Below are 143336 nucleotides of genomic sequence, written 5' to 3'. Positions count from 1 at the left end.
GTTTTGCACAGGTCCCTTTTCTCTGCCGGGACAGGCGAGCGGGGCAGTTGCCCGGTTCCAGCTGCCCCGGGGTGCCGCTCGCGTGCAGAGCTTCCCCCGGCCAAAGCGCTGGGGCGGGAGGGGAGCGCCGCGCACGCTGCTGAGCTCTGACAAACAAGGTGTGACAAACAAGCTGTTAAATAAAAGAGAGGGAAGCACCAGCCATCGCATTCCTGCCTTTTCTTTTTCCCCTGCCCAGGGAACCGCAGCGGGCCCCCGTGCCTCCGTCCCTTGACCTGTGCATCCCGGCCCGGTGTGTGGGACTCCGGCCAGCCCGCCCCAGGCTGCTGTCTGTCCAGGCACGCTCTGAAGCAACAATTTTTAGGCTCCGGGAAGCTATTGCCGAGAACTGACACGTCTCTGGGTTTTAGGTGCCTGTGGGACTAGAAGCTTTGATGATCCCAGCGCTAGATTTCCTGGATCCTTTTGTGGATCTAATTGCAGGGACCACAGGACTCCCAGAATCGTTCTGTTTGGAAAAGACCTCCAAGATCATCAAGTCCAACCTCTGACCAATCTCCACCTCGTCAACTGAACCATAGCACTAAGTGCCATATCCAGTTTTGTGAACACCTCCAGGGATGGGGACTCCAGCCCCTCCCTGGGTACTCCTTCCAATGCCTGACCACCCTTTCAGTGAAGAAATTCTTCCTAATTCCCCCCTGAACCTCCCCTGGTGCAGCTTGAGGCTGTGGCCTTTCATCCTGTCCCTTGTTCCCTGGGAGCAGAGCCTGACCCCCCTGGCTGCCCCCTCCAGTCAGGGAGTTGTAGAAAGTCAGAAGGTCCCCCCTGAGCCTCCTTTGCTCCTGCCTAAACACTCTCACCTCCCTCAGCAACCCCTTACAGGACTGACTCGCTGGATCCTTCGCCATCTCCTTTGCTCTTCCCTGGACACACCTCAGTATCTTTCCTGCATTTAGGGGCCCAGCACTGGACACAGCATTCGAGGTGTGGCCTCAGCAGTGCCCAGCACAGAGGGACAATCTCTGCCCTGGTCTTGCTGGTCACACTATTTTTGATACAGGCCAGGTGCCATTGCCTTTCTCGGCCATCTGGACACACCTGGGCTCATGTCCAGCCATGACTCAGACCAATGGATACAGGGTCTCACTCTGTCACTGGGATGCTGCACTTGGAAGGAAGGAGCCTGCACCCTTTGGTATGTAACAGGATGGTGAAGAGATTGCTCTGATCTGCATCGCGACCTTCACACCTATCACAGGTCTGAAGGTTAGTAAAGCTCGTCTTTGTTTGTTACACTGAGTATCAGACTCGAGGTGATTGTTCTAGGCAGCCAGTGTGTGTCATTTAATCTGGCAGGTTGGGCAATAGATAGAGGACAATGTGTTTTAAAGCCAGGATAATAGCTGTTCTTTGCAAAGCTCAGTTTAAAAAAGAGTCTACAGAGACATTTAATTACTTTCAAAAGACACAGGACATGAAGCTTGTTCTCAAAGCTTTATTCCACATGGATTTCTTCCTGCTTAATTTACTCTGGATTAAACTAAACAATGGCTTACTCTGAATGAGAACATCTATGTATAAATAAATCAGGAATAAGAAATAGCTGTGTGTAGAGAGAAGCTCATGGGTCACCTCTATGACCCAACAATACACCTTCATCTGGTCATCTTCTCCTGGATATCATCCTGACTTGTTCCTTGCTTTCTTTTGGGATTCAGCTCTCAGTGGATCAGCCTGGAGAGTGTGCCATGCTCTCAAGGAGCTCTGCTTAAACTGAAGTGATTTGGAGAACCAGGGGCCTGGACTTTTCGAAGAGTGCATGACTTTGTTCCAAATAGCACACCAGATATTTAATTCCTCTAATGATGCATTGTCACTCAAACTCCTGTTTCACTGGGAAGATGGTGAAAGTTAAGCAAGACAAAACCCAGCTTGCACTTAGCTGGCAGTTAAGTTTAACCAGAAAATAAAATGTGTATCTTCTGCCTCCACTGTGATTTGAGAATTAATTCAACAAACACCAAGCAAGAAAGGAGTCAGAGCTCATGACAGAACACGGAAAGAGCTCATCTGAGAGAATTTCAATTGCTTAAGTGCTTTCAAAAGGGCTAGGCCTAAATAAAATTCACATTTAAGGTGCTTAGAGGACTGGCTTCCCAGACTCTGAGCTTTTTCTTGATGAAGTGTAGGAAGGCTAGGAAAGGACACCAGATGAGCTTGTCTTCAAGAGGCAGAAAAAGAAGCCAGCAAGTGAATTCCAGAGCAGTCAAGTCACTGAATAAAAATAAATAAATAAATAGATAAATAAAATAAAAATTAAAAATATCTTAATAGTTGGCCAGGCTGACAACAGTCAGTACTCGGTTTATCGAGAACAAATCTTGTGCAACCAACCTGATTTCTCTTTTTGTGGCAAGGTAACCAGTCTCATGTAATTCCTTCTCTCCTCTGCGTGTATGTTAGCAGGGGCACAGCAGAGAAACTCTCTTCTTACTCTGCATTGGTGTCTTGCAGTATTTCCTGGTCCTTTCAGAGAACAGGATTCAATGCAGTGCTTCAGCCTGGTCTTTTTAGAATGAAATGTTTCTAAAGGGTTGCTTGGCATGAGTGAACTCAACCAACCTGGTGCTTCAGAAGGTCTCAGGGCACCTTTGTCCTGTATGTTAGAGCTAAACTATTTTGCTTTTACATTCTGTGAGCAGAGAGCAGCTGGCAACGAGGTAACAGCTTTAAAGTTGATATAAAACAGCACTAATTTGCAAAACTATTAAACAAAAATCCATCTCTTTGACCACTCTGCAAATATTTAGCTATGTTTGGCTTTTTACACACAGATGGTGCAATAGTGCAGCTGGGTTAAGCCAACCCAAAGCTCTGAAGGAGGCTGCTGTCCCCTTCTTGTGCTGGTATTCACACGGCTGCATTTGCATTCACGTGGTTGAACGGTAACTGAATCAGCTCAGTGATCTCACTGAAAAAAAACTCCCTTGGTTAGTTTTCAGACAGATCAGAAAGCTGGCCTGCCTGACCAGGTGCTCCTTAATGTCAACAGCAAGGGAGGCGAGTGGGCTGGAAGGAAACTGCCTCCGGAAGAAGGTGATGAAAGGGGCACGGTTGCACATTGGAGAAGATGCTGGAGTTCCTTGCTGGTCTCACTTAAAGCACCCTCACGAACCGTGGAGAAGTGTGGTGTGGAGTGGAGATGGAAATGAGCAGTAGGAAGAAGGTGGGAATTCTGAAACCAACTTTTACTGAAGGAAGTATTTTAAAAAGCAAAGTGCGGATAATCCTTCTGAAGTCAATGACACACTGGACTGGACTGGTCTGGGCACATGTGTGAATTTTTGTGAGTTCAGAGCTGAAGGTAATGGCAGCTCTGCCTGCTAACCACCCCAGGAATTCGTTCCTTTATAAATTGATTTGAATGCACGAAAGTTAAGCCAGGAATTAAAAGGCTGTTTGGGGACCATGCTTGGGCCTTCAGCAGAGTGGTTTTAGTGCTCACCATAGCTGAACAAATGAGAACACAGGTTAATAAAAACCTTGTGGCTTCCTTGTAAAGATGAGAACTCTTCTTTAGAGGCAGAGAACTGAGGCACATCATCATTTGCTGGAGATCACATAAGCTTCTTGCTGTAGACAGTAACAGAACAAACTCTGTATTTGATGTGATCTAGAAAGAAAATTACTGGTTTGGTGCTTTAGGTAGGCTTTGCAGATTGCTTTTAACATGCCTTATTTCATCGAATTATATGCTAAAAACCGTATCAGGGCAACCACTCCTCTCCCAGACACTACACTTTAAAGCTTGTGCAAAATAACAGCACTGCTTAGTGAACCAGCTTTGAGATTCTTTTTTTCCCAGAGACAAACACTGTGCTTTTTCACTACGGCTTTATAGAAACTACTGAACTTTCTTTGCTAACATTCTTCCCCTCTAAGAATAATTAAAAAGCCCTGCATTCAGGAACCTAATTGAGAAGTATTAAACAACCCAAATTTTACATGCACCTTGTTATCAGCTCTGTATATGATGGTAGAGACCCTGCACAATGTGAAAAAGTACTAGTTTAAAAAAAAAAAATATTAATCACATTTACGTTAGCAGTAAATGACTAGCACGGTTGTTTGTGTGGTATTCGGGAGAAGAATGCCTAGGTTTACATTTTAATTCTTAAACCTTCTGAGAACAGCAAACACGTTCTGCATGATTTCCCCCAGCTCGGTCTCGCTCTGCTCCTCGGCAGCCGCGCTCATTTTTCGGGTACATTTTTCCCCTGCTGCCGGCTGCGCTGCAGGGCACCACCTCCGAGGGCCACGGCCAGAAGGGCTCTTTGCCAGCACGGCGAGCTCCTCCTGCCTCCACAGAGCCCAGGGCTGGGCTGGTCGCCACCGAAATCCCCAGGGATCCCGTGCCAGAGCCGCAGCCAGACACCGCGCTGGTTTTCCATCCTGCGCCAGCTCCTTATCTGATGCTCCGGCTCCACGAGAACCGGTCCCCGCTGACTCACGGCCACCTCAGCCCACGAGCTGGTTTTCAGGCTGGATCCCACAAATCCCGGCAAACGATGCCTCGTTTGTGGCAGAGCCGCTTTCTCCTGGGAGGCACGGGGTGAAGTGTGCGTGGGACAAAGGGATTTGCGAGCCACAAGCCCCGTGTGCGCTCCGAGCGCTCCGGCCGCAGGCGCTCCCTGCCCTCTTCTCAGCGACAGCGCTCAGCCCTTGCTGCGGAGAAATCGGCTTCAGAATCACTTCGAAAGTTAAGCACAACCAAAGTTCTACTTTCCAAACCCCAAATGGGTTCACGCACAGTTGGTTCAGCACCCAAAAAAAGAAAAAAAACTGGTATCAAAATCAGGAAAAAAAAAAAAAAAGGCTCTGCTTGTCACCAAAATGCTTTCAGCTTGATCTTTTACTTTGTACATTCACAGCAGCATCTTGGGGTGCTAATAATCTGGATTTATTAAATATTAAAATATTTTAATATATAATATAAAATATTGTTAAAATCGTAACGAAATATTATTAGCATCTCAACATGAGATTATTAAAATTTTAACGTAAGATTATTAAAAAATTTGCCATCAAATCTGAAAAACCCCGGAAAAAACCCTGAAATTCTTCTTTGCTAACTACTGTTGTCTACTAGATACACGGGTGTTAGCAAAACCTCTGTATACAAACTAATACAAAACTGTAAGTTACTACTGACCAAAAAAATGGATGTAACTTACTATCTTTGCCAACCCCTTGTGTGAATGCAAACTCTGTAAATAATAATGAAATAAACCAGGTACTTAAGCAACAACAGAATAAAACTCTAGAGTGTCATTTAGCAGCATAACCAAGAGCAATTATTTAAAAAAAATTTCAAAAATAGTTCTTCACGAATAAGTTATCATCCCATTTGGTCTGACCCCACAGTTGATTTTACCTTACAAAATGTAAGTGGTGGGAATTTAGGACTTGCAGGTCATATTCTTGGCCAGCAAGTGCAGCTCCACAGCACAAGTACAAATCAAATAAATGCCGTGTTTTAATCTGCCCTGTGAAGCCCTGAATGGCCTTGGTGTAAATTAACCTTGCTACCTGCAGTGCAGCCTGCACCAAAGGCAGCGACCTCCCCATCAGGCATGGGGAGTAAAATGTGGAATATTGGATTAGAGACTTCAGGTAAGCTGTTGTAAAAACCTGGAAAAGGCTCCTGTGTGTGTTCTGGCTGACTAATACTTTCCATTATAAAAGACTCTTTCTTTGGGAAGCGTTAACACCTCTGCTGCTTGTTGCAGGCCTTTGATATTTAGCAGGGGAAATCCCAGAGGCTATAGTGGTACCAATCCATTGCCCAGAGAAACGTGAGTCAGTTTTACCTGAGCTGTAAAGTATTAAAAATGCTGCCTCCCTGATTCATGCACTAAAGCAGATTAAAATCAGGCTGACACCCACATGTGTCTGGCCTTCCCCCTCTGCACAGATGGCTCAAGTGCTCTTGAAACATCATTTTACAGCCCAGCACATTTAATAAGATTCAAACCTGAGCACAGAGCTCTCAGCTGCCTGCAAAGCAGGAGCTTCTGAGACAGGAACAGCCATGGGGGGAGATTTTTACACCTGCCCCTTTTATTCTGACTACATTTGCAACGGAGCTTTTAAATTCCTTTGCAATATTTCCATTGTAGCAAGAAAGTATCTCTAACAGCTCCTGAAGTGTTTTTGAAGTCACTCAATAAAGCTAAGAAACCTGCCAACATTTTTATATTCTTCTCTACATCTCACAAACTATTAGCTAATTTCTAATAAATAACGTCATGGGCTAATAAAAAAATGGGACTTTTTACCTACCAACTCAAACTCTTGTGCATTGGCTCAAGATTTTCCCTATGGACTGTATTTTTTTAATAAATAACTGAACACATGTATATGCTATATAAAAATACAGAACTTAAAAGTTTCTTCTTAAAAAGGGTACAAATGAACTTACTGTATGTGCATAACGTTGTGTTGATCTTGCATCTATTCTCCGAGCACATCAGAATAATTTTACAAGAAAGCTGAGAAAACACAGTGTTATATACGAGATTTGACAAGGATAAAAGAGAAAACTTTGAAACTTGCTCTGTTTAAGAAAGCAAGCCTCTTCCAAAGAGTAAAAAACCTGATTATTTTTCATAGTAGAAATCCAATAAAAGACTGTTTTTCTAGAAATCTACCTGAATTCCCAAGCGCAGTTGCATTTCTACCAAGTTTTCCACCACGTTGATTGGTGTTGATTGGTGCTGATTGGTGTTGATTGGTGCTGATTGGTGCTGATTGGTGCTGATTGGTGCTGATTGGTGTTGCTCATCAATTTCAGCAGAAGTAAAACACGTTCCCAGCAAAGCCTGAAGGTCAACACAAACTGGCTCTGGCAGAGAAATGTTTGTTTCTACCAGGACATTTTCTCCAGTAGCTGGTGATGGGGGCTGGAGCTTGTTCAAGTGTCCCCTCTTGTCTTCCAAAACTATTTTGACTTGGTCAAGATTTATTTGTCACCATCTAGAGATCCTGAGCCAAACCCTTGGCTGCATCCAAACTCTGATGACTTTCATTGTCATCTTTATGTCTGAGGGGAAAAAAAAGTTGAAAATAGTGAAAACATAAACTACAAACATAGCATTTGCAGCAGAAAATAAGAGTAACATCTAATTAGATTGCCAAAACTGATAATGTCAGCAATTAAAAGATGAATTGTGTTGTTGTTTACTATGTGGCACTCAAACAAAAGGCACTCTCTGGGATGGAACACCTGCCAAGAGGGTTCCAATAAGTAGATTTCATCAAATAACCAGCATGTAAGAGAAAATAGGAGATACATATTCATAATAATATTTAATTTGTTGGATTTTCCGAAACGGAGGGAACAGCTTGTTTATGCTACAGAAGCTGTTCATATATTTCTGTACTCTCTTTGGTGGCTACAATTTGCAGGGTTAAAAAATCGGTTCCAACAACACAGGTGACAAGATTTTTCACAGCTGTAAAAGCTATAAAAGCGAAAAATGCTTTTATTTCCTTGGTTGAACCATTTTAAATTTCACTATCATGATGGAAAACCTAATGTAAAGTAGTAAATTGTTTCACACTCAGAATGTCTAAAACAGAACCTGAATTAAGAAAACATTAAATTAATTATCTGGATCTCTAAAAGAGAACGTTTTAGAAAAAAGTACTTTATGATCTGATCAAGAATCTGCTGGCAGCATACCTGAAATGAGAATGGCTGCTGAGTTTGTGAACTTTTTGAAGATGTCACGTCAGTGAGTAACTCCAGGAGAAAAGTTTTGACAGGTATGGAATTTATATTTCAGAATTAATCTTGGAAAGAAAGATTGTTAAAATCATGGGAGGTTTGCACGTATATATGACAAAAATTAATCCCCTGTTGAAAAGGGGAAAACCACACTAAGTAACTGAAGAACTCTTGGAATAGCTTCCTAAAATATTTCCAGCTTGTGGTTATTAGAACTTGTCTGATTAAGGAACCCCAGTGAAGGTGGAAATTCTCTGCACTGGCCATCAGTACTGCAGATCTCCAAGAGCAGGGTGACAACAGATCCCACTAAAATACATTCATTTTACAGTGCAGCAGTGATCACAGCTCAGGAAGCTGAAGAAACAGGCAGCAAGCATGCATAAATTATAGCAGCCCAAAGTGAATTTTAATGTGTGACCATACTCACATGATTAAAAGTTTCCCTATTTTCAGGTAACATATTAGTTCTAAGCATGGAGCTCCAATACAGAAAGGTGATGTTGGATTTTAATCCCTGAAATACTTTGCTGTTGAGATTAGAATTGGCACGTGGGGTTTTTTCCCCTCAAAAAAAAAAAAGGAGGTGGGAGGAGGTTGGCCAGAGTTCAAGACTCTGAGAATGCAACTGCATGTATCTTACAGAAAGCACTCAAAAGGAGGAATCAGGTATTTGCACAATACTTGCAAGAGTCCCAGGAATGTGTGTAAATAAATGCTTGATTTGATGAAAAATAAAATATTTCATTAACTCACACGGAACCAAATGCACATAGATTTGAAACTTCAGTCTCATTTACAGAAATCTATTTTATCCTGCTGTTTAAAATACTCACCACATGCTCTCTCTTGCAGTGCTGTCTCGAAGTCCGTGAAGTCCATGAAATAAAACCACATCCTTCAACATCACAGCTGTAGGCACCTGAATCACTGTGTGTTTCAACATGTTTATGTAGATCAGAGGCACTCTTAGAACTGAAAACAAGGTAAAACAAATAACAGATATAATAGGACAGAGGAATAGCCTTGTGGTTAATGTTTAGGACTGGGAGGTAGAAATTTTTGGCTCTGACAATGACAAGTGAAAGTGGGATATGTGTAAATTGCTTCTCTGCCTCAGTTTTTCCACCTGTGGAAAGGGGATAGTACAGACGCCTCTTTGATGTGCTCTTAATTTCTTTTTCCATTCCCTCTTTCTTCCCACACATCCACACCATGCCCAAATCCACGTTATTTTTCCACAACCATCACCCTTTCTTTATGTTCACATAGACAAAATTCTTGTCCATTACCACTCATCCTCTCTGGTCTAGAAATTCCAGTTATTTCCTTCTATCCCCACACAATGTGAACTCAAAAATACTTAAATATTGATGCATTTTACCCCATTTCCAGCACCCAAAGGCTAAGCTTCTCATCTTCTCAGGGAAAGTTAAAAATAATTTGCCAGTGCTTATATGTGCAACTTGGTTTGTCACATCACCATGCCATGAGCTTCAAATTTTGTCACCTGCTGTCACAGAGGAGACAAAGGAATTACGGTGGGGAAAAAAAACCCCATTTTTTCAGTTCTGTATCACAGCTTCACCAAGATACTTTCTTCTACGTGACAAGAAAAAATGAAAATACCATATTAAAATTGACATATTATAATGCAGTTGGGAATAAAATTCACAGAGAAAGAATGAGATCAAAATGAAATGCAGATCCAATAAAGAGGGTAGTGAAATAATGGTCGATTTACAGCGTTTCAGGTTACTTCCAAAAAACAGATGGAAAGATGTAGAGGATCATGTTTCACCCTCCAGGCCGTCACAAAAATGATGATTATTGTTTTGCCCTTGGCACTTTCAGATGGTTTTTAAGAGGTGGACGTTGTCTGGAGGCCTCCTGACAGACAAGCACTGGCAAATTGCTTTTGGTGTTTGAGGTATTACCACGCTCACAAAGGTGGCAGGAAGAGTGTCCGTCCTCTGCCTCCCCCTTCCACGGTGGGATCTATTTCCTCGAGGCACAGCCCTGCTCAGGGCTTGTGAGATATGGGATTGCTCTGACTCTGGAGCTGGGAGAACCTCTGGCAGAGGGGCGGGCAGGGCTGGAAGGACGTACCCTGATTGTGTGTGTGAATCAGCAACCCATAAAGAATGCTTGAATTTGGATAAAAACTGGGGTTTTTAGGAGTTTGAAACCATGCATTGTTTTATAATCAGCCCACTGCTTTACAAATGTCCAGAGGAAAACAGCCATGTTGTCTCAAAAAAAATATAATCCATAGCAGCTACTCCAGGATCACTCCCTGCACAGGTATTTTTCCTCATAGTTTGTCTCAGGCCAGAGAGACATAACATAAATAGCTTCATGCGGAAAACCCGTCTGGAATAACTTAATCTGCAAAACTGTGTCAGTGAATTTAACAGGCTCTAGGAATGGGAGTATCCACGTTTAGTTGTCTGCCATGTGAATGTGTCCATGCAGGGAGGGATTTCAGAATATCTACAGCATTTGCATTCACATCACAGCTTATTTCAGAATAATTTCTTATAGGTAAGCAAGCTCTTTAAAAGAGAATTTCAATATTTATCAGCAAGCTGTTACGCAATACGCCGGGGTAGGAATATGGGAATGTCATGTCTGCACTGGCATTCTGCACCAACATGCAGACATGTGTGCTGCCAGAATTGCTAAAGAAAGCTGAATCATGAACCAGGGATGTAACAGGCTTCAATATCTGAATGGATTTAGGTTGTGCCTGAGCAGCTGGACCCTGGGATGCCTCCCAGCTCCCTCAGCCAAGTTCACTTACACAGGTTCACATCAGCCTTGTTCCTACTCGAGCCACCTTGAGATTTTCCCTGGCTGTGCAAGCAGGACACAGGCAGAGTTATCAGGGGACAAGGACAGCCAGGCACATTGTACAATTCACAGAGTTTTAAGTGCAGCCAGAGTACTGAGAAACAAATAGTTCAGTTAGCCAGGTGCTTTATTTAATATATCAGATCTATCTTAATCTGCTACGCTTTAATTTAAAAAAAAAACAAAAAAACAACCAAACAAACCAAACAGCATATTCAAACAGCTTCACGAGTTAATAAAACAGGAATAAAAATCTCAGTTTGGATTTTTTTCCAGTTTCTTTCCAAAAGCACCCTGAGTCTAATCTAATGAAATGCGGAGTTGCTAAGCATCAACGTGTGGAGTTGTAGTCAGTGAAAAATCACATTTCCTTAAGAATGCAACTAGAAAGCAGACTCTTCCCCGACTGAGCAAGTCTGCACAAAGCCACTCGTGTGTTTATACAACCTGAATGTTCCCAGGTCTGGCTGCATGGCTGGAATATTCCCATTCCCAAGGCAGAGACCCAGCCGCGCCTCTGCATTTCCTGTGTGTCCGACAGCAGTATCACAGGTTTCCTCGTGCTTAGATGCACCAGGATTCTTTCCCAGACAGTCATCGCTGCCGTAGTCGGCCTTGTGGGAATCTCTGGGGACCCGAGGGAGGTTGTGGTTAGGTCAGGGAAGGACTGGGCTGTGTGAGTGAGGCTGACGATGTGCTGCAGGGCTGCAGCCCAAGCTGAAACACACCTTGGGCTTTCACCCAGCCCGGGTCGTGAAAGCAAATAAACAGAGGTGCAAGAGGAGAATAAACATCTGCATGGGAGCCACTGCAAAAGAGAAAAGCCCCCTAAACTTTTTGGTTTGAAGGCACAAAGAATGGAATTTCCATGCCTCAGAGGCACAGGCAGTAAAGCTCTTACTTTTCCAGCATTTGTAACACAGCTGACCTAGGTTCATATATCAATTTTCTTAGCTGATATAACAATGCTTGTAACTCTGTTGTTTATCTGACCTGTAGTTTATCTAACCTTGAGAAAAGTATGTTTCATTTTAAGAAGCTCTAACTTACCGTGTTTCCTCATGTGATCTTGTAGCAGCCTTTCATTGGCAAAATGTTTCCGACTTTTCTGTCAAGCAAATATTTTCTCTGAATTTAAACAGGAACTATTTAGTGGCAATACAAATAACTTATGAAAGATTTATTAATTAATAACTTGCTGCTGCCAGATTCACTAATATAGTAATATAGCATTGAGACAGTTTCAATATGCTCTGTCACTACAAATTTAGTTTAGGCTTAATGAAAAGGATTGCTTATCAGTAAGTAAATATCCTAAACAGAATAACAATCTGTTCAAAAAAACAACAGATTCAAGTTTGAGATCTTCTGTCAATGCACCTTCTTTCCATCACCAAAACATCCACAAATCCTAAATATATTCTAAGCACTTAAAACCAGAACAAAAACACCACCTGTCCCTCCCTTTTTAGCTTGCAGGAAGCACACCACGTAATACACAGTTGGTTGAGGTAGGGAGTATTCTGGTGAAGAAAACATTCACCAAACATGCAAAGGCAAGAGAATTTCTGTGCTTCATGAACATGACAACCTTCCTGGAGCAAACCCTGCTTTTATGCAATTGACTTCTCTGTCAAACAGAAATATTTATTAAATTACACATGCACGTTAAATGAAAATCTTAGAAATATAAACAGAAGTGAGATCATAACCCCTTGCTGTTTTCTGACACTTGATTTTTTGCATGATCTAAAAACTTGGTGGTGTTGACCATTCCTCCACAAGTAGGACACAACCTTTCCTTTTGTGGGGGTTCTTAAGTGCTTCCACCTACATATACAGCTAAGCCTATGCCTTCCTTTAAATACACCTAAACCATCTAAACCAACCAACCCAAAATAAAAACTGCACAGGAGGACTGTGCTTTCTTATGCAGAAGCAGAAGAGCCCGTCACATACTTATGTCTGACTGATATATTTTTAGAAATACACAAACTACTTCTTAAAAAAACAAAAATCATGTTAGCAGTGCTGCAAACACCACAGGACATTTAACCCTGCAAATGTCCATGGAACAGAATTGTGTCCAGACAGTTCTGGAATATCTCCAGTCTTCATAGTCCCTGGAGCCACCAGGGTGATGGGGTAGTGAATAAATGTCAGCTGTACATCTCCAGAACTCCACTTACTGACTTTTTTTTTTTTAAATCTTTGCACTTTCTGTTTTTACATTTACATTCACATACTGGTTAACCACAAGCAATCAGCAAGCCACCAAACAATCTTTTGCATTTGAAAAGCTCTGTCCTCAGATCTCTTGAGCTCAGGAGCTCTCTGATACTGTGGACACTAAGCAAGTTTTAACAGCAGCAGTGGAAAGCTCTGACATGTTGACATGTGACAAGGGGAAAATCCCAAGTGGTTTTATGTTTAGGTGTAAATAGAGGTAAAAACTACTTTCAGGAGAAAACTTCAGACCTATGTAAAGGAATATCCTATACTCTCATGCAAGGAGGAGCCACAAGCGTCTCTCATCTACCTAACAAAGGTGACAACTATGCAGAAATCTCCCTTTTTAAAAAGGTGAAATCATAGCCTGCACCAAATCAAAGACTCTTAAGAATTCAAGAGGACTAAATGCAAATTCAAGAACAGGGGGCAAGGAAGAAAATATTCTTGATGATAAGAATAATCAGGTGACTCAAACTGAATGACACTTTGGATATCTTTAGGTCTCAGCAATTAATACATAAAATTCATTTACCAGAAAGGATTTGCCTAGCTCCTGTAACCAAGTAGGGGCACCACGAGTCCATTTCTGCTCTTCATCAGGACGTGCTCTCAAGAAGAACAAGAATGTAAAACCTTGATCACAGCCCACATCCACTCCAGTGGGTGGAATACAGGAAATTTCCTGGTACAGAGTTCTGAGCTACAGATTCATGTGCTTAGTAAAGGGACAGAACCCTAAAATCCTTATTAAAAGACAGGAAATCCTGAAACCTCACCTTGCCTACAAGAGATCTTGCACCTCTCTTGTAACTGATGCCCATTAGGTCTCTTTTCTAGCACAGACATGCAGAACAAATAGTTTCATTTTTCCTAAACATCTTTGAAGACACACCATACTCTTTTTCTTCCACGTCTTGACTTTTCCCTTTCCCATATTTAGGCTATACAGCCAGAGGAGTCCCTTCACCTGTCCTAATGGGCTTTATTTTCTAAAGTTATGATCACAGTGATGTGTGATTTTTGTTCCTCTTAAGGACTAGAAATTTTACACTGTCAGGTCACTGGAGTGAGTTGAGTTCTCCAGACAACAAATAATGCATCTGTCAGCTAATGTCCAGAGGGAAAATGAACACATTTATGTTGCCTTGCATCCACTGATGGGATTTTGTCATTAACAGCTACCCCAAAAAGCAACTTCAACCCATAAATTGAAGAGACACATATCTTGGGGCTTCACCAAGAGGATTCCAATCAAATTTGAACGCTGTTGACACATTTTACGAAACAAAGCCAAACCAATCGGTTTAAAGCAAGCCCAGAACGATGTGTTCCAGGAGCAGAGTCCCACAAATTGCCTTATTATCCTTCAGCTTTTCATCTGGAGAGGCTCTGCTCCTACCCTCCCTAGGTCTGGAGCTGAATGGCACGCACAGCAAATGCAGCCCATAGTTTAGCCCTTACTCAAACAATCAAGGCATCTGCTATGAAAGACTGTCAATGGAATGTGGCTGCTCCAATACAGCCAAGGGCAGGACATCACCTTTGAAGCCATGACAATAATTTTAACACAAGAGGTAGCTTGCAATATAGGGAATGCATTAAAAATGCTCTTTCTTACCACAGAGATGAGAAAAACTGGGGCAGCAGTAGGTGTGTTTCCCCTGATTTGAACAGAAGGAAGAGTAAGCTCACCATGAAGTATTATTATGAGGGAGAAAACCCTGATCCTGACTGGTAGAAGTAAGTCAAAAGTCTTCTTGAATGGTTTATGAACTGTCACCCACCAGCAGAATCATGAGGAAAACCCAACCCTGTTCAACTCCCAGTTACTCCAAGTTGAGAATTGCCCATGGATGATAGGAACTATCCCATTAAATCATGGTGCCCATAAAGTAGAAATGTTTTTGCAACTATTTTAGATAGGTGAAAAAACATCTGAAGATCTCTCACAAGTTCCTATGCAACATAGAGCACTAAGTGAATTTTATAAAAAACATTTATATGTGAAATACTTTTTGAGATAGTATGTTTTAATTTTTTTATGAACTCCCTTTCCAGTGACAATAAACAACTTTTTTTTTTTTGATGGGTAACAATTTCTTCCTCCTTATCACAGGCATGAAGAGCAACATGTTCATAAAACTACACTGTACTGAAGGTAACATAAACCAAAATAGAAGCATGGAAAAGGCAAGATCATTTTGGCAGGAAATCAACTGACAGGAACATAGAATTAAGTGTTTTTAAAAACCGAACAGACACCAGTAAATACTGCAGTAACATTTAATTAACTCCCTCCAATACAGAGACAATTACATCAGCTACAAAAATGCAGAACATTTTGCAGTATCCACAACACAAACCAGGTCCTGAATTCTCACCTACCATCTCATAGCTGAAAAGTCTGGCTTGACTAATTGAGTGAATGCTCCTCATTCTTTGGAGCAGGCATGTGTCTGTTCATGCGTTTCTGTTGATTTATTTCTCTGTGTATTTTTACCTTGTCCCCTCCCTTCACTTCTCCCTGCTCCTGCTCAAGGTTTACGAGGGCAGTGCAGGTTAATTCCAGCAGAAATGGGGAGGCTGCACAATGACTGAACTGAATTAGGTGTCAGGATGCAGCACCCCACGAGTCAGGACTTACCTGACAAGGGGGACTAAACCTTAATTAGCCTCTGCCTCAGTCCACAAAAACCCCACACCTGAGAGTGCAAGTGGGCTGCAAATTGCATTTTCTGCAGTGTGAAACAGGGTGTCATTCAGCAGCAGTCCAAATTCACAGTGCTCCCCTCAGCTCCCCACAATTTAACCCTCAGCCCCACTGCTGTGCTGGCACAACTTTGTGAGGCTACACATGGAATTTGGGGCAAGGAACTGCTTTCAACCAAATCAAACAGGAAACGGGAAATGGGTGAAGCTCCTTAGGCTGATAACGTACAGCTGATTAAAACATAAATATCATTCAGGCTGTTTAAAGAAAAATACGTACATTTAAAAACTCCATTTTTATTTAGGGTTACCTGGTTTTAGTCATTCTAATCTTAGTAGAGTGGGTTAAACTAAGCTGATGAGCATTCCATGTGCAGAACAGAGCATTCCCACAAGGAGTTAAGGCAGGCAAACTGCTGCATTTTAAATTCACACTCCAGTGTATTTCACAATAGCTCCCTGAGGGAGACAAGCCCTTATTTCCTCGGAAGGGCTTGAAACAGGATCTGAGAAATCCAAGGTCCTGTGTGTATGGAAACATAGAGGCACATAAAGGTGAGTCAACTAAAATATTGAGCTAGACAGATCGAAAACCACTTCACTTCTCCATCAGAGCAACCATACGGGGCTTAAACTCATTTTAATTCCTTGCACCAAAGCTTCGAGTGTTTCACCAGAACTTCCTTAAATATTCTTTATGTGTAAACAGGAGAGGAGCGAGGTTTTTGGAGCTGTTGCCTGAGTCACAAGCTTTACCTGTGGGGAAACTGAACCTAACCCAGAGAGAGGTACCACAAGTGTCGGGGGAAGCTGCATGGGTGATTTTCAAAGGGAGTTCTATTCATTACTGTGGGAACATATTTGCAGGAGGGTGGGAAAGGTAAGCAGTTTTCCTTGCCCTCAAAGTTCTCCTCTTTCGCAGTGTGCCCTACCCCACCTCCTGGGGCTGGTGGAGCCTGCCTCCTAAGCTGGGAAACATTCTTGTAATTAATAAAATTCACTAGATAGTTGGAACTTGAAAAAACACGTATGAAAAAGATTTAGCAAAATGCTGCGGACTCAAGGATTCCGTCAGCCCCAACTGCCCACTTACAAATACAAAAAAAATGGAACATGAAATCAATTAGCTGGGGTTTAAGCACGTTCTTCAAGCAAAGACTGTGCTTAGTGACAGAGGCAGCAAAGTAAAATTCTGAGGGCTTTGAACTTTTTCTGATCCTTCTTCATTTTTAAAATAAATAGACCAATCATGGCAGTATGTGAGTAAAGACTGATTGGTCTGTATTAAAGGGCATTAGTATCAAAAACAACTACTGCAAGCAATATGATTCCTGTAAGATATCAGACATAAGGGCAATAGGGTTTATTTGTAATCAAACTATGCAAACAATCCAAGAGTTATCATAAATAATGATCTGTGTTTTAGGCTTAGGCTTATAGCTTTAAAAAGATGACAGTGGGGTACTTCACAATGTGTAATCCACTTGTAAATAAAAGTTTTTATTTAGAGGTTCTCACAGACTGATTTAACTACCTCCCTGTATAAACAGAATTTTTTTTGTCGTTCCTTATTTCGTATAAGGAAAAATTAATGAAAAAGGAGGTATCAGAGCATTAGGTGAATAAAGATATTCTAAATTTTAGAGTCCAAAAGGACAAAGAGATATTTCTGGACATCCTATCTGAAATGCTAAGAGCAAACTGGAAATTATTTTAGACCTAGTAAGGCAAAGTTTAGCAAAGCAAAGCATTGACTGTAGGCACCATCAGAAAACAGAAGTGACTTTGCTCTATCATGCAGTGCATTTACTCCAGTAAATACTGATCATAAATGCTCCAATACACTCTGGTTCTAATTCTAATACAATGCACATGAGGGATAAAATGTCTTTGTGAGGCACCACCCTTTGGTCTGACATTGCCTTGCATGGAAATATTTTTATCCTCATTAGTGTTTGTTCTTAACCTCAAAATTATAATCTGTGTCATTAATTTTATCACAACCTTGATATGAAAAAATCACAGATAATAGAGAAATGGGATTTAAGGACGGTCAGCTATGAATCTTTGAAAGGCATAGAGAGACATAAGGACAAAAGGATCAAAGGCCTCTGAAAACCAAAGTTTTTGTATTGATTCACTATTACAAAACCTGCATCAAATTTGTCCATATGAGGTTTGCAAAATTGTTTAGTTTTACAGTTTTTCAGTAACTCAATTCAGTTGTTTCTTCTTTGCCATTATTTTTTCAGTTGTATCACTTAACTCAAATGAAAGAGTAAACTCATGAAACATGAAAAAAATCATTGTAGACCAGATAAACAATTTTCCTGCACTATTTCTTTGTCTAAAAACTATCTTGCTCGAAGAGTTACACCAAGGGAGATGGTAAGAAAATGTCATTCCACTCATGGGTGCAAAGCTATTGCTCACTGGCCATAAATAAGAGCTGAGGTTCTGAGGCCAGGAGTGACAGAAAGTGCTTCCCCATAATGTCATAGCAATATGAAGCCACTTCTGATCAGGAGTGAACACCCTCAAGGTGCAGAAAAAAAAATCATATAGGCATCAGTATTTACATTAACAGTGTTTAAAAAAAGATAGCAACTGCTCTTGTCTTGGGTTGCTTGGAACAGAAATAGCACAGTCAAGACAGAAGGGATTAATGATTTTATTTAACACAGGACACCCAATAGTGGTCAAGGTAAAAACCATTTTTAGTTGAAACTAATCTTGGCAATGTTTGAACATTAAACTTATATGAAAAGCTTGTTGAAAATGTCTGATTTCTATCTGAGTAAAAAAAAAAAATCCCAAACATTTCAAACTAACCAAGGGAACATCAGGTTTGGTTGCCTTTTTTTCAGACCAACAATAAACACTCTGGATGTGGCTACAAACTTCAAATTTATCATTAAACTGGGTGTATTAAAGTTTTTCACATATGCTCTTAAAACACAAGAGAAGTTGCATCTCTGTCAAAAAGATCATTTTAGTCCCGAGAAAGAGAAAGAAAACTTGAATCCAAGGTAACAAATGTTATGCAAATATCACAGGATGGGTCAGGTTGGGAGGGACCAGAGTGGCTCACCTGGTCCCACCTCCCAGCTCCAGCAGGGCCATCCCAGAGCACACGGCACAGGATTTTGTCCAGACGGTTCTGGAATATCCCCAGGGAAGGAGCTCCACACCCTCTCTGGGTGATCTGTTCCAGTGGGTTTCATTTCTGTCATTGCTACCATAACAATCTCGTGTTACTTGCAAAGATAGTGGGACACGTTGTTCAGGGGTAAGACTGAGCAAAAACTCCCCATTGGGAGTCAAATCCAAAGAATGCTGAAGTTAGGAAAGGGGAAAAAAAAAAAAAAGCCAATATCAAGTATTTCACATCACAGTTCTGCCAGCAAACTGCTCTGAACTGTAATAACTTCATCCTCTGTGAGTAGCCTTAGCAGAGAAGCTGCTAATTGCTATCTCCTGATAATGCACCAAATAAAACCTGCAAATCTCAGTGGCAAACAGATTTCCCGCTGCCTCACAGCTGCAGCAGCACCTGAGTGCTTTGTACCTTAAAGCACAACTTTCTGCACAAAGGCACTTCGTAGATTCCATAGGAAAATTTTGTACAAATCAGTATTTTCTTAGGTGTGTATACTATGACACTCTTCGGCTTAGGTCACAGAGACATTGCTAATGTTGGTCCAATTCTACTTTTTTCACCTTTAATTAAAACTCATTCACCTTTAATTAAAATGTCTACACCTGTAATTACACTTGATTACAGTGTTAAGAAGAAAGAGCAGGATACACAAGAGCCAAACCAGCTATATTAAACAGTCTGGTGTATTATTGCTATTACATCCACAGAGTCTGCCTGTAATTTTCTGCAGAATCGGATTTTTTTGTTTTCCTTTTGAGTACATTTAATGCTATTTAAAAACTGTAAAATACAATAGCCATCATACTAACACCAGTGTATTAAGGCAAACACTGTAGAAACAATAAAAGTGTCCCTTTTCCTGTAAAGATTCATACAAATCCTAATTTAAACTTAAAATTCTTATCCCTGAAAGGGAAGAAAACTCTGCCATTGACAACAGTTTGTTAAAATCTGCAGCTGCTGAGGCCCTCATCTTAGAAAAGAAAACCTCAGCAGACATTCTCATGACATCACCTCTTCACTCTCCTTTCATATTCGTAATAGCTGTCAATACAAACAAAAATCCAGGATAACCAGCAGTGAAGGAAGAAAACCAGGTATAAACCCTTCTTGAAGGGCTTCATGCAGCTGGGGCTTACCAAAGCTCAGGTGCAGGTAAACTGATGTCAGTATTATTTTCCAGGTAAATTGGAGTCAGAATTACCTTCCAGGCTTGGAATGGTCTCCCAAACTGCCACAGGATCTGTGTGAAAGGTGAGGCAGGAATGACCTGCTGTTCCCAGTGGGTGCTGGAGGTGCTCCTTCAAGTGTTCCACGGTGCGATTGCAAAATTCCCCCGTGCATTTCCCTACAAAGCAGCATTCTTTCCACTCACACATGGCAGTATCAATCCAGTGCTCTTAAATTTGCTTCCTGGGGCCATTGCCTTAAAGTTTTAGTTATATTACATTTCTGTGAGTTTCTCTTGTAAAAATAGTAGTCAAGGTTCCAGTCTCCTCAATGACGTGAACATTTTTATTTTTTTTAATTACTGGATACCTTATTTTAAGTATCTAAGGCCGTATTTTGCAAACATTTACACCTTGCCAGAAGCCACAAGTTGTAACATTTTCATTACAACCACACAGTAAGAGTCCTATGATCACCATCCCAAACATCTGCTGAGGGTGCCTTTATTGTAATTTAACTCCACGGCAGGGCTGTAAAACCTCTTTCCACACAGAAAGCCAAAGCAACCATTACCAGGAGTGCAATTCCAGTCACTGACACCTGCGTGGGATCCCACTGAACAGGGCTGGTTCCATTTTCTTGTTCTTCTCAGGACCCAGCTCTGGAATTGGCTCAGCTGCTAAATTAGTGAGAAAATTGATGAAGAAATTATTTGCAGCTGAAAGCTGGTTCTTGGGGGGAAATGATTTTGTTTTTTCTGCTTAGCTGGATGCATGTTTGTATAAAGGAAGCCACAGGAATGAAAACCAATGAGAAATAGTTCCACTGTTTTTTTTGTTTCTCTGAATAGATACAGCAACAGCAAACTCCATTTAAAAAATCCTCCTGGCCCGTTCTCCGTGGTTTTCCACCTCCCTCCTCTTCCCTGTGTTACTAGCTCAAAAGATCTGCCAGATCAGCTGCTCCGAGAACCACTCCCTAAAGTGCTTTATTCCCAGCACTCGGGATTAGTTTTAAGGGTTTCAAGAGCCTCGGAGCAGATCAGCTGACGGAGCTCAGTCAGCGGCAGACTTCGGGAGGAGGATGGCAACAAGCAGCTGGGAGGGAGGAGGTTCTTCATTTGCTCATCCCGATCTGGAAGACAGACTCTGCCCAGTAGCCTCAAGCATCAGTGTAAAAGCCTGACTGTGTCTTCTCTGATGCTCATGCTGATCCCACTGATTAAAAAACTTGGGTGCTGACATAATTCTGGGCTGAAAAATCCCAGTGTGCAAGTGGGAAAGCGTGCAGGAATCGCCGTGCCAGCTCCACGGTGTTAAGCAGACACCATCCACATGATGGGCTTTGTGCTCTTTGTACATCCAGCTATTAAAAATACCCCTCTGGAAGTGTTCCCCTACCAGGAAGTGAATTACTGGAAAGCTTCCCAGAGAAATGATGGTCTGGTATTCCAAGTGGCACTCTCCTCATGTTGTAACAGTTCAATCCACACTGCTACAACCAACCTTTTCCCTGAAACAGGAAATCCTGGTGTCCCTAAAGACAGAGGGAAAGGCAGGAAGAGTAGTGTTTATGCTGCACATTAAATAATCCGTGGTCAAGTAACTTTATTAAAGTTATTCCAGCCACGGTATTAATACCACTGGAACAAAATATCTCAAGTTATAATTATTCTAATTCACCAGATATTCTAATATCCCAACGACTAGGGGCAAAAACCACCAGAGCGAAAACTGTGGGAGAGACTTTGAAATCCTCCTGTCCATTATGGTACAGCCCCCCCTTGTCTCCACATCCCACCTGAACCTCCCACATCTCCTTCCTGGTCTCCACATCCCACCTGAACCTCCCACATCTCCTTCCTGGTCTCCACATCCCACCTGAACCTCCCACATCTCCTTCCTTGTCTCCACATCCCACCTGAACCTCCTACATTGCCCTTTCCTTGTCTCCACATCCCACCTGAACCTCCCACATCTCCTTCCTGGTCTCCACATCCCACCTGAACCTCCCACATCCCCTTCCTTGTCTCCACATCCCACCTGAACCTCCCACATCTCCTTCCTGGTCTGCACATCCCACCTGAACCTCCTACATTGCCCTTTCCTTGTCTCCACATCCCACCTGAACACCCACAACTCTCCCCGCTTCTCTCTACACCCCACCCACCCTCTAATCCCTCTATTTATATTTATATAAATATATTTATATTTATAAACTGTATATAAACTATAGTTATGGTTTAGGCTCAACCCCACTATTTTCAACATCCTTCACACCAAACACAGGCACCTTTAAAGGCAATGGAGAGCTGGAAGGATTCTGGAAAGATTTGCAGCCAAGCACAGACCACACACATTTATTTGCTGCTTCCAGGCTGATAAGTGTCCTGTGCAACCAGAATTTGTGATTTCTTGCAAGCATTAATTGATAGCAGCAAGTTCTTGCTCTACTTGAATTACTCCTTAAACCACTCTTCATTTCGATAAAACGCTTACAACTTAATTTCTAGACACTTTTCCAAGCAGGCAGACTCAGAAACACTGGCTGTACTGTGAGAAGACAAAGTAAATGAAGAAGGAAATGTGTGTTTTGTGTAATTAGAATGACAGCTATCCCTTTACTACCTACAGATGCTCTCAGGAGTGAGTGCACGACTTTAAAACAGCAGCAGAAAACAGAGCACTCTTTTCCAAGCTCTTTCTGCCTGGAACAACTCATATCTCTATTCAACCCATTTCTTACTTAAATAACCACACAAGTATATCATGCCTGGAGGAAAACTTTAGTGCATGTTGGGATTTGCATGTATTTCGTGGGAAAAAAAGTAGTGAAAAAGGGAGGAGAGTGAATGAGAAATAGGTGCATTTGCCTTCAGGACAAAGTTTCCAATTTTTCTCTTTGGTTATGCAATATAAGATCTTCTCTTTTTTTTGTTTCTGCATCTTTAAAAATGGTGCTTTGTCACTGATTCCAGTCTCTTCAGCAAAAATCTTCTGCTTGCATCAGCATGGACTTCACAGGGGGGCAAAAAAGCAACTGTTCTTTACTTTTAAAGACACACACAGCCCCAAAAAGAGCCCACTCCTGCCCAAACACCCCCAACATATGTACCCATATTTGCAGTTCAACAATCCTGAATTTTAGCCCCTAACAAGGGCACAAGTGCCACCTGTATGACAGCCAGACAAAGGTATTTATTCCTTTGAAAGCTCAGATTAGGGGCAGAGGTATTGGTGTGGAGAGCAGGGAAAAGGAGTGTGAACAAGCAGTTTATTTATTTATTTTTTACCTACCAGCCAGTGTAACAGACTGAGAGCCATTCTTTTATATCTCCCTTGGCAGAGCAAGGATCTAGGGTTACTACTTCCCCACCCTTTCCTGTAATGAGCTGATTTGATTTTTTAGAGGTTTTTTTGATTGCAAAGCCCCCCTTTCCTCCAGGGTCACCCCCCTGACAACTCTCCTGTGCCTGACTTGTACACAGGCACCACAGAGGTTTATTCTGTGTATGAGAAAGGACAATCACCCTTGGGAAAACTCTGCTCAGAACCCCCCTTCCACAACTCCAAGTGATGCCTTTTCCTGGTCTTAAAATCAAGAGTCATACACAGTTAGAAGGGGAAAAGGGATTTTACCTTGGTATTTATTTTAAGGATCCTTAGGTGCACACGTCCAGGTCATGTGCATTGAAATGCACCCCGCAAAATGCCCACCCCAAATGATCGGGTATAACATTATAGGTGTTACTAATTAGCACATCTATCAAAGATTCCCCAATGAGAGGCTCAAGTGAGCCCCCCTCCCCAAGGAACCTTCCCCTGGATGGTTCTCTCTTGGTTTACAGAATGTGTTCTGGAGAGGACCTTGGGCTCTGGGGCACACTGATCCCTGGCTACCAAGCTTCTAAAATGTTGAGTCTCTCAGCTTGACAAACAAGTCCAAGAATGTAGGGGAAAAGCACTAGGAGTACAGAAGTTGTAAAAAGGCGTAACAGGGGTATAAAAGAAAAGGCAAAAAATCATCATGGCATCACAAAAGCCACGAAACGTGGGCCCTCTTCATTCTCTTATCACCGGGCATCTCACTGCTTGGTTTCTGCATGCTGCTGCACATAACAACACACTGAGCATGTGAATCCCAACCTTTGAGCTTAATTTATGGTGAATTCACACACTGAGCACACCCCAGCACCTTCCCCTGTGCGGGAACAGAGCACAGATTCTGTGCAATAATCACTAATTAGTGAACAGCCCTGCAGCCAACCCCAGCCTGCCATCAGTTCAGCACAGCAGGCTGAGCTTGTGTTCTCTCACGTGTGTTTTAGCTGTGGTTCCGATGTGCCTCGTTGTCCCTCAGGCCCCTCTTTCCCCTCAGTTTTGAATCCATTTCTTGATGCTGAGAATGTTGGGGCTGTTCAGCTTGGGGAGGAGGAGGTTGTGTGGGGAGACCTCAGAGGAGCTTCCAGTGCCTGAAGGGGCTGCAGGGAAGCTGGAGAGGGACAATTCATCAGGAACTGGAGTGACAGGACAAAGGGGGAATGGGGACAAACTGACAGAGAGTAGGGTTAGATTGTATATTAGGAAGGAATTCTTTGCTCTGAGGGTGGTGAGGCCCTGGCACAGGGTGCCCAGAGAAGCTGTGGCTGCCCCTGGATCCCTGGAAGTGTCCAAGGCCAGGTTGGACAGGGCTTGGAGCCACCTGTTCTAGTGGAAGGTGTCCCTGCCCATGGCAGAGGGTGGTACTGGATGGTTTTTAAGGTCCTTTTCAACCCAAGCCATTCTATGATAACCAGGAACAGGACAAGAGGAAATGGCCTCAAGCTATGCCAGGGCAGATTCAGGCTGGACATCAGGAAAAATTCCTTCACAGAAAGGGTGGTCAGGCACTGGAAGGGGCTGCCCAGGGAGGTTTGGAGTGCCCATCCCTGGAGGTGTCCAAGGAAGGCCTGGACGTGGCACTCAGTGCTCTGGGCTGGGGACAAGGTGGGCATCAGTCACAGGTTGAACTTGGGGATCTTGGAGGTGTTTTCCAGCCTAAAATGATTCTGTGAGTTTACGTTCACTAAACATGAAAAATACAAGTCCTGGAGACTTTGAGGTTCCCCTGAGCTCTGTGCAAAGCTGTGCTGGGAGAGACACTGAAATGAGCACGTGGCTTGAGGGGAAGGCTGGCAGAGCTGGCTGGTGTCTGCTCTCATTAACAACACCCTGCACGTCAATCCTGACGCGAGTAACCCTGGCAAACGAGCCAGAGCTTGTGCTGCCTCCTTCCTTGAGCTTCCATCACCCATCACGGCAGGAACATAAGGCTCAGGTGGGCAGGAGAAGGGTGGGAAGCTGTAGAAAATGAGCATCACTTGTTTCTCCTAATTTTAACTCCTCATTTTGCCATTACTACACTTTTTTTTGTTTTTGCGCTACACTTCTGGGACACTTTAAAAACCTTCTAGAATCGAAATCTGCAAGTAAACAGAAAAACACAGGAAAGCACTCAAATGACAGCAAAAAGATGTTAGGACTGAAAAACTTGGCTTTAGATGAAATAAGCCCCCAAACAGTAGTTTTTATTGCTTTTCCTATCAGCTGCTTTACAGACATTGCACCCAATAATCAGCTTTTCAGAAAGTGTTAGCAACTAACCAGGCACTGTAACTGGCCAACACAGCTCCTGGGTAAAGCAGGAAGACAAGAGCATTACAGCCCAAATGTTGATGGAATCCTGACTCTGGGGGTGACACTGAAATCTCCAGGACAAGGCTCACTCTCACTGCCCCTTTCTGCTCAGACGTTGGGAATTTAGCAACAGTGAGCTTGGACTCTCTACATGAGTAATCCAGCGTTTCATCTATCAGCAGCTGTGCAAGAGAGCTGGAGAGGGACTTTTTATAAGGGTATGTAGTGACAGGACAAGGGGGAATGGGTAAAAACTGAAAGAAAATATGGTTAGATTTGGTATTAACAAAAAATTCTTCCCTGTGAGGGTGGGGAGGCCCTGGCACAGGGTGCCCAGAGCAGCTGTGACTGCCCCTGGCTTCCTGGAAGTGTCCAAGGCCAGGCTGGATGAGGCTCTGAGCAACCTGGGATATTGGAAGGTGTTCCTGCCCATGGCAGGGGAGTGAAACCAAATGATTTTTAAGGTCCCTTGCAACCAGAGCCATTCTGTGATTTAAGATTCTGCTGCAGGGGCTCCCTTGGACTGAATCCTGTCTGAACTGAACTGGCAGCAGGACAGATGCAGAACAGCCCTGCAGCACCCAGGAGGGAAAATAAATCCAGAAGAGCTTTCTCAAAGCATCTTAGGGCAAGAAACATCCTTTCCAACCACAGCTGCGCTGATTTTTTAACAGCTTCCTGCCATGTACAGTGCAAAATCAATACTGAAGACAATCAAGACAAGTTGATGAGAAACATGATAGAAATACTCTTTTTCCTTTATCCTGTTACCACCACGAGACTTTGGGTTTGCTATAGGGCAAAAGCCCCTGTGTGGAAACAAACCAGGGTAACTAATCTGAGATTGAAGTCACTTGGCAGCCCAGTCTGTCTCCAAAACTGCTTTTCAAGCAGAGCTTTGCTGTGCCTCGTGGTGTGGATGAGCAGATCCTCCTCCCACGTTCATCTCCTTTCACACCAGATGAGGCCAACTGTGAGAGGGCCCAAAATACAAGGGTTAAAGGGTTTCCAACAGGTACACCCAAATCAATAATAAATGTCAGGCCAAAAGGAATCACAGTGACGTTATTATTACTGTAAACATCACCAAGGAGATCTGATCACTGACCAAGAATTCACATGCATTTGCATGGGGTACCTATAGTCTGTACACGACTGGCACTCAGATGTGTGGTATTTATTCCATTCCTGGTTTTCCAGATGAGGAATTGAGACATCTTTGTGTATGCAGAACAAATCACTGACAAACTGGCAGAGAATTAAGTTCTTGAAATAAATCCAACTGTTACCTGGCTGTTAACTTCACACAATCTCTGGAACAATAAAAGAGTAAGAGATGTGGCTCGTTAAGACTGGCAGGAGACTGGCTGGTGGTTTTCTGCAAAATTACTCACTTTTCATAGTGACACAGTTAAAAAGAATAAAAATTAGTTTTAGAAAGTATAGTAACACTTGATACAATCAATCTCCTGAGAGAACTCAGCAGAGAAACCATGAAAGATTCAATCTCTTCTGCTTTCTGTTATTACCAGTAACAAGCCAGAGAATAAATATTTTAGAATGCTACCCCGTGCTTCTATAATTTGGGATGCACAAAGTTCCACGAGATGAGGGTTAATCTTACTGCTTTGGGGGCAAATCTGCGAGGTTCAAAGGAAAAAATGTTTTGATATCTTAATTAAGGAACAGAAAAGAATAACACTGGCAGAGAAAGGGTTCTGTACCTCGATGCTCCTTTACTTCAGAGCCTGTGTGCCACAGACAGCATTCAATTAAATAATAGTCTTAGCAAAGAACAATGACAATACACAGAACACCACACAACATCACTCCTTTGGCTCAAAGTAATTCCAGTTTGTGACTGAACAGTTGTTACGCAAAAACCTCTGACACGTGGCTGAAAACAATAAAACCTTCACATCCTACAGCTGAAAAGGCAGGGAACAAATTGGCAGAGGAAATTTAGATTGCACATCCCTTATGGAGTAGTTTTATTTCTTGTGCAGTTTGAAAACAGCATTAAGTACAACTTTGGTATTCACCTGGAAAAGGCTTAGCTGGGAGAGCTGCTTGTCCAAGGGAAGCTCTGTCTGAAAAGGCAGCAATTTCCAACGTCTCCAAACAACAGAATTTGAAACAAAAGCAAACAGAATAACTTGTTCTCAATTTTTTTTCTTTCATGGTGCAGCACACCCAAGATACAGTTGTTTTCTCATAGGGATGTTAATAACAGTAGTAATAATAAAATCATGCTGGGAGATGATGAGGCACCGCAGCAAGGGCTGTGGTCAAAGTCACGCTCCTGTCTCAAAGCAGTGCTCTGGGAAGATCAGCTTTCAGAGAGCTTTCTCGTGCCTGGCCTAACAAAAGCCTTTCCAGTGGTTATATTTTCCTCTCCTGAACATTATTTAAGGTAATTTTTACAGTAAGAACAATCACCCACTGGAACAACCTTCCCAGAGATGTGTCACTGAAGGTTTTAAAGACGCAAGCTGACAGGATGCTGGTTAATGATGATTTTATGATTCTATCACCCCACCTACGCTCCATTTCCCCAAAAAAGGCCAGACCAGATCATCTTTGGAGGGGCCTCCCAGCCTGAGCTGTTCTATGATTTTGGGGATACTGAGAGACTGAAGAGGGACATTTCTACGTGACCACCAGCATGCAAGCAGTTACATGCAACTACTTACTGATCATTCCGTCTAAAATACCTGGAATCAACCACTGCCAGAAAGGCAAGATCCTATCCCCTGGATGGGGATAGGGAGGCCAGGCAGCAAGGGAGGGATGCCAGACCCCCTAACAGTACAGAAACCCAGGGGATCACATTAGGATACAGAGATTTTGTGAAGCCAGAGACGTCTCTAATGGTTGATTAACTCTGAGTGCAATTCTTATCAAACTGGAAATTATGTGTTAAAATGATACAGGTTGATTCAATGCAGCACAAATGCCACTGTCAGTAGTATCAGCACAGAACAGATGGACTCTGCTAAGGCAAAAAACCTCTTCTTTCCCAATTAAAAGCTTAATCACCATTTACATGCATCTCAACAAAACTTTGATCTTGTAGAAATCCTGTATTTACCACAACAACTCGACCTAGGAGCTCTCCATTTGCTTTCCTTCCCTTTTTTCCCCTCTCTCCATAGTACCCTGCCAAAAGATAATGTGCCTTTACCAATTAGGCACCAAACACAGGGGGAAAAAAAAGTTTCAAGTACATAGACAATATATTTCATAAATAAAACCTGGCTTCCTCTTGCCCAGTGGGTTTGGTGTGAAACAGAAGCATTTGTGGATAGGACAGAGGAGAAACTGAACTAGCTCAAGCCAGTGGTGGAATAATCCAGGAACTGTACTCAGGATATTGGGAGGCTAAAAAATTACAGGATCTCACAGTATTTGTGTGAGAAGTACCTAAGGAAGACAGAAGAGGGTAGGGAATGAAAAATTCTCTTCCCCACACAGCTGAAAGGTACCTCCTCTTTCTGATATGCATCCCTGTCCCATCAAATACTGGTGCCTCCCATGCAACTATTTTATAGACTTGTTGACTTTTAAATAAAAGTAGTTCTGCTCCTCTGACACACAAAATCTGTCACCAGAAACCCCTTTCCTATCCATGTCCTGCAGCTTTACACAGAACTTGGCATACCAAGCCTCTGGACACAGCCATGGCACCAAGAAAACCATCAGAGGTTAATTTTAATGTCCAGACATTTATACTTTGGGAGAATGTGTTGTAGAGATTATAAGGCAACCTTTAGGGGTCAAGTAGTCCGTGTTAATAGAGACTTTCAAAGCTGAAGTCGTTCCTACTCAAGTTTTCACTAAAACATAGAACTTTTTCATAAATATGATAGGCACAGACAGGATTTTTACAACCACCAATCCATCCTCCCTGTCAGACACAGCAGCTGCTTTATCCTCAGGAAAAAAAACCCTTCAGCACAGTTCTGTGGCTCAGTCTGCTGCCCCAAAGGACCTTGTTCTCCAGCCACAGCTGGGTTTGCCCTTCAGGATTCCAGGCAACAACATTATACATATATATATATATATATATATATATATTTATTCCTTTCTGCTATCAGCTCATTTTCCCTGTGGGAATAATACTATCTTCTCGACATGCAAAAGGCCAGACTGCACATCCATGAGTGGAGAATGGAATGAAGGTGTGCTGGCAGCAAAGATGTGTCTGACCCAACCCACGATCTGCATCCCCAACAGTCATGCAAACCTCGCCCATTACACTGGGGCACACTGACTCCCCGTGGCAGGACACAGAATATGCTTCAGACATTCCTTTTTCTTGCACTTCACACAATCTTGTGTGTGGCTGTGAACTTTGGAAGTAAGTTTTAGGAACAGAAGGAACAGAATCCACGTTATTTCTGTGAGAAAGGGCAACACGGGGATGAAAAAATTAATGGATCGTATTGGCAACAGTGTTTTTCACACAAATACTCACCAGGAACACACAGTAAAGTACAAAGGCTATATATATATATATATGTGTGTATGTATATATATATAAAAAGAATGCTTTCTCAAATGTTTATTACACGATGAAATAAGTCTAATTGAAAAAAATTCACATCCTGAACTTCATTAAAGGGGACCGATTGCTCTTCAGGTCTATTAGCTAAAAGCAAGATTGAAAGAGCAGGTTTGAAAAATTACATAAAACTGTCTCACATTCTTCTTTCAGTTTGTAATTGGTTTGATTGGAACTGGACTAGAAGACCATAAAAGTTTGCTTCAGCTTTAGACCAGGCCTCTGGCTCAAGTAGCACTAACACTGTGGGATGGGTACAGGGTTTTTCCCATGACTAAAATGGAAATAACTGGTAATATTTTCTTCCACACCACACTCATGCCCACCCCAAACCCCCAAATTCCACCTACTTTACCGATGTTGTTAGATACAAGACCTAAAGAAGATAAGAAACAAAGACAATCCTTGTTTTGCCCCTTTGTGTCTTCACATTTCAGTCTCTACCAGCTGACCACAAGTACATTCCACCCACTGTGAACAAGATCTTCAGATGTCATTTCCAGACTTCGAAAGAAGTGACATGGTATGGCTGAAAGGGTTTTTGTACATCACAAGTGCTGTAAAATTTAGGATTTCCCTGCTTTGGTTAAGGTGTGTGATGATGCACCTGTCAAATCTCAATCTTACTGGACAACTGCAAGGGGCTACTAAATTTGTGGTGAGATTTTTTTTCTGTTTGTTTTCCTTTCTGTTATTTTTTAAGACAGTGCAAGGTCTAGAGACAGCGTGAGAATCTCAGACCAGGGTGTTGCAGGGCGATCTGCCAATTTCAGCTTAAATTTCATTGTATAAACATTTTCCCATCTCTGTTTGGTATCCAGCAAACAATCCTATTAGAAATGTTCCAAAGGTCTGTGTGGTTTTTTTTGTCTCTGAGTACTGTCCATGCCAGCACTTTCCCAAGTATAAATTAGTAGCTGTACATCTGCTGCTGCTGCTCTGTCTGAACCGGCTGCTGGCCCGGCTGCTGCGGCGTGGCCGGCGCCGGGGGCTGCAGGACATCAGTCTGAGGCACTGACCTCCAGGCCAGCGGGTGCTGCTCTGTGATCTGGTTGCCCAGGGGAGCAATGGAGTTCACCAGGGTGGTCAGGTTTATGAAATGGGCCACGGACTGGGGGTTGGGTGCCTCAGGCTGCGGCGGGAGCTGAATGTCACTCTGGCGATTGTGCAGCATGGCCGAGCCGCTGACGGTGTCGAAGGTGACGGTCAGGATGGAGTTGTCCAGCTGCAGCTGGCGCTCCGGGGCGCTCAGGTGGCCCACGGCCACGGGCTGCAGGTTGGTGAACTGGGTGCCAGCTGCCGTGGTGATGGGGGTGACGGTGATGTTGGTGAGCCCCACGGAGCTGGACGGGGCTGTGACGTTTGGGTCGCTGAGGGTCACCACGACCTGAGGAGAAACACAAAGGTAACCTCAGCCTTGTAGCTTTCCAAGTGACCACCAAAATCAGGGAAGTGCTGGTGGGCTCAGGCAACGCCAGCAAGAGAAGTCCTACATTCCCATCTGTGCCTGAAACTTGGAATGTAACAGTTTCCACACACAGAAGAAAGATGGTGATGGGAGAGAGGGATATGCAAGATTTAAAACAAGCAGCCAAATTAACTTTCAGTCTTTTAACCACAGCTTCAGCCAGTTACTTGAGAGCCAGCAAACAAGTTGATGCTAACACCAGAGGAAATGAAAACAAACAGGAGGAGCTTGGAGGTCCAACTTCACGGGTTTTTAAAGTCTCTATTCATCTTTGTGTTACCACAATTTGTCCAATCAGCTCCCAATGTTCCAAACACTCTTCTGTGATTTTTTTTTAACCAAAGGCAGGGTTATCCCTCTAATCAGTGCTACCCATCACCCTCCTCCTGCAGCTCACCTGTTGGATGCTCTGCACAGCTGAATTAGTCTCATCTCCAACATTCCCAGTGAATTCACCTTCCTTCTCTGTGTATTCACTGAAGGCAGGGTCCTCAGGCACTTGAGCTTCCTCCTCCTCCCCAGACTTTTGTTTTCGTTTCTGGCCACGTTTGGGAGTTTTTATGTGCTGCTTCCCTTCTGGTAGCTCACCCTGTTCCAGGGCTAATTCCGGCTGGAGCAAACATTTCCAAACAAAACATCAAGTCCTTTTGCTTAATGAATTCCAAGAAAGAGACAATCACCTGAAGCTGGTTTACTGTCAGTTCTCAAGAGGAGAAACAAACTTTAGCAAAATCCTGACCCCAGGGATTGAGACCTCGCCCTGTAATTATGTTTTGCCAGCACCCCTGTGATACAACCAAGCAGATCAGCAGCTTGTGGCTGCTTGGACATGTTCCACTGGGGCTGACTCTCTAAAAAAGCACATTCCTCACCCATCAGCCCACACCCAGCTGTGCTATGTATCCAAAAAGTGATGTCCCACCTCACCCTCCAGCAGGCCTGGAACCCACCTGAACAATCCCAATTGAAGAGGCATCAATGGTCGTCGTCTCTGGCAGGGGCTCTAAATCATCAATCCTCACTGAAAGGATCTGAGCACAAAGAGGTGTCAGCTGGAAAAGTGCAGCAGTGCAAACCACAGCCAAATAGCACAGCATTTCCCTAATAAACCCTGTCACCAAGCAAAAGTGATGTAATCTAACATTTTACACACACTATTTAAAACAGGGAGTTAACTGTGGCTTTTTTAAAAATAACCTTTTGGCATATCATCTTTTCCTTTTTGCTGAAATCCAGCAAAACGTAAACACAATAAAAGAACATGTCCATTTTCATACTCTAGACAGAACACAACCCTCTGGGAAGTGATGAATTCTACAGAAAACAATGTGTTTGGAAAAAAAAAAAGTATTATGTTAGCATTTCAATTTATAAACCTATCAACTGTGTCCTACTTCATTATTTTCAGATGAATCTACACAGCTCATCAAAGAATAGAGACAAATTGCCCTCTGGACTTCAGATATGTAGCTGCATTTTAAATCCCCAAATCAATAAGCAAAGCATTTTGTTGACTTCCTTCACAGTCATCATGATAAAACAGCAAAGCAATGCTAATGATAAACTGGTAGTTAAAAAAATAAAAGCAGCCTCAAAGGGAACAGACAAGCCTTAGTCAAACCTAAACAAGAAATGCTGAGGAGAAATACAATAGCTATTCAGAAATTTAAAACACAGAAAAAACCCCATTGGGGTCAGACAAAACATCCCTCTAATCCAGATTCTCTCCAGTCGCATTCATCTTTTAATACTGAGAATAATTTTGTGTCATCAGCAGATGCTGCCATCACCTCTCTATTCACCACTTCTTTCAGATCATTTCCGAATACAGAGAACACAATGTGGAAAAAAGAATCCTTTATACTCACTAATGGATGGAGACAAAACATGAAAAAACATGTATTTAAGCTGAGGCAGAAAAGGAAAAGAGATTTACATAATCAGAAGAACTTCATTTTTAGGGACTGAGAATCAGATATATTTACTACTAAAACATAACACAGTGAAATGGCTGATTCAGTTAAGTCCATGTTTCACAGACACTATGTAAAATTGGAAAAAAAGAGAGAGAGGAAAACAAAGTAATTCTTTCCAAGTCACCAAAGACCATAAACATTCTTTAAAAAAAAAAAATTTCCACCATCCACCACACAAACTCCCTCACCTCTGGGTGTTTACGCCTCATGTGTCGACTCATGGATGCCCTGGTAGAAACCTTTGTCCCACACAACTGACAGCTCTGGGCTTCCACCTTGTCATGGGTGAGCTGGATGTGCTTCTGCAGCATGTAATCAGTGACATACTTCTTATCACACACTGAACACGTCCACTGTTTTCCTACTGGTGGCAGAAGGAAGGAAGGAAACCCAATGGATGAGCATCGTACTGCCAACACCTCAACGAGAGGAACAATTTATGTTTGGTAACAGGATGTGGAACACTAGTTCCAAGACTGGCCAGTCTAAAGCAAAATTAAGGAGCAGAATTAAGGTATTTTTGCTGGATACTGTTTTTTAGGGGGTTTACCTGTATGAATCAACTTGTGAGTCTCCATTGTATTTCTCTCACTGAATGTCTTGCCACAGAGCTCACACATGAAATCTTTGATTCCTGCATGAAAAGCACATTTGGCACCTGTGAAAGCAGCCTAAAGCTATCTGGGACAATTCTCTTATTAGTAACATTAAAAAAAAAAACCCAGAAATCACAGACTAAAAAGGCAGAAGAAGCCCAGCCTCAGCAGCTGTTTTTATCTAAGTCATTCCACTATATCTGGCAGAAAATAAATCCAAGAGAAACTGATGTGGGGGGTAAAATTTTGTTTTAGGAAATGACAACCTGAATTTAAAACAAACCCAACACTCTAGACCTACCCTAGACCAAGAACCTAAAAAAAAAAGCGAAACTTGAAACCAACTAAACTGCATTTATTTGCAGAACAAGTGGTCCTGGCTGAGGACAGGACAAAATCTCACTTTTCAAAGAGCAGAATATGCATATTTTATTAGTTTTTCTCATACTTTCTGACTGTTCTATGTAAGAATTCTCATAGGAGGCATTTAACTGATCCAGTGCAACTTTTGTCCATCTTTGGAGTCCTCACCTGTGTGTCTCTTGTAATGCTTCAGCATGTTGACTTTCTGTGCAAATTTTCGGTGACATTCCTTGCACTCGTATTCCTTAATCCCTTTGTGAAGCTTCATGTGGTGACGAAGGGCATGTTTTGTCTTCATTCCTGTGCAACAGCAGGTACAGGACACTTAGCCCATCACTCCCACCTTCAGGGGAGAAACTCAGGCTCATGTTGTTAACCAACAGCTCTATTTTATATTTGCTGCAAGTCCACAGTTGCGTATTTTTAATTGTCTATGTAGCAGTGCACATTATCATTATTATTTTAATTCCAGAAAAAAGCTCTGGTAAAATCTGAGTAACCACTGACAGAGAAGCAAAACAGCAGGGACAAGCAAAGATAAAACATCCTTAGAAGTGTCAGATTGACTACTGCCTTTCACTAAAATACCAGCTCAGATTTGTTCAAGTTATAACATGAGCAATTAAAAAAGTCAAAGCGACTTTTAAGGCTCTTACAGAGAGAAATTACTCTACTTCTTAAGCCTGAAAACAGACCAGAATGAAAAAACATCAACCTGCATTCACTTTTGTGCTGCAAATCAGGCATTCCTCAACCTGACAGAAGCAAATGCTGCTAAAATCAGTGCTGTCTTACAGGCCATGAAACCAAACTGTAAGAAATTAGGGCAGCTCATGCAACCATAACGGCTCCTGATTAATAGTTTCCACCTCTCAAAAATGCAGGATTTACAGCACTGCCACTACTCTCAGCATGGAAGTTGTTTTAATTCAGATATTCACCTGCTACTCAGTATCACAAGGAATGGAAAACAAGGCATCAGACATACCTTTGCCACATTCTGCACACAAGTATTCTCGGATATTATCATGGACTCGCATATGTTCTTTTAACATGTCTTTTCTAGCAAATGATTTGCCACATTGCTCACAAGCATGACTTTTTACACCTTGAAAATAAATTTAAAAGACAACGTAAACAAAAAAAAGATGTTAATGAGTAATGTGCATCTCCTAAGAAATTGATTAAAGAGGTGAATTAGAGGGCAACAGCCCACCTGTGCTGACAACCACACTTTTCATGCATATTGTAGCCCAAACTAAATTAGAAGACTTCGAAGAGAGAAAAAAATTGGCTTTCTGTGTGAGAAGAAAAAAAGATAAAGCCTGAGGTAAGAGAAGACTAAATAGCATGAAATAGTAATGAGCTGTTAAAAATGATTTTGCAGTAGCAGGTTTCAGCCTGTGTAATGGTGAGAAGGTGGCATGGATAAGAATTTGGGGAAGAACAGAATACAGGGATTAGGTGAATCCTGCAACATATTAACTAGGAATTTGGATTGTGTGTCCAGATCTAATCTCTTCATTAATATTACCTGCTTTAGAATACTGGTTTACTCTAAAAGCATAAATATAATATTTACCATATATATATATCTATCTGTAACTTAAGAGTGAAAATTCTCTAGCAAAAAAAAAAAAAAAAAAAAAAAGGGAAGCACTGGCAACAGAAATTTTTCTTTAGTATTGATAATTATAAAGAAAGACAACATTTTTACCTGTATGTATAAGCTTATGTCTTTCCAGATTTCCTATACTGTTAAAAATCCTCCCACAAATTTCACATGGATGGATGTATCTGAAACCAGAGACCAAAAACTGTAATTCTTTTCCTGAGGCAGAGGTGATTCTCAGGCATCTCTGCCACCACGTGTATTTCATGTGCTAATACTAATGACTATAAAAGTTCCTTGAACTGTACGCTTTTTCAACCGAGCCATAAGAAATGCCTGAGCTTGGCAAATGACTGCAAGCTTGGAGCAGTCTGGCATTGCTATACACTCAAATTTTTTAAAAAACATTTATTAAAATCATTGATTTGTACTTTGCAAAGCCCAAACCAGGGGGCTGTAGACTCATCAATCTGTGTGTAGCCAATCACTAGTGACACGCATTTCAAGCTTTTAATAAACATTTTAACCCCCATTACACAGCTATTTTAGTATAGCCAAATTCTCTAAAAATACCCCAGCTGGCAGAGCCATTAAAACTCCAAAAAGACAGCTCTTCTGAGTGGAACAAGTCTTACTTCTGCACATTGGGGTCGGGCAGGTTCTCCCTGTGGATGACCATGTGCGCGTGGTACGTGGCCTTCAAGGCGAAGCGCCGGTTGCAGATGCTGCAGCCATAACCCTTCTCCTTGTGCACGTCCATGATGTGCTTCAGGTACTCCTTCCCTCTGCCAAAGGTCAGCTGGGGAATGAACCAATAGTGAATGGAAGGGGGAAAAAAAAACCCTCGGGCACAGCAATGAGCAGGTAACACGATGCCAGGATCTCAAGCAGACATAAATATCCCCTGTACCACTAAAGATCCTGTGTGCCACTGGATGAAAAATCTGTGACAGCTGGATTTAGGCCTGAAACTCTTTGAACGTGTCAAGCACGCTGCTACAGGACATCAATTCACTCTTTTCTCTAGCTGGAGATGGTATCTCCACTTCTGCACAAGACGAGGACCTCAAGCTGTTCGTGCACTGAGGAACAGCCTTGAGGGAGAGCCATGTTTAACCTCCACCAGCTCACCTTGAGTACTGTGAGCAGTTTTGGTCACCACAATATAAAGAAGATATTCAACTATTAAAGTGTCCAGAGGGGAGCTACAAAGATGGTGAAGGGCCTTGAGGGGAAGCTATATGGGGAGCGGCCAAGGGCACTTGGTCTGTTCAGCCTGGAGCAGACTGAGGGGAGACCTCACTGCAGTCACAACTTCCTCACGAGGGGAAGAGGAGGGGCAGGCACTGATCTCTGCTCTGTGGTGACAGTGACAGGACCCAAGGGAATGGCCTGAGGTTGTGTCAGGGCAGGTTTAGGCTGGATATCAGGAAAAAGTGCTTTCCCCAGAGGGTGGCTGGGCACTGAACAGGCTCCCCAGAGCAGTGGTCACAGCATCAGCCTGACAGAGCTCAAAGAGTGTTTGGACAGTGCTCTTGGACACATGGTGACTCTTGGGGATGGGTTCTGTGCAGGGCCAGGAGTTGGACATGATGCACTTTGAGGATCCCTTCCTGCTCAGAGTATTCTGTGGTAACAAGGATGTCACAGATGGAGAAAATGTCTGCTGGGCTCTAGGAGCATGGTGAGCTCCTGTCTGCACCGTCAGCTTTGGCAGCAGCTCCAGAAGGGTTGGAATTTCCAGGCACTGCAGGGCAGTGACTCTGGCTCAGCTTCTAGAAGTGCTGAAGCTATGACAGACAGGTGCTGCACTACTGAGCTCCAGATGTGCACATCCAGATGTGCTCCAGCATATCCATATATGCTCCAGCATGTCAGGGTGAGGTGCCATAATGACACGACCTCTTGCTCCAGTTTTGGAACCAATCAGGATATTTCTGACAGCACTGTACAGCTTGGTGAAGATGTACTTTGAGACCAGAAAAAAAATAGATTTTTAAGAGCTCAGAAGAGAGATTTCTCCAAGTCTTATCTGTATTATTGTTCTGCTTTTGGCTGTTCAGTGTCCCCATCTTCTCACATCAAATCCCATTTCCCACAGCTGTTCCCTTACACAATTTACTTCACAAACACCTGCAAAAGCACTAAAAAACCCCCAACTTCCAAAAAGATCTTTCTGATTTGAATGGCTCAACTGCCCCCACCTGGAAGCACACAATTTTACATAGTTTATGTACCCATGAAGTGTCAGGCAGGAAAATCAGCACAGTGAAAGCAAGCACATAATTAACAGCTGTGACACCACACCTTCTCATGTTTACTGACATAAGCTTAAAATCAGTTTGCACTTAAAACCAGCTCTCAGATAAGAACAGAAAACTGAAATGTTATTATCCCCAGCTCTTAAAATGAAGATAGAGTAAGAACTTTCACCACATTTAAGTCTGGGCTGTGAAATAAGCTCTGATTTCCAGGGGTCAGTTCAGTGGCTAAACTACCAAAATTCCCCTGTCCCTGTGTCAGTTTTGCTGTTCTCACTGACTGGTTTTGCACCCACCTGCCCCAGCCCAGTGTGCTCACCCAGGAAGGGCACAGAGTCCTTAAGGACTCTGTTATTTCTTTACAAACTGGCAAAAGCCACGCAGTGAGAGGTTTAAAAAGTCTTCCCCTCTCAGCTGACAACTGAGTAAATTATGTTCCAGCAGCACCTCCAACACCATCCTGTTAGTAACAGAGTAGGGCAAGAAAAAGCAGTCACACTGGGCATAAGCAGCAGCCTTACTCCTCCAAACTGGAGATCCACTAGAGGACCATCTGGTCTCATAAAAATTAATCCTTTTGTGGACTCTATCAATCAGAAATGCTGTAACCATTTTAAGTTGCAGATAATCAAAAGGTAGTCCAAGATGTGAGTGTTCCTTTACTGATCCTTCCTCCAGTTTTGCTTGATTTCTTCCACACAGGAAAGTGAATGTATCTGTCCTTCTTTTTTTAAGTGTCTAGCATCCTCCTAACTGGGTATCACCTCAATTCTTATGGAATAGCCCCAGTTCACAGATTAGAGGTAACAGCACTGCAGAAGACAGCAGACCTGTGGACTGGACTTCCCTTTGAGAGCCCTTAATGTTATTTAAAATTCTGAATGATTTACAGACCCTCCACTCCCTCCCCCATCCCAAAACAAGTTAATTTGAAAGTATTTAAAGCTACCTGGCACCTTTTGCAGCTATACTTGTGAGGCTCTGAATCTGCACTTTCATCAGAGTTGTCATCGTTCTCCTCTGATGAGATTCCAATTTTACCAATGAACTCTTCCCTCTGGTGATCATCCATTAGGGCTATGTCCTGTGTAAAGTGGGAAAGAATATTTCGTTTTAATAGATTAAACTTCTTCAGAAGGTAATACCTGGTCACCTTCTGCTGCCATGCAGACTGCTTTGCACTAACTGCTGTAATATTATTTATTTAAAATATCCTCCTGCCTCATTCAAGCCAGAGTTTCTCTGTCCAGGACCACACAAGAAATAACTGTTTATTCAAACAACTAATATTAATTTGTTTGCATATAAAAGGAACTTTAATGTAAAGAGACTCAGTTGGTACAATATTACATCTATAAAAGCATCTTTATGAGCACCACTGAGCGATACAATTCCCCTTTAATTTAATTCCTTACAATTCAGTGTTGTCAAAACAATCTGCCTTTACTAATTGATTATTAACAGAATACCTTAAAATGGACATGAATGTGATCTCTCAACACATCCACCCTGAAAAATTTACGCCCACAGATCTCACACGTGTATTTCTTGTCTCCATGTGTTAGAAGGTGTTTGTTCATATTGCTCCTACATGAAAACACCTAAAAGGAAAAGAGAAGGAAGGAAGGATTTTTGGATCATGTCCAGCAGGGCTACAGTTCTTTGCAACTTATCCAATGGACAGCACAGAACACACTGACTGTCTTTTTTATTAATTCTGGCCAGAAACACGCAGGAGCTCCTGTTAACCAGCCAGCAGTCTGCCTCGAAACTGCTGGCATGGCAAAATCCAGGGGCACAGTTCCAAGGAACTGACTGAAACTGGCCATTCATGAGGGGTGGACTTCCAAAAAAAGCTGCACCAGAATTACACAGGGCAGAATTTGGAATATTTAGACTGTGTTTTTTGAATCATGAATGTTCCATCTATCTCTAAAAAGATAAAGCCACAAAATCTACCTTGACTGAAATGAAACATATCCAAAGCATCAAAACCAGAGGTCTACACAGCAGCTTAAGAGTTCTTGAGTACCCTTTGCACCATGAATCATGAAACATTTATAAAGTCACAAGTTAAACCCACACTCCTTGTGACAACAATGACTTAAGATCATGAGTGCTGAACATCCAAATGCAACTGTGTCATGACTACACCATGAATTCACTTTTATTCCCCATGGAAAAGGATTTCCAATGCACACAGTCAGTTCCAGCTGCTTACAACCACACAGAAAAACTCCACTTTAAATAACATAAGCCATGAGATTCCACTGACACACACAGTGGCCATGTGACACTCTACATTGTGCTGCATGTCCTGAGAAAAGTTCAAGCCTGAAATGCACTTTTATCTTTGTCCTAACAGCTCCCACCATCCATGGCCACAGTGGGCCTGGATAAATAATAGAGCTACAGGTGTCTGAAGAGGAATGTCTTGACTGGACTCCACACCCTCCCTGGGCAGCTGTTCCAGAGCTCTGCCACCCTCAATGTGAGGAATTTCTTCCCCATGTTGAGGTGGAACTTCTTGTGTTTTATTTTGTGGCCACTGCTCCTCGCGCTGTTGCTGGGCACCACCAAAAAGAGCCTGGCACCATCCTCTGACACCCCTTGGAGATATTTAAATGTATGGATGGATCCCCTCACTCTTCTCCTCTCTAGACTGAACTGCAGCACCCCTGGAGCTACAATGCAGAGCCTCTCATGGCCCAGCTGGCACAAGCTCATACCTTCCCACACACAGGGCACCCCGAGGGCTCCTTCTTGTAGCGAACCATGTTCTCCGTGCTGTGCTCAAAGTCTTCTCTCTTCACACGCCTCACCCCTTAACACAACAGTCCCCATCAAAAAAACAAAACAAGAAATAAACCATGGCTTTCCACTCCAGTCTGCAGGCCTTTTCAGGAGGAGACTGGGAAGAAGAGTGAAACACTGGGAAGGGCCTCAATGCAGGGTTTAATTGCTAATGAAAGGGTGGTTTCTAAATTAAAAGAGTGTTTTGAGATTGCAGAAGCAGTCTGCCAAAGTGATGTATTACAACTTACTGGTTATTAAACCAACTGTAAAGTGTCTGAAGACACTTTTTTCAAAAACATTTTTGTCAACACCAGGAAACAGGCAGATCTAGTAGGCCTTGGCACTTCAATCTGGTATGTGGCCCAGAAATTCACCCTCACTGAGAAGGAGAGGAGAGGGAGTCTCTAAGGAGAGATACAACCATCCAGCATCAGCTTTAATGCTCAGAGAGGATTTCAGACCTCTTTCTCTGCTACTTCCAGGAGGGCAGAGGGCTCCAGCTCCTCTGTGACAGCTAAAAATGAGACACTGCCAGTGTCATACAACCCCCTGTCCTCTGGCTCTCCTCTGGTTCATGACACAAATTAGACAATCTGGCTGTGTTTTTTAAAATCACCTTTGGTTTTATCATCTAGATCACTAAAGGCATTCTAATACATATTTACCATCTACCAACTTTTTCCAGTCTTTGAGTACCTGTAACATACTTAGATGCTTGAGATTTTGAACAGTAAACTCTCATAATCTCATTTTCATGTATTTTCAAGTGTTTCAAAGACAGCATTCTACTGACACTATATTTATATAGTAGTCACTCTCAGCTGTACATGGCAAGTTAACTCTCTGCCTTCAGCTTTTCAAGCTGCTACATAATATTTTGAAACAGAAAGAATAGATTGCAAAGAAAGAAAAATACAAAATTAAAATCACCCAGTCTACACTGATGCATAATAAGCCATGCAGCTTTCACATGACTGTTAGTAGCACTGGATCCACTACTGATATTTTTCATAAATGTCACATTTTGCTGAAACTTCCAACTCTTGATCAGGTAACTGATAATAATAATAAGAAGACAGCTACCATCCAGAAGAATCTAAGGCACACACTCATTTCCTTAACCTGCCCACCTCTACTGCTGTTTCAAGAGTAATAATTAGGTTGATCTGCAGTAAATTTACCTTCCAAGTGCCGTCTTTGATGGTCCAGCATGACATCCTTCCTGTAAAACATCTTATTGCAGATCTCACATGCAAACTTCTTATCCCCGTGCTTCTTCTTGTGTTTCGAAAGGTTGCTGTTTGTAGAGAAGAATCTGAAACACATCTCACACTGGAATGTCTTGTCATCTGCAAGCAAGAGAAACCATGCAGCTCTTTACAGCTGAAAACAGGCTTTGTATGTTTGTGAGACAGGTGGTTCTTTTGTTGGATCTGGGTTTTAACATGTACTCCATCACTATGCTCTAAGGGCAATTACCTGGGTGATTCTGGACTGAACATTATTGGGGGGCATAGAAGTAACCAGGATGTCATTTTCTGAGCATAAAATCACTCAGCATAAATAATATGAGTAACCACAAGGGATGGCTATGGGAGAACAGGCAGGTTGTAGTGATACTAAGAAAAAAAACATTTAGAGACTACTGCAAGTATAAAGCAGGAGAAAGCTGGAGAAAACTGTAATCCCTGAAAACTGCAAACTATCAATAGTACTGGTCCCCTTTCCAGTTCCTCTGTATCAGAGGAATGAGGAGGAACTTAGTTTCAGGGGAAAAAATTAAACAGAGATGATGACAGAGTATCTGTGAACAAAGGAAACACCAGTGAGGATATTACACAGGTGAGCAGGAGATACTAAAAAAACCCAATTCTTAAGTGGATGTGTTGCTCTACAGATGACTGGTTACACTTTTCTGATCAAAAAAACAGATTGCTTCTTGTGATGATGACAAAACCCTAAATCCCTACTCCCCTTCTGTAGTTTCTCTGCTGAGATGGATTTGGGGACAGCTTCCCAGAATGGAGCAGAGATGCCACAGGAACAGTTGTCCATTCTCACCTGTCCTGCAGTTGTGGAATTCCAACGCACTCTCTATCCGAAAGGCCTTTTCACACGTGGTGCACTTGTATCTGTACTCACTGTCCACCTGCAGGTCACAAATAGGAGAAATCACCTCTGACAGAGAAATTCTAAACCTCAAATACCGTTTCTGTTTTCTGTCCTTTCCAATTTTTATTTCTTCAAGAGGGCATTTAACCACACAGTGGTGCAAAATTCTGATGCTGTATCATCCTGCCATGTGAACTACAAAAGAACCCCTAAGGCCATGCACCTGTGTGGATATAACAGCTTTCCTGATATTCCCCTGGTCCAACACAGAATGTTTGAGAAGGAAGATGTGATCTGACTCATCTTCCAGAAGAGATGGCAGCAATCTGAGAGTTAAGGACCCTGGTGCCAAGCAACAATGGGAATCTTCACTAATAAGGTGCCACTACAGGTGTGTTTAATATTTCTATGGCAGCAGCATTGAAAGGCAGAGTTCACACATTAAAGGAACAATAGGTGGTGAGAAATGAAACAGGACAAGCAAACAAGACTGGAACAACCCTATCTGGCAGCATAACTCAAGTCAGATCTCACCTCTGTATCATGCAGGTCCAGCTAATTCCAGCTTGTCTTGCTGGAAGTGATGCCTGAAAGCAGTTTTCTACAGGAAAAGGGCTTGCATATGCTCAAAAGCACATTTCAAATTCATCAATTATTCTAAGATAAGATGTTACCACTCCCTCTCTGTCCTTTGTCACTCACATGGGATACCTGCTCACATGGAGCTGCCCAGCTCACACCTGGAATCTCACTGTGCCTTTCCACATAAACCCTGCAAGAGCCTGAGAGCCCCTTGCACTCACTTCGTTCCTGCTGTGCTTGTATGAAACGTGCTGCTTCAAGCTCTCCTTCCTGCTGAACAGCTTTGCACATTCCTCACATTTAAACAGTTTGTCACCTGAGGGGATCAACCAAGATGAAAGGGAAGTAGTCAGTGATTGATAATAACCAACTCCAGGCAAGACAGCGGAAACCAAAGCACAAGCAACTGCAAACAAACAGGCTAGTGATGAAAAATTTAGTAATTCAGGAGATCTAAGTTGTGGATTTTAACCATTTCCAACAATTTTGGTTTAGTTCCCCCACCCTTTTTTCAGTGATGATTGTTCATGGAACCCTTACAATAGGACACAGACCCCTGGAATTGCAGATCACAGGTGGAAAAACACTCAGCTGACATTCACGCAGCTATGTCACCCATGTGCCTGTGAAGGTGGGGGTGATATTTATGTATATATTCAAAGACAGTAAGAGCTTTGGAAAAAACATCACATGCCCTCATTTAAAAGATGTACCTAATTCAAATTTTAAATACTTTTAACTTCAATTTTGCACTACTGTCTTCTCATGCTTTGGTCTGAAAAATTGAAATAGTTTCCTAGAGAGAGTTAAAAGAAAGAAAAAAGCAAAACCAGCTCTCTTATAAATATGTATCCCAATACCTAAAACGAGCCCTGCTGTTTAACTCAAAGGTGAAACCAAGACACAAAATCAATGCCCAGGCAAGGGAAAAGCCAACCCACCGTGAGAACGGATGTGCCTGCTGAGGTTGCTGCTGTTCTGGAAGATCTTACTGCAGATGCTGCACTGATAGACCCTCTTGTGCTCCCCCAGCTGCTTTATCAGCTTCCGCCGAATTCCGTGTCTACTGGAGAGAATTAAACTTCTTTTGAGGGACATGGTGTTTTGGTGATGAACAAACCTACTGGATTAGAGAAAAAGGCAGGGACTGAAAGCTATCCCACAGGTTGCAACAGAGTACCACCAGCTGGCAAAAGCTAGAGGAGTGCTCAGCTCAGCTCCTGGCAGGAGGGAGGGGGCCTGGATGGAGCTGCCCCAGCTCCAAGGTGCCCCCCTGGCCACCCCCTGGAAGCTGCAGATGTCACTCCCTCCAAATTATCTTCACCCAGCACCAGCAAAGCAAAAAGCAGCAGCAGAGATTCTCTTTGCAGGCCCCTCAGAGGAACAGAAAGGATCCATTTTGCTCATCCTCTGAAAACATCAGCACTATCTCAGCTTAGGAAGTTTGGCAGCCCCCACATAAAAAGTGTATTTGAGCAGAGGGCAGCAGGGTGCCAAGAAGCACTGTGCCATTTCCCAGCACAACCACCTGCTGAAATGCCTTTTTGATGGCTCTGTGTCTGCTAAGGACTTCAATATATACCATTACTAGCTAAATCTGAAAAATTGAGGGGTCTATTATACAAAAAAAAAATTCAAAAGGCCAATTTTACCAAGACAAAAAGGCATAAAAGGATCTGAATTAATCAAGTGATACTTAAGAGTCTCCCTGAGGTTCTGTTATACTGAAGTTTTCCCCTCCCACTGCTCTAAATCTGAAGTATCACGTGCAAAATCAACATGAAGTCATTCATGAGCTAAGATGACAAGCAAGACTGAATAATAATAATGATTAATATATTCTGAAAGAACAAATCTCTTTGCCTGTCTTATCACTAACATTCAATGGGAGTAAATTTCACCTTGCAGCTGCAGGAGCCTTTTGGAAACACATTGAATAAAAGCAGTAACACGATGAACAAAGAAATTTTCATTTATGTTATGTTCCAAAATCCTACCACCGTCTTCCAGTGTACAAGTGGCACTCAAAACCACCTCTTGTAGCAGCAGCAGCAGCACACAATTTTATGCTGGTAGAAAAGAGCATCTGTGGGCCCAGAAGTCAAGCAGAACTGTTGCATGCTACATCATCTTAGCTACAACTTAGAGGAAATTCTGCATCCCAGAGCACTTACTTTGTCACTGAGCTGATGCTGTTTGTGGTGCTGGGCATCTTTCCTAAAACCAAATCCATAATCCTCTCTTCTGGAGCTGGAAGCAGGGCCACCTCTTCTGGAGGGACCTCAGTGACAGCGTCAGCCACGCGTTCCACTGCGAACACACCACAGAAATAAACAGAGCAGAAATGTGGACAGCTGGAAGTAAAACCTCAACCTAAAAAATGCAGAATTTCTAATAAGATGTGGCACTGGACAAATTAATTGTCCACAAACACATTCAAAGAAATCATTGACCCCCTGCCTTGGGCAGGGACATCTCATGTTTTTGTAACTTCTTACCTTTCCAAGCTATTACTGAAGGGTCTGTTGACCATGAATCATGGAATTTCCTATTAGACCATCCCTTCAAGGAAGGTAAGGCCCTTTCTAGACTAAAATTAAGGTAGAGAGAGAAAGATTTGTCCTTTTGAGAGGAAGGATGCTTCCTCTCCTGTTCCTTCTTGCAGGTCTCATAACCACTCACAGGAGAATGCAGGTGATCTGAGTGAAGGTGTTGCAACACCTACAGCAGAAAGGCCCCCAGAAATAATTAACAAAACTTGTGAATTGGCAGCTTTAGTGATCTAACTAAAATCCTCCATCTTGTCTCTCTGCTGCTTTTTAGGCCTTTCTGCAAAGCCATCGACACGGATGTGTAAGTGGATGTATTGCTTAGCATTTTCTAGATTTATGTTTTACCTTTCTCTTCATCAATGACAAGAGGTGGTTCTACTTTTGCTGTTTTGGCCTTTCTTCCCCTCCTGGCCTTTCTCCTTGAGTCTGTGCTGGCACTGGCTTCATCACTTGCCACCTGTTGATCTGCTGGTGCAGCCTCTGCTGCTTTCTCTGCTTTCTCAGCATCGTTTTGGCTGCTGGGGGGGGCACCTTTGGCTTGTTCCAGGTGACTCAGCAAGTGCTCTGGGTGGATGGAAAGAACAGAAGAAAAGAAGAAAAAGGAAGAAATTATCCTCAAAATGCTCAAATGGAAACAGCTGAAGCTCATCTATCAGGTCCATCTCACTTTGCAAAGACTTACTTCAAATTATTTCAAAAGCAGTCACAGTAACTTCACAAACCAAAGCATACAGTTTATTAAACAGTCATAAGAGATTTGTTGATACCACAGTAAGAAGTTTGTGTTTCTAATAATGGGTACATTTTTCCAAATGCCCAAATTATTTACCGACCTAAGTCCCCTTTTCAAAAATGATTCATCAAATGGCCAAAGCTTCTAAATAATTTTAAATTCTTCTGAAAACTGCATAAAATAGCTGTGAAAGAAATGCAGAAAAACATATGTACTTCATTACCTTGACTTAATCTGTGCCACAAATACCAGATGGACAGTATCACAAAGTATGATCTGGCATCACTGACCTTTACACTGCTCATGCTCCCTGTCCTTTATTTTCCTGACAGTCACATCCTCCCCTAGATCACAGTTTTATTTCTTGTAGCTTCAACACTACAGTTGTTTGTCCAGAGACTGAATGCTGCCATGCTCAAAACATCCAAAATATCCCTGTTCTACCTTCCCTACTACTCCTTTCCTTAAAGGAACACGGAATTTAAAACTTCTATCTTGCTGCACCATGGATGGTGCCTGGCTTCACAGCTGTGGAAGAGCAGAACTCTGCTGATGATTCTCAGTGCTCTCCCACGAGTTTCTAGCACTTCCTACCTGTCAGCAGCTGGGGCTCTTGGAAAGCAGATGAACACACTTTACACGTCCACTGGTTGGGCTTTGCTTCTGCTGTTCCACTGCCTTCTGGAGTGTTCACTAAATCACAACAAGAAATACTGAAAAGCTTTGAAAATGGGAAGGTGGTAAACCCCTGTAGCTTTGTTTGTCTTGCAATAACTCCCTGAGTATCACAAGGTAAAATTTAAGCAGCAAGAGGCCCTTGGGGGGCAGCTGGGACCACTTCAGGATTTTCCAAACATGAAGAGTTGAAACATCAGAAGATATAAATGATGCCAGGAGAGAGTATCAATGATCTTGTAAAGTCCTGAGGGTCCCTTTATCACTTTCTAAAGAACTGTGCTCATAAAAGGCATGACATAAAGCAATTTTTAGCACCTTTAAAACCAGAGTTACCAGTCTTCTTCTAGGTTAGCTGAGGACAGAAGCAGGAGAAGCCTCCTTGCTCTCTGTGAAGAGCATTGCAGAGCAAGAACATTTGGATTAATGGAAGTAAGGGTGAGGACAATGAAAACCCGGGTTTGAGCAGTTTCATTAATTTGATGTGCTATGAAATGACCATATTGATACTTTAATTAACACATCAACTCAAGAAAGGTATAGAAAATGAAGAAATTAGGGCAAAAATGGCACTGGAATAAAGAAAATAAAATGGGAAAAGTCACCCTGTTCACAGTCCTCTGTATTTCAGTCCTTAGATGGTATCTTTGGATTTGTCAAGAGGATCTGATAAATCTGGACTGATTCAGATACTTTTTTGGCACACAAAAAGCTGAATATTCCACAGTATACCAGACTCTTCCTCCAGAGGAGGATGACATTCAAGTCAGGGTAAGTGAATGGCAGCACAGGGAATTCAAATTGTGCCTCAGTTTCTGCCACACATTTCCTGGATGATCATTACATGTCAGTTCAACTCTCTCTGCCTGAGGACCCCATCTATAAAGGGACAGTAAAGTTCTTCCTTCTTTTCAGTGCTGGCTCTTAAACCAAAATAAAAGATTCTCTGAGGCAGAGGTTGTTTCCTGCTACAAGATACATTCAACACTCTGCACTACAGAGGTGTGATCTCAGCCACGCTGCAATAAATAAATAAATAAGAAATGACTTGGCAATGCAGCAACAGAAATTCCTTCTTCACAGGCTACATAAAGTACTTCTTGAGGGCTCTGTCCAGGAGGACAAAAGCAGCAAACCAAGATTCTGTGTAAGTTAATTGTCCCTGACTCTGCACTTCCCTTGCTCCTTGCACTGGTTTGACAGGAAGAGTCAGGTCCTTTTTAAGTTCCCACTTCCTCAGGCTTCCAGGCAGCTGCAGGGCAACCTGGCTGACTTGGAACCACACATCTGACAGCTGGCAACTGCTTGGTATGACTTGAGGTAAACAGAATCAAAAGAAGAAAATTTTGTTTCGGAAGCACCAAAACACTACATCAGTGGGAACACTTCAGGGTTCCCAAAATATAATAGGCAGCATTTTGTTTCTAATGAAGTTGGGCCTTTCAGGCAATAGGGTGAAGGATGTAGGAGGGGCTGCTCCAATTCTTCATGGTTTACCCCCCAAAAAATCAATAATGCCAAATTGAAAGCCAACTCTCCAGTCAACTTCACAGTTCAGCTGTGACAGAATCCAAGCTGACAAACGGCTCCTCTGATGAATTGTTCTGTACACAACTGCAACAACTCCCCTCCTCTCCTCCTGGCTACCTTTACTACCAGTAAGCAAAATTTAAGAAAATAACCTCTTAAAGAGCAGACTCAGAATGGTTTTCTTTTGATCCTGTGTACTCTTGAGTGTACTTCTTGTACACACTTGGTGTTAAGTGAGTTCTTAATTTTCCTGTTCCACTTAGCAGAGACCGGGTGGGGGGAGCACTGCTTTGTAATGAATCCTTGGGACAGAGCTCCTATGACACTACCAGGTACTTCCTCAGCCATAGGTGCTTTGCCAAGAGGATATGTATTGCTTCTAAGTTTATTTAGATTTGAGTTTCTGTAATCTAGAACAGTCTGAACTCTAACAGTGGCATATACTGTGGTATTATTGTAATTTGGGGATGGCCAGTGTTCTTGCCATTTCCAAACATTTACCCACAGTCTCATGTTTTCTTCTAGAACCTGGCCTGATCATTTGAATTACTACACTTTGCTCAAGAAGAATGAAGATTTTCTTTGGAATTGCCCCCACCCTAACACTAACCACCCTTAAAGTCAGGAGCACTTGTGGTTTTCATGAAAATCATCTGCCTAAAAGTTTATTGGCCCCTCTGTGACTTTTTAACCTGTGTATGTACTTTAAACACTGTGCCCATGAAAACAAAAATCCAGGCTTTCAAATCCTCTCTAAATCAGTATTTGCCAAAAGTTATTTATCCATAATACATGTGTAGAAGTGTTACACCTAACAGATCAGTAGATCTGTATCTGTCCTCTATCTCCCTTAAAAGCACTGTAATTTTGCATACCTGCTGGATCAGCTGCTAGTATGCTGGATTTCTTGTTTTTTTTATGGGGTAAGACAGCAGATGAAGGTTTTGAAGAGACCTTGTTATTCCCCTCTTTATCAAATTCCATCGCTACCAAGGATGTATCTGTGAAGAGGAAAAACAGTTCATCCTTACTTTCCAGACCCTTTGACTCTTGCTCTGTGCTGAGGGCAGTAACCATAGTCAGAAAGTTTTATTCTGTAACAGGCCTGCAAATAACATTCTCATGTAAAATTTTAACCAGGGCATTCTTATATCTGAATCTCATCCACTGTGCCTTAAATATCCTGGAGTGTACAGTGGAAGTGCTGAACAGAGAGGGCAGGGCATACTTAAACACTATTTTTAAATACCCATAACCCCACAAAAATACATGAACAGGTTAAACTGAAGAGGGAAAGATGAAACCTCTCAGTTAATACCAACTGCAAGCATCTCAGAGTTCAGAAGTCTGTCAACCTGTGCATTGGTTCAGCTGCAGCACTTGAGACTCTGCTTAGGATTAAGGGCAGCCATAAAGCTGACACTGGTGGCAATGGCCTCTCCCCAAGCATTTGTCACCCCAAATTACACCCAGCAGAGCAGTAATAACATCCAGGGAGTACTCCCAACTCAAGAGCAGGCAGAAGACACCCTTGCAATGCTAAAGGATCTTGCCTTTCAGCTGTAGAAATGGAAAAGTAGGAGAAAACAAAGAGAAAGAACAATGGACTTGTGGCAATTCTAATTCAGATTCTAAAATATCTGCTGCCTTTCTTTCCAATGCACAGCCACATGGATCTTACTCTAGCAGGTCCCATGTGAGGTTGACTAAGACAAATGTAGTTTTTTAGACCTGTGTATCAGTTCTGTGCAAAACCAAAACATTTTCCCTGCAACTGAAGAATGGCTTCTTTAGCAAATCTGCATGCCGATTTCTCTGAGAATTGAGCTCCTTTGCTGTTCTACCCAGAAATGCTTTTGATACGACCACCAACTCTTTAGTTAAGGACTGTTTATCCAGTTTGTGCACTCTGAAGAGGCTGAGCCATTAACTAGGCCACCTGCTTGTAAAAACCTGGCTGCATCACGGTGAAGAATCTACACTTTCCTCTTGCAGGGCACCCACTGTGCAGGCTGGCCTGACTCTGCAGGATAAGAGCCTACTGGATAAACAGCACTGTCAACTCCAACAGCCAGGGACTATCAGTCCCTGCCAGCACTGGGCCCTTAGGAAGGAAGAAAGGCCCCCACACATACCATTGGCAACACTAGTGACCTGCTTCAGCACTGGCTTTTCCATTTTTTTGGCGTAAAAAGCTGCATACCACACTCGCAGCTCAGTTCCTGGGGGGATGTCCTGGGAGGTGGTGAAGTAAATGTCGTTGTCATGCTGGAAGGCAGTTAAGTTTTGATGCTCATACTCAGTGGCTGGGCGCACCATCATCATCCAGTTGCAATCGTCTTCGTTTGTGGTGTCAAAATACACCAGGGGCCCTTCCTTCTGGAACACCTGCCAAGCAAAATGTGCATAGAATAAAAACCTTGCGAAATGATACAAAGTTAAGGAAAAAAAAAATTACTTGGTGCTTTTGCAGTGGTTTCTTTTTGATGTACATCGGGGATGAAGCAAGCCTCAAGTCTTGCATGAGGCATCTTTCACTTAGTCACACGTTCAGATGAGTAAGTCTGAGACAGACAAGATGTGAACAAACTGAACTCCTATCCCAATAATTCTTGCTACAGCCACCAGTTTCTCAAAAAATTATTGGATACATGAGTGGAGGGGTATCCAAACAGCCATCAGCCCAAGGCACATTTCTAAATCTTTACTTCTGAGCTAGGTATTAGTGGAAAATAAGACTGAATTCCATTCTCTTTCCTACCAAAACTTGTCAAGAGAGGAATAAAACAAATGCAAGAAAAAAACCCACTTATTCTGCATATTCCATAAACCTAATGCACATGTGGCTCATTAGGCAAATTCAATCAAATTGAAGAGACTCATTAAAAGAGCTGAGCTTCTACTTTGGTTCTTCTGTACCTTGCCCAGAGAATGTTTGTTTAGCTCATCTCTTACAGGGCACACCTAAAAGATGTTCCAAATAATCCCCCTACACACATCTTTTTTTTCCATAGTATTAGATGGGATTAATTCACCAGAGGTAAAACTGACTCCTTGCTATTGCTTTTCATGTTCTGTGCCTTACCTTCAAGGGAAAAACGGATTCTTTCTCCAGCTTGAGAACTCTCTTGCATTCAAAGGGGCCAAACTGGGTACGTTTCACCAGCTGAGTCAGAGCAAACACTCCCTCAGTCCCATCCTCCAGCTGTCTTATCTCCAAATTAGAAGGCAGAGATGATCTAAAAAAATTAAGAGAGATTTGAGGAAAACAAAAATCGCAGAATCAATTAGGTTGGAAAAGACTTCTGAGATCATCAAGTCCAACCTTTGGCTGAACATCACCTCATCCAGTAACAGTTACTCACTGGACAACACTGCAGAACCCATGGAAGAAAGAAATCAACAGAGATTTCTCCAGTCCCTGGGAACAGCAAAGTTTTCTGCTCAACACACTCTAACTTCTGTGAGGATTTATAAACAGAGGGGAACAACACTAGCAGTGCAGGAGGGCCAAATCAGTGATTCCTTGCAAAAGCTCAGTCCTGATATCTCATCTAAACCTTCTCTCAGGCCATTCCCCCTTGTCCTGTCACTACAGTTCCTGTTGAAAGGTTCCTCTCCAGCTCTCCTGCAGCCCTCTTTACACACTGAAAGGCTGCTGCAAGGTCTCCCTGAAACCTTCTCTTCTCCAGGAGAGCACATAAAAATGAAAAAAATGAGCAGTTAAGCTCATCTTAGCTCTTACTGGAACACCCTGAAGCCTCTTCTAAAACAGATTATCCTCTGACTCTACAGATCTTTGGTTGTGACCGTGCTTATTTTAAAAAAATAACCTCTACCCCTCCCCAGATTAACACTTTATAGCCTTATGCAGATCATAGCCCTTAAGATGGAAGTCCTGGAAGTTTCCCTTCTGTCTTGTTACAAACACTACCACATTGGTCACAAGTGCTTCTGTGCTGCCAGCCTCTCTCTTTTCCCAAACAAGCTTCTGAGAAGAGCTACATGTAGTAAGTGTTGTTACTACATATAATACACACAGAATATCTTCCAAAAATTCACATGACTGGCTCTACCGTATTGGTTTTACAGACCAAACGCAATTCTGTTTTTTCAGCTCTGTGCTAACAGATGAAAAGCTAAAAATAATCAGACAGGCTACTGACTACTCTGTAGAAGTTGACACTGGCAGAACTGCTTTACTGCCTAGACAAAGAGAAATACAAAAACATTGCAATCATAGTGACAAGCAACTGAATTGGGGGGGAAAAAAAAAGCTTTCAGTTTGAAACATAGAATAAGCAGTGTCAGAGAGAAGTCCAGGAGATGTTTCTCAACACTTCTAACCATAAAGCATCCATTTTATCTATTCAGTAAGACAGAGGGAACAACAAACATGTGGTTAAGCAAGGAGACTGTTTTTAAAAGATTCATATTCAGTTTGTGGTTAAACTTGCCCTCAACCTCAGATAACTCACTTTCAGCTACTGTTCCCCAGATGTAGAGGCTGCAATTAAATTTCTTCTTTCCTTTTCTTATCTTACCTGATTCCAGCTGAAAACTCTTCAGGAAAATAAATACATTTATCTGTAAAAAAGTCAATTTAAAATTCTGCTTTCAAGTCTACGGTCCAGCAGCCCACACTTCCACCAGGGAAAACTTAGCATTTGCATGTCAAAAGGAGACTGAAAATCAGTGCATACACCACATTTGCAAATACTCCCAGTTGGAACATCAGCACATTAAATTGCAAGGCAAAAACCAGAAAAAAACTGTAGGAAATAATAGTTTAACTTGTCATTGAATCTGTGTAGTACAGGCTGGAGATGTACTGCACTGCCCATTTTTTTGTGTGTAGGAAAAGCACCTCCCTCACCAGCTTCTATTATTCCAAGGGGTATTTTTAAATTACCCTCAAGCACCTGTAGTGTCAGGGCTGTTAACCATTAACAGCTGCTGCAAGGGATCATCCAAGGCAGGTTCCCAGGCACAGGAAGGCAGTGCCTGGCAGGAGCTGTAGGGAAATTCCTCTTCTGGGAAGGCCCAGACAAGCAAGGGACAGCTCCTGCCCAGGAGCATCCTGCCCAGGCCACGGGGTCATGGCACCCACGTGGCAGATCCAGCACATCCAGGATTTGTTCCAAAATGGTCCTGGGAATACACAGCACAGCCTCCGCAGCCAGGATGTGCCAGACCTGCTGCCCACGTGCCTGTCTTCTGCTTGCAACTTCCCAAGAGGAAATATGGAAGCCCTGCATGCATTATATAACACACAAAGCCATCTGAGCACTTCCCTTTTTGGGTCTGTACTACATCTTCACTACACCAATAGTTAGTTCTTTTCCTTAGCCTTATATTTTACACCTTAATAGGAATATCGCTGACAGTGCCTGATTGTCTTTCCCTGTGAAAATCACTACTCAGTGTTGTTTTCTCCCAACTAGATTGAGTCTGTTTGGTTCTTTTGGCAAACATGAGTGTTTCTGCTGCGCTGTCACAGATCTGCTGACAGAATTATTACCCCTAATCATTTGCAAAGACCCACAATAATGAGAACAACTTGTTTTGCTCCTTAAGTGGAGGAATGAGAGAGTTCATAGCAAGCAGGAGGATACAACCATTTACATGAACAAGAAATCCTCACACACTTCTCTAAGAGGGTGCATCTGATGGGGATAAAAGTGGCAGGTATTCAACCACTATAGAAGTCATCACCCCATCTGGCACCACCTGACTTCTTGCCAGAAACCTCAGCAAAGAAACAGAGTCCTGATGAGCAGCAAGTTATTTTTTTGGCTTCAATTCAGTGCAGCACTTAAGTGTGTGCATCAATTTTTCTATTTAATCAAGGCCATGTGCTTTCCATAGATTGCTGTCATCCTCTGAGAGTTCACTTTCCAGCTGTCAATGTGACATCCACCAAAGAGCAAATATGCTTTAAAGGACTAACATGGGCGTTGGGTTAGTCAGGACTAACACAAACATTTCTTACCTTGCCCTGCTCAACACAAAGGAGTCTTTGACTGTCACCACTGGGCCCAGCTCAGGGCACTCTGAATCATGGTACTGCCCACAGTCCTCGCACCCTGCAAGGAACCAGACAGGAAAGGTTGGTGGAAAACACTTTTGTAAGACAGTTTCCTCCCTCTTTCAAGAGAAACCGAGCACCAGGCAAAATACATATGTAGGGAGGCAGATGTTTATTTATATTGCTTAAAAGAACATGAATAATTGAACACTGAGCTGATAGCTGGCACCTGTGTAGGTGAGATAACACACACTGTGATCAGTACCATCAGAAGACAATTGTTTAAATTCTCTCTCAAAGGAATATAATTGCCTTATATCCACAGTAAATATTCTGCTTAAAGATGGCATTATTCTCCAGATAAAGTGCAGGAACACATAGCAGCTAAAGAAAACCACATCACTGCCTTCCCCAGGAGCTGGGCTGTTATGAACAGCTTGTGCAGCATGGTGTTTCCAGTGACAGGAGGCACAAACCCAGAACCAGCAGCAGAACTGGCACAGGGCTCAGCAGGGCACCAGCATGTTCTGGGAGCCCAGCTCTGCCTGGCCACACACATTTCTCACCCACAGAGCAGGACAGAGACCTCCACGGTACCTTCTGGTGCCTTTCCAGACACATCAGCTGGCTGCACAACACACCCTGGCCACCTAATTCACTGTCAGCTTAGCTAAATTAACTTTTAGTTTAAGTGGCTGTAAATTACCCAGAACTGAGTGGTTCCTAAGAAACAATTTTCAGACGAGGATAATTTGAGGTTTTCTAAAATAAGCTAACTTAACAGGATTCCAAATGCTTACACATTGCTTCACTGTGAAAAAAATAGCTGTCAAACTGCCCTGCCTGGTCAGCTGCTGACACAGCTTCAGAAGAGATCATCACACAGGGGTTATATTGCTGTGGTGCCTTTTCCATCTGAGCTCCACGCTCACAAGGGCAAGTCAGGAAACCCCAGAAAGGTGCTAAGTAAAGGGTCACTACACGGTTTTTTGGAAAGACATGAAAAAAGCCATGTCATTCCAAGGCATATCCCTCTGGTAAAGCTACTCTGTGCTCCTAACTGGAAGCCTCTCCCCCGAGATATTTGTCCCAGTGCATAAAAGGATGTCTAAAACAAGGGATCCCAAACTGCTTCACGTTTCTTCTGGCAACAAAACCCACTGAGCAGTAAAAATCGACATGTATTGGACAAACAGCATTTCTGGCTGGTGCAACCCCCAAGCCTGGTCACTGCCTCCTGTTTGTGCTGCCTTCTGGTGAGCCAAGGAATGAAACAACCAGCTCTTCCCATTGTTTTTCAGCAGAAGGAATCTCCCAGTCTGGGTTGCTGTACAGCATCACACAGTTGTTGCAGCAGAGGAAAGGATCCATGGGCAAATGCTACCCACAGACCACTAGCACCAAAGCTCAGCCTACAGCTGGCCTGTTTACTGTGCCACCATTCTCCTGCTCTAGGCCTGCCTGTAGCCCACACTGTGCTTAACATTACTAAAATAATCTGGGCTAAAAGCAGATTTCTCAAACCAGAGAGGGCGGAGGAGCCACAGAAGAATGTGTAAACCAGACTGCTGAAAAGAAATGGACTGTCATCTGCAAAGGGTTGTCATAACCAATGGGGACAGGAAGGAAAAGCCAGAGTTAACAACTTCTCCAACAGGCTTTGCTGTCCAAAGAGAAAAGCATTTGTCATTTTCCTTATCTCCTGACGGCATCAGGGCACTCCTCACTTCTGCAAAGATAAGCCTCTGAAAGGTGCAGACAGCACTGTCCACAACCACAGGCAGGAATAAGTCACACATTCCTCTGACTCCTTTGCAAAGGAATGACCAAAGCCAGGGGAATATGACATTGACATTGTGTGGCATGGCTCAATATCCAAGGGATGCCCTACAGCAGCCATTTCCCAAAGCTGTTACACTCATCGTGTGACACCTTCAAGGGAATTACAGCCACAGGAGAAACACAAAAATGAACATGGGAATAATCATAAGATACCCCAGGGAGACTATATTCACACACTTAAAAAAAAAATATTCCATAATTCCCTTGTCTATGAAATACGTATTCAAGGATATTAATTATGGGAGTGCACAGTGTCATTTATAGCAACTCACTTTTTCAGGACATAACCAGTCCCCACATCCTGTGGGAAAAACCAATTGCAGAGAGCACAAGAAAACGCTCAAGATATTTAATAGGGAATCCAGTATCGTACAGTCACCTCAGCCTCCACTGGAAGGGAGAAAATCATGTGTGACACCTTCTAATTAGGGAATGGCATCACATCCCTGTTCTTTTTGCTGTCCACCAGAATCTTTTTAGGAAGGGGAAGATAAGGTAACCCCTATATGGTATCTGCATCTGAGTAAAAATGCCAACAGTCAACACTATTTTTGAAGGAATCTGTGGTAGAGGGAGAGGTTGAACGTTCTGATAGAGTTGCTGTAGGTGCAGCTGTGGAGCCATCAGGGGTAAAATACTGTGGATCCAAAACCCAAGGACATGTGCTCCATTCTGCTCTGCCCTGACTGGATCCACAATATCTGGGCCTTCTCTGCTCACACAAGGTGAGTGGACTCTGCATCTCTTAACTCTTTTCCACCCTGACACCAGGTCCTGCATGTCCAGGCTGGTGACAAAGACGAGGGCTCAAGTGGAACCCAGGCCTGCCAGCCAAGCTCCAGCAAGCATGGGACACTGCCCAGCCTGAGCACACCACTGCTGCAGCCTTCCCTCACCCACCAGCATCCCAGGAGCCCAGATCCCAGTCACAGAGCCCAGCCTGGCACTCAGGGTTACACAGAGGGCAGAGAAAGAAGCACAGGCTGTGAATGCCACGAGTGACACCTGCCAGGGCAGCTGGTGCATCTCAAACTGGGCTTGTTCAGAAGAATTATGAGTCTGCCTGTCTCTCCTGTGGAGGTGCAGATCCCCAAGTCAGGCCAGAGGTCAGAGTTATCCCCAGACACCCCTGGCTGCTGAAGCTGGTTGTGTAAACAAAGGGCTTACCTGAGTGTTAGGCCTTCAATCTCACTCACTTCAGCCATGAAAAAGCTGTGCTGCTAACTCACGTTCAGAGGTTTCACTGTGTGTTTGCCAACGGTGTCAGAATGTGTATGCTTAAATTACACAACCTCCTCTCTATTCATCCATTAGCTGTTTGAGCCTCCTTTACATAAAGCAATTTTTCTAAATAAAATCTTAGATCTGTTTCAGTCTTTAATTTCAAACATTCTGAGTAGACAAGTCACACACCATGAGAGTTAGATCCTTTTCCTAATACTTACAAATAAACATAATCTCCTCACTGCCATCTTCAGCCATTTTTTTTAACCTGCCAAAATACAAAAGACAGAGTTAGTTCTGAATTGACTTTTATTTTCCATGTAATATAAACATCCCTTTGTGAAGTAATGATGCTGATTGACCCAGAGCACACCCAAACACATTACTGTCCTTGCAGGAGTGTCAATGCAAAGTTAAAGAAATTGAAGTTGTAAAAAAGCCCCAGTGACTGCTGTATCACTACATGAGCTGCAGACATCTCTACCAAGAAGCCTCAATGTCCATGGGCTCTCAGGGTTTTTCTCTCTGAGGCAATGCTGTCTCCTGCTGTTCCCCATCTCTCACCAACTTCCAGCCATCCCCTACTACAAAGCTCCTGTGGAGCCTCAGAACATGCAGGGCCAGAGGATAATCCAGGTCAGCAGCAACCACTACAAGAACAAGGCCCAGTGCAACATTTTATTGAACTGTAGCTTAAAAAAATTATCTCTGAAAGGCAGATTACTTATTTAATAAACACAGTAATCTTAAGAACCTAAAAACTGCTGATACAGTTGCAGATCTGTTCCAGAGGCAAAGGTATGTTGTGGTACTGAGCACCCGAAAACCTGGGGAAATAAAATCCTGCCTCTGTCACTGGCCTTCCAAGAAATGGTAACTGACCAATTTGATTCCACAGTTAAATAAGGTTAATCTATATTCACTTCATTAGTGTCAGTCTGCATTAAAAACTTATATGAACATATCTATTGCCCCTCAACAATTAAATTATGGTTGGCAAAAAGTCTGATTATATATGGCTAAGACCACAACATGAGCAGGACCTAGAAGAGAGTTCTTCCCTTTTCTAACCAAAAAAACACTCTCCTCCTCAAATAAACAATTTTCCCAATGCCTCAGAAGAGAAGCAAAGCAACACAAAGATGATGACCCAAGTCTGAGAGAGATGAGGCTGCAGAACAGCAAGTGTATTGGCCAAGAAGACAGGAAGGCTAAGAGGTAAGAGCTGAACCTGTGAGAGGGAGAGGAAACATGACACACCAAACCAGCAGAGCCCTGTTTGAAAACACATAAAGCATTTGCTACGACAGCAACAAAAGCCAAGCCAGAAATGTGGGAGCACATCCATTACTTGGGATCAGGACTCTTCAAGCACTGCCCTCCCCAACTCCACTTGTCAGCAGCAGGATCCCTCCCGAACACTCACTGCTGCAAGGGGCCAGCACTCCCCCTCCCTGGCACAAGCTGGGCCTTTCCTGGCTACAGTTTTTGGGGATAAAGCTCAAATAAGAAAACAAACATTTGAACAAAAGCCCCATGCTGAGCACAAACAGTAACTCAGGACATTTCCTCAAAAGCTCTTATCCTGAAAGCAAGGTGAACGATGCAACAGGTATTTATGGGAGTCCAAGCACAATGCTGCAAAACAAGCGGTGTAAGCTGAGGTCAAAAATGGTTTGGTTTGCTTTTTAACCAACGCTTTTTTTTGGATGCTTTGCACTATTTCAAGAAGCTATTTTTAGATAAGATTTTAATCATAAATACGGCTGAATTAACAAATAAAGGCCTCAGCCAATGGTTCAGGGGCGCAGTGCAGCCAGACCACCACAGGCATTTGCCCCCAGGACGTTACTGTGTCGCATCCTTGGCAAACAGCAGGCTGGGGACAAGTGACACCACAGGAGCAGCAGCTCCGTCTTGTTCCAGGGGCCGTGGGATGAGAATAGCAACAAAGGGGCGGAGAAATCATCAGTGCTGTTCAAGGTGACGGGGAGGAAGCGTGAAGGGCCCTCACAGGTGCCTCGGGCAGCCTCGGTGATCTGCATTAGCGCAGCTCCCATCTCTGCAGCGAGGACTCTCCGTGTTCGCAACACTCCTGATCCGTCACCCCTCGCTCCCCCGCTCAGCGCTGCGCTCCGAAATAAGCGCGGTACCTGCTCTACAATTCTGATTTACACGCTTCTCACCCATGGGCTTCCAAACTCCTCCTCCCAGATCTCGGCTGCGTTTCCCAGGAGTTTTTGAAGTACATGACATGATGCCACCCGCTCCAGCTGGTAAACAGAGTCACGATGTGCCACACAGGCTCACATGATGGCACTGAAGACAGCCTTCAGAATTTTTTTTTTGCCCTCATCTGCTGTTGCTCTGGGCCATGTCTGATTTTTTTTTCTTTTTTTTCTTTTCAAACATTTGTACCAGAAAAATATTTCATTAAGTCACTCATCCCACTGCTCCTAATTCTGCTCCTGTCTTGCAGGGATAATCAAAGCTTCTGGAAGTTCCAGGTACTTTTTACATAAAACAGAGAGCAATCATTAGCAGTCAATCAGCAGGAGAAAAGCCACGCAGAGGAAATTAGACCAGGCACAAAGCCTAACTCTGATGGCAGTAAACGAGCAGAAAAACACTTTTTTTTTTTTGTTTGTATAATTAGACGAGTGACTCTGTGCCCAAAAGTAGAGCCACACAGCTATGCACAAAAATTCCAGCTGCAACACAGGCCTCTGAACATATCTGGAACTTGAGGGAGCCCAAATGAAGACACTGAGAGGCTGCAGCATCACAGGTACCTGCTTGCAGCCCATGACGTGGAAAGATACTGTGAAGGAACCACTTGAGCTGTAAAAATTTAAGAACTGATGTAAAATCACACTTTCTCCTTATAAACTGAAGAAAGAAATCAGGCTCCAGTGCGAAGTCGAGCCATTTTGATCTTGTTAATGGATTTTTTTTGTTAAAAGTAGGTCATAAAAATCTGTATTTAATGAACCTAATGACCAAGAAGGTAGAATTAAAGTTACCCTTTCTTCAGTTTGAGAATGGGCTTCCAGGACTGTGAATAACTTGAAACCACAAGCAGATGGGTGCTGCAGATACATGTGTGGAAGGATGCGCTTAAAATCCAGTTTTCCTCATGATGTAGTAGAACTTTTTCATGCCACCGCTCAAAGGAATTGCAGAACATCTGGTAAACTACAGTGAGGCCTTGTATTTCTTAAAAAAAGTAGGGCCATTCTATCAATTATTGTCGGGGGCGGACGATTTTACGCCACTCGGGGGGGCACGGAAAAACAGAGCGGCTGGGGGGGGGTCTGCGCCACCTGCCCTTCCCAGCACTTCCCGCGATCATGTGAATAAACTACATGCAAAGTTTAATGGCCCTGAGCAGAAAACGAGCGTACTGCAGAAAATTCACGTGTGCGAAGCCCCGCAGACCGCGGCTCTCCTCCTTTTGTCTCCTCGGGCGCCCACCGCACCTTCTCCCACAGGGGACACGCCGGGGCAGGGCAGGATCCCCGCACCTCCCTCCTCCTCCTCCTCCTCCTCCCAGCCTCTTCCCTCTGGATCACGCCCTCGCACCTGGGAGCTCCCACCCCCCCTCCTTCCCCAACCCCCTGCGGCCAAGCCGAGGCGCTCCCCGCTCCCGGCCCCGCATCCCCGCGGCCGCGAAGGGTGCGTGCCCTGCCCGGCCGAGCCTGCGGGGATCCCCCCGCGCCCGCTCCGCGCCCGCCCCGCGGGGACCGCGCCGCCGCCGCCCGGAGCCCGTCGGGGCCCGGGATCCGGGAGCGGCTCCGCCGGGTTTTGCCTCGGACCCGCCTCGCCCCCTTCGCTACCGCCCTCCCGGCCGCTGTAACAAAGAACAGGCGGCCTGGAGGAGGCGGCGGCGGCGGAGGAGGAGGAGGAGGCGGCGGGGCCGCAGCCGCCGCCGCCGCCCCGGGAGCGCTCGGAGCGGCCGCCGCGCCCGCCCCGGCCCCGCCGCACGTCCCGGGGAGCGGCGGGAGGAGCCGCGGCGGGACGGGCGCGGGGGGTCCCGGGCGGGGGTGCCGGGGAGGGCGCGGGGTGCGGCGGGAGGAGCGCGGGGAGCCGGCGTTACCTGCCCCGGGAATGGCCAGACCCGGATCGGATCCGCGCTCCGGGTTCCGATCCGCTCCGGAAACCACGCGCCAGCGGAAGCCGGCGCGGGCGGGCGCGGAGCAGGGCGGGAAGTGTAGTGCGGCGGGGCCGGCCCCGGCCCTGACCCCGGCCGTGTCCCCTCCATGTCCCCGCCCGGGGTGCGCCAGCCGGGTCCCCCCCCGGGCGGGTCCCACCCCCGAGCCCCCGGAGCCCTTCCCGGCGGCTCCCCAGGCCGGAGGCGGGCGGTGGCCGCGCTGAAGGTGGCGGAGCACCCGGGTGGCTCTCGCCGGGTTTCCCGTCTCTTCCCGGGCAGAGGCGGCCCGGAGCAGGCGGGAGGGTTGGCAAAAACAGAATCACAGGATTGGTAAGGTTGGAAAAGAGCTCCGGGATCATCCGGTCCAAGTTAAGACCCAACACCACCTTGTCCATCAGACCGCGGCACTGAGTGCTACATCCAGTGTTTCCTTAAACACATCCAGGGATGGGGACTTCACCAGGTCCCTGAGCAGCCCGTTCCAATGTCTAATCATCTTCTTCTGTGAAGAAATCCTTCCTGATGTCGGACCTGACCCTCTCCTGGCGCAGCTTAGGTCATTTCCCCTCGCCCTGTCCCTTGTTCCCTGGGAACAGAGCCCAGTTCCCATCTGGCTGCCCCTCCTGTCAGGGAGATGTAGGGAGCAGTAACATCACCCTTGAGCCTCCTTTTCTGCAGGCTAAACACCCCCAGCCCCCTCAGCCACTCCTCACACGGCTTCTGCTCCAGACCCTTCCCCAGCTTTGTTGTCTTTCTCTGGACATAGACCACATCAGCCCTGTGGTGTTTCCTCAGCCAAGCCCTGGCCATGTACCTGAGCACCTTTGCCTCCTTATCCAAGCCTCACTGAGGTTCAGTGCTCCAGGACGAAAGGACATATTCTCAAGTTGCACCAGGGAAGGTTCAGGTTGGACATTAGGAAGAATTTCTTCACTGGAAGGGTGATTAGACATTGGCACAGTCTGCCCAGGGAGGTGTTGGAGTCCCCATCCCTAGAGGTGTCCAAGGAAGGCCAGCACATGACAGTCAGTGCTCTGGGCTGGGTGACAAGGTGGGTCATGGGTTGGACTCGATCATCTTGGATGTCTTTTCCAACCTAAATGATACAATGATTCCTAAATCTCATCATTCTGGCATCACCAGGATCTATCAGGGCTCGGCCCTGCTGTTCCTGACAGCACAAATCATTTAGGGGATTTTAAACCTTCAGGTTATTCCACCACTTCAGCCAGTGGCCAGGGCAAGAAGCATGCAAGCTTTTTGTATTCAAGCATGCCCCAATTTTTTGCTCTGCTGAGAAGGGTAGCCTGCAGTGGAGTCCTCCCAAAGCCTTATGCAGTGCTCTCTGCCACCAAGGTGTGACTGGTCAGCCTCCACTGTAAGAACACCACTAGAGAGCAAAAGGTGGTGGGAAGCAGGCACCAGCTCTGTTTTCTCCAAGCAATGTGCTCCTCTCACATCTGGCTACATCTTTAACAGCTGGCAAAGGCCTTTCTCAGTTCTCACCCGCCCCACAAACCCTTCTGCACAAGTACCAGTTTCAAAGACGTGTGGAGAGTATCTGAGGATGGGTCAGGCTGGAAGGGACCACAGTGGATCAGCTGGTCCCACCTCCCTGCTCAAGCAGGGCCATCCCCGGGCACAGGAATGTATCCAGGTGGTTCTGGAGCATCTCCAGTGAGGGAGACTCCACAATGTCTCTGCACAATCTCTGCACAATCTGTTCAGTGCTCGGTCACTGCACAGGGAGGAAACTCTTCCTCATGTTCAGGTGGAACTTCTGTGCATCAGTTCCTGCCCATTTCTCTCGTCCTGTTGCAGAGCCTGGATCCATCCTCTGGGCATCCCCCCTTTTAGATATTTATACACACTAATGAGGTCCCCTCTCAGTTGTCTCTTCTCTAGACTGAACAGCCCCAGCTCCCTCAGCCTTTCCTCATAGCAGAGATGCTCCAGTCCTTTATTTTGTCACTCTCCACTGGCCCTTCTCCAGGAGCTCCCTGTCCTGAGGAGCCCAGAGCTGGACACAGCACCCCAGATGTGCCTCATCAGGGCTCAGTAGAGGGGCTGCTGGAAATGCTCTTCCTGATGTACCCCAGGGCACCATTCATGGCCATACTGTGACCGTCTTGTCAGGTGCTTGGGGAAACTGAAACAAAGCAGTATTTGAATTTTGAAAATATTGTACTTGGCAAAACAGTGTGAATTTCAGCATGGGGAACCATTTCTTCTTTCAAAATGACTCGTCAGCAGATTGAAATGACTACAGGAGTAGTAAGGGGAGTTTTTTCAAGGATCTAACTGCATGTACAAATCGTTTGCTTTTTCAAAGACTGAAGCTGACTGGCAGTTTTTGTATAGTCTGCTTTTACTTATTTTCCCTGTATATTTCAGTGCATAATCCCATGGACTTTTGTATGGTTTTCTCCAGCATCCAGCACTTCAGAGTGGTTTATCCTATTTGCAGTGCACTCACTTTATCAGAGTAAGTATAAATTAATTCAGAATAGTCATCTGTATGTGTACAATGCATGTGAGCCTGGATCCTGCAGCTCCAAAATTATTTTTTTTTTCAGTATTAACTTCAGACTATGAAGTTGCATCTTCTGCCAGTCTCACCTGGGTACAGAGATGAAAAATTGAAAATCCTTTACATTTATTGTTTAAGAATGATGAACTGGAGGGAAGAGTACGGTGCCACACTTGGAGCTACATCCATTCCTGCTCTCCCTCTGACAGGTCCTGTCACTTTTGCTGGCATCACACAAGGTAAAAAACATCACCCCAGATTAGAGCAGGAGGGAAAAGGATGGAGGTTTGTTAATAGGAGACTATCAGGAAATTTGAGCTAAGCACTTCAAGAGTGTGAAATAAACAGGCATGTAAATGTGGGCAGTAACTCCCAGTAAGGGAATGTAACATTTCCTTGTAAAAGAGGGTACAGCCCTCAGCTTTGGAATGGAAATAGAAACATTATTGTGGCTATTTTCATGTGAATGCCTTTTATTTGTTTTGTTGGTTTTTTTTGTTGTGGTGGTTTTAATGTTGGGGTTGGGTTTTTTCCCCTCAGTCTGGTAGGGCTTTGTGGCAGCACTGCTTTATAACATAACCTTTTCAATAAAATCATCACAAAAGAACCTAATTCCCAGGCTGTGCTCATTTAGTACTGGTGTTTTCTCCATAGGATCCAGGCCCTAACACTCCTTCCCCTTTGCCCCCTAATTCAGGATATTACAACATAACTGAGAAAAAAAAAAAATGAGTAACCACAATGAGCTCCACAATTCCTTCTGCCATTAGATTCCCACCCAATCCACGTGCCAGGTGATTTCTCAAGCAACAACGGGCTACCTGATAGGCTGGGGTTATCAGGAACAACCATAGTGTCAGCACAGCACAGGTGGAGAACTCTGCTCCTGAACAAACAGGGAAATAAATGGTCTGTGTTAAGCAACAGGTCAAATTAGTGAAGGAGAGTGGAAAACCATCTGTTACACCTGGGTATGTAGGACAGCAGAGCACACAGAGACAATTGGCTTTTATTGTATGTACAGCAGGTGTTACTTCTTTAAAAAATCCTCTTAGGTTTTTGTAGTGAGATAATAAATCTGTACATCATAGATTTCATAATTGCACCAACTTAGGTTTACGTATGCACAGAAAGAAAAACACACCACAGAAGAAGTGACTATGACGGCTGATGCTAGAAAAAAAAGTTTTATCCCACCTGGAATAATACAGAGCATAATACATCATTGGGAAATACAGAGTTATAGTACTGGAAAGACCTCAGATCCATCCTTCCCAGCTATTTTCACACCATGCCAGCACCTTGCATAGCAGCAGTTTGGATATCCTGAGTGAAGTGGTATTACTCACCCTTAACTTAAAGTAATCACCCTTGTTATATAATTAATCTGGAGTTGTTTGTCACCATGGTGGAGGCTTAGCAATGTGCAGAAGCATATGCTGACTTTAAACACATGAATAAATCCACTTAGGTCCTGTGGAGGTCAAAGCATGAGGTCAGCTGTTCCCCCTCACAACAGGAATGTCTTAGCCCGGAGCTATGGCACAGTTAATTCTGCACCAGGGTAAGCACTTGTCTCAAACCTCAGCTCTCCAGTTCAAAGCCTGCAATAAACCCAATTGAAAAATCCAGGCAGCTCTCACCTTGCTCTTTGTAACACCCGGAGCTACCAGACCTAAAAAAAGTGCTAAAACAAGAGCAAGATTCTTATTTTGCTTCCCCATCCACATTTGATAGCATTTTATGCTTTCAACTTTGGTTTTTCCTATGACATCTTGCACATCAAGAACACCAAAACTCTGCAAGAAATACACAGCAGAAAGTTTTCACTTGAAAAACACCTAGAACCAGCAAGGAAATGTAGCATCAGGAAATGCTGTAAAATTCCACTGATGCCCAAAACTGGTGTAACTGCCAGGCAATTTCATCAAAAAAGCAGCACTGTAAGTCCAGTCCTTTCAAGAGCAAGACAGATACAAGGTCTATATGGCCTGGAGCCCCAGCCTGTCTCCCAAAGAAAGAGCAGGGAAAAAAAATCTGTCAGAAAGCATAAGAATAAAACCCAGTATTTATGCCTGCACAGTGTATGACCTGTCCATTAAGTTGTTTTGCAAAGGTATTTCGCTTTCAAAATGAACTTTGTCCCACCCTGCATTCCTTCTGCCTCAGATTCCCAAGTTTTATATATTGTTAGGAAATGACTGTAATTTCTTCCTGGGCAAGTAAGATATGAAATACCAGGGATCTAGGGATAAAGTCCTCCCCTCCTTTCTGAAGTGACTTTGGAAGTGATCTCCATCACTTTATTAAAGTTACTTAGCTTGTATTCCCACTGGAGATATTAGGTAGTTTTATTGCTTTAATCTACAAAGAGCAATTTAATTCCTGTACTATTTACTCAGTCAAAATTCACACTAAAGCCAAGGCAAATCTTGGTTAGGTGAGGATAGGTGTTGTCTCCATCGAGGCAAATTTAAATTTTAAACATCATAAAGCAAAACTACAAACACAGATTAAGAAGTTTCAGCTATGGGCAGAAAAATTCTTTAGAAAGGAAAAGCAAGCCTTCATCTCTTAGTCCTCATGAAATAAATACCATGCCTTCTTTGCTGTACAGAACACCCAGAAACACAAAAGTGTGAGAAAAGGGACAAAAAGGAATTAGTATTTCACAGGTTGTTTCCAGTCTACTGTTCTGACATAATTAAATTGCAAGGCAGTAAATAAGTTTTCAGGGTAATAGTATGTAAAGATTTTATCTATGGGTCAAGTGGGTAGTTATTAAATTCTTTAAAATTTTAATAACCAGACATTTGAACAATGGATCAAATTACAAAACACAGATGATTCCCTCTGGTATCCTTCACAAAACTGCATAGGACGGTGTTGTTTGTGCCAGTTGACAAATCCAGTCTTTCTGACCCACACCTGCAGTGTGGATCCTGCAGGTTGTGAGGATCCAGCTCACACTGACCCAGATACACAAAAAATGTACATCCTCAGATCTCCTGATCTTAAATGACAACCTAAGGAGGGAATGGGATTCCATATTGTGGGTCTTTGAGGTTGTCACGACTGAGCAAATCAATTGTCCCTTTGTGTTTAGTGCCTGAGCTTGTTTTTACAGCAGGACATAAATTATTTGCTGAGGAGTAAGAAGTGAGGAACACACCAGCCAGATACAGAGATCCAACATCAAACCAAACAATGTTTATTTTCCTGAGGAGTGATGGCAAGTAAAAAACAAGATTCCCTTTTTACACCAAATGCCTTGCTCTCTTCATCTGAAGAATCCATTCTCTCTCAACACATGTGAGCCCAAACCTTCACACAGTTTGCAGTAAAGAATGTTCTTCATTCCCACCATCAGGGCAAGCATTCAAGTGATCATCAAGACCTTAAGATGAACCAAACCCCCACTTTTTTCATGTGTATCCATCCTCTGGGTTAAGCCACAAGCAAACCCTACTCCTGTATCCTGCAAGTTACTCAGTCCTATTTCACCCCATTCTACAGCATGTGCTAAAGCTTCTGTAAATTAGAATCCCAGCTCAGTAATTTAAGAAGACTTCAAGTAGGTTATATACTGCCTCTACATTCCCAATTCCACAGCTCTTTGTTTTTAGTGTATGGATGTGCTACCCATGGAGCACAGATTCACTTGGATTTCTTGAACTCAGTGATCAGTTGTGGTTTTGTCCTTCAGCAACAAAGACTGAGCATTTAAAAATGGCAGGGACTTGACCCCTACCCTGCCCCATAACACAGAGAGTTCCTGGTAAAATCAAGAGGAAAAGTGTCTGTTGAGGGAACATGACATCAGGGGTTTTAATGCTCACATCATGAACCACTGTAGAACAAATGAAGAAACAAAGCTTCTACTTTGTATTAAATCAGAAATAAACAAAACTGTTCAGGCACATTCAAGCTGGACAGACCTGTGTTACTGAACTGGGATTTGTAAGCACATTACAGCTCCAAAAGATGAATTTGTAACCAATTTTCAAAATGAGGAACATTAAAATGCCTTCAAGTGTTTCCATAACAAGCAGCATGCTTAAATGTACAACTATTTGATAGTCTGGTCTACTGTACAACCACAGTGATCTTAGGAGGTGACACATAAACAGTATTTTTTAACAGTTAAAAGATTTTGTCAGTTCAGTTCTAACATTTTCTTGGTAAAAAAGAAACCAAAGCCCCTCTACTCTGATACCGATTTACCAGGGAACCTTGAGTCCGTCAGAAGTTTGAAATGTATTTCTTCAGTGAGTTTCTATTTTTGATGAATGCTTTAAGTTGAAAGCCAAAGTGTTGGATAGCTTAAAGAGAGGAAAGGGGCCAGGGAAAAAAAATCACTGTTGGCAAAGTAGGCACAAGGTCTCTCATCCATTTACATCAGTAATTTAGTTGGAAAGAATGGATATTTTTCTTGGCTTTAGACAACAGGCTTGGCCCTTTGTCCTCAGCAGGAATGTAGATGATGGAAAAGTACAGGTAAAGCATGAAAGATGGTACCTGTGAAATACTGACATTTTACTCTTCTTAACAGCCAAAATGAGAACTTTGCCTTTACTTCCATCAGTTTTTCATTTTAGACTAAAGGAGCCAGCTGCAGTATTTAAGCAAGAAAAAAAGGTTAAAAAACTCATCTGACCAACCACTCAGCACATGACAACACTGGCAGATCTAGAAACTGAACTAAGGGAATTACTATTTTCTCAAAAGCTTTCTTCACAATTTTGTTTTTTAAGATCTCAGTAAGTGTTTGGCAAGTAAGACAAGCTATCCAATGAAAAGCACTGTAGGGTTAACTACGCTCTATTCACTTATTGCTCCTAGCTTTGCATTTGATATGATGGTTTATGTACTTGTCTAACAAGCACTTGGGAGAAGGAATTAAGAGCCCCTAAGATGAGTTTTTGCATCAGCAATAAAGCTTCTCACACAGGGAAGAAAAGCTACATGTAAGAGTTTGCAAATACTTTGTTTGCAAGTAGACTCAAGTAGATTTAAAAAAAAAAAAAAGTTCTGTTTTTTTAAGCCTAACTTTTTTTAAGCAGAACATTGAACAATATGCTAGTATTGGTATTTGCATAATTTATTGATTTATGGCTAATATCAAAGGCATCTCTCCACCTACACGGGCCAAGCAGTGATTACAGCAGGCTACAGTTATTACAGCAGGATATCAGAGTCAGCATTTTCCTTCTGCTTCTGAACATTTACCCGCTTCCAAATTACAACACAAACTGGATCTGGGCCCCTTTTTGTTTTCCCTTGCAGGCTGACCAGAAAAATCAGTTGCTACTGTTGCAGGCTGCAGTGAGGGGGCACAGTGGTGTCTTCTCTCTCTGTAGAGGTTCAGTCACATGTAAGCGGGTGTGATGTTTCAGTTCTGAGCTCCCTGTTGATGTAAACCAGGTAATCACGTTTGGGTCCTCCCCACAGGATCACTCGGGCTGGAAGTCACAGTGGGCTCATCTGGTGCCACCTCCCTGCTCCAGCAGGGCCATCCCAGAGCACAGGGCACAGGGTTGTGTCCAAACACTTCTGGAGTCAGTGAGGGAGAATCCACAGCCTCTCTGGGCAATCTGTCCCAGTGCTTGGTCACTGCACAATAAAGAAGTTCTGCCTCCTGTGCAGGGCAATTGCCGGGCTCAGGCCCTGCCCGTGGCTCTGGTGCCGCTGCCGGGCCCCGGAGCAGAGCCCGGGCCCTGCCCTGAGCCCTCCCTGCAGCCAGGGACAGCCAGGGCTGAGGGCCCCTCTCAGCTGGGGCTCCTCTCGAGGCTGAGCAGCCCCGGCTCCCTCAGCCTGTGCTGGGCACGGAGCTGCTCCAGGCCCTTCCTCAGCTGCGCAGCCTCCGCCGGCCCCGCTCCAGGAGCTCCCTGGCCCTGCTGGGCTGAGGAGCCAGAGCTGGGCACGGCACCCCAGAGGTGCCCCCAGGGCTGGGCACAGGGGCAGGATAACCCTGACCTGCTGGGAATGCTCTTCCCAGTGCACCCCAGGACACCAGGTGCCTTCCTGGTCCCCACCTGCACCATTCCCCTTCCTCCCTCCTCTTCCACAATAAACCACACTCCTCCAAAAGCTGTCGGGACACATTCAGCACTGCTCATATTTGGAGGAGCGACTTCATCATCAGAGAGAAAAAGCATTTTGGAAAAATAAACCAAAAAGACCACTGTTAATAGTGAACATCCTTTTATGCAAGTCATCAGCCATATTTGTATTCTCTAGTACTGCTCTGTAAACAAGTGCTCAACTGGTGAGCAAGGATCCCATCGCAGAGGGTTCGGGTTTATAGGTACGGCTCTCCCGAAGCACCGTTCAGTTTGCTCTTGCTCTTGTTCCTGGAAAGGAGCTTCTTGCTCAGAATCCGTGAGAGTGTCCCCCCCTTCTTGTGGCTCTCCTCTGACAGAGGCTGCTGCAGGTACACCAGGTCGTTGTGGGACTGGCTCATTCCCGGGTCCTTCTGGTGATGCTGCCGGCGGAAAAACAGCTTCGCGCTTTTCTTCAAAATCCCACCTGTGGAAGGAAGAAAGTGCAGGACACTTTAGACAGAACAGGCTGCTGTCCTCCTGAAGCTCAGCTTTAATTGCAGCATGACTGAGAAAAGCTGATGCTCTGATTTAAGCCAATCTTGTGGAAGTCTCCTTCCTTACACTTAGTTCCAAATGCTTTCCTGGAGGCCACGCTAGTGGTCATACACACATGCACAGCGACTGGGGTGGGTTGTACCCGGGGCTCTAACATGTGAAAGAGGCACATCCAATCTTTCCAACCAGTAAGGTAGAAAGGATTTTATAAAAAGGATGAAAGAGAGGAAATAATGTTATTCTTTGTTGTTTCAGAGATCAAAGGAGGTGAAGATCAGCCTGTGAGGCACCACGAAGTGAAGGTGGCATTTTAATTTGAAGTGCAGGACAACAGTACCTGGCAGTAAACCTGTGTGCAGTGGTTCTGTACAAGCCAGGCAGCAGGTGTTCTGTACAAATTCGGCAGCACCACCCAGAGTAACACTCACAAACCATTTGCTATTTTAAAATCCTGTTAGGAATAGCAATGCATTTCAAACAGATTAAAAATAATATTACATCTGCTTCCAACAGGTTCAGAAGTCTGCCCAAATCCCTCCTGCGGTAAATTAAGTTGCTTTATTTTGCTGTGTTCCTTCCCTTGACCCCATGTCAAACCCAGCATGCAGCCAAGGCAATTGCAGCTGTCATCGCACCAGGGACTCATGTTGCCAACAGCAGCTCTCACTACTCCTCTCTTTGCAAGCTTGGGTTGTTTTTGCAGCCATTCTGCCAAATTCCACCTTCCCTTTCCATGTGTGCCCATGTGCCTGATGTGCAGCTGGCAGGGACACTGCTCCAGGCTACCAGCACCACTCAGCCTGGTGTTGGGACATCAGCTCTGTGTTAAAATAGCATCAGTTTTGTATGGAATTGGGCAAGGGTGCTGTCCCAGGTGGCAGGAGCCAGGTGACAATCCAGCCCAAGAGCTTCTGGCAGTCAGACTTGTATGTGGGGACAATCACCTTCCTAGCAAACCTTCCACACCTCCTCCCTGCACCACTATCAGGTTTCCTGATCCTTTCTCAGTTCAGCTATTAATTCCTCTCATAGCATGGTCTCGATTCTGCTTTTCCTCCCATTGCAAATGGACACAAAAAGCAACACACAGAGCAGTTCTTTCACGGGACACTGCCACTAGCTAGAATTAAATGTTTGTCCCCCAAGGACCTGACAAGGCCTGCGTGTCACTTTGCACAGTGACAGCTGCAGAACAGGTACTTGATGGCAGCCAGATGCTGCTTTGTGCACACCAAAGCAGTCACAAACATGTACTGGGTTTATTACTTCGTACTTTCAGGGCTAAGCACTCAGCACCTGGGAGGATATTCCAGCCTGTTTGTTCTGGCAGCTGCTGAGACTCTCCTCACAGGGCGCAATGGGATGGGAAGCAGAAATCAGCTGAAAGCAACCAGAACTCGTGGATTTGAATCTTGACTGCTCTCCCATCAGCCTCTGATTGATCTTTTTGGCAAGGCAGTACCACTTCAAGCTGCTGTCAGCAGCATAAAAGAAGCAGTGTTCCAGCCCAGGACACTGACAGTTGTTGATGTGCAGAGGCTGGGGGGATGCAGAGGCCCCGCTGCTGTGCAGCTCCTGTTTGAGCAGGCAGCTGTTCTGCCCAGCAGCCCTGGCAGCTGCAGCTGAAGCCCTGCCAGCAGCAGTAGGACACAAGGGTTTATCCCTAAGCAGGTTTTTAGTCCCATCCATTCTGTCATTCAGACTGATTTGCCACACCAGGAAACAGCACCAAACTGAGGATGTCCCAAAAATTGTGCCGGTGGCCTGGGACACCTCCCTGCAGCTGAAACACCGTGGGCAGCGCTTCCCTGAGAGCAACACAGGCTTGGCACAAGCAGCAGCCCCCCGACACGAGAGCTCCCTGGTGTTCAGTCACTGCTGCCTGGAAGCTTGCCACATGCCCATCAGTCTGGAGCCAGTCTGGAGTGTGCTGCCTGGCAGTGGCTCTGGCTGCTGTGGAGACATGCAGCCCTGGGAGCGAGGCAGGGCAGGGCAGGGCAGCAGCCTGGCAGTGCTCATGCTGGTTTATGTGCTGGTTTATGTGCTGTTTGCATGCTTATGCCTCCAGTTCAACAGGATCCATGTGCCAGCCCTGCCCCCAGCACCAGGAGATGAGCAGAGAGCACTGTACGAACTCACTGCACTAATGTAGGGTGTTCTGAAAATGCTTGTGGGGATGGGATCACTTCTGAATCTCATTTGTGCTAAGGGAGGAGGATTTCCTTCCACATCTACAAGGATATGAAGAGAGATCACTTTCCATTCCTTCCCAACTTCCAAAACAGTTTTTACACAGGTGGTTTTGTAAATACCTGCTGGTTTTGTCAATACCTGAGATCCCGGTAGCTCTACAGGTTAGGCTAGAAAACCTTCATCTAGAAAACTGTAAGCAGCAGGTTTTTGAATAAATTTTGAATAAATATCTATATCCAGTTACGGGTTTGCATGAGCAGATTTTGACTGATTACCAGATACTACAGCAATGGGCATGATGGAGAGAGATTAGGAATGTAGAGCATCCCTCCAAGCCATCCTTGCTGCCCTCTCTGTGTGACCCTCCTGGACAGCATGACCACCAGAAGGATGATTTGCCACAGCAGACTGGTCTGCTAAGACACCTGAGCACAGGAAGGTAATTCTGGAAGGAGAAAAGGAATGGATGGGGGAAGAGGAAAATGGGTGCCAAACTAATTTTTGCTTCAGTTTTTACAATGAGTGTCTCATTGTAAAGCTACATTTTCTTAGGGATAAAAAAAAAAGACAAAAATAACTTACTGTGTAGGTAATTAATTCTGGCTGGCATAGTAGTCATCTTAAGTTTATAAAAGGGACCGAGTAAGAAAGAGGAAGTCAGAAAGGTAAAAAACCAACCAACCAAAAATATGCAAGAGTAAAAAAAAAAGTGCTAACTTTAAGACATAAATACACACAAAAGGCTTTTCAAAGCAGAAGGGGTTTTGTTTGGGTTTTTTGCTGTGTTTGGGTTTTTTGTTGTTGCATTTGTGGTTTTGTGGTGGGTTTTTTTGTTGTTTGTTTTTTTGGGTTTTTTTAAGGGAAAGCATTTGACAAACAGAAGCCTTGAACTATTCACAGCTCACTGAAGGCAGGGGGGTTGAAATGTTTTCCTATCTTACTCCATAAAAGCTACTCAGCTGTGACAAAGCAGAGATTCAAGGCTTCCACAAAGACATCTGTGTATAAATGAAAGGGATTTGAGACAGTTTTTTTCAAGTATTTTTTCAAGATGGTACAACTCTCTCAAATTAGAGATATTCTGTGGTTTTAGCAATCTTACACTGAATTGTGTAAAAAGGATCTTTAGAAGTCTGATCTCTTTGCACAGGGAAACCCAAAACTAGACAACAACTCACATACAAACTTCCACTTGCTTGTTTTAGAATAACACGTTGAAAACAGTCCGGAGGTTTCGCAGTTTCGCATGCAGCTTCCTAAACCTCTCCAGGCTCCAAAATGAGACAAATCCCTTGACAACTAACCCACTCCCCTCACCCCAAACACACCCAAGACTTTCCAGTGCCTGAGCATGTGTGTGGCAGGGATTGTTGCAGTACCCTCCTGATCTCTGATGTGGAGCAGCACAGCTGTGGGAAGGCCAGAGAACTCGATGCTCTAACGGAGGGTCCTGACAAAGAGCTCCAGTGTCTGCCCTGTGTGTGGGGGGGTGATAATCCAGTAAAATAGGGAGGTTTTGTAGTGAGCCATTTTCAGGATCTCTGGATGAGGAAATGACAGAAAATAATAAAGCAAAAGAGAGGTGGATATGGGTGAAAAACACAGTATTTCTGCAACTTTAAGGTGGAACCTGTGTGCCTGTTTGGGGCACAGTCCACTGTACTGGCCCCTTTGTAAGACTTGCTAATAGCCCCTGAGTTTACCACACAGCCACAAACCACTGCTCAGAGGTTACTGGATTTATCAAGTGAACACAAAGAACCCTAAGACATTTTCAAACTGCAGCTATTCAGGTGTGTAACTACCTAAGAAAAATGATCTGATGCCTTATTTACTTATTAAATTACCTTTTATTTATTTTTCTTTAGCAAATGATGGGAGAATCTGTTCACCAGGCAGTTTCTGCTTCAGCTGTGGTGCTTCCTGAACACACTTTAGTGAGGGCAGGGGAGCCTTGTGCTCAGAGATGTGAAGGAGGAGGAGGAATGTATTGGAAAGCAACTGAGGATCCCTGCATTTTTCACCTTGGTAATGGGGCTGCTAATATAGGGCAAGTCCTGGGTTACAGGAACACCATTTTCCTTGAGGAATTGATAATGTGACTAGTTATTTCTCTCCTAAATAACTGAGTTGGGCATAGTGAGCTGCCAGCTTCTAAGGATGAGCTGTTTCCTCGTGGAGGGGAGGGTAAGAAAGCCTGAGCTGGCTCAGACCTGCAAGTGAAACAGCTTCAACCAACACCACAATCACAAGGAGTTTGAAGGACAAAAAAATCAATAAGAAGGATGAACTACTGCAGCCAATTCTGTAGAGAAAGCAGTTGCTGAAGTGGAAGTGAGGATGACGTACCTTTAGACTTTTTCATGCTCCCAGTTTCTGAAACACTTAATGAGCTCCCAGATATTTCTTCAGAGGTCTGGTCTAAGAGTGTGCTGGTGTCCCACTGCTGGCTGCCATTCTCCAAACCCCAGGCCTCGTGGGTGCTTTGCTGTGGGTCGGTGTCAGGGACTCTTTCTGAAGCACCCAATGACTGCTTTTCATCAGAGGTGATTTTTGCAACAGCTTCCTCCACAGTGGGTGGATCTGCTTCCCTGCAGGAGCTGTCCATGGCTGCAGCATAGTCCATCATCAGTGAAGCTTCACTGTCCTGAGATAAAGAGGTCTGCCCAGTGGAAAGAAGAGACAACACTGACAAGTCATCCTCCTGGAGAAGAACAAGCCTCCCTGCAGGAGTTATTTTAACTCTTTACACTTGTATTGCTCAGGACCATCAGCAAATCCCCTGAAGCTTCCTTAGCTCTACTAAAGGAGAGGAGCATTTAGCAAAGTTTTAATCATGTTGTAAAGGCCAAAGGAGTGAAAAAAAGAATTAAGTAAATGCCTTCCACCTATCCCTGGCCCCACTACAAATAACAGGACTGCCTATATGTGCTGCTGTAATGAAGTGTCAGCATACAGAGAGAATCTTTTGGTCCTTTTAAGAAAATAAACATCAGAGCATTTCATCTTGTCTCCTTGTTTGCCCACCCTCTGGAACAGCGACCAGAGAACCAGAGTTTTTTCAAAGGGTTTTAACAGCTTTGAAAAATAAATAGAAAAACCTTTCATACTTTTTCTGTGCATTTTTCCTACATGGGTGAAACACACAGAAGGACTGATTATCCTCTCTTCTCACCTAAACTGATTTTCCCAAATCCCTAACACCACTCCTATCCAAGGACACTGTGCATTTCAGTGAGGCTGTCAAATCTAACAATCAGAACCCAACACCCTGATTTGGCTTAACTTGAAACAAGTTACAGAAATAACCTGGCACACAAAACTGGATTCTGCAGAGACAGAAGAAGCATGCTTAGTTTACAGAACTAAGCATTAACTCTAAGTGTTGTTTTCTGCTCTACCTTGGACACCCCTGATATGATAATGGTGCTTTTCTTTCGAGGAGACTTCAGCTTCTGCTTCGCAGACTCGCTCAACTGCCGAATGGCTGCTTCTGCCACAGGGTCGGTGCCATTCAGTACCAGCAGCTCTGAGAAGAAAGGATTATTTCAGAGGGGAGAAGGAAGAACAGGAAAAAACAGAGCAGAGACAGGCAGAGTTTGTCCTTGACTTAAAATTCACAGAAATGGCATAAACACCACAAACGTCTTCCAATTCACCACCCGGCCATCAGGGCTTGTCCTTCCCTCCTGTCGCCCATTTTTGGAGGAAAGGTACTGAAGTGGCACTTACAACCCCTTTCCACAAGAACAAAGGAGGTTCTGGAAGCCTGGACAAAACATGCCATTATTTCAGTGCATTGCTGTCCTGTGGTGACAGTGGGGACATCATGAGTTACCACAGTCATGAAGAACCGTAGTTCTAACATGGCACAAGGCTGGCACATGATGCTACTTCCTCAGGTAGTTTTTTTGTTATTTGGCTCCTTTTCCAGACATCCCCCCTCAGCATTTCCAGATTTGCTACGACAGTGTGATAGGATGGGGAAGGCAAAGTGGCTGCCTCCAAAACCTGTCAATTCTACCCCCTTTTCCTCTCCAACCACTGCACAGGAATATAAACTCTTCTGTGTAAAATGCTCTTTAGTGACAAACACAAGTTTATTTTTAAGCATGGCCCTTTCTGGCACCTAGGACACAGGTGCTTTGGGCACAGCAAATACACACTGATCAAATTCATCAAGCTCAGGAACAAACAAGGCTAAGAAAGTCAACAAGACAAAAATCCCCCTGTTCAATTGCCTGAGGTGGACTTTTCTGGCAAGACTTTTAAAAACAACAAAAGAACAGAGGGAGAAATAGCACCAGTGTTAAGTAAATTGAGCAGTGCCTTTTGTGACTGGGACATTACTGCAATAAAAGATGAGGCCTGGAATTTAGGTGTACGTTTGCACAAGGGGTGTGCATGTCTGCACACTCATCTCAAACCTTGACTTCTTCCATCTCCTCAGCCCCTGCATTAATTCTTGTTGTTGTCATCACTCAGAACTATGGCACAGACACAGCATATTTCCAGAGTGCTTGCTGCTATTTTGCCATGATGTTTGTAGTAACTTTTACCCGACCTACTGCCATACCAAAAGCTTCTTTGTATTTCTTTCATTTGGCTTTTGTTCTAATGAGTAATTCTTCCTGCAATAAACACTTCACAGAAATCCCCCTGCACTCCCAATAAGAACATTGTCTGTAACAATATGGAATAAGCTGTCTCCAGATGAGTTTTCCAGTAAGTGTTTTGTGTCTTTAATACCATAAACACTCAAGAGAGTCAATTCAGAAGTCTTGCACTATCTTAACATTTCCCAAATTGATGTAGTAATACCACACTGCTTCATTGTATCTGAATATTTCTTATCCTACAGATAGGAAAAGATCCAAGTGCTTTTACAGCTATTCATGGTTACTGCTTCTTGCCCTTCCCCATATTTGTTGGCCAACACATTTGTGTCTCTCAGAAACCTCCAGACTGTGCCAGGAGCAGTCCAGATCATCTCCAGATTGTCCCATCCCCACTCAGATCTGTACACAGCAAACTGAACTCCACCCCAGGTGCCCCTGGCAGCCACACTGGGTCACAGCTGTCACTGCTGCTGCCCACAGAGCTACTGAAAGGTTCAGTGGTGACCACACACAGGGCTGAAAAACATGCTGAAGGTTTAGAGCTGCAACTTGAAAAGGTAAATTCCCCAGAGTCAAAATCAGGTCCGTATACAATTCAAAGTGAATTTATAATTAAAAGTTATTGTCAATGTCACCTGGCACTCTGAAGGCACTTCAGCTGTATCCAGGTGACTTAGGAAGGTGGACAAACGGGCACAGCAACCCCAAGAAAGCCCAGTGGCAGGGCTAGGAAGAGGATTGAATCTTCCTTACATCAGTCCAGCCTCTGCCTTCTCTTCAGATACAGGGGACTTAGAGGTACATGTCACAGAGTTTTAATTTAGTGCAGCATCCCCCATGCCTTTAAGAAAGGAGGCATCTTTCATTCAAAAATAAGAGTAAAGACTTACTTCTGGCTTTTCTGCAGTCACCTCCCTGCTCCAAACCACAGCTCATTGTTATTTATTCAAAACCAGTAATTTAAATTGCCTATTAAAACCAGACTTTTACTGCAAGGCTGCCATACCCCAAACCACAGTGCTTTGTTACATAAACATCTCAGTGCTGCTGACAGGCAGCAGCTGTATGGGTTGGCTGTTATTTTAACAGGATCACATTAATCCCACGTGCAGAACAGAGAAATGTTCTGCTTAGCAGCTTCAAACATTTTTATTACCTGTATCTGAAGATGACAAAGTTTTGCTGACTGGAGCACCATGAGAGTGGAGGGCTTCAACAGTGATATCCTTTTCAGTCACCTTTACTTTAACTGGAGTTTTCACAGGAGAATCTGAGGACCAAATTTTTTGGTTACTTGAACTGGTCAAGACATTTTTTATTACATTAATAAGAATTTATTGTACCGGTTCTGCCTGTTCAAATCATAAGTGTTTGAGAAAATTGTTTAACAGAAATTCTCAACAACACATGTTCTGTGGCAAGCCTGACCCCAAAAGGCCATTGAAGTGCAAGAACTTATTGTTTTTTAAATTTCCTACTGTAATACGTTAGACAACACCCACTTAAGTAGAAGATTTGCTTTAACAACTTAAAACAACACAGATATTTGTGAGACTTCACACCAAGATTGTTCACAGGTTTTACTTCTATAATTTTCCCAAGAAAAATTGGAAAATCTGCTCCTGGAGGACAGGCTGAGAAGGATTTTGTGACCAGGTAACACCAACCTTCACCAGAGATGGTAATATGGATCAGGGTTAGAAGGCACAGGATGGTCTGTCATCAGCAAACCTCTGAGAGTGATGTAACCAAAATCCAGGCCTTCTGCATTATCACACCATGGTAATAATTTACAGCACGTATTAGAAGAAGCATTAACTGTTCCTCTTATAAGAAACAAGTTTTCATGAAAATTAAAAACCTGATTCTGGAGAATACGAACAAGAACCCCACCCCAACACATCAGAGCACTCTGGAAAACAGCGCCTTCCTGACATCCCACTCCCCAGTGCTTCTCCCAGTGCCCATGGATAAGCCTGGGAGGGAACACAGGAAGATCTGGACATGCTGACCTGTGCTCAGAGGGGATGATCTCCCTTCCAGACGAGGTTTGGTTCTCACAGCAGTGACAGTGGTGACCACGGTCCCACAGGGCATCACAGTGCGATCCTTTTCGATCTTGGTGGCCAGCACTGGAGAGGAGACCTGCCGTGCCTTCAGCTCACTGGGTTCTATAAAGGAGAACTAAGGAGACAGAAAAACACCACCTCAGAAGCCCAGTCAAGCAAGAAGGACATGCTTTCTAGCTGATATTCCTTTAAGGTTTTCGCTGAGCCAAACTCAAGAGTCAATTCTTTTGATAAGACACAAATATTCTGCAAGCAGAACAGGCTGCTCTGACTCAGCCACAAGTCCAAAGCACGAGATGAGCATTCCCAAGCACTTCCTGAAGTAAAACATCCACCCCAAACCCAGCAGTACCTCTGCACTAATGGATCCCAGCCCGGGCCCTGGCTCCGAGTTGCTCTCCCTGGCCTCGCTGTGCAGTGCAAAGCTGTGCTGGCCAGAAGGCTGTTTCCTGAACAGGTCTAGAGGTACAGTCACCTTCCCAGAAAAAGGACCTGGAAGAATAAGATCAGCAAGGTCAGCCTACATCTAAGCTGTCAGGATGTGTAAGGGAGACAATATGGGAAGGGAGGAGGAAAATTCAGGCAGATAATTGCAAGAATTGGTTCTACACCACGGGGCAGAGAAATGACATTTTACACCTTTCTTTCCATTTTACAACTGTTCCTCAGCCTGGCCTAATACTGTGCAACAGGAAAGAATGGACCCATGAAATATTACTTATTTACTGTTGTTTCTGGCCATTATTTTTCCCCTTTACATGCAGAATGTTTAGGGAAAAAAGGAAACAACTATTAGGTTCTTGGACCATCTCCATAACCAGTTTCTGCATCTTTCATTTCAGAGGATGATCTGGATTCCTGGTAAACTGGTGCATCACAGCAAGAGTGTTTAATTTGAACTTTAGCAGAACTTCAGCAGTTCTCTTGCTCCTCCTCTGACTTTATCAGCTCCATTAGACTGGAGCAAGCTGTTAGCAAAGGTACTGTACCATTTCAGAGATGAAATTCTAGTTCTCTGTGAAAAGTAGAATGTTTAAAAACAATGAATTCCTACACTTCACTGGCCTTTTGTGGTCAGGTTACCACAGAACGTGTGCTGAGAATTTGTATTAAACAATTTTCTCAAACACTTATAATTTGAACAGGCATAACAGGTATAATAAACTCTTGTATGTACCTGTATTATACAACTAGGGATCTACATTATATTCACATAACTCAGCTCTCTGCTTACTAATGTGATTCTGAGTCTTTTATTTAAATTTTTGGGAGAAGAACAGCTAAATTTGTATGGAGGGGCAGAGGGGGAGGAAGAGAATTGGCAGTGCAATCCACTGGGACCTTTTTTCTTCAGGAAACCAGGCTGAAAGTTACACTCTCAGTAGGATGTAGAACAATCTTGGTGTTTGATAGACTAAAGGTGCTGAGGTACAGTCAAGACTAAACTTTGTGCAAGAAACAATACAAATTTCCTGACTCCATATAAATCCCACATTATTATTGAAAATAAAAAAGAGCATCCATATCAGAGGAATTTTTTAAAGCTTTCACCTACATTTGACTTTCCAACCCCTCCAATAACCACAGATCATAAGCAAGGTATTGCACAACTTTGTGTATCTAGATTATTAAAAATAATTCCAAACCAACAGAATCGAGCTGTAAAAATGTTTGAGCCCCTATGTTTTATATTTAATCCAACATAATCAGAACTGGAGTGTTTTACACCTGATTGTGATTTTTATACCTGAACTGTTAGGCAGTCTCTGGGACTTGAAAAGGAAAGATTTAAGATTAACCCACATGATTCCCCTTCAGCCAGAGAAAGAACTCAAAAGCTTAACTTGAAACCAAAAAGGTTCACAGTGGATCTGTTAGATGCTTAGAAGGCTGCAAAGTATAGGATATCAGCACCTGGAAGACTCAGTGTGTTGACAATATTGAAAGAAACTCAAAGATTCTCTGTAACCTCAACCCAGTGCATGACAGAGGCACCTGATCAGTGCATTCTCCTTCCATCTGTGACTACTGATGGATCTGAGTTCCTCTGTGGCCATCCAGAAATAAAGGAGGACTTACATCAACACTCAGCAAAGCTCACACACGCTGATCATGCAAAATAATTCAGTCTTAATACTTACTATCCAACTTTCCATCTTCTACTATTTGCAGTTGCAATGCTTTTGATTTGGCACTTAGTTCACTGTGAAGGAAATAAAACCATGTTAGGTTTTTGCAGGCCAAGCAGATTTTCCTTCCCACGTAGGTTTTCCCCTTTCCCCAGCTTTTCTCAGCCCTCTCCAAGCCAAACACTGCACCTTGCAGGTGGGTAAGACTGACTAAACAGATCACAGTCAGAAAACCGTGGCCTGGTTGCCTCCCTCACTGTTGCACAGGTTCAATTTGTTAAATTTCAGAGGCTTTTCTTCTCCCCAGTAGCTGACAAACGCTGCCCTCCAAGCTGAACATGGTTCCTAGTCTGACTGCTACACCACAACACTAAAAAGCTTTGTTTCTCCTGGCAGGATCAAATTTTTAAGTCAAGATGCTGGAACAGGTTCAATCAATATCCCTGTCAAAGCAGGAAAGTGTCCTGCAAAAATAGGACAGATGCAAGGAAAACAAAAGTAGTTGCAGCTTTAAAGGAGAAGAGTCAGTATCACTTTTCCAAAGTAGGACTCAAGGATGCTGCAAGCCAACCAGAACGAGTTTCTGTGGGACCAAACCCAGGCAAACTACTCTCAGAATTGCTATGTGGTGCTTCCTGAGATGGACTAGACAACAGATACAAAACCTTTCGTCTCACAGAGACAGTGAAGCAAACTGGGTACCTACTGAGGAACCCTCCAGTAAAACTTTATTTTATAACCTTCTCAGCAGGTGTTCTGCCAAAAACCCTGAGGGCATGCAAACATGTATTTCATTTTGCTATGTCTCTGTTTCAGGATGGTGTGATCCTGGCTGCAGACATCCCACCTCCATTAGATGCTGTGGGATATCATCTATGCAGCAGATTTTAAGTTTTTCCCTGACACTCCCACTCTTCCTGCACCCCAAAAGTTGGAAAGGAGCACCTTGATGGTACTACTGCTGCTTTGCCATGAAGCTGAAGCAGAGCCTGACATGGTGGTCAGTACAATGGTGTTCACAGTGGAGGATATTTTTGGCTCTGAAGAAAGGAAAGGGCAGAGGAGTGTGTGTGTGAACTTGAAGAAGTTCAAAAAACCCTGCCAAAATCCTAACCATTTATTTGTAAAAGCCCCCAAGCTTACCTCATGCACTTCTGAAAAGCAGTGTAGAAACCCCAGCACTAATCCTAGTGTCAAGACCAAATTCCAGTCAAGTTAATCACATCCTGCCTGCCCTCTCTCAGCCCTTTCAGTTGGAAAAGGGTATTATTCTTACAAACTTCCTGTCCAAAACTGCTGGGAACTTGTCTGCTCTGAAACATTGAACAGGGGTGCTGTTCCACCAACAGATGGCTGAAGTGAATCACAGACCCACTGGCTGAAGCGCTTTGTGATACTTCAGAAAAGAAAGTTCATCAGTGACTCCCCCCCTTCCCAAACTCATGCATCACAGAAGCCATTATTGCTCTGCTGTTAGAAAGTGAAAATGAAAACAGTTTTAGAACTGCTCACTTTTGACCTTATTTACAGCAGCTCTGTGAATCACAGAACACCGTGCAGGCTGCCCAAAAGTCCCTTTTTTTGTTCTACAGGAGAAAGAAAATCTAGTTAAGTTTTATACTTCCTTTTTAGTTATACCCACCATCCTTTTAGATGGTCAATTGTTTTTGCACATTTGCTTCTTCCACTCAGGGGAGAGAATGGAGACACATTTGATTCCCTTCAATGCAGTTTTCACAGTAAAGTGACTTCAAAACCCTGCTAACACTTCTTTTTTGGCACTGTAGGAAAGCATGAGGTGATTTATTATGCTTGAGACTGCTGTCATGTACTAGAATCATGTATCTACCATGGAACATCTAGAGACCTGTATCTCATATTCAGGCAGAGGGTAATTAGATATCCTGAAGTTCCAACCAGCTCCAGATTTCTCTGAGGCCACACAGAGAAACACCAAGAACAGACCTGTTTCAAAATGCCATTCTTCTCTCACGCAGTTCAAGTAAAAAAAAAGGTGCTTTAGTGTAAAAGTATTGTCAGTAGGCAAGTTACTTACAAGATAAACTCTTCCTTCCAAAAGGGATGTGCAGCATTTTTGGCTACAGAGCTGGAAAACTTCTGCATAGGGTCATTCAACTGAACTATACACACAAGGTCTGTGCTGCCTGTAAGGGCAAGAAAAATCTAGTTATTCATGCTCCATCACCAAGAGGCCACTTTCTGAAAAGAAACCCCTTTCCTTGCACAGTGCACCTTTAAACAGGCTTTTGCAGACACTTTCTCACTCTCCCAGAGAACAAATGCCTTCCCCTGGTTTGCACACCGAGGACGTTCATGGCAAAGGTCAATATTGCATCACTGTTGTCTTATGAACTGTCCTACACACTGTGAAATGTGACAGTCCAACTTAAATCCTGCCATGAAGCAACCAAGTGCAGGCATAAAACAATCCATAAAGATGGGGAGACAAAGAAACAGTGAGCAGGTGATGTTGTGGGTGTGAGGCAGGGAGGGAGTAAAGCTGCTTTCAGCTGTTTTTAAAAAGACAGAAGTTTTCTAAGTTCCTCCTGGCCACAGTCACAGTAGTTTATTTGGACACAAAAATAAGCTTTTCCTGCTGGCAAGTGACTGATGACAGCAGTGCTAATTCACGATGGTTTGTGCACTGTGGTTTTTAACAAGTTTTAAAGCACTGCTGCAGACTTATCTCTGCCTTGATCTTGGAATTTGATAGCATTGCAAATTGGCATATTAGGAGTAGTTATACTGCTGCTCCAAGGGGAAACTGTTTGCCAGATCTGTTCCTCTTAAAACAGTTTCTTTAATATGGCTTTCACAGCATCAGAAGTAATTCAGACCCAGACTTCCTAAGGATCAAGGAAAGCCACGAAAAGCTCAGTACTGACTGTGTGCAAAGCAAACAAAAGATGCTGCCCCCAGTACTCCAGAAGAATCTGGGTTTGTATTTGCTATCAGCAGCTCTCAGTTATCCTCTGGGGATGCTCTGGGGCCGTGGCTCAGCCCTGTCTCAGGCAGAGAGGCAGCCTGGGCCTGGCAAGGTGATTAGAGGAGACATAGGACTGTGTACACACAGCTTATTTGGGATCCAAGATGACCCCAGAGTAAGTAGCTGAGCTGCTTTCACAGCAGGCTGAGCCTGAGCTCATGAACCTGGGCTGGTTTCTGCTCACCCAGCCATGTGTCTCTGCAGGCAGGTCCTGCCAGGGCAGGGACTCTGCACAGCCCTGCCTGGAACCACACCTGAGCCACACACTGACTGTATCCACCAGGGTATTGCAGTTTTTCTGCCCTGGACACCCTGCTGTGAACAATTAACTACTTCTTCCGTACCAGCAGAAATCACTTTTGCCCTAAATGATTCCCTGTGGACCACGTAGTACAAAATCTAGGGTGATCTTTGTTTACATACATAAACTAAGGAGATAAAAACAGGCACAGCCTATAAGCAGAGACCAGTTCTGCTACTGGGTGTTCACCAGCTGAACTAAGATATCTACAGGAGAGCCACGAGCTCCTATAAACCCTGTCAGCATCCATCAGTCAGCCATGGTTTCATCAGACAAGCTGCCCCTCCCCAGCCCCCTGTGTACCTGTGCAGGTTACCCTGCAATACTGCACACCCTCATGGAGCCTGAATTCCAGCAGGGCAATTCATTATTGCAAGGGAAGGCCAGGAAAAGGGAAGGGAATATTAATTAAAAGTCAGCAAGTTACATCCAGAAGCCAGCACCTTTCCAGCTGTGCAGGATTCCCACTGGATTTCAAATGTACCAGTTAAAGCCTATTATGAAGCTTTATTTCTCATGCTCACTTCCAAATATTTATACTCCAGGAGCTGCTGGAGAAATAGCAAAAATCCCTCCATCTCCTGTTAGAATAGCAAATGGGGATTTTGCCTCCCAACATCTGTGTTCCCAGAACAGAGCACAGGAATTGTCTCTTCTTCTTCTCATTTTTAGGCAAGGTGCAGAGGTTCTCAGAAGGCGAATCTTCTGTTCTATGCACCATATGCACATAAAGGTATCTCATCTCATGACTTTTAAAGGCAGGCAAAAAGACCCAATCTTCTGGAAAGTTTAGTTTGCACTATAAAACTGTAGAGTAATAGCAAATCATAGAATGGTTTGGGTTGGAAGGGACCTTAAAGATCATTTCATTCCAAATCCCCTGCCGTGGGCTGAGACACTTTCCACTAGACAGGGTTGCAGTTGCCAGCATAGTTTTATTTATATAGGACATTTCACAGCCCAGAGTTCCAGAACTGCTTTAAAAATAATTTGTTTTTTTAAAAAAAAAAAGCTCTGCAGAGATTTTTAGGGGAATCACTTCCAGCCAGGATGAGTGAAGCAGCATTATGCAAGACTCTAGGGCAGAAACCTATTACATCTAACTGAAAAAAGGAGAACAGCAAGTAGGATGTATTTATCCAAAACTAGTGCCTTGCCCAGTTTAGCAGCCACAAGCTTCCATTAAAAATACTGTTACCGAATTGTTTAGTGGCCATAAATAACAGAGCCTCCAATCTTATTTCCACTGACAGAACCTGAAATGTGCCTGCTCATGCCTCAATCAGTGACAGAGACGTGCCTGCACTTGGAGAAGTCTGAATACTTGCAAGACAGGCCTGGTGCTGCTTTCCAAACCCAACACGAACTTCACTAGGCAGTGACCTCTTTTTTGGCTTCATTCTCCACTTGCAAGAGGAACCTTCTTCCTTTACCTGCAGAGGTACTTCATCAGGAGGAAATATCCCTGACAACCAAAGATCACCTTTGAGGAGTTTCTAATACAGGAGGAGAGTTTTAGATAAATCTGCAGATCACTCAAATGTAAAGAAAAATGCCTGTAAAAATAAGGTAACACTGAATCAAGCCAATGTCATTGCCAGCAGCTAATGGAGAGTTGGATTTGAGCCCCTCATCTTGGGTACAGCCAAAGTGAGAACTTTCAGAAATTAAGACTAAAATCCAGAAAATAATCAGCCAACTTTATACATGTGGTCATTTCAATCTGTTTTCAGCAATGATGGATTTCTGTACAAAAAGAACAAGATGTTTAAATACTCAAATAAACTAAAATATACATTAAGTCAGCACTGGCACAGGGTACCCAGAGAAGCTGTGGCTGCCCCATCCTTGGCAGTGTCCAAGGCCAGGCTGGATGGGGCTTTGAGCAATCTGGGATAGTGGAAGGTGTCCCTGCCCATGGCAGGGGGTGGAATGAGATGAACTTTAAAGTCCCTTCCAACCCAAACAACTCCCTGATTCTATGACTTTATGAAGTCTATTTCTCAGAATACAGCAATTTCTTAAACCTTTTGAGAGTAGGCTGTTAACCCAGAACTTCCACATTATCTCACCTGAAAGCAAAGTAAAAAAACCCACCCCCAGCCCTGCCTGAAATGGAGCAGCACCACCTGGGCTGTGTTACCTGCAGCACGGAGATCACTCAGCTTCACCGCGATGTTCCTCACCAGCAGCTTGAGGTCATGAGCCCTTGGAGGTTTGGGAGGACTTGTGCCCTGAGGGAGAAGGCTCGTGTTCTGTGCATTCTGCAAAAGACAACCAGGACAAGGGGCACTGTGCACATGCAAACACCAAATCCTTGTGTCACACTGACACAGGGAAGCAGAGCTGGGCTGTAACACCAACAAGGAGCCACTCGGGAAGTGTGGCCACAGAGCCTCCACTGCCACGGGCTATGTTGTTCTAAACATGTGTCCCAGTTGTTTCTTGTCACTGAACACTGTTAAACTTACTCATTCGTGAGTCATGAATACATAACAAAAGCACTAAGCAGAAGGACATTTCTCCAAAAGATTTTGGAAGGAATGAGAGTTACCTGAACCTCCTTTGTATCTGCAGGCCTCACACTCAACACTACAGATGGAGAAGCTGAGCTGAAGAGGTTCTTCAAGACATCTCTGAGTGTTTCAGATATTGCACATGTCCCTGTTGTCTGTCCCTATGAGGAAACAATCAATCAGGCTTCTCAAAACTCAGAAGAAGGTGAGGCAAAAATTAATTTGGTATATATCTAAACCACCAAAGCCATCAAACATCAGCTTTGTCAGAGAGAGACACATGGTTTCTGTTGCCACCAACACAATTTAACAGATCATGCAAAGAATTACTTAAATTTCTCCATTATGCATTAAAGGAGAGCTAGAATTAAACACTGAGAAAGCCATGCTGTTCTGAGAGTTAGGAAGGCACAGCTGTTATCCACAAAACCAGAAGTTTCATTAACAGTTTTTATCTCATGATGGTGATTTAAAGATTCTTCACTGCTCTGCACTCCCCTAAGAGAGCAGATCAGGTCATCAGATAAGCAGATCGTTATGCCAGCTTGCAACAGCTGAGAAGAAACTAATCCTGTGCTGCACTGAAAAAAATATTACAGCATCTCCTGGAGGTCTTCAACCTTGCTGTAAAGCGCAGGGTATGGGACAGAGAGCCCTGCTGCTCTGGAGCACTGAGCTGTAGTTTGCCCATTTAAAACTCTCACAGCCATCTCTGCTTAGCACCACAACCTCTGAGGGGTCAGCACACAGCACAGGTTTTGTTTATCCACACGTAGCTTCACATGATTAATTCTAAGGTGTATGAATAGAGTGACTGTCCCTGCCCTCTCTGTGCTCCTGGAAAATGCCTGCTTCCCACAGCATGCTCCTCAGGAATTTTCTTCTGCTCAGTTACCTACAGGGCACAGACTTTTAAATCACGCTGTCCCAGAAAGGACAGTCTGACACCCAACAGCTCTGAGGGCAGCACAGGAGAAATCTCAGTGAGGTTTCTTTCCTAAAGAAAAGACTGAAGTAGGAAACAAAGATCTGACCTAAAAATAGAGGAGCCATCCATCTTTTCTCATCTGATACCACACCGAGAGACTTCACTGATGTGCATCTTGCACAACAGCCCAAACAGACTGGGAGTAACAGCCCTTTCCCAACTACCCAGGTGTTACAGAAACATTTAGGGTGTTTCACAAAAAATCCCAGGAATGCTGTGTACAGAAATCTGTTTTACTGCCTTCTTACCTAACTGGCCTCTGATGACAGCTTCAAAATACAACAGCATTGGCCAGTCCCACAAAAATTCTGCTGCATTTACACCATGTGCCCTCAAATAACCACCAAGGAAACAGATAATACTCATTCACTTTAATAAAGATCAAAGTAAATTAGGCTTTCTAAAGCCTCAGTAACAGCAATTTCATTACTTAGGTTACTTAAATAAGCAGATAAATTGTGGTTAGTCTTTACTGTTTTGGAGGTAATTTCCCTCCCTGCTCTTACCTAAATTGTAAAATCCCAGTTGCCTCTCATGCTTTGCCATCAGCCTAATGTGACATCTGTTATTTAACAGTGACAACAGCAACCATAGTCACTGGACTCCTGCTCACAGGTATTTTCTGCTGTTTCCATAGTTATTTGGAAAGGAGATTGATTAAAGAGCCTCCTGTCAGCTCAGCCATCCTTTTATTGGAAAGCTACTCCCCACCACAACACCCTCGACAAGATAACCCATAATGGCTTAACTGCCACCCCAAAATGATAAAGACAGCAGGTTTTACTTTGGGTTTGACTTGGACTAGGGGTGTACACCACAGCCAGCCTGGGGCACATCAGCACGTGAAGTCACCCAGTGTAAATCCAAACCCTACCAGTCAGCCAGGTTGCCCAACACAACTCAGGTTCACCCAGCCATTACCAAGAGAAAATGGGTCATTATACCCAGCTTCTGTGATGACAGAACCACCGTGGAGATAATCACAAGTAATTAAAGGTATTTATTTGTACACACAGTGTTGCTTCCGAGAGAGGAAAAAAACAAGACACAAAAGCTGACATTTAAGTTTAGGAGCTGGAGCAATTGCTGAGGTGTAGCTTACTCACAGGCTTTAGCCCTTTGTTTATTGCCTCTCCTCTTCTGTAAGTGCTAATAGAAACTTCAAAGTGAAAATAATGCCCTCTAACTATTAAAGAACTTAACAGGCTCATTGTAAAAATGCAGGCAAAGCTAACAGGTGCAACTCTGCAACGCTGGACTTGGGCACCTCTCAGAAAGCTGATTGTGAAGTCCAGTGACTGCACCAGAGTCATCTGTGTTTGTCAGTAAGGATTTAATATTTAATGACTGTTCAAATGTGGATAATCAACATGCCACCCCAGCATATGAAGGTCATTCATATGCTACATGTGCATGGTAAAACCTACATTAAAATACACTTCAAAAGGCTTGTCTGTCTTGTTATGAGTTTCCCATGTTCATGGACAAAAGCTGTGGTAATAAATTATTATGATTGCAGCTCACTCAGTACAGGTCTTTAGAAGCAGCTCTACAATAAACTTATTTTTTAACAAGGCCTTCAGTCAAGAAAAAAACTTCACAAAACACAAGCAAGTCTTCCCCCAGAGTTGTAAGAAACAGTTAAATCACCACATTTGTGCCAAAAAACAAATTGTGAAGGGTCAAAGGCAGAAGAGAATCCCACACAAGACAAAACTCTTTCAGGGGATGTCTCAGTAAAACAATCCCCAATGAATCAGTGCTTATATACAAAGAGAAGGTGCAATTCCAAAAGCATCAAAATATTTTTAGATCATCCATTATTTCCTTAAATAACTGTATTTTTCACAGCTGTTTCTGATCTACTGTTGCCAGATTTCAACAGTGATTTAAACTAGGGAAGGAGCAATATTGTAATTGCTTTGATAGGAATACCACTACAACTGGGGTTTTTTTTATTATTTTAGAAGTGTTCTAAGATAAGATAATTAAGAACAGACATTTTTCACACCTTAAATTTGGATGAAAGATGTTTGCAAAGTCATTTGTCTGCCAAATACAGACTTGTTTCAGTAATCTTGAGAGATGCTGCTGGATTTCAGAGATGCAGGTGTTTGATGGGTGACCCATGGCAGATGCTTTACAACACATCTTGGACCAAGGGGATGGAGACCCATCTGCTCTACCATTACAACAAATAAAACTTACTGACTGACCTCCTGCACTGCTGGCTGGATTTCAAAGTTGATTTCATTGGTGTTAATGAGGAACCACTCAACTTTCACGTCTTCTCCTTTGTCTTTCACATAGACCTGAAGCTGTGGACAGGAAAAAAGTTATTGTAGAGTGTTCTGGTGTCCTGTTAAGGAAACTGCAGGTCAAACTCCATACTAAGGCTTGACACAGGAAGAATGATACCAATTTTTGAGTAACTTCAAACTGACACTCCAAGAAGGCAGAAGTTGCTTAAGCTTTGAGAGTGCACGCCAGTTAAAAAAGGGAATTGTTCTGTACACCCAAGCAGTCTACCCAACATGTTACTTATCCCCAGTCTCCTGAAGAGGCAGCTTAATTTCTGTATTTACCACTTGCCCCAGAGGGAAACAAAAGGAAGAGAAGAGAAAACAACACTTAAGACTTTACCTGCAGGTGGACTGGGGACAGCTTCACAAAATATGACTGAGCTTCGGCAGCTGCAGGCGGAGGGGCTGAGACAGCAACGAGGAATTTAACAGAATCTCCCACAACATTGCAAGAAACCACCTGAAGAAAGGAAAAGGATAAGAGGAAATGAAGGGAAATATAAATTAAGTCTTGAGAAGCGATGCTGAAGGCAAGAAAGAAAATAAGAAAGGAATTTAAGCTAGCAGAAGTTGCACAGGTGGGAAATTTCTAAGCAACTTCATTCATGTCCCTACCTCCTTCTGTACATTCTTCTAAAAGCACAGACCTCAAGAGTTCCAATCTGTACGTGAAATTTAATACCTGCAAATTATGGCATTTTCCCAAACTTCTTTTGTATTGTTACCTAATTCAAGAGTAACTCCTTGCCCGACAAAGACACCTTTCCATTTCACAGATCTATGAAAAAAAAAATCCTCAATAAAAAGCTCACAGGGCAGTTTTGCAAAAGGGAGACAAAGATGTTTGTTCTTCCTCTCTTCTGCTCTAAGTAGCCTAAACAGGACAGCTGATTTACCAAACAATCTTTACTTTAGTGGTATCCTACAAATGTGAAACTTTGGTATAAACCTGCTGCTGCTACAGAAGAGGATTTTGTCTGCGTAATTCCAGTTCTCAGAGGGATAAGAAGGAGCAGGGGCCTTTAAGAATTTATCCAAGCCTTTGACCAAACCAAGAAAGGCCCTGAAATGTGGTGACAAAGCTAAATGTCTGGGAAAAGTCTGAGTGCCACTTGACTGCAATACACTTTTAGGAGCAGTAATTTAACTTGTTATCACACTGAGTTTGTAAACACTGGACAGTTTTTCCTCCCTCCCCTCTGCAAACTGAGCTGCTGGAGCTGCCATGCAAAATTCCTGGAGTGTGCAGAAATTCCTGGAGTGTTCCTGGCAGCGCAGGAAAGCCCATGGGGTGGGAGTCAGAAATTATTCATCACACCACAGAGACACGTTTATTTTGCAAACAGATGTGCTGGTTGAGGAGAGCTGCTTGTCACTGTCCCTCTGTGGTTACTGTCCCCACTGTGGCAAGGACAGCTGGGCCCTCCTTACACTGACTCAGGCAAAGGGAACCAGGTCAATGCAATGCACAGACAAATAATTCCCTGCAAGGTTTGTCTGACAAAAACTCTGCACAGTGCTATTAAATTGTGTTTGTGCACTTACTGCTCCACTTATGGGCACTGGAATTGAAGCTGAAAGCTTTGAAAGGAATCATGTACCTCCTGGAAGATCCTTATCAGGCCCTCCTTAAATACATTTCATCTCCCTGGGCTCTCTAGGGTGCACTTTAAGGATGGCCAGGGCTTTATCGAGGGCCTGACTACATCCATTAAGGTAGAGACTTAATTACAGAAGCAGGGGGTGGGGAGGTGGATATGACAAATAAAAATCCTAACCACACCCACAAGCAGTAAGATTTGCCTTTTCAGGTATGTCTTCTGCAAATTATAGCTTAGAAGTGGACAAATGAGCTTCCCTCACCTCTCCCCTTCCCAAAGTCCAAATTCCTTCAGAAGTGATTTCCGACCTTAATTCCACACAATCAACACCAACACCCAGTATTATAGTAAAATATAAAGGATTTTTAATAGCTAACAAGAACAAAGAGCCCAGCTGCTTGTTTTACTTGTAGCTGAGTTGAAACAGAGAATCGCTCCTTTCATTCAAAGTAATGGATTGACACAATGACTCTTTAAAGACTTCTAAAATTAAAAGGTTCTTCCCTCTTTTTTTGAGGGAAGAGGAGGAAAAAGGACAGGTCTGATGCAAAAACCGCTGACACTTCTATATCCTAAATGCAGTGTTTTATCATCCATACACGTTTTTTCCACGTAGGAAGTTCAGGGCATTGAGAACAAGCTGGACTTGCTGCACATGCGATGCAGAGCCATTCATCAGGAATTTCTGGATGTCCAAGAGCCAAGGTTGCCAGGTATGTGGTTGATTAATGCTTTAAAAAAAAAATAAAAGTGTGGCCAGAGAGATGGCAGATGACTTCATGTGCCACTTGTTTCTTAATCATGTTTAATTCCAAGTAAAGGACAGAAACAGACACTGCAGGTGGTGGAACTTTCATTTTTCTTTCTGCATTTTGTCAAGAGATGCTAAATCAGTTTTTTACATAGATTTTTACCTTTCATTTCAAAGCCCAGACCAGTGGAGTTTGGACTTTTAGTCCCCTTGATTAATTTATTTTCTACCAGCAGCATCTACTAAGCCCTACTCCCCTTCTGCCCCCACTTCTACTAAGATAACTGTGGTTTTCAGGTACAGACGCCTGTCAATTTTTAATCCAATCATCAAAAGGAGTGGTTCCATGTTTGTAAATGGAAAATAATATGTCTTTATGTCAGCTGAATCCCTTTGTTCTGGGAGCAGGATGGATGATGGAGTCAAAATACTGAGAGAAGCAGAATTCTGGGATAGAATTTGAAGAGAAAGCAGCTTTGTTTTCATCTACAGTGCTGCCTCAAGTGGTGAGAAGGTGATTAAAGAGACTGCAAGTGCTGCTTCCCTTGCTGAGTGACATTCCTTTAGAAATGTAGCAGGTGATTTTGATAGACCAGAGCAGAAATATGTAGGCCATTTCCCCCATGGCAGTCACACAAAGAAAAACACTGAAGCTTCCCTTGCTCTGCTCCTTTTCCCCCGCCTTGTTCCAACCTGCTTCCTCCAATTCATTTTCTCTGCACAGACAAAGAGCTGGAGAAGGGAGGGCCAGGCAAAGCACCCCTTTCTGGTTGGCAGGGGGAGAAAGAGGAAGGATAGGTATCCACAAGAAAACAGAGGAACCTGGACTGATGGGAGGAGAGCTCCCCTTTAATTTCATTTATGTTCCTCATTGTGTCTCTCACTCCTCTCACCAAAGACATCCCCAGCCATCAACACCTTTGTGATTTAGAGTCTAGAAAATCTGACGCTTTTATAACAACCTGCTCTTTAAAAATCAAGCCCTGCCCAGCAGCTGGGACCAGCTGATTCTGGACTCCCAGAGGGGTCACCTCCCAGCCCTCTTTTGTGATCCCACATCTGGACAAGGCACGTCTCCTACATTAGCAGAAATAGGGTGAGGTGAAATACAAGCACAAAGAAACCAAGACCAAGGTATTTTCTCCCTTCAGCACCTCCCTTGGCACAAACACTCTTCTCTCCATGTGCTTTGGGGATCTCCCAGGGAAGGGGTTCCCAGCACCTCCTCAGGTACTTGTGTCCCTGCTCCTCCTCAGCCCTCTGCCATCCCTCCCCACACACAGCTGGTACTTCATCACCCCAATGCCAGGATGTTATTCCTACTGTTTCCAGCCCCTCCTCTTCACCCCTGACCACTCCAGCCCATGATGGGACGAGCTGCAGTGGCCAAAACTCCCTGACCTGGCTGGTCTCAGTTCCTCACGTGCCTGAGACTGACACCCAGCTCCCCTGAGCTGCAGATGCTGTAACACAACTTGCTCACATGTACCTAAAATTTTAAGTACAATTATCCTAAAAACAATTCTCTTCCAGATAAACAACTGCAGGAACAAAGGAGACTGAAAAAGCACTGCACTTTGAGAAAGACTGACTATCTGAGAAAGCCAAGTGTCCAAACTTGGGTACTTGAAGCTACTAAAACCCTTCCCCTTGCTTTGCCCTCCCCCTTTATATCCAGACATTTTCCCTTTGCAATTCCTCTGGACAGAGCTGCAAAATTTCTGTTTTTTCCTTCCTGAAGTAGCAGCAGAAGCAGCTTAATCTCAAGAAGCACCATGGTGCCCCTCCTCCTCACACATGGTGTCCTCTTGCCTTGAGGTTTCAGGTTTGGCACTGGCACCCCATTAATTTGTGCATTACACCTTCCCTTTTCTTTATTCTTCCCTCTCCAAGTGCAGCAGCAGGTTCCCTCCCTGAGCTGAAGGGCTGTGACTTCAGGGGGAAGTTCTGACAGCCCTGGTGGGGAAGATTTTCTTCACCTTCCCCAGGCCCTGACCACACCACATGTATGTAAAACCCCCAGCAGTACAGGCCTTGAGTGCCTTTTTTGTTTGTTTTCTGGAAGGAAACTGCTTTTACTGCACTTGGTATTTACTTCTAGAAAGAGCAGGTTACTTGAGGTTACTCCGTAGTATGTAAGTAATACAAATATTTAACATTTTCACAAGAAAATTAGAATTCACCAGGAGGCAACCACACAGTGAAAGTTGCCTTGATCTCACTGTAAGATTTAGGACCCTCATGATTTCCCATATGTCTCCCAGAGTACTACTATGAGAAAGCTCTTTTTTTTTTTTGGCATGGAACACTTATCTTGTCAGGGATCACACAGACAGTCTGTGTGTTTGGATTAAAACCTCACCACAAAAAAATTTTTCAAGTCAAAAACTTCTTCCTTTTGACAGTCATTAACACTCAGCTGTTCAGAAGAATTACATGATCTTCTTGGTTACCAGAGCCAATTTCTTAATTTCTTGAAGGGGTTTCTCCAGCTTCTTCTCCACCCCCTCTTTACCCAAACAATTGACCAAGTGACCAAAGCAAATGAAGGGGAGATGACAAATGCAATGTCTAACCCAGGCACAGGTAGGTGTGAACTTTTAGGAGCCAGCATCAAACTGAATTTGCCTGTAAATACAGTGAAAACCTCAACCAGTTTTCCAAATGGTGGTAAACACCACGGTGGAGGCAGAGTGAGTGATGGACTCAGTGCAGGACAGAGTTTCAATGTCAGCAACAGAAACAAAGAAGAAGTTGATAGAATGTGTGAATTTATCCACTCCTTTGAGGCCAACACATTCAAATTCAAATAGGTGGGAAAAAAGGGGAGAGAGGAAATAAAACAAACAACCAGGGAGTACGAGGAGACAGGACAGGAAGAATTTTCAATCCACCTAACAAGCTCAGTGAACATCAAACAGTGTGAGGACAAGAAGAAGTACTTATATTTCATAAGGGGGAAAATAAATCAACACCAGAAATAGAATTGCTAGTTCGGCCTCACCGTTGTGCAAGTCTTTTCAAACCATCTGAGACACAGCACAGCTGAAGACACAGAGACCAAGAGGAGACAGTAAAGCCCAGGAGAGGTTTGCCAGTTTGTGCTGCGGTAGCTTGGAGAGTGATTCACTGCAGAGAGTTTCCCTGTGTCAGGGTGCTAAGGCTTCCCTGATCCCTGTGCCAAGCTGGCAGATGTGGCACAAACCTATAGGAGGCCCACACATCTGCAGAAGCAGCTGGAAGACAGTGCCAAACCCAGGATCATCTCCAGTGAAGCAAACAAACTCCCACCCGATGTCTTCCTTTGAGAAGGCACTCAGTTCTGAAGAGGATTAGATCATAATGTTGTCTTGCTTACTTTTGTAGGCTCACCCCACTAATAATTAAGCTTGTACTCCATCATTCCCCCATTAAGGTGGACTGGGATGTTTGAAAAGGAGAGGACAGTACAGTGAAAGCTGGAAACAGGTTACAAGAGAGTCTTTCAGGCACTGACCCTACTGCACAGTTAAAGTCCAATGTACCTCAAGAGAAACCTGAAAGAAAACGTGATGCTCAGGAAAGCAAGCTGGGAAGCAGCAACATAAAGGAAGATTAGGTCATCCCACAGGAAAGCTGAAAGACCTTGAAACGTAGGAGAGGAATGCAATACAAACTACGTAGTGCGTGTGTTCGTAAGAATTAACAACTACTGCTCATACAAAGGACATCTTATCACCAGGAGAGCACCTCAGGGAGAGAGACCTTGATGCAACAAGGCACTCACAGCGTGAAGCAGCCACAGGAGAGGCAGACTGCAGACTAAAACCCCTCAGGAAAGTACTTTCAGAGACAAAAAGAAGCCATCTCCTTGCATAGTGAGAGCTCCCTGTAGGGCTGTGTGTCCCTTCAGCCATCAAGTTTAAGAACATGGATTTAACTGGAGCTGCCGCTGAGAAAGGGTGCATGGGAGAGACTTAGGAGCCAGGACAGCATTGTAAGAGGAGACTTAAGGAGCAACTTATGTAGGCAAGCTAAACAAAAGCTGGAAGGAAATATAATCCCTTCATAATACATTTACTGACAGCAAGCACCATGGAAGAAGAGTAAACACATTGAGAAAAAAGGATTATATTAGTGAAAAAACTAAAAAAAGCCAAGGACAAAATCTCCACGGGCCATAATTCCATCTAGGCTTGTAAAAAAAACCCGTCATTAAAGCAGCAAAGCTCTGAAATGGCTTTTGAAGCAAAATGAGGAGTTAAAAGACAACAGGAACTGTACATCATGGTCAGGGTAGTTCACCCCACCAAAAATAATCAGAAATAAACACATGTCCATAATTAGGAATGGTCCCAGTTAGGAGTGCAGCAGTGACATTAAAGGAATGGCAGTCTGAAGGAATTTTACCCCTTCCCATTCGAGCATGAAGCAGAAAAAGAAGAGAGACTTCTGTCATAGCCTGCTCCTTCCAAACCCTCTGTGCCAAGACCCCAGCAAGAGACTCCTCATTTTTTGTTGCCTTTTTTGTTGCCGTTTCTGTTGTGAAGTTCAAGTCCTCTGGAAACAGACTGCACTAATGGAAAGGCTGGCAGAAAAAGCTAAGACTAAGAATATTTCTAATGTTTATTAAAACAAAACAACCAATACCACACAATGAAAACAGGCCGCTTCATTCTATATATTTAGGCTCTGGCCCAAAACTGGAGTGAAGGCAACACATAAATAGAGGCTTTATCAAGGAGCAGTGTGGTGTAACCTTCAGCCACAGAGCAGCTCTGTTCCTATCACCACAGCTTTGGCCAAGCTGAGAACCAGCAGCATTCCGACCATGTCTGCAGCACTGCACTGTGCAGCACCAATTTCTGTCACAAGTTTGAGTTTGGTCAAGCTGCAGAGAGATTTCGATTTCACATGCAATCATTAAGAGTTTCAAGAGCAAGAGGGGAAAAGAAAACACAAAAAAAAAAAACCCCAAAAAACCAAACACCACCTTGGGATCTTTGGTATTACCTGAGGAATATGTAAGAGACAATTACCATGTAAGAGAACTCCTGAGGTGTTTAGAGAAATGTATGCATTTAAAGAAGAAGGAAAAGTAGCTACCAGACTGCCACTCTAAGGTTATTATACGCTGTAATTCAAATAAATATTCAAGTTGTACCTTTACTGAAGGAGTAAGAATGATTCAGAGAACTTTTTCCAGCAGCTGTGCACAAGATTATGGAAATGGCAGAGTTCAGAAGAACCCAGTGTATGAAAGGGAACTTGTTTTATTCCAATACATTTAAAATGTGCTTCTATTGGTTTAAGCTATTTTGAAACCATGTCAGATTTCTGTCTGCAGTGTAACAGCTCGATTAAGATGCTGAAATGGCTCAACCCAGCCTTGCCTGTCCCTTCCAGCAACATTTTAGACACTGCACTGCAAGACACCAGTTTTTTGTGCTGTTATTTGCCAGCTTTTACTTGCAGCAGCTCTCCCTCAGGTTCTGGCTTCACACACGACACAGCACATCACCTTCACACCTAGCAGGGCTCTCTCCTTACAATTTCCCATCGTGGCATCTTCCAGTGGCACCTAGTAACAGTTGTGCCAACCCTACAGCCCTACCAAGTCCAGTCTCTCCAGCCCCACTGCTGGGGCAGGGACCACTGGTACTGAAATAAATTTTACAAAAAAGAGAAAATAAGTACACAAACAGCTTTACATGTTAATAATCCCCAGCTGCCACCAGTCAGGGTGTGCCTCTAAGTTGTGTATCAGGCAGATAAGCATGCATAGTTTTCAAAAGAATCATAGTAGAGCTGCTTAGCATCTAAATCAGATGAGCAAAGCAAAATAACAAAGCAAAAGTAAAAGAAGAGCATTAGGCTAATTTGATGCAGGTGCCTAAAGCTGAGCAGAGCTCAGATGTAACCAGTACTTAGTCACTAGGACAAAAATGCAGGAGCTATCATTGCTAATAAACATACATAGATTTTTTTTTCCCCTTTTAATGCATTTTTACTGTTCCAAGAGCCACGTTCTGCCTTCTTTTAATTTCACATGCACTGAACTACCTCCCAGTGGGAGAGGAAGAAAGGAATCACTTGCTCCTCACCAAATACAGGGTCCAGCAGAGTCAAGACTTCACCCTCAGGACTTTGCACCTGTTCCACTGATCCTTACTCAGCTCCCACTTAGGAAGCAAACCTATCATCAGCCACACAAACAGCAAGAGGCAGACAAAGATGTTTGCCTGTCCCAGAAGAGAAATTTCTTTCTTCTCTTTGAAGTTCCCACTGCACATTTCAGCAATAGGATGGGGAACCATCATCAGGACTGTGGAGGTGGGGGAGAAGGCTGCTCCATGAGCTCATTGGGGACGTAGCTATAAACTTGGCATAACCCTGGTTATTGTGCATTTGGTGGAAGCCCTGGAGTACATTCTGCTCATGACTTGCTAAAGAAGTGAATCCACGCAGAGAGCTTGCACAGGTTCATTAGAGAGGAAGCCTCTTTCCTGCCTTGACAAACGCAGGTCAAGGGTACAGATCTATTGACAAATAAAACTTCCACTGATGCTAACAAAACATTTCCTGACCCAAAGTACACTGAAAGGCAACAAATCCAAAGTTTACCTTCTCTCCAGCTGACTTTACAACACTAGTAACTTCTTTAACTGCTAGCTCAAGTGGTTCTGCTGGGTCATCTTCCTCAAATGTGAGCAACTCTGAATCCTAAGAAAGAAGAAAAAAAAGAAGCACCATTAGGTGACGAACCCATCACTTGAAAACAAGTGATAAAAATGCACTGCCAGTCAAGTTCCTGGAATTGCAAATGTATGTCAAAACTTCCATGTATTAATTGCATGACACCTCACTACATAATACAGGGTAGAGCCTGAAAACATATACTTAGGACATAACTATGGGCCTAATCATAACTCATCTTTCCCTGTAGTAGAATATCAAGGTACACAGTGCAGAGCCAAGTCCATGAACAGCAACAGGGTTCAGTGAAACTGCTGTTCTTCAGCAAAGATTTATCAGTGCTGTAGTTTGAAAAGGTCTGTTTGGTTTGGCCTAACAGTATGGCTGCAGTAGGCGATGCCAAAACTAAGAAACCCCAAATATCATCTTGCAGAGGTGAGGAAAGAAGCCTTCCCCTGCCCAGCCCTCCTCACCAGTGACGGCAGACAGTGATGACAGCCACTCAGTCTTCACACAGACAGTAAGGAGAAGGCAGCCTTTGGGCATTGAGGTCATACTTTCAGAAGCATCAGCACTGCATTCTCCACCTGCTACCCACACTGAGCACTCAGCCCCACTTCCCTCATCACCCGAGGTTGTTTTGCACGCAGGAATTTCATTAGCTCCGTGCTGCTGACATTGTTTTGGGAGGCTGACAGTGGGAGCAATGCCACGCCGCAGAGCCAGGCGCTCAACTCCCGGCTCCAGCTGCTCACCCAGGCAGGGAGGGTGTGCGCGTCCCTGTCCGAGGGGCTTTGCCCTCTGGTCAGGGATGGGAAGCTGCCACTTGTGTCTGGTTACTTTCAGTTCCCAGCACCTGTGCCCAAGCTGTCTGGACCCTTCTCTTCCACAAGTGAAGGGCAAACCTTCATTTCTTAGCACAACCCACTCTTTTCTCTACTGCACCATGCAATTTGAAAGGGCGGACAAAATATTTTCTTTCCGCTGCCCAACTTACAATGATATTTGGAAAGTGTTAATTTTTATTTCTTATCTTTCACACACACATGTTGCCCCACTCTTCCTTCTTCCCCAGGCTGCTCCCTGACACATAAGAAGGAACCTCTTAGGTCTAAGAGGCACGCAAATTCAGAGACCCGGGGACATGCCACTTCCTAGACAGTTTATCCTCAGCATTTTGCACTGACATGACAAGGGTTCAGTCCTCAGGACAAGGAAATCAGCTTGCCACAGCCTCACCTAACCTCCTCACCTCTTAGACCGGGGCATACCATTACACACTAACGAGCAGGATGCCATACTGCACCTTTTTCAGGAAGGGCAGGTTGGGATGAGAAGGAATGCCACGTTTTGTGCATCCTCCCTGACCCGCGTTACAGGCAAACTGACCAAACCCTGAGCATCACACCCACCATCCAGCGGGCTCGGAGGACACCAGCCCTTGGAGTTACACCACACACACGCGGGTTCAGCAGGGCCTGAGGCATCGTGGGGGAAGCCCAGCTCTGGGAATTATTTGCCGAAGGACGGGCCGCAGGCCCAGGCCAGGAAGTTTCCATTGTTTCCTCCTCCCCACGCCCGAACAATGCTATCGGCAGAGCGAGCCCCGGCCAGGGGGCTGCGGGGGTCGGGGTTTTCCTTCTTCCCCATCCTTCCCTCCTCCCATGCGTGCGCCCACTCCGTGCCTCTGGCCAGCTTCCTCCTGCAAATCCCTGCCAAGCAGCCACCAAACACACACGTGTAAATATACAAACACACACACGGAGGGGCAGGAACACACCCGGTATATCCCTGCAGCAAGTCCCGGCGTCCCTACAGCCTACTCCTGGCGGCGGGGAGCGCCCGGAGCCGCGTCCCGGCGCGATGCCCCACGGCCGGGAGGCGCCGGCCCCATCCCGGCGGGCGCGGGGGAGCCGCCGCCGGGCATCCCCCGTCCCTTCCTTCCCTCCCTCCCTCCCGCCGCCCATCCATCACCTGCATCCCGGCACTCACCGCCCGCTCCGCCGCCTCGGCTCGGAGCGCCGCCACCCAGGCCCGCCGCCACTGCCGCCTCCAGCTGCCCCGCGACAGCGCCCAGGCCAGCACCGAGCCGCCCTCCTCCAGCAGCTCGTCCCGCTGTACCGGGGGAGCGGGGGCCGGCGGCGGCGGCGGGCGGCCCCTCCGCAGCGCCAGCAGCGCGTACTGCACCAGGTACACGGCCAGCGTGGCCAGCGCCGCCACGAAGAGGGCGACCAGCGCGCCCCAGCGCAGCTCGGCCAGCCCGCCCGGCAGCCACGCCATGGCTGACCATAATGGGGCCGCGACTCCGGACCCCTCCAAGGCGCGCCCCGCGGGGAGCGGCGGCCGCAGCCCCGCGCAACGCTAGCTCGACCCGCGGGCGCCGGCGCAGGGACCAGCGCTGCCCTGGGACGCGCCGCGCTGCCCCGCCCGCCCACGGCGCAGTCCCCGCCCCGGGGCGGCGAAGGGGGGGCCTGGCCCCGGACCACAGGGACGGTCCTGGCCACAGGCAGGGCTCCGGACCACAGGCGCGGCCCTGGAGTACAAGCACGGCCCCGGTGCCGGCTCTGGCTCCTGCCCAGCGCTGCCGGCGCGGGGGCGGTTGCCAGGCGGCAAACGGGGCTGGCGGGGTTGCTCGGCCCGCGCTGTCCTGCGCCTGGTGCCCCGGGGGCAGAAAGGGGTAGACGGGCTTGGGGTGGGCACCTGGTACCCCCAGGGGTCAGAGGGGCTTTGGATGAGCGTCTGGTGCCCCTGGGGAGATGACAAGTTCATGATGGGCTCCTGGTACCCTGGGGTAAAGGGAATAGAGAGGCTCGGGATGGGCACTTGGTAGCCTGGGGTAGAGAGAGTAAAGGGGCCCAGGGTGAGCTCCTTGTGCCGCCGAAGGTAGAGTTCAGGGTGGGCGCCTGGTGCCCCCGGGGTAAAACGACTCGGGATGGGCGTCTGGTGCCCGGGGCTTGGAGTTGGTGTCCGGTGCCTCGGAGGGTAGGGGGGACACGGAGAGGGCACCCAGCTCTCCGGGGATAGAGGGATTCGGTGTGGGTATGGAGCAGGTGCCTGCTCTGTTTCTTTCCTAATGTTTCTCTTTACCCGTGGCAGGTCTCAGCCAAAGACCCTCCCCTGATTTTTTTCCCAATCCACGTGCTAAAACATCCCTTGACTAAGTTATGAAGGCTGGTCGTGAAATGTCATTGTAAGACCTTGCTCCACTTGGCTTTCAGCCCCTTCAGAGCTTTTCCTTAAAGGGCAGGAACTTCTTTTCCTTGCTGGAAACTGGAATTCCAGACCATTGCAGTGTGTGTCATGGAGCACAGAGGGCAATTCCCGAGGCTTCCGGGGCGCTGTTTCTGCCGTGCCTCGCAGGGGAGCTGTGCAGGTGCAGGTGACAAGGTCCCGAAGCTGAGTGGGCTCCCAGAGCAAACAGCAAAGGCTTCTTTGCTGGACATTCCCAAGCACAGCCCCAGCTCGAAGCAGAGGGAAGAAGAAAAGGGAAGTGAGGAGCTGGCAGAACCCGGGAATGCTTGTGGCTGGAAGGGACCCTGCGCAGGTGTTAGGATCCCATGAGGGAGAGATGCCTCTGCCCGAATGAAAGTGCAAAGGAGACCATATGAGGACAACATACTGATTTTATTTAATATGGATTTTGTTTACCAAGAAAGAGGAGGTAGAGAGGTGGAAAGAAATAGGAAAGAGGTCAGTTGGAACTAGATGATCTTTAAGGCCCTCCCCTTCATTCTGTGATTCTAGATGTGTGGATGTGTATTTTAATTTGATATTATTATTTACTACTACAACTATTTAATATTATTATTATTATTTACTACTACTATTTCTTTTCTTCTTCTCATAATTATTATTCTTGTTCCTTTTCCTATTCTTGTTCTTATTTACTACTACTATTTCTTCATCTTATTCTTCATCTTATTCTTGTTTTTGTTTGGGGGTTTGGGTTTTTTTTGTTTGTTTTTTGGGAGTGGGGAGGTTGTGGTCTTTTTTTCTTACTACTGATGTTTCGTAAATTCAACCTTCACCGTTTTGGAAGAATCATTTAAGTCACAGTCATGCAGTGATGTCTCTAGAGAAACACCTCCCATCTGTGCCCATTCCTTGTGGATACAATCCCAAAGGACCAGCATGTAATCCTTTCAGGATGAGAGGAAATGGCCTTCCATTCCCCCGGGAGAGGTTCACATTAAATATTAGAACAAGTCTTCCCTGACACAGTGGTCAGGTATTGGAAGAAGTTGCCTAGGGAGGTGGTGGAGTTGCTGTCTCTGGAAGTGTTGAAGTTGTCTGGATGGGATATCTGGGGACATGGTGGTGCTGGGGGGCCAGTGGGACTGTACGACCATCAAGGTTTCTTCCCACCTTGATGATTCTCTGGGATTCACCCCTGAGCCACCCGGCACCAAGTGTCCCCCATGGGTGCTGCTTTGGGGGCTGGCCACACCGCTAACTTTTGGTCTTGGGGAGATGCCCTTGGGGTGATGCAAAGCAGCTGGGGATTGCTCAGCCTGGATGGGCACGTCTAGGCAAAGGCAGCCCGTGTGGCTCCCTCAGGATGTTGGGCAGGCTCCAGGCCAGCCACCACCTGTGGGGCCCGGCCTGGCGCGGGCAGCGGTCACTGATTGTCCGGCCGTGGCCTCAGGCGGGGGCAGCGGAGCAGCGCCCGCAGCGCCCGCAGCGCCCGCCTGAAGCGGGACGGGCGATTCTTGGGGGCCGCCGGCCGCTGCCCGAGGGCTCCCGGCTGGGAAAAGCACAGAAAGCAGCTGAGCGAGGCAGGCACCGGGCTCTCTGTCCCTGCCTCTGGCACCTGCTCCTCGAAGGCAGGAGAAGCTGCGTGTCCTCTGAGGAGCCCTTGGGCTGCCAGGTGGGGAGGTGAGGCCCAGAGCAGCACTTGGTGGCACAGTTCAGCTGCCCCACGCTCAACCCAGGCCTCCTGAGGGACAGGCACTGGGAGCCCATCTTCTGCAAAAGCTCCCAGTCTCTGCTCTCTGTCTTCTTCTTCACTCAGCTCAAAAAAGCTCAGTTTGTCCCACACCTCCTCCTCCTGCAGCAGGGGCTTGACCCCATTGCTGTGGACGCTGACATGTTCCCAACTGCTGTGTGCAAGCTCTTTGTCGCTGTCATCTTCCCAACTGGACTGCACGGACGGTCTGTTACCATTCCCTTTGGACAACTCCTGGCCAATGGAGCCTTCCTCTTTGGAAAGCTCTTGGCCAACAGAGTCTTCCCAGTCAGACAGTTCTGAGGAGCTACTGACTTCTCCCTGGGACAGCCCTTGCTCCAAGCATTCTTCCCAGTTGGAGAGTTCTCAGTAGCTAAGGGCTTCTCCCTGGGACAGCTCCTGCTCACTGTGCTCGTCCCAGTTGGAGAGTTCTCCAGAGCTACTGACATCTCCTTGGGAGAGCTCTTGCTCAAGAGACTCTTCCCAGTTGGAGACCTCTTAGTAGCTCCTAACATCCCCCACTGGGAAAGCTCGTGATCCCTCTCTGATTCCCATTCTTCCTCCACGTTGACAAAGGCCCCCTCCTCCTCAGTCTCTGACAGGGGCAGGACTGAGCCACCTGCTGCCCCCACCAAGTGCCCACTGAGGGCCTGGTCTTCTGGCCAGCTGGGCAAGGGGCTGGGTGGCTGGGAGTTGGGGTTCACTTTGTCCTACTCCAGCTCTGTCGTGCTCTAGTGCAGAAAGATCCCGGGAGCTGCTTCCTCCTGAGAGATGCCCCGGGGCTCTTGAATGGCCTCCCCAAGGACACAGACAGTGGATCCAGCTCACCCTCAGCACCTTTGCAGGGCACGGGAAGCTGAGCAGGGCAGGGGCACCACGGAAGGCGGGGGCCGTGCACAGGGACCTGGGCAAGCTTCACAAGAGGGACCACGAGAACCTCACGAGGTTCAACGAGGCCGGGGCCAGGTCCTGCACCTGGCCTGGGGCAATCCCCGAGCCCCAGGTGAAGGTGGGAAGAGACCTTCAAATGTCTCCGTTTAGCGCTGCCTCCCCGGCCGCTCCCAGCACCTCCAGACCAGCGCTTGCTTGGGCCCGGGGCTTTGCCCTGCCCGTCCCCGCTTCCAGCAGGGCTGGCCCGAGCGGAGCACCCGCAGCCTTTGCCTCTGCCCCACAGCCCCTCCGGTGGGGAATGTCCCTGCAGCCTCAAGGGCCGGGGAAAGCCCAGGGCCGAAGAGTCTCTGCCCTGCAGGCCCCGCTTGTTCGGGGCTGAGCAACAGCTGGAGCCCGGCACTCGCTGGTAGCAGCGGGGGCGAGCCCCGCGCTGGACGGAAAAGGGGGCTCAGGGCTGAGGGCGATGGGCCGAGGCCCTTCCCGCTGTGTCCCGGGGCCAGAGCCCGGGCCGGGCTCGGTCCCTGCTGCCCCAAGGGCGCTGCCCAGGGCTCCCCGCCCGCCGGGGCCGGGCCGGCGCTGAGGGGCGGCCGCCGCCCGCTCCGGCCCCTTGTCCCGGGGCCCAGCTCGAGCAGGGCCACCCAGAGCCGCTCGTGCAGGACCACGGCCACACTGATGGCTTTGGAACATCTCCTTGGGCTCTGCAGCCTCTCTGAGCAGCCCGTTCCAGTGCTTGCTCACCCTCCCAGTGAAAAACTGCTTTTCCTCCTGCTCAGAGGGAACCGCCTGCGTTTCAGTTTGTGCCCTTTGTGTCTTGTTCTGTCTCTTGGACACCAGAGCCAAGAGCCTGGCTCTGTCCTCTTGGCACCCTCCCTTCAGGCATTTCTATACCCTGATCAAGCCCCCCATGGACTTCTGTAGCCTCTCCTCCCCAGTTCCCTCAGCCTTTCTTCCTCTGAGAGATGCTCCAGCCTGTGAATCATCTTCATGGCCTTTCAGTGGCCGCTCTGCAGTGGAGACACAGCACTTCAGGAGTGGCCTCACCATTGCTGAAGAGAGGACTCCTTCCTCAGCCTGCCAACAACATCCCTAACACTCAAGTATTTTCCTTGTGCACCTGTGTACTCGGAATAGCCCATGTGAACATTCAGGATCTTACCCATGAAAGCATAGCTCTGGGGATGTGATTAATAAAGCAATTAGTTTTTCATATCTCCGTGAACTTTGAGCATGGGAACTGATGTGCTCCTAGTCTCTGCTCTGTGCTGGTTTTTTATAAAGGAACTTGTGTACTTCCCAAATTCCAGATTTCCTTTTAATTTGCAAGAATATATCTATCTCTGTCAGTGATGGCTGCAAAGCAAGTTTTGAAAACGTAAAGTGAGGGAGATTGATATAGAGATGACTTCACAATGGTTGTGGAACAAGGGAGTTATAAATGCATCATTCGTCGGGGTTACCTCACATCTGGTTTTGGTTCTTTGAAGTATGAATTTTGTTCACCGTTTCACTCCATGTTGGAGAAGCAAAAAGAAAACTGCAGACCTGGAGCTTTCTCTGACCTAGAGTGATGTCAGAGTAGTTCTAAAATGTTTTGCTGGTAGAGCTACCCAAGGCACACGAACGACTAAGAAACATCTCACCTGTCAGCTAGTGCTGCCACGTTCTGCATCTGCTCTGGACGCTCTTTTTCACCCCATAGACAGAATCAGGGCAGAATTTTAGGATCTTGACTATGGGTTTGAGGTTTCAGATTTTTTGCAGGTGGGTGGAATGGTGGCTTAGACTTTACACAGATAAATGTGTATGACAGGGTGGGACATAGCAGGGCGTACACTCTGATTTAGTGTCTGGAAAGTGTTGGATCTGAGATTACCCGGAGTCTCCTCTTACAGAAATAAGCATCATAGCTTATAGTTGTTCATAGCTATTTAATTAATTTAATCATAGTTATTTAGTAAATTTCATTTTTAAAGCTGTGAACACAACAATTTAGGAAAAAAAGAGTATATTCAGTCACTGCAATTACAGTAACAAATACAAAACCAAATACACCGGAAAGAGATAAAATCAATACAAACTTTTCCCATTAATTCTCTGCCTCTGAACTCTAGAGTCTATTTTCTACACCTGAAAGGAAGAGAAGGTTCACAAGAAGCCATACATGCAGTCTAACATGAAGTTTGAAACAAGTGCTTGGTCAGGAGAGTGGAACAGTGTAAAATATGCTTAGTTCATAAAAACTACACTTTGGCCAGCAGAGCTTTGCAGCAGCATCCCAAGACTCTGTGTGATGCCACCTTTACCTGTGAGGTGGCTCTAACCATGTTTTTATAGAGATTTTATAGCCTCAGCCTGACGCGGTACCACTGCACACTCCTCACTGACAGCTCTGCTGACAGAGGCAGACCTGGTAATCTTCATTCCTGAAAGGTGATCCCTCAGCTTGTTACTCCTCAGGGAAGAGGGGACCATTTCCCCTTTCGCATGTAGCATTTCAGCCTTTCCCCCAGAGACAGGAAACAGCCCTGTCCTTCTGCCTGCTGACTGTGGCAGGTTTGCTCAGGAGTTGTGGGGCCAGGAGAGGCACAAGCCCAAAGCCAGAACGTGGGTGCCCCATTTGGTCCTGCCCTCACGTGCCCTGTCCAGTCTGTTTTCTGTAGCCCCTTTCTAGGTGAGACTCAGCACGTGTGACACATCCCATCCCTTGTGAGTCAGCACTGTGAGTCTTTGTGACAGCTGTCTGAGGAGGAGGGTGACGGGCGTGCAAAGATGTGGCACAGTGGCCAGGTGGGATGCCCAGAGAAGCCTCTTTGGAAGGTGGTCAGCAGCCTGGCACCAAGGACATGCCTCCAAGCAAGCTTCCACAACCTGGAGCTGGTGTGGGGATGAGGAGGCTGGTGCACGTCTGGCTCTTGATCTGGAATAACCCTCTCAACTCGTGTCTTCCAGAGAACATCCTCTTAATGAAGAGTCTTGCTCCATACAAAAAAAGCTCAGAGGTGATGACATCATTGGACTTGCACTTCAGCTAACTGCTCTTATTTTCAGTTCATTTGCAAAATCAGGAGACATCTGATCTATCCAAACACCAATCTCTGTAGAAGAAAATGTAACATGTCCACCATGACCTCATAGCAGTAAAACTGCAATTCATTTAAGGTCATTTAGCTCTTCTTTGCCCAAATGCCTACATCTCTTAATTGCTTAAGAAGACACACTGCCAGCAGCTGAGTGTTTCATTAGATCAGAAATTAGCTTTGCTATTAAAATACAGGCCTGGTCCTAAAAATGTCTGGAAAAAAACAACCATGCCCCATGAATATAATTGTTGACAAATTGGCTAAGTTTCAAAGCGAACGGGTCACAATGTTTTATTTCATCCAATCATAGTTTTGAATTATGTATTTAGATATAAAGCGAAGCTGCAGAGCCATGTTTCAAATCTATTAGAATTGACCCAAGTTGGTTCACCCTGGGTACTTGTACTCGCTTTTGAAACCCTTTGTGCACTAAAAATGCAGTCTATCACAGGGTCATGGTTTAACCCCAAAACCAGAACACAAGGAAAAAGAACAATGTATGAAAACAGACAAATAATGGCACCGTGGTGTTTGTATCAATCCCATCCCACCAGTATTCCACTCACTAATTTTGCAAGTGTCATAAATTATAAGTGTCATTGTTTTGTCATATTTTAACAATTACATTTTTTCCTGTAGGATTGCACTTTTCCCTTTCTCCAAATCTGGCTTCAAACTGAAAGAGAGCAGGTTTAGATTATATTTTAGGAAGAAATTCTTCCCTGTGAGGGTGGGCAGGCCCTGGCACAGGGTGCCCAGAGAAGCTGTGGCTGCCCCTGGATCCCTGGCAGTGTCCGAGGCCAGGTTGGTTGGGGCTTGGAGCAACCTGGGACAGTGGAAGGTGTCCCTGCCCATGGCAGGGACTGGAACTGGATGAGCTTCAAGGTCCCTCCCAACCCAAACCATTCTGTGATTCCATATCTGGTAATTAATCTATTCCTGAGCAGTCACAATTTTGCAAAAGGGACAAAGGCTAACAAGAAACATTTTGCCTGGAATGTATCTGGCACTGCAATGGAAAAAGGAAAAATATTTTTGGGGCTATTATTTTTTCTATGATGATGACTCTTCAAAAATATATTGACCAAAACTTCAGTGAAATACCCCAAGTTTTTAGAAACTAAAACACGCCAAGCTGCTGCTTTATTTATTTATTTTTTTTTACCTCCTATATTTCACTGCTGGATCCGGTTCTTTTCTCTCCACCAGAGAGCGCCAGGATCCCCAGAGGTGCTGATGCTGGGACTTCCAGGAATGTGCGCTTCTCCCGGGCAGTACAAACACTTGTGTGCTCCTCAGACAGATGCTCGAGGGCACTCAGACCGGCTGGCTTTGGGAATGTGGGACGTCAGAAAGAAGAAAGGACTTGGTAAGTAGGAAAAGACATCTTCATGTTTTAGACTGAGAGCAGCAGCACTTCAAGGAATTTTGTAGGAAACCAACAGGCTTTGAAAAATGCCCTCCTCCAGAAGAACAGTGAAAATGCTCCGATGCAGCTGGACAGTTAGAAAATCCAAGGACCTGTGCATATATAGAGAGAGGGCTTCACCTTCAGTGTGAATGCTTTTGAGGTCGCTGTGATGGTGCAGTCTTTTGTTTCTAGCTCCTCCTTGATGCCTGTACACAGCATTAGAGGCACAGAATAGATTATAGGATCATCTCCATAAAACAAAAGTTTTATGTGATTCTGCCTCTCTTAAGCCTTGTAGTAAATACTTGGTAAAAAATACCCAATTTCAAATCTCATTTTAGTATGTGTGAATCCCCTCTAGACATAGAATTTGGTGTTTTTACAGGTTTTTTTCCTCAGGATTTTAAAAAATGCATTTACATGCCTTTATATACCTCTGTCAAATTTCTCCTGAAACAAATAACCTGAATGTCAGCTAACAAAGCAAAGTTTTCTTCTCGTGGCATTTGGCTGCTCAGAAGATTGATGAGTAAAGAAGCAGCAGCAGCAAATATTGCACAGCTGTCATTGTCACATCTGGGGAAGCCCTCAGGATTGCAGTCTTCAAAGCCTGTTCCAGAGCACCAAAACTTCCCCCAGTGCAAGACTGTAGAGGAAATATTATTAAATATCTTTTGGGTAGATTTTTCCCTTGAACTATTTCATAGACTTTATAGCATAAACTAATGGATGACAAGAGTAACTGATGTAGTTTCTGTCAGCCAAAAAGGGTTAGAGGTGTCACACCCCAGGAACACCTCATTCATTAGGGAAGAAAGTAGTAAGTGGGAACCAGAAAGAGCCATATTAATCACAAATGACACCTTAAAATAGAGGCTGTTCTTTTTCTTGCTGTTGTTTTTGGCAGGCTCGCAGCGTGTTCTCTTCTGTATCTTACATTCTTCTGCTGTTGTCATCGTACTTTCTTGGGCCTCTTCTTCTGGCTCATTGCCCTTTGTTCCTTCAGCCACCTGCCTGCAGAGCCTGCAAACCTCAGCATGGTCTCTTCCTTCCAGCAGAAGCATCCCTGGATGTCAGTAATCCCAGCAGGTCTTGTTTCTAACACCAGTGGACTTCACTGAGAGATGCACGTGGCTGGGTGAGAGCCTGAGCCCTCAACCACCAGCTCAAGCTGATGACTACAACCAGAGCTCCATGACACTGAAGAGCTGAATCCATCCCAGATCCTGGACTGACATGACATTAATAAATTGTTAAGGGTTTATCAAAACTGCAAAGGCAATTTAAAGCAAATTCTTTGTCAGCAGAAATTGACTTTCAATGTACTCTTTCAACACATGTAAAATGAAAAGGAAATAGAAGTTGTATATGTTGCTTCATTGCAGCCAACACCTTGAAAATTTTTATTGCCAGAGTATTTCAGGACTGGAAACAGAAATATTATCCACGTTGGTCTAATAGTAGGGATGCTCCTGTTAGTGTTTGTATACTGAGTGATAGATGGAGATATCATATGAATGGAAAAGTAAACATTACTGGATTTGTTTGCAGACCAACTGTCTTAGAAGGGGACAGCTGGAATTAGAACAAAAATAACCACAAAAAAACAGGTGCAATGCTCATGGCATTATCAGTAACTTTTTATCATTTTGGTTTGTTTCTTGAGTTTTATGTCAAACACAGGCTGTATGGTCTCTGGCGTATTTTCTGTGAACCATTCAAGCAGAGGTCAGTCTGTGCTGGAACAGTGACGGAGAGAGGGCTGCATGTCAATATTAACTGGATGCAGGAAGAGCTGAAGGAGTTCCTATCTGAAAGGAGAGAGAGCCAAATCTTTCGGGATTTAAGACTGTGAATGGGTCAGAAAGCAGCTCTCTGCCCTCCTTCTGCTTTTTCCACAGCTCCCCTAACTTGTGAGGGGCAGGGATAGCCCACAGAGGGACAGGCCAGGAGCCCTTTGTCCCTGTTTTCAAGGAGAGGCCCAAATCCTCCCAAGCTCAGTGCCTTTTCAACCCCTGACCCAACCACTTGGCAGAGCTGGTCCTTCAGCTCTGCCCTGTGTTCTGCCTGTGCCATTGCCCGCTCCCTCTGACAGTCAGTGCACACACAGTGACAAGGGCTGGGGTAGAAAGTGCAGGTAAGTGCTCAGCACCTCCTCTGTGCAAACATTATCCTTCCCACTGACACCATTCCTTGACACCCAGGCAGTGATTTGCATGAAATTTGTGCGACATTAACACTCGAAACCTTGTCTCCTCTGTTAAATGTGGGTGAAACTGGTCAGTGGGTCCAACCACACTGGACAAGGCAAAAATGGCAAAGGACAGCAAATGTGGAGTCCAAGAAGTTGAGAAAACTGGCCTAAGTGTTCTCTAAAATAGATCACATCTAGTGTGAAGAGAGGAACTGAGTAAACCCCGTTCCCAAAAGATAAAAAGTTCATTTGCTGTGTTATGGGAATCCACACGCTACATTCCCACACAGGGGATTTTGAAGAGGGAAATTCATGCAGCAAAACTGCTTTGGATGAGAGTGCTGCAAAACACCAGAAACACTGCTGTATCTTTTCAAACATCTGGCTCAGTCCAGTTTGAGATGGAGACACTTCCTGCCACAAACTCCCCTTTTAATCACTGATTCCACATGAAGCAGGATTTGGGCTGTGCTCAAGTTTTTAAAGAGGTTGTCTAGAGCAGTTGGTTTTCCTGTATTTTCCAGTAAAAGGTTCAGTGAGGCACTTACTAAAACAAACAAACCCCCATTCGTTTAGTAATGTACAAGTAGCACTTACATCCAACAAACAGAACAAAAGATGCTCTTTTACAAACACACTTCCCACCCCACAGACACAATGGTTTGTACAATAACACCACCCTCTGCCAAGAGATTCCAGCAGAAGACACGGTGACTCAAAAGAAACAAAGTGTAAGTTTATTGGACGTCAACATTTCTTAGTCAAGATCTAAGTAAAGAAAACACACAGTAGAAAAAGTTGTACAAAGCAGCAATGGATTTACATTACATTAAAGAAAAACTTGCCTTAAGCTATTAAGTCTCAGTCCTAAAAAAAGTAAAAACCCATCCTGGTGTATTGAACAGAGATAGAATGTATAAGGTATACAGGATTATAAACCCAGAATTGCTTGTCTTACCTCTATAATCCTTTAAAATGACAAGTGATTTTGTGTAACTAACCGGAAACTCTCTAGAAAATATATTGGATAATTCCAATTTCTAGTAGGAAACTATTCCCCTGTACCCAAGCACTTAAAGTGATCCCATTTTCCTGCTTTTTAAAAAGGGACACTGTCAAGAATAAGTCTTAAAAGACATACTTTATGTGTATTTTGCACTTAACGCTGCAAAAGAGGGTTTGTTCTGGTTTTCTGTACATATTTGACATAAAGCTGCTGCTTCAATAGTGGGAAGCTTGTGTCTTTAGAGTGTACTACTGAGAGACTGGAAAAGGTAAAGGAGGATCGAGTCCTTTATTCTGAAATAGTGAGAGGAAAAGCAACAGGAAAAATCAGCTCAACCCACAGAATTCAGATATATTTTTCAAACATCCTTGCAACAACTGAGGCTGCCCATAATAGGACTTACATGTCCAAAAAAAGCTCAAGTGTTATGACTCAATTTGTTTTTAAATTCTTCAATATTATTTATTAATATCAAGTATTTCTAATGTAGGTATGTCCATTTTCTGTATCCAGCCTTTCTCTTGATAGTGTCCCTTTTTGTAGAGCAGTTACAGTACAGTTTTTCACAAGTCATTTTAAATAAACAAGAATCAATAACATTAAAAATACTATCAGGCTGTGTTCAGCAACAACAGAAAAAGAGATTTTAACACTGATTCAATAACAGCAACACTAAAAAAACCCCAACCAAAACAAACAAAAAAAACCCCCTCCAACAAAAAACAACCCCCTAAGCTTGTTTTGATTTTTATCTAAATCTTCTGGTAGGAAAATGTAAACAATTGTATTGAACAGTATAGGCACATGCCAGATTACAGGCTCATGCCAGATATTTGCACCCTCACTGTTAGAGCCAAGAAATTAGGCATAGTCTGTCCTTATCCCATGGGAGGAACTCAGTTTAACACTGGAAGCTTGGAACAGAAACAGAGAACATGTAGAGCTTTGGAGCAAACCCGCATGTCCTACTTGGGGGAAAGCAAACAACATCAGGCAAAAAAACCTCCTGGATGTTCCTGCCTAAACAGGAAACACGGGCCAAGCCTCTAAGAGCTGTTTGGGGTCACAGATAAGGCAATATCTCATTTTTGAAACACCCCAGACAAACTCTGGGGTCAACCACTTCACCAGGTTATCTTCTCCATCACCTTTCACGGGGTGTTTCGCTCTCCCTTACAAAAAAGCCCCAGAACTAGAGTTTTGTGAGTGGTTCATGTGTTTTGCTGCCCTTGCTCACTTTCAAGGTTGATCATGGTCCCAATTCAGCAAAGAACTTGCACAGAACATTTTAAAAACATTAAGACTGATTTTAATGGACTTAAGATAGAGGCTTTTAGAGGCTTTGCCAACAGAGTGCCTGAAAGGAAAAAAAGTCCCAAACCAAAATACATTTCATGGCTCAACCCTGCTCCCCTGAAATGCAACACAAGTTTCCACTCCCACTGACAAGATAGTTCTCTGAGATTTATCTGACAGGTTATAAAAATAGCAAAAAAAGGACAGAATTATAGATTCTAATCTATATATTAAAACATCTGCACATTCCTGTCACAAATTTTAGAAAAAAAAAAGCAAAACACTTTTTATATTTAACAAGACCTCTAACTTTGTGTCACTTCAGTACACAGCTATAAAATTAAACAAAATATGATGAAGAGAGGCTTTTGTATCAATAAATTTGCCTTTTATTTTGGCTGTGGCCAAACTAGACACTCTTCAAAAACCTTTATTTATAAACAAGCAACTAACATTTTTTTTTCCATAATTTAAATTTTAAGACATATATTAAAGTTATATAAGTGGAAGCATATTTATTCCGTATCCTCCAAAATAAACACTTCTATCAAGGGCTTTTAAAGATACTGTATAAAAGCTAATAGAAAACCAGAACTGCTATATAAACATCTCATATTTAAATTTTAGAGATCCTGAATTCCTTTACTAAACAACAGGAACCAAATGTAAAAAAAAAGAAAAAAAAAAATCACACAGAACACGCTCAAAGTGGAAAACAAAACTTTAAAAACCCCCCAAAAACCAAAGCAACTGAAGAAAAACTTAGGAGGCTACTTAGACCAAAAATATTTTATGGATTCTTTATAATACCTAGTACACTAGGAAAAAGGTCAGGGTTTCTTCAAAGATGTTGCACAAAGTTTTGATTTAAAGTGTGTAGAATTTATCATCATATCACAGAGCAGAATCCCAGCTGGAAGGGAGATGGCTGTGACCCAGCTGAGCTGGTTGCCACCTTCCTTCAGAAAGCACACTGAATTTTAAAAGGCTACAGCTCAACTTTCAGGCTGTTGTGCAGAGGAATCACTGGGGAAAACTTAGGAACCATTCTACAAGAACACGTTCTTATTTTATACACACAAATTTCTTAAATATATATAAAGGGTACTTAGCAAGGCTTTATGTTTTTCTGATTTTTTAAAACCAGGTTTAAGTGCAATAACCATTTTATTCTGAAATTGTATCTGGTAAGAAAGAAATTTATAGTCTTATTAGGTGGAATAAAAAAGTCAGTAACTGGAAATGTCATTATTAAGCAAGTACCTTGTTTTAACTGCAATGCCACTAAAGAGTTTAACTGATACTCAAGCAAATCAGCTTAATCATACTCAGCCAGAGTTTGCCTGAAAGAGGACAAAAAAGAACATGTTACTTTTAGAAGTGTCTAGCAGCAATTTTAGATTGTAATAAAAATGAAGCAGAAGAGGCTTGAAACTAACATTGCAACTTTTTTGGTAGCTGAAAAAAAGTCAGGGGTCCGTCCTGAGCTAATTCTTTCAAATTTCACCTACAGGAAAAATAATTAAAAATCTGTTGGGGAAAAAAATGGTAGCACACTTGGCTTTCACTGAGAAAAATCTGGTGTGTGCCTGAGGGTGCCCATCCTCAGAATCTTAAGAGTTACACTTGTGCTTGATTTTGCTGAATCTCAGCGTCAGCTTGGAATTCTAACTTCTGAGCTTGGGATACTGAATAAACAGTTACACACATGGTTACACAGAGAATTCAAGCCTCACTCCTGCTGCCCCTGAAATTGGCGACCAAACACGCGCTGGTTTCACTGGACACAGACTGGGCTCTGACTCAGCAGTGTGGAATTACATCCCCTTTCTCCCAACCCTGCAGGGGGAAAGTTGGTCAGGATCATAAACACTGTTTGCACCATTTTTGTTCACTCTAATCCACCATCCCTCCATTAAGTTTAAATTCTAGCAGAAAAATTTCTCACTGTAGGAGGTTGGTTCACCTCCTACTTCTGGGTAAATATTTCCTTGACTTACAGAAAAAATTGGACCCTTACCATAACTCCTGGTAAATATGTGTGATCCTACTTACACTAAATGCTCCAGTTGCCATTTGAGGTAAAATAATGGAACCACACAGAATAGCTGCAGCCCATTATTACCACAATTTTCAACAAATTGGAAAATGCAACACAGCATCACATATGATAGAAAGCGGCAGAAAGAACTACTCTATATCCATTGTATCCATAAAATGCAGTGATTGTAGTGTGATTTTCTCCTCTGCTTTGAGCTGGATATGTATGCTTAATACAAATTTCAAATACATACTTCTTCATTTATACAGGTGTCTATATAAATATTTACATTTTTAGGTTTTGTTAAAACATATCTTTGTACTCATGGCCGAGCTTATTATTTGTGTTTAGAAACACAACTCCTCTTCTGTCCCTTAATGAGCTCTCTCTTGTTGATTTAATAGTTATACATTCCTTTGTAGTTAGAATTACAAACAGTTGTACAAATAGTGGAAACAAAACTATGAAACTTGTCTGACATCCATCCAACCTCAGTTCATGTTATAAACAGTACCATTTGCATTATCATGGCTGTTACACAATGACTCCAGCTACCCAAGTATCCATAGGAAATTAGTCTTTGGGACATTATATAAAGCAAAGTACCCCCTCTCTCAATTTTCCTTAGAAAGTTATAATTAAATGGCTGAAAGCAGGCTTGCTGCTACTTCTTATATAAAATCTTAGTAATAATATTGCTGACTTTAGATTCTGTTTTAATTTGCACAAGTTCCATACAACAACAAAACAATTCTATGTTCCCTTAAAATAGCAAACATTCGTATCCAATAACATCAGGATTACTCAAACTTGAGGTTTATTTGTTATTGCTAAAGGTTTCTAAGACCTAAGTCAATACAGCAAGACACTCCATCCACTTCCTCCCAAACTGCCAGCACATGGCAACCACTTATATGGAGCTTGTGTGTGTTGGTTTCTTTTTTAAAAACAAATTAATGACGTCAGTTACAGTATTTCACTACTATAAGCTCACAGTTAGAATCCAAATTGTTGTTTCTCTTTCGTTTAATATATAACTTTATATATAATACACACGCACACACCAACATCAAGGGATGAAGATCCATGCATACAATCCAGATGCAATTGTATTTCAAAGTCAGATGAAATAAAATAAAATTTATTCTGTTACTATTAGATCCCAGACCACAGTATTTTAAATTACTCTGCTTTCTACCTACTAATCAAGTTAGTTTTCCCTAATCTCCAAATCCAAGCAGCATCACAAATTCCAGATTTTTCATCATCGTTTTGATCCTCTTAAATTTGTAGTCTATGTGGCAGACCTCTGAGATCCTGAACACAGCCCCCCAAACCAGCTCTGCAAGGGTTCTGTTAAAGCTAATTGTGTGTCTGTTCATGGCTCCAGAGACTGAAAGCTGTCTTGAAAGTCCTGTGGCAGAGTTTGCACATGTATTGTCTCTTGAAGGTGATTGCGGAGAGCGGCGGGGCGTGGTAGAAGAGCGTGTCCGACTCCTGCGGCACGAACAGCTTCTCAGTAGTACTGGAGCTTTCCGGCAAGCCTGTGGGGCTATCGGGCTCCAAAGGCTGGATTTTGGGGAGTGGCGGGGGTGGGGGTAAGGGTGGGGGTGATGGGGAATTGGCTGGTGGACATATCTCGGGCTCCTTATTTGTGGACTCCTCTGCAGCCTGGGACATGTGAGACTGGAAGTGGCTCCAGAGCCGGAAATTCGTTCGGAAGGCCTTGTTGCACACGTGGCAAATAAACGGCTTCACGGAGCACAGGAGCTCCTGGTGACGCTCCAGCTGTTTGCGTAAGGTGAAAATCTTCCCACACTTTTCACAGGGCCACAAACTGGGATCTTTCTTGGAGACGACTTCCTTAGGTTCCCTGCTTGTTTCAGTGACCTCGTCCTCTATATCATCTGCAGGCTCTTCTTTGATCTGGATTTTAAACTGCTTGGAAACACTTAAGTCTTCAGGCAGGCATGAAGAGTCTTCAGAATCAAAATTGATTTGTTCTGACGAATCACTGAACACACCGTCCTCTTTTGCAGCAACAAAATTGTTCATTTTATTGGATTCCGACTGCGGAGGCAGCCGTGACGAACTGGTGATTTCTCCATTGTGATCCATGAGAGGTAAAGAAAAGTTCTCTGATGGAGCCATTGTGTTCTGATTGTGAACTTCAACCTGATGACGCCAGATGCTGAAGGATGATTTGAAGGTGCGCATACACTCAAGGCAAGTCAGCTTCTTGTACTCACACTTGCTTTCATGCTCGTGCTTCAGCTCTGAAGAAGAAAACCTAAGGCTGCAGTAAGGACAGACAGTGGCGTTTCTACAGAGTCGCTCGTGGTTTCCCTGTTCAATAAGTGAGGAGAGCTTGGCATTGCAGAGACGGCACTGATAAACCTCCTTGTTTTCCACCGGGTTTTCAATATGAATGTGATCTTTCTGCTTAGGAGCCTTATTCCCTCCAATGGGTTTCTCCCCTGGGTGCATTTTTATGTGCTGTTTGAACTGGGAGAGGAAACGATAAGCTTTCCCACAGTAGGTACAAATATAGGCTCCTTTGGTTCTCGACCTCAAATTCCTTTTGATGACTTGTTGTACTTGTGAAGCAGACTGGCCCGGAAAGCTCTGCTTGCCACGTCTTAGTTTCACAATCAGAGCTTTTTTGATTTCTCTCTCCCTCACTATATCGATCAGTTTTCTTTGGAATTTTTCATCCAAAAGGGCATGTGAACTGGAAGCTGGTGAGGGATTCTTCACAATTCCATGTTGTGTCTGGCAGTGCGTCCACACTTTGAAATTGGTGTGGAACCTCTTGTGGCATATGTCACAAGCATAGGGCTTCTCTGGATTGTGATACATGTTAACATGGCGATGAAGACCTGCTGTTGATCTGAAAATTTTAAGGCAGTGTTTACATTTAAATTTTTTATTTGGTCTTGCTTCTTCCATCTCACTGTATTCATCTTTACTGACATCAGAATCAGGGAAATCAGCATCGAGGTGCGTGGGGCTCGAGCCTTCCTCAAAGTTCTCTTCTGAACCAGGAGAAGGCTGCTCATCTGCCTTCAGTTTCTTGAATGGTAGCCTCTGATCATCCTGGAATCTCCTTTTTGCTGGAAGTCTGCTTGGTTCCTTACGGTCATCCTCAGTTTTAAAAGCAAAGTCTTTGTTTGCTGATGCTGAAGCATCACCCACTGTAACTCTTATGATTTCAGCAGGATCTGAGAGGGGACTGCTGGGCTCAGTTTTTATCCGCACCTCTGAGAGAGGGGAAGCAACCTCCCGATCCGTTGACTGAGAGGCACTGAAAGACCTAAGGCGATGTGGGTGTATTACCTGTGGCTTTTCATCCAAGGCTGACTTCTCCAATGACTCTTTCGAGGATAACTTTTGGGATGCAACATTAAATGTCTTCTGGGAATCGTTAGTTCCTGGTGACAGGGACGAGGATACCTGTGCAGGTTTTAGGTCAACAGAAGGTGAGTAAATGGGAACCTGGCTATCCATGGACAGTGACCTTCGAAGGAGACTTTTTACAAGGGGCCCACTTCTGTCGATACTTTGGTTTTCTGGGCCAGACCCACTAGATGGGATTACCAGCCCTAACTTGGAGTAGTAGAGCAAATTCCTGTCTTCCCCTTGACCATTTCCTTTTCCTGCCTCTCGCAACAAAAACGTGGATTCCACTGCCCCACGCAGAGATAAGACTGGTGGACGTGGTCTTTTCAATGACATCTCTGCAACTTTTCCTCTCAGAAGCTGAGCACTGCTTCCTGGCTCGCCACTTGCCATTTCTTTCTCTGCTAAAGACATCTGAGGCAGCGCCATGTTCCTTTTCACTAAAGCACCTCTGCTCTGATCCTCCACAGTTCCAGAAGTTTCATGAACCTTTGTATAGCTCACAGGGCCTTCTTTCAGCCACCTCCTTTCAGTCAGTGATAAGTTGTGAAGGGTTTCAGTTGGTTTTGTTACCTGTGGTCTGCTGCTAGCTTTGACAGCCACAGAGGGTGAAGGTTTAGGAGTATGGCTTAAGTCATGTTTTGTTTGATTTACGCTTTTCACTTGTGCTTCGATTCTGTTCTGACAGACAATAACACTTCTCTTCTGAGAACTACTTTCATCTTCATCTTGATAGAGTATTTTTTTAATAGGACAAGAAGGAAAAGGAGCTTGAGGACTCTTGGAAACAATGTTTGTAAGAAAAGATATTCCAAGACTGTAACCCAGTTCTTGCACAGCTGCGAGACTGCCTTTCTCAATGAACAAGGATGAAGAATAAATGTAGTTCAACACATTATCAAAAGCATCTGGCTCACAAAAGTCGAGCTGAAACACTGACTGAGACTCATTCTCCTTATTTGTGAACAGAGTCTGGAAGTATTCACTGCTGGCAGCCAGAACGTTCTTATGAGCTCGGAATTTCTGGTCTCCTACGATCAGCACAACGTCACACAGCTGTCCCTTGAGACGCTCCTCGTTCAGGGTGCTTAGGAGGGAAATGGCATGTGCTGGATTTATGTAATGCAAGAGCCCCTCCATGATTCTGATGGCCCTGAAAAAGAACAGCAACAACAAAGTTGTAGGTTGCCTTATGTAAACTGGTAGAGACAAAGTAAACACACCTCCTGTAGTTTGTAAACTGGCTAAACCACCATCAAACAGTGATTATAGGAACAGCTTGTGTGGAGGAAAGGTCTGGGAATGAAAATACCACTGTTAGCTCCAACAAAAGCACAGCCATGGGAAGAACCAGCTCATCTGCCCACTTTCAAATATCCTTTTAATTGGCGATCATACACCAAGAATATTACACCCAGCTAACTGAGGGATGGATGGACAGATGGATGAGCTGTGTTCTCTTCCTGTAATACACCTCTCCACAGGGAGGAACAGTTCAATCATTTCACTCTTGATCATCTCTTTTTCTGCTTCAGCTTTATGAAGATCTATCTTGACAACTGGATTGATAAACTCTTGGATCGGGTATCTAAAGCTTAGGTAGAGGTACTCACCTTTCTGAGGCTAAGCAACCCTGACAGTCTCCTACTGACTAGACAAATTAAGGGGGTTTTGTTGTCACTTTTAATAGGATGATGGAAAAGGCATTAATACTGGGAAGGGAGAAGGAAACAGGATTATTGTCTGTAATCTAAATTCATCATATTTACTTACACTTAGTAAGTGCTCTTAACATCTACTTCTAACTGTGTGTGTCACTTAAAACTGCACTGGCAGGATCTGGTTTCTGGGAAATATCACAGTTTTCACTGAAGTATCCCTGCATTGCTTTGCTCAGGATAAAAAGCAATCAGAGAACTGAAGTCCCCGTTTCATTCATTAGCAGAAGAGCACTTTATGGCCACAACCCATATATCTGAGGAACAGTTACCCTTGGCTGCATCCAAGAGTACAATAAACACAAATTAAGCTGCAGTGCAGAAATCTACGTGATCCGTATGCTTCAAAACACAGCCCACTCCATTACTGCAAGATGTCTTGATAACTCAATACACTGCTCCTGATGAGAGCTTAACAAAAGAAGAGAACCAGGTTTTAAGTTAGTTTAAACAAAGAACTTCTGTGGCAGGAGTTGCAATTTATATATCTGTGCACAAGAACACACACACAGAAATCAACGATATTCAATTTTCTTATTTTTTTCATGGACACTCTCTACACTACCTCCATGGTGGTCATAAAACAAGTCAATGATGTGTTAAAAGCAATTCTCTTATTTTTACAGCTGATTTGAGAAACTACTTTTTAGTTTCATTTGTACATGATGTATGCAACTACAACAAAAAGGTTTCACTGTTCATCAGCTTACAAGCAAAACTGTAAAGTTTATCAAAATAAAAAAACAACACCGAGAAGCTATAACCGCATGGTTAATAAATGAGGATGGCAAACCTTAGAACTAGTGGATATAAATAAGTGATCAAAGTCTAAACTGGTATTATTGAGAAATGACTTAAAGGATGCTGCATGCAATGTCTCAGGGCACTGATCATACTAAGGACTGAGCTACCACTTCTACACCTAAAAATACCAAATGAGTTAATGGTGTCATGGCAATAGCTCAAGCAGAATGCTGTTTCCTCACCAGATCAGTCTTTACTGAGTATTTCAGTGCCTTGCACTGTCATTTCATAAACACTAATTTATCCTTAATTCACCTCACATAGTTATAATGCATAATTCCCCCACACCTCCATCTATAAAAAGCAGTACAGTCAATCTTAATTTAAGAAAGCAATCTGGTTTGTTTTGCTTTCTATGTGTTGCTTAAAAATGCTGGGAGGATGGAGGTGGGGGTGTGAGAATGGTGGTTCATTACCCTCCTCCTTTGTGGATGCCACTGCAATTTAAAGTGGCAGAGTTTGACTGGCCCTAATCCAGTTTCATGGTCTGAGCACCCATTAACACTTACAGAGTTGTAAGTGCTCCAGGAGGGCATCTTTCCCTTTCCCTTCACCTGTATGAAAGCGAGTTTGCAAACTCAAGTGATTCATCTGGGATGCAAATTGCAGAAGGTACACGGAGGTAACAGACCAACAGAGCTTAGGAAACTTTAACTGTGGTATAGAGACACCCAATAGAAGCTGCTGCATAACCCAAACTTCAAGGACACAGTGGAAATAGAGTGTATTAGTCAAATGTTTTGAAATATTTTAAGACCTTTCATTTTAATCTGCTTTTCCCAGGCCTTGTGTTTTTAAGACTCGCAGAATAAACATCATGTAATTACGAGGTGTCCCTCTGCCCGTGTAACACAGCAGTGCAGTATAAGCAGTAGGGACTGGTGTAAAATCTGCAGGACTAAAGCAGAATCCAACAGTCACCATCCTTCTGGCCACAGTTTCCTTGTTCGTTCCTACAACACCTTCAATTCATCACATTAAACACAACAGACATAAACATCCCTCCCACTCATGCTCAGAGCACAGTGAAGGAGGCTCCAGAGCAATATAACTCTGTCACTTTAACAGTAACCAAGGATGTAAGGTACACAATTGGCAAAGGACCAAATTAATCCTTCAAAGGCAGCTTTAATCCTGGTATTTCCTAATTCAAGTGCTTGACTTTCAGTTTAATAGCCTTTAGACACAACAGGCAGAAATTAAGCAAACAATACCAAGAAATACACCTGAACTGTTTTGCAGAACCATTTAAAGACATTTACCCAGATCACGTGAAAGGCTGAAATACTTAGAAGTAGAAAAAAAAAATCAACCCAAAGAATACCTGAGTCCAAGTGCAATGTGTTAAAATTTCACTACATAAACACTTTTCAGTAACAAAGTTGATCCAAGTCATCTCTGCTCTCATGTGTTCATCTTACCTGCACACTGCAGGTCACTCCTCCTTCAGCTGTGCCAGTACAAATATTTGCAGGCCTGTAGCAGAACAGACAATAAATAAACCCCCAACATTATTTCTTTTCAAATGCGGGTCAGTTTTTATAGTAAACCACATCCAGAACTATTGCATTGGCATAACTGAAGAGGCAGCAATAGGAACAGCCATAGGAGGACAAGAACTCCGTCCCCAAAGCCAGTCCTTGGCTGCCTGTGCTTAGCCCCACACAGAAGCTTCCCTGGCACAGTGTGTACATACACAACTCTGGCAGTCTCCTGTAATACCAGATTTGGTTCCAGGTGTTTGAGTACTCCTCAGCTGAAGATTGTTTTGTGATTAGCTAGCTAAGATCTCTCCTGCAGATAATCTACTTCTAGTCTCTCTAACCTTTTTTTCCAGCCACCTTCACTACTGACTGGAAACAAAGTTCTTTCTTCTTTTCTTCCATGATGTTCAGGTGACATCATGGAAACAGCAGGAGACAGACCATCAGAAAACCTCCCATTGCCTGTATGCAGGTGCCTCATGCTACAGCAGCTGCTGGTTCTCACAAGAACAGTGACATTTAAGACTCCAGACCCAGGAAGGGCCAATGCAGAAGGAACCTTCGGGAGGCCAAGAAGAGGTTTTAGTGTCAGCCTTCACAGAATCACAGGATGGGTCAGCTGGTCCCACCTCCCTGCTCAAGAAGGGTCACCCCAGAGCACACAGCACAGGAATGTATCCAGATGGCTCTGGAATATCTCCAGTGAGGGAGACTCCACACCCTCTCTGGACAATCTGTTCAGTGCTCGGTCACTGCACAGGACAGAAGCTCTTCCTCATGTTCAGGTGAAACTTCCTGGGCATCAGTTCCTGCCCATTCCTCTTGTCCTGTTTCTGGGCACCATGGAGCAGAGTCTGGTCCCTCCTCTTGGCACCCCCCCTTTAGACATTTATATACATTAATGAGGTCCCCGCCCAGTCATCTCTTCTCCAGGTTGAACAGGCCCAGCTCCCGCAGCCTTTCCTCATAAGAGAGATTCTCCAGTCCTCTAATTCCCTCCTTCAACAGCCCTCCACTGATCTCAGAACACTAGATTTCAAAAGCCTAAGTACCATATTTGGTACAAGATTGTCTTTCTTTTATATTTTGAATAAGGATAGAAAAAGATGCCTCCACTATTTCAAAATTACTTTTGTAATAAAAAAGAAATCTCAGGAAAGCTCCTCACCAGGAAAGGGTGAAAAAGCTTAATCTTAGGCCCAACAGTTTTTTGATCTTCAACAGCAACCCCTCTTTGAAGTGGGGTTTCCTTTCCTCTGTTCCTTACTCTCACATCTCCTCCTCCCAGCCCTGTGGTACTCTCCTCTTCCTTTCACCAACTCTGCTGCTCATTTGATCTCCCAGTGAGTTGATTCAACTCCTTAAAATTAAGCAGGAAACAAACAAACAAAATCATTCCAGCTTTTTAGATCTGTTTGCTATTTTCTAGGATAGGGAGCTTAATCAGCTCACTGAGAGGTCAAATGAGCACCAGGGTTCCAGCAAGAGAAGCTATGCACCTGCACATTCTTTGTCAGGAAGTTGTTCCATCAGCTTCCTCCATCTGAAATTTCACCTTTAGAAACAATGGAGCCACAGACTTTACAGCTGAAGCTTTACAGATAGAATCAGGCAGATATTTATGTGTGGTTTCAGTGTAACAGCTACACCCTTAAACACACAAGCAACTAAGAGATGTTGATGTTGCCATCTGACTTCCATGATAAGGAAATTGCTATCAGCTAAAGCTCCATTAACAGCATGCTGGGGGTGGCAGTGGGAAAGATGATGTTCTGAAACCCTCAATGAGATGGAATATTGCAGCAAGGAGGTGCCAGGGCTGTGAGAAAGTGCTTCTGTGAGAAGCAGAGAATATGAGGATGGAGAAGGAAATATACAGAGGAGACAGAGACGGAACAGGGGTTTAAACAGGGAAAACACACAAGAAGTGTGGCAGGGACAAACCCATTAAAGAAAGCAAAGAAATGTGGATTATAAAACTCAGCCAAAAATTGCAAGTGAGTTCCTGGGGCATCCTCTGGAAAATACAGGAATGTTGCATTCGAGTGCTTTCCTGAGGATCTGATGGCTCTGACAATTCTGGTGCTGTTTCAGACACAAGAAGGGTAAAAAGTCCTCTTACTTGTCAGAAGTCCAGATGAAAAATGAACCTACACTGCTTAAGTTTCTACTCAAGGACCCTTTGCTGGATTTTATTATTTGACAACAGTTTATAAAATGTCTCTTCTCCCATCAACAACCTTTGCAATACAGGTACTCTCCCGCAGTACATACAGATTTACACATCCCCCTATATACTCCCAAAACCTGTAGGTAAAAGCTGCAAACCCACATAGAAACATTGCTTGCATTTCTATAATCTTTTTCTATCTAAATACTTAAATAATCCCTTGCTGCAAGTTCGGGGATTCTGTCTTGCTGGATTTAATTAAGTGAGATTTCACTGCTATTGCTGTTTTCCACTGCAGACAACACTGTGAACTTTCTCCATGAAGACAAATGTTTCTCATTTCCAATAGGTCAGCAGCACAGAGAGAGACTCACTGGTATGAAGACAGGCATCGAATCAGATAAATAACATGCTTGCTAGTGTGTGAAATTGGTGGACTAATTTCTACCTATTTATCCTCCACACATAGAAAAGCAGAAATTTAGGTAGAGGAAAAGAAGAAATTTTATACTCATAGGATCACAGAATGATTTGAGAAGGGATCTTAAGGATCATCCAGTTCTAACCCCCCTGCCATGGGTAGGGACACCTCCCACTAGACCAGGTTGCTCAGAGCCCCATCCAGTCTGGCCTTGAACACTTCCAGAGGTGGGGCAACCTGTGCCAGGGCCTCACCACCCTCACAGTAAAGAATTTTTTTCTAATATCTAATCTAAACCTACTCTCAGTTTGAATATTCTGCAGTCTATTTTGCCCTACACCATAGACAAATAATTATCAGTTACCTGACACAGACATGAAATTCACTTAGAAATTAATGGCTACTTTTCACATTCAGATCATATGCTCAGTTTCATGTTCTGACACTTAAAACAGCTCCCCCTGACGTGCAGCAAACTACAGAATGTCAGAGTACAAAGCTCCTCCTGTCATTCCCGTTCTTGTTTACTACCCAGCAGCAGCTCAGGGTGCAATTTCATCTTACTCTCAGAGCAGTCTAACGAGGGATTGCTCCTGCAAGGAGCAGCCTGTGTCTCCTCCCCCTCTGAGGAAGGGCTGCCTTGTGTCAGAGCAGTGAGCAGATCCAGCTACAGGGATCTGTAGATATACAGATGGAAGGGATAGGGCAGGGAAGCGCTGGCTGGGAGCTCTCCCAGTTCTTCCTGAAACACTCAGTGAAGATTAAATCACATCAAACACAATTTGATAAAATATTTGTCCTGGCCTCCATGCTTCAACTAAAAGGTGTGTAACTCAGCCTCCAATTTGCTGTAAACTAAATCAAAATATTAAAAAGTTTTAAAAACACCTTTCCCTAAGGAGTTCTTCAGCTTTCATTCCCTTGGGCTTTGTGATGTTGCAAATAAACTCTCTGATGGGACAAGTCTGAAAGGCTTGACAGCCATCTAATTTAAACACCTACAGAAATCTCATCCCCAGAAATATTTCCTATCTTTTTTTTTTTTTTGGTAGATGTGTGAAATTTGAAGAATTGTAGACCAAATGTGCACACTTGTATCTTTCTGCAGGTTGACTTTATTGTTTTATTTGAAATGCTGTGATATACTTACCAAGTGGAATAATATTCAGTCATCTGCTTTACTAGATGAGACACATTAACTGGCCTAATTCACAATAAAAACTTGTCTATGACATACAGCTTTTAATTTTGCTGGTATAGTGAAAATGACAAACCCTAATTGTAGTTGTATTTCTATTACTATAATGGGGCTTTTTACAGGCACAGTGTATTTTGGGTAGGAAGAGAAGCCATTTATACCCATGTAAGATCTTTTCTATCAACAGAATAGTATTTACACTAAGGTTTCTTTAAGAAAATGAGACATGAGGGGGAAAGGTCCTACATTTAATCTGAAAAATGCAGAACTAATATAAAAGCTGAGCATAAAAATTTGCCGAGTGGGAAAGTTATGATTCAGGGAATGCAGGTATCTTCCTCTCACTGAAGGGATCCAAAGAAAATGTCATTCAGCCAACACTGACTGGCCAAGATACTGGGAAGATAATACAGGAAAAGGGAAAGACAACATCAATTTTACCTCAGTATTACCTTAAGAGATTTACAAGCTCATTAATAACATGTGGAAGATTTTCAGTTTACTCCAAGTCCATAAGCAATTGAAGTAGGCTATGTCTTACATAGCTAAAAAAAATTAATTAAAAAATCCAGCTCCATGAACAAGAGCACTGTATTTTCTTTACTCTTCAAAAGTATTTATGAGAATGAAGATGGTCATATTTTTACTGAAATTCCAGGAAATTTGGCCCTTAACCTCAACAGCTGAAGGACAGTACTCATTATGCCCTGGTACAAAATAAATTCCTTTTGGTTATGGCAGATTGAGTGTGGCAGTGATTAGATATCACTGTAATTCTGCTGCTTTTCCATCCATGGCTCTTAACTTACAATAAAAGGGGCTTTGTGGGGCATATTTACTGTACCAAGTACACTCTTTTTTAGAAGTGCTCCAAAGATACTCACAAATGTGTCCAGACCAGACTGTGAGGGGGCAGAGGGGACACTTACTGTGCCCTGTATCAGAACTGTCCCTGCACTAACCACAACTTGTCAGAGAGATTGATGAGAATGAACTACAACCTAAATGTTAGTGGCACTGTTCAATACTGAGGCAGGATAAACCTTGGTTAAGATTAATGCTCCAAGACAAAAAAGGGAAAAATTTCTTCCTTTCCCAAAGAATGCAATTTAATTGTATACAAAATACTATTGATGGAAAAGTTTTGCAGCATTTAAAAAAAAATTATTTGGTCAAAGGATTTTTCATGTCTTTTCGTCACAGACTGCATGAAAAGAATTTGCACAAGAAAGATGTGTTTCGCTACATCTCAGAGGGAAAACCCCCCAACAATCAGGACTAGGGGATTTTAAAACTTGTATTTGTGGGCAGCAAGACTGATGAACTGATGGTGGTAGAGATGGAAGGAGCTTAGGAAGATTGAAGACTTGCTCAGCACTTTCTTTCCTTGTTCATAAAATATGCTTGAACTGTTCCAGAACAGCAAAATACATAAAGTAGTCAATAAGAAAAGACAACAGATTTCTTTTTATTTCACTGCTGATTGAAAGAAAATATAAGAGAACTGATGTCTTTAATATTATCAGTAAGGGGGAAAAATAGAAATATTACAGTACAAAGACTAATATTAAACTACAACAAGTACTTGGAAAGGAAACCCCCTCTGCACGCACCTATTTTAAAGCAGGGCATACTGCAGTCCTTCCACTTGCACCAAATGCCTTTGCTGCTTCTAAAGACTTTTCTTGCTTTGAGGATCTCAGACCATTACATGTGACAAATTTCAAAATGAAGGAGGCTGGGTTGCTCAAAAGGTTAATGAGAGCTGAAATTGTTGCAACTGCAGCATGTGACTCAGAGCATAGCCGCTCCCAGTGCAGAACGAACCATGTGCTGATTGCAGCCCAACTTCCTCTCCCCTCTGAGTCCACACTTGGTCACACACTGAAGTTATCACTATCTAGCAGATAAAGCGAACTTCAAAACCCTGAAAGCTACAGAGGGAAATTAGTTGGGTTTTAGCAGTAACTGCTTCACAGCTCCTGAAGTTCAAAACAAAACAACTTCAATACAGTACGAAAGCTCAAGGCTTTCTGCAAACCTGTCCTTTTAAACCCAAATGTTGACCTGTCCCTAACTGATTTTAAGGAAAGTGTGATCAGCCATCACTACAAAGCTGATCAGGGCACTTAATTCTCTGCATGCAAGTATTCTCTAGCACCACACACACCCCCCTACCTCCCCGAGCTCAGAATACCTAATTTGTTAGTAATGTCCAGCTTCTAGTGATCAAGAGGGCTCTCAGTGTGAGATGGATGTGGCAGAGTTATCACCCTGGCACTTGGAACCTACGCAGCAGGAACAGGAGGCACAAATGTTCACATTTATCACTAAATGTACAGCACAAAAAGGACTTTGGGAACTTCTTAAAAGCTGCTGCCTGTTTTATATTCAGTAAGAGTAATAATATGTGCTAAAGGATAAGCTACCTTGAACATGAAAGCAGAATCAGGGGAGCTCACAAGTGGTGAAATCCCCAAGGAATCCTGGTCTGGCTCTGTAGCTGAAACCTCCAGAGGTTCTAATTTGTGACATCTCCCTGCAAGTCCCTAATGAGATCATGTAAATGACAGTTCTTGAGATGATCACACTGCAGTCAGGATTGGTGGACTTTCCACAGGTAAACAAAATATTCTTAAGAAATTACAACTCTACAGCATGTGGGTGAAACACAGGTCTGAGAGAAAGGGATGCCAGATCCCCTTCCACCCAAGAGATGGCCACATAACTTGGGGTTTTTTGCAAACAAGGTTTGTAAAAAGTTGCTTAAATTTGCTCAAAACTTCCCCTCAAGAGGATCAGCATAACACGGGTGGAAAATTTTAGTCAGAGCACTTTTTCAGTTAGAGCAAAGTCAGAACAGAACACTAAAACACATAAAGCAGTACTAGATTTACCTGTAGTGTGTATTTACTACTCCTGATTTAATATCAAAAGACTTCCTGCACAAAAACACATTTTAAAAGTCTATTTTCATATTAATTTATCTAAGGATAAAATATTAATTTATCTACAAGATATTCAGTGTATTCACAAAAAGCTCTGGGACTGTGTAATTCATCACAATCTCTTCTTGTATGTACAGCCTACCTACCTCTCTTACTTCCATTGGGAGACCAACTACAAAAAAAAGGAAGAGCTACTAAAGCAATTACTATTTAATTATTAAGACGAGCTTACTCAGCACACACACATTCCACAATTATTTCCTGTCTAGCAGTAACTCCTTTAAGTTTTTCTGCTGTTTATTTACACGAGCGTCATCCAATCTGAACATAACATCAGCCTGGGCTTTAGGGAGGATTGTAACAAAGTTTTCTGACAGCTGTGACCAGGTAAAACACCTTCCACAACTTTCTGCAAAGGCACAGCCCAGCGCTGAGGATCTCCCCACCTGGCTGTGAAATGTGCTTCATCCTGCAGATGAATAATTCCAGCCCAAGAGTGCTCGGACCAGCAAAGCCACACTTTGTTTACAGAACCACAGGATGGGTCAGGCTGGAAGGGACCACAAGGGGTCAGCTGATCCAACCTCCCTGCTCAAGCATGATCATCCCAGAGCACACGGCACAGGATTGTGTCCAGATGGTTCTGGAATATCTCCAGTGAGGGAGACTCCACACCCTCTCTAGACAATCTGTCCAGTGTTCGTCGCTGCACAGGAAAGTTCTTATGTTCAGGTGAAATTTCTGTGCATCAGGTTCTGCCCATTGCTGGGTATCAGCGAGCAGAGCCCGGTCCATCCTCTGACACCTCCCCTTTCCGTACTGACAGACATTGATGAGGTTTGGTACCTGCCTGCACTTACACGCGGGGACCTCGCTGGGGGGAGATGAAACGCGCTCTCCCTTCCAGACACACCGGGGAGGAGCCGTGTCACCGAGGAACGGCCCTCCCGGAGCCTCTCTCGTGTTTTACAGTTCGGATCGGAGCGGGGGGAAGAGCCAGGAGCCGCCGGCGGAGGGGGAAGCGCCGGACCGCCGGTCCCTCACACCCACAGGCGGCCCGTCCTTCTCACCACCGGTCCCTGATCTCCCTCACACCACCGGTCCCTCACGCCCTGGGCCGGCCGGACCCTCGCGGCCCTCACGCCCGTTGCAGCGGGTAACGGGCTCCAGAGGCGCCGCAGCCGAGGCAAGCCGGAGGACGGCGCGCCGCGTCCCGCTCCCCCTCCTCCGCTCCGCTCCCGACCCGCCTCTCCCCCTTCCTCTCCCCGCCTTCCATCCATCCTTCCTTCCATCCCCGCCGGCCGCGCTCATGCGCCCTGATCGCTTCCCCCGCGCCTCCCCCTGGGGGCTCGGGCCCAGGCGGGGCGGGCGATGTGGCGGCGGTCGCGGGCACCTCCCGCCCGCTCCGGGCGCCTGCGCCGAGCCCCGCCAGGGAAGGAGGGGGGGGAGAGTTTCGTAACCGGCGCATGCGCGAGGGAACCGCATCCCCGCTCGGTGGAGGAAGGGAGGGGGGGGGGAAGGAGGAAAGAGAAAAAAAAAAAAAAAAGAGAGAGGAAAAAAAAAAAAAAAAACACCTCAGAGTTACGTCAGGAAAAGACGGATTTGTGCGCGGGGAGACCCGCGCGGCGCGGGCAGCCCCCGAGACGGGCGCGACACGCGGGCGCTACTCACGCTGTCCGTCGCCCCCCCCTGCTCGCCCCCCTCGGCGCCTCCGCTCAGGGCTCAGCCCGCGCTGCCGCCGCCGCCGCCGTGATTCCATCCATCTTGAATTTGACGTCATCCCACAACCGAGGGATGAGGTCATCGCGGGGAGCGCTCGTCACGTGCGCGGCGCCGCGATTGGCCGGGCCGGGGGGAGCGGGGGGCGAGGGGGCGGCGCGGCGGGGGGGGACGGCGGGGGAGCGGCGGTGGGAACGGGAACGGGGATCCCCCCGCCCGCCCGCCCGACCGACCGACCGCCCGCCCGCCTGCCTTCCACCGAGGGCAGCACCGCCCGGAGCGCCCCGGCAGCCGCCCTCAGCCCGCCCCGCCACAGGGAAACTGAGGCAGCGGCCGCGCGTGTGGGGGGTGGCCCGGCGCGAGGGGGACACGCGGAGGGACAGGTCCCTGTCGTTGCGTCCCTGCCGGTGGCGGCGGCACTGGGGTTTGGGAGGTGCCGCTGTGGTAACCCGCACCCCCGGCCTGTGTGCTGCGGGTGTGTGAGGGAACCCGCGGGCAGCGTTAGTCTGCGCTTCGCCGAAATTTGTAGTTGTTTAATCGTGAGTTTTTATTGCGGTGCTTATTATTATTAATTTTCATGTGGTGTTTTTTTTAAGTGTAGGGGTAAGGCCCAGTGTGGTCTGTGAAGAAGCACCATGCCTACTGCCACCCACTGTGTCCCTCACAAAGCCACCCCTCAAGCCCTCACAAGCCATCTCTGTCCCCCTCAAAAACCACCCCTGTCCCCATCAAAAGCCGCCGATTCCCCCAAGCCACCCACTATCCCATTCACAAGCTAGCCATTGAAACCCTCCCAAGCCACCCCTGTCCCCTTCAGAAACTAACCCCACCCCTCAAAGGCCACCCACTGTCCCTCAAAAGCCACTCACTGTTCCCCTCACAGGACACCCCCGACCCCTCAAAAGCCACTCCTGTCCCCCTCAAAAGCCACCACCATTCCCCTCACATGCCACCCACTGCCCCTCACAAGACACCCTCTGATCCCTCAAAAGCCACCCACCATCCCCCCTCCCAAGCCAGCCCACTGCCCTGCATTGCCATCAGGGACACACCACGCCCAGATCCCCGTGGGTTTTGGCTCAAGCCTTTTGTAACTGCTCTACTCACTCGTCTCGATGTGATTTGAAAAAATTATAATGGCCATTATCATTGCTTTAGGCTGGCTTCTCATCGTGATTATCCGCTTTGAATTAAATACCTGAATAGGGCTTTATGTGTCAAAATGCAAGTATTAATATAGAAATTAGAATTACAAGATTTCTCTTGTTTTTGTCGAGAGCTAATCCGGTGCGTTATCTTTTCATTAAGGCCAGCTCTAGAGATTAGCATCTAATCCCATACATGTTTTCAGTGTGCTTTTAGATATCCCACCTAAGTCACAAATACTCCGAAGCAGCTATAAAATCCCTGGAATGTGTTTAGTGATGTGTTTAAACCTTTTTTGCCAAGGTTTTGTTGCAAATGGGCTAAAACCCCTGTAAGGGAAGGCAATGTACCTTACTGGGTCTGGCTCCTTTTTTCCCTCTCCAGATCGTGTGGGTTTTTTTGTCATTGCTGGCTCTTCTGGTGGCTTTGGAAACTTGGGAAGCTGCTTGTGAAAGAAGTGGGGCTTTTTTCACTCAGGGACTCGTGCCCTGACGTGAGTGTGGCTTTGTGAGCCAGCACAAAACCCCAGCAAGCTCTTTGGTGTTGTTTGGAAGAGTTCCCTGGTCTGGTTTGCTGCGCGGGCGTGCAGACAACTGCTCTGGCACAGGGGCTGCTGTGGTGATGGGAACAAGCAACTGGGAAAGCAGTTGCATCTGTTCCCATAAACCAGTTTGTGCAGTGACGCTGGCTGTGCTGCCAGGGAAGGATTTGGGGATCTAACCTGAGTTTGGAAATCTAGCAAGGCCCTGATAACTTTTTTTTTCTTTTTTTTTTTTTCCTCATGTGTACGCAGTTATTTCTCAGCCAAGCAGAAACTGGTCTTGCATAATTTCTCATCTGTGCTTCCCAAAAGGGCCTGTGGCACAGATGGAGGATCTCTGTCCCAGAATTACCCTGCTGAAAGGTGTTCTTACACACGTGTGTGTGTGTCGTGCTGTGCAGGTATTTATTACCAGTATTTTTAATTTGTCAGGTTCCCTAGTGAAAGTGCAGGCAGTAGAACAGAGCCCATGTAGTGGCTTGTATAATTCTGTTGGAGAGAGTCCAGAAGAGGCCATGAAGTTGATAAGAGGATTGGGGCACCTCCCCTATGGAGACAAGCTGGGAAAGCTGGGGTGTTCAGCCTGGAGAAGAGAAGATTGTGTGGAGACCTCAAAACACCTTTCAGAATCTGAAGAGACCCTCAAGGAAGCTGGAGAGGAGCTCTTCAGCAGGAACTGGAGTGACAGGACAAGGGGGAATGGGTACAAACTGGAAAAGGGGAAATTTAGGTTAGATATTAGGAAGAAATTTTTCACTTTGAGGGTGGTGAGGCCCTGGCACAGGGTGCCCAGAGAAGCTGTGGCTTCCCCATCCCTGGAAGTGTCCAAGGGCAGGTTGGATGGGGCTTGGAGCAACCTGGGATAGTGGAAGGTGTCCCTGCCCACAGCAGGGGGTGGGACAAGATGATCTTTGAGGTTCCTTTCAATGCAAACCTTTCTATGATTCTATAGCTCTGTACTTCTTACAGGTAATTTGAGAAAATTTTGAATGCAACCCTCCAAGATTTTGTGATTCAAAAAGACGTAAAACTTAAGACAACTCTATTTCATGATCAAGTCTGATTGACTTGATGTTATTATAGTTTATGGATGTCTTATATCCCTGTAAATCAGATTTTTCTTGATTATAATGAAATCTATGCAAGGAATTAATTCTGTAGAATTATTGAGGGTTTAAGTTGTCTCTAAGTAGGTTAATTTTGTCAAATGTACTATTCCCAATTATTTGAATGTATTCTGGCTTTTCAAGATTAGCTTGTTTATGAACATATTTTCCAACATTTCTAATTTTAGATGCTTTGATGGAGGGCTTACTTTGATGTATTTTTCATCTATATGTGTGGCTGCAGCTGTTATTACCAGATGAATGTTTGTTAAATATAAGATTTGTTCTCCGTTCGGAGTATCCAATAACTGCTCAGATTAACTTTGGATCATACTTGCCAGCAAGTTTTATCACTGGAATTTTGTTAAAAACTGAGCTCCTGCAAAATGTAGAATGTAAACAAACTTTAAAGAAAATAAAGGATGGTTGTACATGGACTTTGTGAGCAAATTAAAATGTAAAAGCTAAAACACTTGCATTGGTCGAAAGTATGAGAATTACTGGGTTTTGTTGTGTAAATATTGTACTAAAAGGCAAAGTTGTGTACTGTGTATAGTCCAGTGTTTTTAACAGGCAACATTTTCAATATAAAAACAGTTGGAATACAGTCATATCTTGGAGCTAATAGGTCTTTGTTTTTAGTTTGGTAGTTCCAGCTCTTTTACATGTAGAGACCCTAAACTTTTTTTAATGAAGATTTGGACCTTGCGTGATTAATAGAAATCTAATGACATCAGGTTCTTTTCCTGTAGAGAGCCTTATTAGTAGCTCAGATACCCCGAGGCACTCCTCTATTAGCAGCTGAGAAAGAATTTTGTAGAGAAGAGCTTGGTTTTGAGGGGGGAGGGAGGATAAGGGCAGAAGAACACACCTCTGAAGCTGCTTCATTTTGGTGGGGGAACCTTGACTAGATGGAGATGCTATGATTTTTCATCTTGGTAAAATCTCTTTGAGTCTTCTGTCCATGTAGAGGGATCTGTTCTGTACTTCGGTAGATTTAGGAGTTTTTCCTGCTGCAGCATCCCTTCCTTCAGGGGAATGTGGCTTTTCCAGCTCCAAGGTTCTCCTGTAGCCACTGTAAAAGCAGAAATCCAAAACTCCAGGCACAGGGTTGTGTCTCTTGTTTCTCACCAAACTTCTGGAACTGACTATTACCAAAGACGTATTGCAGAGGGAGATAATTAATCTCTGAGAAGCTGCCTTCTGTCTCAGCTGGCCCTGAAAATCTTATCAGTGGAGCAAGTGCTGTGGCTGTTACCCCATTCCTTCAGATACCAGCTTCTATCCCAGAGCCTCTAGCATGTGGAGCACAGTTACTTGGGATCACAGAACACACTTGAATGAGCCCTTTCCTTTGAATGCAGCAGATGTTCCTGGGAGCTGCAGAGGTCTAGCTTTATTGATTCCAAATATTCTGCCAAAACCTAACGACTTGGCGAAATGCAAACACAGAATTTTCCACCAGTTTCTTATGGCTGACAGCTGTGCATGGAAAAGGGTCCCTGGATTTTTATTTATTTTTTCTATTTCTCTTGTGCTCAGATGACACTTCCTATAACAAATACTAGCAGCTAACTAAGGAATCTTACATTTTCGAGTTAAAACCTGTCACTTATCTTGTCATAAAAGTACAGACACTTCCCAGTATTCAGAGGGAAAACCAGACAGTGAGATACACAATGTGAACATTGCAAAAATTGCAGTATTTCCATTACTGGTGTGATCCAAGGCACACAGACAAGACTCTTCCTGAAGATGTAAATTTCTTACCAGGAAAATAACTATAATACGGAATAATGTAAAACTGCCTTCATTCCTGGTATTGCTTCTGAGTGCCAAGTCTTGAGCTTTTTTAGCTGTCACCCTTGTTCTTCTGCAAATAGCACAATCTAGTTAATATTTTCCACTTGGAGCCCACATGCAGCACTCGGACAGATTCAGATAAATGGTGCTAGACAGCATCAAGCTGGGTGGCAATATTAACCTAGAAAGCTGTTAAGTAGCAAGAAACACATTCCTTTTATTTAAAAAGGTGATTGTTCCACAGGTTGGGCAATGATTCAGAGACAAATAAGCTACAGGTTTTGGTGCATGTGTTCTCTAAATGGGCAGATGGTCATGGGTTACTATGCTTAAAGCATAAAAGAATTTTCATTTGCAGCTAGTAAGGGGTTGCAAATTCGTGGGCATTTCTAAAAAACACATTGATGAAAAGCTGCAGGAGCAACTGAAATAGAAAATCTGTCACAGCGCAGCAGATACAGTGCAATTTTGTGTTAGCAGCTCTCCCAGCTCTGCGTAACTTCAGCTGGAGTTTGGTGTCTGAGCCTTCTAAAATTGAAATCCTGAGTATTCTGATTACAGTGGAATTGTGTAAGAATATTAAAAAGTGGCTTCGGTTTCCTAGTTACAAGTATGTTCATCACAGCTCGTTATGTATGTAAAGAAGTTCAGGAAAAACCAAAGGGAGAGGTGGATGGTATGGCAAGCATTTTCCCTAATTCTGTCCAGACAGTAAGTCCAAGCAAGAAAAACTAATTGTCTGGTGCTTATTATATTAAAAAACAAACAAAAAAAAGGAAGGCTTATGTTTTTGTTCATGTTTAACAAAGTTAATTTTCAGGAAGAGCGACTGGAATGATAGTGCGAAATTTTGCATTAGTACAGTAATTCTGTTAATGTCCTGCCTTCCCGTAAATGTGGCTTTAGGGATCAAGTTTCTTGGCAGAAAGCAGCGTGGCTGTAGCCTCAGTTCTCGAGAAGGTTCATGTAAGTGAATCAAAGAGAGCACCAAAGAGCTATTAGGGCTATGGTATACTGGAAAAGTGAGCTTGATGCTTTCATTCCTCAGTATCAGTCAGAGAGTTTGGCCTCAAATGACGATCTTCTGGGGTTAGAGATTGCACAGAGATGGACAGCAATTTCCAGAATTTCAGCGAGTCCATTTGTGTTTGTGCATTGCTGAGTTGCTGGAAAAGTGTGGTGTGTGTTGAGTAGATTATTTCTCTTTTCAGCAATTGTATCCAAGTGTTAGAGGTGATTTGTGGTAAGTTCTTATCAACTAAAAAGTGAGAAGTTAGGAAGTTGTCTTGCTGGAAAAATATGTTTTCATTTCTTTGTTTCCTCAAATAGTGCCAGGGTGCTGTTGTTTCACTAATTTCATGTATGATGTTAACATGCTGGTCCTTAGACAACAAAATGTGTATTTCAAAGAGAATTTGCAATTTATAACAACTTCAAACTTATTCTTGTGCCTTTGCCTTTCTCTGCACTATAAAGACATGCCCATGGTGTGAGATGAGGAACTAAACCTTGCTTTGAGGTCATGAACAGAAGTTCTGCCCTGTGACAGCTGAGGGTCAGCTTTGCATTTCTATGGCCTGGGCACTCTGACTGATGTCATCTCCACGTGGATTTATTCATTACTGAATGGAAAGCTCAAGTGGCATAGCAAAAATAGCCAAGATACAGAATTATTGATGTCTTTATGTTCAGGCTACTGACTGAATTTATTGTCCATTCTGGACTGTGAAATTACATTCTTTGCATGATGAATTCAGCCCCCAAAACAGAATGAGGATTTATTTAGTAAGTGTTGCTTTACAGTTCTAAAGGACAGAAGCAGTGCACTGGAAGAGGCCTTTTCGCCTGACCTGCTTTTCTGTCAATTTAACACTTTTTCCCCCAGTTCCCTGTGCCAGTTCATTACACAGGAGCCAGTGATATATGGGTAAAAGAGAGACTGATTGCCTCTCCAGACCCAGCATCCTGCTGGGGACCAAACTGGCTGTAATGTGTTATATTCCCGGGATTTGATAGCTAATGTGCTTACACAGCCCTATCCGTACATGGGATTTTGAATGCTGAATGTGAAGAGACAAAATTTGTCTGTGCCATTACACAGTTGGCTTCCCCTCTCTCAATTATACAAATGACACCTCTCCAATGTCTTTCTCTTAGTTATGTTCACAGAGATCACAGCTCTGGGTCACATGTGACCACTACAACTAGAATATGTCCTGGAGAACCACAGCACAAGTGTTTCTGTTTGAAAGCAATCCTGATGGTAAAATCCCACACATGAGCTGTTTTGTTTGCCAGACCCTTCACAGTCTGATGACTACTTACAGCATCTCCCTTGGTGTTGTCATGGACCTTCTTGAGGGAAAAAAACCCCACAACCTTTAAAAAAAAAAGGTTTTAATGGGCAGAAATATGCAGATCTACTGAAAGCTAATCAGAATAATTGCACAAAGGCTAAAGATATGCAGACAAATCTGGCTTTAAGCTTTTTATTTTTGTACTTTGTGATGTTTGTGTGTCTGAAGCATTATTGTCTGTACTGCACGTTTCACTAGGTATGGGAGCTGATGACTCAGGACGAGAAAAACATTATGTTGACATTGGGCCTTGGGTTGAAATCGCCTTCAAGGTTATGCAGATGTATTTTGGTGCTGGGCTAAAAGATTATGGCACTTATCTGGCCAATTAATGGCTAATTAAAGCACAGAAAATACTGAGAGCCTCCAAGTGGCATAGAAGGACCCAGCCGTGGCATTTCAGTTTATGTGGCTGTTCTTTCTCCTCTTGAGGTCTCCTCCTATTTCCAAGTAGCACAAGGTTTTAGTAAAGTTGTCTTTAAACACAAAAGGGAAGTTCCCTGTTGGAGAGGACGTGGTGAAAATACAAATTTCCCTTTGCATGTGGACGATGAAGTGGGAAAAGGCAGAGGGTGTCATGCTGCAAGGATGGCATAGAGGGGAATTGCAGCTGGAACCTGACACACTCACAGGAGAGATTAGCATTTTCCAGGCTAATCTAGAGTATCTGAGGAATCTGACCCCTGCAGTCTTGTCAAAGGACTCTCCAGTTACTGAAGGATATTTTTTCCCAGGAATCTACAGAAATGTGTGATGTAGAACAGAAATTGTCTCCTCTCCCATCCGACACGCTGCTCAGCTGCCTGGATATGGGGTTTTCCCCCTTTAAGCAGGAGATTTTTTCATTTAAATTAGGATTGTAATAGTTCTGTGAATATGTGAAATCTCTTCACTGGAAACTTCTCCCCCATTGCCTCCCAACTGCTGCAGACCTGAGAGCTGCTCTGGTTTCATTTTGTTTATTAGGACTACACTGACCTGGGAGACAGAAAGTGAGAGTGGGATCTGTAATTCATGACATATTTGACATCCTGTTTTAAAAAGATGATAAACTGATTTTTGATTTATTTTATATCTTTAACTGGCAGTGTCACTCTTGGAGACGGGCTGGCATGTGTGCTACTTTGGGTGTTGCCTGGTTTTTGTGTCTGAGAGCTGCAGAAGGGCAGACCTGTCCATTTTAGCTTGTAAGAGATAAATTCTCCACTGTACCTGCATAGAGCTGCAATAACCAACACTGCCTTATAGTTTCTGTTTGCCAAATATTTTTTGAGAGATTATGTCTGGAATTATTTTGCTGTAAAAGTTAAAATGACACACTTTGTTCCCTTATATGTTTCATCATTCCCTCTATTTTAGGTCAGATGATTCATCTCTGCATTACTGGTTCTGCATTTCCATTGCCTTAATTGGGTCTTTCAGAGTCATTACAGTCTGTATAGAATTGTCAATGCTATTTCTAACAACGTACAGATTTGATCCCTCCCTTCATTCCTCCCTTCCATGGCAGGGGATGTTGGAATTAGATGACCTTTAAGGTCCCTTCCCATCCAAATCATTCTGTGTTTCTGTGATTCTTCTCTTCCTCACTGCTTTCTCTTCTCTGCTTTCCCTGATTCCCCCTCCTCACCTTCCCCACTCCCAGGTGTTTTCTTTCCTCCTGTCTTTGCTGCAGACCAGCTTTTCAGGGAGCGAGCTGGGTTTCACTCACTCTCCTGCTGAGAGGTGTCTTGTTTTCTTTAGCCACAAGTGAACTCTTCATGCTGTTTTAAGGTACAGCCAGGTGCCTACAAAAATCCTTGCAGGCCAAGGGTGTCAGGAGATGCCCTGGACCAGCACATTTACTGAGTATTTCAGGTACTACATCAGCAGTTACTGATTCTCATTTTTAGCAGCAGGTCCCAGCACACAGAGGGTGATATGGTTGCTTTTCTTCCCACCTTTTCCTACCAAGGTGCCTGCAGACACCCAGAACAGCCCCCACCCGAGTGTTTGCCAGCACAGGACAGCACTTGCTTCTGTGTACAGTGATTAAGAACTGGGCTCAACCTAATTGCACCTCCACATGTCAGTAGGGTGCAGCTGCTGGGTGTGGAGAGGCCACTGCAAGTGCTGGAGTTAACCACATTTTAACAGATTATCACTGGCCACCTAAACTGAAAAATCTGGCTGGAGACATGCTTTTACCCAGTGGTGAACAAAATAAAATACTAGGAAGAGTGTTTAATATTTAGAAGTGCCATGCATGGGGCCTAATTGTTCCTAGATTTGTGTTCAAAGGCAGTGTGTGCATTCACAGTTGAAAGGAAGCAATTTGTCATTACTGCTCACAGAAAAACTTTCTGTTTGCGATTTTAAAATCCTGAAGTTAAAGAGGATGATTAATTACAATCATGTAATACACCTCTGCATGTAAATAGTCCTCATTAACCCTGCACTAAATTTATACCTTCTGGTAGAGCTGTGCCTTTTCTGCTCGCCTGAAAGACTTGAACACTTTCAAAATCATCTCCTTTCCAATTAAAACTTAGGAAAGAATGAGCATTTGCTCTCAAAATATTTTAAGCAAAAAAAGGTAATTAATGTTATAGTTTCCAGGACTGGGAGCTATAAATTCAAGACAGAAGGAAAAGGAGGGTTATTTTAACCATGAGGATTATTGAGCACTGGAAAAATTTGCCGAGGGATGTGGTGGCTTCCCTGTCACCAAGGCTGGGTTCCT

General features: G+C 44.2%; 4 protein-coding genes and 1 long non-coding RNA gene across 14 annotated transcripts in view; all 5 read right to left on the bottom strand.

Annotated features, from left to right (window-relative positions):
- RIPK4 (receptor interacting serine/threonine kinase 4) overlaps positions 1-48 on the bottom strand; it is a 21216-nt gene extending 21168 nt beyond the window's left edge. The window contains exon 1 of the mRNA XM_039555770.1: positions 1-48. This exon is cut by the window's left edge and continues 321 nt beyond it. The gene's annotated coding sequence lies outside the window, so the exon portion shown is untranslated.
- A 4149-nt stretch (positions 49-4197) lies between these two features.
- LOC109143965 lies at positions 4198-21161 on the bottom strand. The gene is made up of 4 exons (XR_005602082.1): positions 19951-21161; positions 8629-8767; positions 6714-7105; positions 4198-4728 (listed from the first exon to the last, which is right to left on the bottom strand). It is a non-coding gene; the product is annotated as an uncharacterized LOC109143965 (long non-coding RNA).
- A 6146-nt stretch (positions 21162-27307) lies between these two features.
- Positions 27308-62676, bottom strand: PRDM15 (PR/SET domain 15). 8 transcript variants are annotated; one of them, XM_010394640.4, is made up of 25 exons: positions 61529-61880; positions 58727-58773; positions 55404-55497; positions 52497-52650; positions 51547-51799; positions 50287-50412; positions 47801-47899; positions 46819-47037; positions 46096-46231; positions 44863-45044; positions 44143-44237; positions 43289-43376; positions 42409-42576; positions 41161-41255; positions 39901-40032; positions 39381-39515; positions 36806-36969; positions 36276-36355; positions 35547-35666; positions 34727-34858; positions 34150-34233; positions 33788-33960; positions 32574-32654; positions 32021-32233; positions 27308-31542 (listed from the first exon to the last, which is right to left on the bottom strand). In XM_010394640.4, the coding sequence occupies exons 1-25, from the start codon at positions 61690-61692 to the stop codon at positions 31066-31068; spliced, it is 3711 nt and encodes a 1236-aa protein (XP_010392942.1). In that variant the 5' UTR covers positions 61693-61880; the 3' UTR covers positions 27308-31065. The 8 variants fall into 8 exon arrangements, with proteins under 8 accessions (XP_010392942.1, XP_010392941.1, XP_039409125.1 ...); XM_010394639.4 differs by having other exon boundaries at positions 33788-33963; positions 61529-61879; XM_039553191.1 differs by lacking the exon at positions 61529-61880 and adding an exon at positions 62602-62676 and having other exon boundaries at positions 31066-31542; positions 33788-33963.
- An 8696-nt stretch (positions 62677-71372) lies between these two features.
- On the bottom strand, positions 71373-103337 carry C2CD2 (C2 calcium dependent domain containing 2). Of its 2 annotated transcripts, XM_039553159.1 has the most exons (15): positions 102929-103337; positions 100865-100963; positions 92250-92369; positions 91823-91924; positions 88657-88779; positions 88246-88366; positions 84851-84959; positions 82807-82868; positions 81018-81157; positions 80609-80780; positions 79753-79866; positions 77379-77506; positions 76327-76639; positions 74560-74596; positions 71644-71713 (listed from the first exon to the last, which is right to left on the bottom strand). In XM_039553159.1, exons 1-14 carry the CDS (start codon positions 103214-103216, stop codon positions 74571-74573), a joined length of 1917 nt encoding a protein of 638 aa, XP_039409093.1. In that variant the 5' UTR covers positions 103217-103337; the 3' UTR covers positions 71644-71713; positions 74560-74570. The 2 variants fall into 2 exon arrangements, with proteins under 2 accessions (XP_039409089.1, XP_039409093.1); XM_039553155.1 differs by lacking the exon at positions 74560-74596 and having other exon boundaries at positions 71373-71713; positions 102929-103336.
- Positions 103338-114172: 10835 nt separating this feature from the next.
- ZBTB21 (zinc finger and BTB domain containing 21) lies at positions 114173-133794 on the bottom strand. 2 transcript variants are annotated; one of them, XM_039553131.1, is made up of 3 exons: positions 133614-133670; positions 125143-125197; positions 114173-122352 (listed from the first exon to the last, which is right to left on the bottom strand). In XM_039553131.1, the coding sequence occupies exon 3, from the start codon at positions 122337-122339 to the stop codon at positions 119163-119165; it is 3177 nt and encodes a 1058-aa protein (XP_039409065.1). In that variant the 5' UTR covers positions 122340-122352; positions 125143-125197; positions 133614-133670; the 3' UTR covers positions 114173-119162. The 2 variants fall into 2 exon arrangements, with proteins under 2 accessions (XP_039409065.1, XP_039409073.1); XM_039553139.1 differs by lacking the exon at positions 125143-125197 and having other exon boundaries at positions 133614-133794.
- Between the last annotated feature and the right edge of the window lie 9542 nt (positions 133795-143336).

The sequence above is a fragment of the Corvus cornix genome, chromosome 1 (genome assembly GCF_000738735.6).
Source record: "Corvus cornix cornix isolate S_Up_H32 chromosome 1, ASM73873v5, whole genome shotgun sequence".
NCBI classification, from domain to species: domain Eukaryota; kingdom Metazoa; phylum Chordata; class Aves; order Passeriformes; family Corvidae; genus Corvus; species Corvus cornix.
Note: the sequence above shows the minus strand (reverse complement) of the source record. Positions and strands in the feature narration are given on the sequence as shown.

Coding starts and splice junctions, on each gene's coding strand:
- ZBTB21 (XM_039553139.1), bottom strand. CDS start 122,339: ATGGAGGGGCTCTTGCATTACATAAATCCAGCACATGCCATTTCCCTC.
- C2CD2 (XM_039553155.1), bottom strand. CDS start 103,216: ATGGCGTGGCTGCCGGGCGGGCTGGCCGAGCTGCGCTGGGGCGCGCTG. Junction 100,964..102,928: donor CCGAGGCGGCGGAGCGGGCG/GTGAGTGCCGGG, acceptor CTTCTTTCTTAG/GATTCAGAGTTGCTCACATT. Junction 76,640..77,378: donor TCATATCAGGGGTGTCCAAG/GTAGAGCAGAAA, acceptor TCCACTGGGCAG/ACCTCTTTATCTCAGGACAG.
- PRDM15 (XM_010394639.4), bottom strand. CDS start 61,692: ATGTTCTGCAATTCCTTTGAGCGGTGGCATGAAAAAGTTCTACTACAT. Junction 55,498..58,726: donor TGAGGAGATTATGTTTATTT/GTAAGTATTAGG, acceptor GGTTCCTTGCAG/GGTGCGAGGACTGTGGGCAG. Junction 41,256..42,408: donor TCAAAGACGGCACTTGGAAG/GTAAATTTACTG, acceptor TGTTGTGTTAAG/GGGTGAGGCGTGTGAAGAGA.